This window comes from Crotalus tigris, unplaced genomic scaffold (assembly GCF_016545835.1).
Source record: "Crotalus tigris isolate CLP2741 ecotype Arizona unplaced genomic scaffold, ASM1654583v1 scf7180000017773.841730, whole genome shotgun sequence".
Lineage (NCBI taxonomy): Eukaryota > Metazoa > Chordata > Lepidosauria > Squamata > Viperidae > Crotalus > Crotalus tigris.
Window position 1 is genome coordinate 248,840 of NW_024096624.1, and position 119,631 is coordinate 368,470.

Genomic DNA, 119,631 nt, shown 5'->3' on the forward strand with positions numbered 1-119,631 from the left:
TTTCCATCCATTCTGCACAGTTCATTGAGATTCCCTTCACATGTTTGATTTTCAGTGCTTATTTAACTGAAGGCAGCTTAGCCAATAAGGAGGAACAATGACAGTTCTAAAACAGATCCAAAAGGAAGGGACTGCCTATCCTTTGGAACTTAAGACTACTGCCAGGTTAGGATAAGGGGAGAGCTGAAAAGATTGCTATGATCATTTTCTTTTCCACAGGTCTTGCTTCCATATAGTGGCCTCATAGAACAATAGAATCATGGAGCTGGAAGGGACCACAAGGATCATTTAATGCAGGGGTGTCAGACTTGATTGCGTCATGTGACGTATTGTGACATTTTTTGCCTTTGTGAAGCCAGGTGGGCATGGCCACCAGTTTGACAGCCCTGATTTAATCCAACCTTTGCCAATCCACAGGAAAGTGCATTAAACAATTCTTGAGAGGTGGCTGTTGTCCTATCTCAGTGATGGCGAACTTATGGCATGGGTGCCAGAAGCAGCACTCAGAGCCCTCTCTGTGGGCACCCGCACCGTCGCCCCAGTCCTAGGCCTTCAGCTGGGTTTTATAAAACCTTTTTGCTTTAGGCCTCCGCTGCCGTGTGCAAAAAAAAAAAAAAAAAAAGGTTCAGTCAAGTCAATTTCAACCTCGCGGAAAAAAAAAAGATATTGCAAAGTTGGAATTGATTGAACTTTTTAGTCCCACCCAGCCTGCCATTACCACCGCAGCCATGCCCACCCAATGGGCCACGCCCACCCAATGGGCCACACCCACCTGGCACTCGACGATGCATAAGTGGGTTTTGGGTTGCAGTTTGGGCACTGGGTCTCTAAAAGGTTCACTATCACTGCCCTATCTTCTTCAAAAGCTGCAGAAGTGACAATCGCAACCTCTATAGACCAGAGATCCCCAACCTTTTGGGCACCAGGGACCGGTTCTGTGGAGAGAGGTTTTTCCGTGGACCAGAGGGTGTGTGGTTTTGTGTGCTGCCTGCATCCCATGGATGGGGCTTTGTTTGTTTGTGCAGACCAGTTGCTGGCATGCCGCGGCCCAGTACCGCTCCACGGCCCGGGGGTTGGGGACCCCTGCTATAGACAATACATTTTCACTGTCCTCTCAGAATTTCTCCCAACTGAAGGAAAAAAACGTCCCTTGGAGTAGAGTACTGAATATTGTGGGCTTTGATTTCTTTCTCCACAATACACACCTAAAAGTGCAACTTGAAGAGTCACATTTATGGGCAAACAACCAGCTTTTCTAGGCAACGATAGGTAGTCCTTGACTTACAATTCATTTAGTGACCATTCAAAGTTGCAAGAGCACCGAAAAAAGGATTTTGGCCATTTTTTTACACTTATGACCGTTAGGACATCCCCGTGGTCATGTGACCAAAATTAAGACACTTGGCAACTGACTCATATTTATGACGGTTGCAGTGTCCCGGGGTCATGTGATCCCCTTTTGCAACCTTTTGACAAGCAAAGTCAATGTGAGGAAGCCAGATTCAACGCAGTAACACTTGTGTTACTAATTTACCAATTGCAGCGTTTCACTTAACAACTGTGGCGAGAAAGGTCATAAAACGGGGGAAAAACTCACTTGACAACTGTCTTGCTTAGCAACAAATATTTGGACTCAATTGTGGTTGTAAGTTGAGGACTGTATCTGTATTGTCCAAAACGTTAAGAAATCAGGAAACTCCCATCCACAAAAGTGACGGCCGCATTTTTTTAATTTAGTAAGTTTACATGTTGTGCTCCAACTATTCCCAAAAATAGTGGAAGGAAAGGAGAGAGATTTGTAAAGTGAAAGTAGTCTTCCAAAATGTCTGCTCGGGGGTGGGGGGAGGAGACAGGCATGGTGGGACACCCACCCATCACCTTTTGGTAAGTTTACTTCCATGCTGGTTGGGAGAGGAAGGGAAGAAGAGTTAAAACTATCCACAGTTTTTAATTTCTTGCACACGTTCAAATCTGTCCCTCCATGTCACATAAATAAAGCCCGGCTGCTTGACAGGGCGGAGTTTCCCCTGGAAAAATGGAAAGAGGCTGTGCATGTTCTGGTGACTCCACTTCTCATGGCCTTATTCTCTTGGTCGATTGACCAGGACTTCACCCAAGGCTTCCAGCACTTCACGCTTGTAGTCTTCAAAGTCACCGTCAATCTGATTGACTGTCTGGTCCTCCACCACCCACAGGTGGCAGTTGGTCTCTGTGATAAGCCGAGCGTCATGGCTGACAATGATCACCGCTGGAAAAGACAGGAAGGTTAGCAAGACCTTAAGCTACCATAAAAAGTTAAAAAAACCCACCACCTTCCTTGGATGCACTCGAGAGCTGGGCAGCGAAGCATCTCCCAAGCGCAATTCCAGTTACTAAAGCCGAGGCAGGCAAACTGATGATGTCTTTTTCTCCCAAATAAGTTCCCCCAAACTTTATCTAATCATTTAAATTATTTCTTAAGATAGCAAATAGGTACAGGGTGCAAAAAAAAAAAAAAAAAAAAAATGCAGCCCATCAATATTTCTTTGGTGACCACCAGAAGGAGCAAGCCTAAAAATCTGGCTTACCTTTACATTCCCCCCCCCCCCGGGGATTTGGGGGAAATGAAGGGATTAACGTAAGTATTTTAACCCTCAAGATAGCTTGAGGAATCATTAAGAATCCTCAAAATCCTTCGAAACGTGGAGTCTTAAGCCCTGTTCAGTTTGGGGATGATGCTTTCCAGATCTGCAGCAAAGTCCAGTGTGGCTGTGCCCTGCTGCTTCAATTGTGCTCTGTACAAATTATTCCGTTAATCAACCCTAGCTTACACATTTATTAGTTCTGGCATCCATAGTGACTTGACCAGAAACTGATCGTTCTTAGGTATTAAGACGGTGCCCTTGATTTTCAGTCTTTCCCTTCCTGCCAAGCGATAGGATAGAGCAGGGCTCTTCAAACTTGGCCCTTTTATGACTTGTGGACTTCCAACTCCCAGAATTCCTCAGCCAGCATTGCTGGCTGAGGAATTCTGGGAGTTGAAGTCCACAAGTCATAAAAGGGCCAAGTTTGAAGAGCCCTGGGATAGAGCCAAGTTGATTCACAATAACAAAAGGAAAATATGGGACAGGATAGAACAGTGGTTCTCAACCTGTGGGTTGGGACCCCATTTGGGGTCGAACGACCATTTCATGGGGGTCGCCAAACAACGCAGTCCGCCATTTCCCCCCCCTTTTCCTTAGCTGTGCTACTCCCTTTTATTCTATTGGTTTTTGAAGGCCAATAGAATAGACTCTCTTGAACAAAGTCTAATTCTATTGGCTTTCAAAAGCCAATAGGAATTGTCCAGGCTGTCTCTGCCCTGCTGAGCCCGCCAAAAGTCCCATTCTGCAAACGGTGCTGCACCAGTTGAGTAGTCCTCGACTTACGACCGGTTGAGTAGTCCTCGACTTATGACCGGTTGGGGGGTCGCGGCATTAAAAAGGTTGAGAACCACTGGGATAGAACAAACCCAATGTCACTTTAGGAATGCCTGGTTCCTTCTACTTCAAATTTGTAAGGACAGCATAGTGGCAAGAAGAGCAAGCAGAGGTGGGCGTGATGGGTCTTGTATTATCACCACAGGAATTTCAGGGCCAACAAGTTTTCACTCACCCCCTTTATAGTCATTGATAGCATCTCCCAAGGCATCGATCGATTCAATATCCAGATTGTTCGTAGGCTCATCCTGGGGGGGGGGGGAAGAAATGAAGAGACATTTAAGAACTCTTGTCTTCTCTTCAGCTTTCACAAGGGGATAATGGTGCTGGTACCCTATGAAACATACTAGTGCAGAAGGAGACAAGGGGATGATTTGGGTTTGCTGGGGGAGAATACTACAGGCTTCAATATAGATGATTGTAGATAAACTCACCAGAATAAGGACATCTGGCTCTCTACAAGATAGTTCAGCAAATACTACACGAGCTTTTTGTCCCCCTGGTAATGGGAAAAAAAACAAAAGAGAGAAAGGAGGAACTAGAAGATTAGCAAAAACATGCTTGCTTCCCCCAAACTGACACAGATAGAATCTCGCTATCAGAATTTGAAAGGACATCTTGAAGGATAAACAGGGCATTGGGATCAGAGCTTCTGAGCTTCACAAGAACCCGATTCCTCTTTGAAGGCTGTCAGTGTTGACCCCTTTTGAAGAGGGAGTCAAGCTATTTTCCAAAGCGCCTGAAGGCAGGACAAGAAGCAACGGGTGGAAACTAATCAAGGAGAGAAGCAACCTAGAACTAAGGAGAAACTTCCTGACAGTGAGAACAATTAACCAGTGGAACAACCTGCCTCCAGAAGCTGTGAATGCTCCAACACTGGAAGTTTGTAAGAAGAGAATGGACAGCCATTTGTCCGAAATGGTATAGGGTTTCCTGCCTGAGCAGGGGATTGGACTAGATGACCTCCAAGGTCCCTTCCAACTTTACTATTATTATTATTACTCAGGTGTGACTTAGCTACAACTTTTATTATCCAACACATTTGGAACATGCCAAGGTAGAGAAAGCTATGCTAGCAGCCCCCGCCTTTTCTTGCGAAGCTCTTGACCCACCATCATTCCCCCTTCCCGTCTCCCAAGAAAAGCTTCCCCTACCTACCAGACAGCTTGCAAATCTGGATGGTGTGGGCATGGCTCTCGAGACCAAACCGCCCCAAACATTTGCGGGCGTCTTGATAAGGCAGGTTGAAATTGCGCTGAAGATATTCAGTGGCCGTCTCCTGCATATTCAGCTGATCGGCATACTGTTGGTTGAAGAAGCCAACTTTCTACCAGGAGAAAAAGAGGAAAATTGGGTGAAACCTCACTCAAGCTTAACTCACACCGTTCACACCTCCCAAGGCCACAGCTGGCATTTCTTCTCCTGTTTCTGAAACCTTCCTAATTTCCTGGGCTAGAACGTCCGTAAGCCCTTCGCCACTGGCTCATGTTGGCTGGGATGTTGTTAAGATGCAATCCAAAACATCGGATAAGAAATAACCAGGTTGCCTAATTCTAATTTAGGACATGATGCTGTCCTGAAATCACAGTCTCCAAATTGTGGGAGGATGTTTTACTCTAAGCCTCAACTGCCAAGTTGAGGACATGAATAAGCAGGCTGCATGCAGACACACTAATATGTGAAAGGCCAAAAGGTTTATTGGATATCCTTCAATCAAACCACCCCCTCTCCAAGCAGAGCACACCAACACAAAGCAACAACTGCCCATGTGTGTACCACTTCCTATGACCAAAGACTTCCTACCCTGACTGTTAGCCCTGCTTTCCACTCCAATATGGCTCCCTTTCAAACGATACACTGCCCTCCCACCACATCCCAACTGAAATCACATCGATACTTACTAGCCTGTGGTTTTTTCTCATTTCTCCTCTGGTCTGGAAAGAGAAAAACAAGAAGTTAGCATTTCCTTGGTTCGCAATCCCATCAGATTAAAAGGGAAGTCATTTTTCACAGACTCACACTACCATCTTCCCCCAATAATCACTTGCACTCAAATTGGGGCTCGATCAAAAAGGGCCCAAAACACAGTCAAGGAAATCTCAGGCAAGGACAATCCACACCAAGAGAAGCCAAAGTTTGAACAGATGGTACTTACCGGCGTAAGCTTCCCAGTTAACAGCAATAGTAGTGTACTTTTCCCCACCCCATTGGGGCCCACGATACAGACTGAGAGGCAGGAAAAAGAGAGAAGGGATTGTCATTAGTAACAAGAGCCGAGGTGGCGCAGCAGTTAGAGTGCAGTACTGCAGGCCACTTTAGCTGACTGTGTTCAGCAGGTCAGCGGTTCAAATCTCACCGGCTCAAGGTTGACTCAGCCTTCCATCCTTCCGGGGTAGGTAAAATGAGGACCCAGATTGTTGGGGGCAATGTAAATATATATATATATATATATATAATATATATATATATATATATTATATATATAATATATATATATATATATATATACATTGCTTACTGGTGTACACCGCTTAGAGAGTGCTTGCACTTAAAGCGGTATATAAGTCTCATAAAATAAATAAATAAATAAGATGGCACCAGGCAGACAAAGTTTTTAGGGATCTGACATTTTTCCCCTGCCATCTTTCAATACAGGCAGTCCTCGACGTAACAACCATTTGTTTAGTGACTGTTTGAAGTTATAAGAGCACTGAAAAGAAGTGACTTATGGCCCTTTTCTCATGATTACAACCATCGAAACATCCCCATGTTCACGTGATCAAAATTCGGGTGCTTGGCATTGGCATGTATTTATGACAGTAACGATGTCCCAGCATCATGTGATCCCCTTTGGTGACCTTTTGACAAGCACAGTCAGTGGGGAAGCCAGATTCACTTAACCACCGTCCTACTAACTTAAAAACAAAGGCACGAAAGGTTGTAAAAATGGGGCAAAACAGCAAAACTCACTAAACAACTGCCTTGCTTAGCTACAGAAAGTTTGGGCTCAATTGTGGCAGTAAGTCGAGGAACACCTATAAAGGAAATTAAATGAAAAGCAGGAGCCAGAAGTGACTTTTCCCAGCTGCGGCACTTTTAAATTATTAAAGAGAGAAGGTCCTGATGAGGATTTTTGTTCTGAGTCCGTGCCAGCCACTGGACCCGGCAGCTGAGTCCGGGGGAATCAGAGGAGGAGGAGGAGGAGGAGCCTGGAGAGCCATCAGAGAGTCGGAGGAAGGCTCTGATGAGCTCCAAGACTTACAACCTGATGAAGAGCCTGGCCCATCCAATCGTGCTCAGGCTGAGACTCAGCTGTGTGGGAAAACTGAGTCAGACTCTGAGGACTCACAGCTGGAAGACATCATAGACGCTCGCAAACGCAGACAGGCAACAAGAGCAGGACAGAGGGAGGCAATGGGGCGACTCCAAGGGAGGAGAAGGCATTGAGAAGCCATGCCTGGGGGCTGCGTAATAAAAAGGGAAGGTGTGGGAGGTGCTGTTTGCTGTTTGCAAAGGACTCATGTTTCACGGAATCCTGTTTTGTTGCCTTGCTTGTGAACAACTCTCCGTTTGCATCGTGTTTTGTTTGCCTTTGCTTTTGGGACATTTTGCAGGTCTGTACCTAACTAATAAACGGGGTTTGTTTTCCCTGCATTTCCAGCCTACTTGTTAAAAGAGGGGCTTGTCTGTGTGAATTAACAAGGACTCACATAGGCTGGGACAGAACAATTTCCCCCCTCTTAGAAACAAAGAAACACAAATTATACCCATATGCACAAGTCTGACAGCACGAAAACCTTCCCTTTGCTCCTTCCACATCACTTACTTCGTGATTCCATGTCAATTCCAAAGTCCAAAGTTTTGAAAAGGGGCTTCTGCCCTTCATAACTGAAGTCCACAGCTAAAAGAGAAGCAGGATAAGGATAAGGATCAAAAGGAAAAAAAATGTTTTCTCAAGAACGTGAAAGTAAGATTTAGACAGAACAACAGCAAGTAACATCCAGACTGAAAAAATCAGTTCTTAGCCCAGCTGGTTAGAATTGCAGAGCTTGGACTGAACATTAAGAATTTGGAGCTGAGGTTGTTGGGATTTTTTTAGCTCATCCATCCCTGCCCCATCTTGATCTTGAGTGCTGGACTGACAGTCTCAATGAAAAGGATTATGCTTGGCTTTGAACTGACCCACTGATTGTATACCAGCTGCTCTGGGAAACCGATCCCTAGCAGATAATAAAAACTTACAAAAATCAGTAACCTATGTACTTAAAAGGACAGCAACGCTTGCCATTCTCTGTTGAAGATGCTGCCAGCTTTTTTTTCCTGAAAATCCCCCTGGCATGCAGTGTGCATGTGTTGCAGCCATTATGAAGGCAGATTCTCCCTCTGGGCAAGGGTTATTAGCTGCAAGCATGATAGGAAGGCAACATAAAAAGAAATCCTTAGGAATCCCAAACCAGGAGTTTACACGGACTGCTATCCTACAGTGTCCCTGACACCTGATCTCTCACTTCATTAATTCCTATAGATTGTCCTCGACTTATAACCAAAGCGATAACAGGAAACCCCCCCCCAAGTGTTGGAGCATATAACTATATGCTCATCCTATTGATAGAATCCTTGGCACATGCAGAACCTCCGTTATTGCGCCAGTTCTCTAGCATCAGGGAAGCTAAGTGACAGCATAAATCTTAATTATTTCTCCATCCATTAGCAATCCGTGAGCAAAATCCTGTCCTGGCCATCTGGGATCAGAAAAAACTAGGGCAGGAACTTAACCTACGTCAAATGGCTGCTGATATAAGGGTTCAACCCACAAGAAATCAAGCATTCCTCTCCTGCTGATGCCTCAGCCAGCCTAGTCAGAGCAAGGGACACTGGGAGTTGTAGTTTAGCAACAGCCAGACACTCAGCTTCCCTCCCTCTCCTCTAATGCTTGAAGGGGGAGGAAATAAAGTTCAGAAATGTTGATAAGAGAAGTTTTTTTTTGTTCCCCCCCCCCCGAAAATCACTCACTCCTCTGTAGGTTCCCAATCCCTCCCCTGCACCCCCTTCCTTACAATTTGCCCTTCAAAAAGAGAAGCCCTACCGTGGAGGCCCAGAATGGGCGGGGAAAGAGGTGGTGGGTTAGGAAAAGTGAATTTCACGGTGTATTCCTTGGGCCGTTTCAGGAGCTCGGGGGCCTCGTTGGATTCCTCGTCCGGGTTCTTCTTGCGACATTTCTGCTGCTTCCGCGTCAGGGCCTCCTTGGTCTGCTTTTCCTGGGTCAAAGCAAGACAGGTTACAAGAGGAACAGGCTGCCCTTCTTTTCTTTGGGCAGGGGTAGGCAACCTTGGCTCTTTTATGACTCGTGGACTTCAACTCCCAGAATTCCTGAGCCAGCCGCGCTGAGGGGAAAGGGAGAGGTTTCCAAGCTGAGCCACGCTGGCTCAGAAATTCTGGAAGTTGAAGTCCAATGAGTCATAAAAGAGCCAAGGTTGCCTACCCGTCTTTGGGGCATGGAAGGGAGACAGGTGGGCACAGGAACGTATTTTTCAAAAGGAAAGATATTTTTTCTTTCTTTAGTGCCGAGAACCATGGCAGGGATTCTGACGGCCCCCAAATGGGCAGGACTCCGGATTTCTGACAAGAGTTAGAATCGGCTCTTCTCATGGATGATCTCAGATTTGCCAATCTCCAACAGGAAGAAACACGGATGGCCTACAGGTAGTCCTTGACTTATGACCAGTTCCTTACCAACCTTTTGAAGTTAATGATACCCCCTCCCAAAGGTACTTATGACCCAAAACTTCTGATCAGGTCCCCTCCCCTCTGCAAACTTCAAACTTCGTTTGAAGTTTTCCAGCCACGTGACCCACAATTTATGACTTTTTAAAAATGGAAATCGGCATTTCTCGCAAAATGTCCAATGGGTTTGTGTAACGATTTGCTTAACGGTCGGAAACTGCAGGAGACAAGAAACTCTGAAGTTGTAACAATTAACGGAATAACGAGAGTTGGAAGGGACCTTTCCTAAAGCAGGAAAACCGTGGTGGTTCACTTAAGGACCACTGCGGGGAAAAAATCAGGTTGGTCATGTGACAACCTGCTTAACAACTGGCATGTTATTAATTCCGATCATGAAGACTACCTGTATTGTTAGTACAATCAGAAGGGACTGCAGGATATATATCCCAGATTAAACAAGGTATAGCTGCATTAGTTGGCCTTCTTAATTAAGCTAGGGCAGGGGTCTGCAACCTTGACAACTTTAAGACTTGTGGACTTCAGCTCCCAGAATTCCTCAGCCAGCAAAGCTAAAGTGACATTGGGTTTGTTCTATCCTGTCCCATATTTTATTTTTGTTACTGTGAATCAACTTTGCTCTATCCTAGGGGTCTTCAAACTTGGCCCTTTTATGACTTGTGGACTTCAACTCTCAGAATTCCTCAGCCAGCAAAGCAGGCTGAGGAATTCTGGGAGCTGAAGCCCACAAGTCTTAAAGTTGTCAAGGTTGCAGACCCCTGAGCTAGGCTGTCAGAACACTGATAAGTAGGGATGATGTTACCTAATTAGGTAACATCTGCAAGCAAACATCTGCAAGCTCAGAGTGCCCCAAGAACTCCTTTGCTTGTATATTCTGCTCCTGTGAGAGCAAGGATGCTTGTTTTCAAGTAAGCCCACCTAAAATGGCAGATTTACTTATGAGTCAATCTTCTCTCATCCGCCCTGCTGGAAGAAGAATCTGGACTTCCAGAAACTCAAGGTGAGCTTTTTATAACCATTACAGATAGTCCTCAGGTAGCAACTGCCTCGCGTGGTAACCATTCGCAGATATGAAGGTAATGGAAATATAAATAATTTTATAACCAATCCTACATTTACGACCTCTGCAGGTCTGTAAAGCCCAAGATGTTGAAATAAGGTCAAAAAGGACACAGCTTCATTTAGCAATGACCTCAATGGCAGAGTTGTCAGTCCGAATTGTTGTCACTAAATGAGGACTACTTTTATTATAATGTTGATATTCAGAGAATGCGAGGAAGAAAAATACTGCAGTTTCTAGAACTAAAGATTTAACTCAGCATAACTATCCTGCTTCAAGTCACATCAGCTAAGAGGAAGCCCAGAGAAAATGGTAATAGCACAACATTTTTCAGCCAGCAAGTCCTCTACCCTGGCCCAGCTAGACACTTACTGCCTGCTTCGTCGACTTCCCCCCGGCCTTCAGGTCTTTGAGCTTCTTCTCTTGCTTCTCGTATTGTTTGAGCAGCTCCTTCTGTTTCTGCTGATACATCTTTTTGAAAGTCACTGCCAGGGAAGATGACAAAATACCGATTTAAGCCTATTTCACCATCCCCACCCTGCTGGACAGCTTGGTAGCACTGAACAAGGGCAGAGGCTGGTTTCTCACAAATGAAGGTGAGAATATACATGCCCCAGGATAATGTTGCAGGATCCAATCTGGGTTGCTCACCGCGCCAAAAGTTTTGTCTTCCGAGCTTTCGGGCTCCCCTCCCCAGGGAACTCTATTAAGTAATGTTCCAGACAACCGGATTAATATCTGAGGAAGCAGAGCAGCTTGCAACACTGGGCACTTTCTCACTCATCAAAAACACCCAGCAATTCAAAACGTTTGACATTTAATTCAAAGTGGATGGGTCATTTTAAGATAACACCTTCAAAGGAGGATAACTTCTTGGGTTCATCGTGTAGAAATCTATATTTGAAATCATGAAGTCTGAACGTTGGTTTTCAAAATCGTTTCTTTAAAATGGATTTTAAAAGCAAACACTCAAACTTTGTGGCTTGAAATACAGATTTTCACGTTATGAATCCAAGAATTACACATTTTATATGGTTGTCAGCTGGGTTCCCTCGTTCTTGTATTTGACACTTTATCTATTTATTTTATTTAACTTTATACAGCTGCCCATCTCACAAAGCCACCTTCCCTTACCCTTATCTCTACTCACTATAGTTTCCCCGGTAGTAGAAAAGTTTCTGCATGTCCAAGTGGATGATATCTGTACACACATCATCCAAGAATCCCTGGTCATGGGAAACAATGAGAAGGGTTTTCTTCCATGTCTGGAGGTAGCTGAAAGAAGAACAAAAGGGAATGGCAGTTACAACAACTACTTCACCCTCCTCTCATTTAGCGACCACACTCTGGTACCACAACTTGGTTGTTAAGTGGAATGGTCACTGACCACTTGACTGAGAGACAGATGTAAAGATTGCTGATTGCTGTGTGAGAGCACAAGACATTTCAGTGTCTTGTGCTCTCACAGTGTCTTGTGCTTAAGCACTTTCCCCCCCTTTTTTGAGGGTGGAAAGATTGCCTATACAAGCTATATCTCTCTTCATGAGCTGCTTTGTTCCATGGTGCAGTATGGCCCTAAAAGGTGTTAAAGGTAAATTAACAACATCAGCTCTGTGACCTTAATTCATTCATTAGAACCCTCAGCTACTGCCTGAAACTGGCCAGACCTTAATCAGTTCCTCACTGAAGGCTTTTGTTGTCAGTCACATGGATTGAAAAACATTTTTTTTTTATTATGATTACTGTTGCATTTGTGAATGTTCACCGAGATAGTTGCTAAACAAACAGTGGGCTGTTCTACGTTAGGACTGACTTCAATAACTCAAACTCCTCTCACCCTGAGATATATCCATGTGACTGAGAATGTAAATATGAGAATGGTGCAACTCGTGTTACAGAAAAGAGCCCTGAATAATACATTTCATTATTTCTGTTTCATTCAGCTAAGGTATTAGCATCAGCTATATTTGGCACAATATTCAAATATATACATTTGTTTTTAAATACTACTAAATACTACTGATAGCTGCCCTGAGTCTGTTGACAGATGGAAAGGCAGGTTAGAAACTGATTTAATGAAACAAAAGATGGCATGTAATAATACATTATAGACAATAAATTTTGCAAATGTGTACGCAATCTCTTTATATTCTGCTAGAACCACTTCCAGTGTCATTAAGAGAAACAAAAGGTAAGAATAAAAGAAGTTTTGTTTACATGTGGCCCAGACATACATCCTTACTATGTTATTCTGGGATTTTGCCAAGGTATTTATCTGCTCTGTAACTATGTCCCATAAGTCGAAGGAGACTTAAACCCAGAACAACTGACTTTCTCTTCCCCAGAATGCTTAGCTGGTGACTTACTTATTAAGCCAGATGACCGCATTGAGATCCAAGTGATTGGTTGGTTCATCAAGCATCAGCAATGTGGGCTCCATGAACAAGGCTCTGAAAAAAAAAAAATTGATCGGGTCAGAAGTCCTATTTTCAGAGTCCATCATAACTCTGCACGCTTGGTAAGTGACCAACTGTAATTCGATGACTGCTTGTATCTGAGACTCAAGGAAGGAGACAGAAGAAGCAGTGAGGGAGCAGAGCAGAAAGGGCGTTGATGCGTCACTAAGCAGAAGCGACATAGAAGAAATGCTACAGAATATTAAGCCCAGCAACCAGAAGAAAAAAAAAAAAGAATTCCATTTAAGGAGAGGCAGGGATGAGGGAGAAGTATTAGAACAGGAAGGGAAGATTAGTTTATCAAATGCATGCTCAGGTGCAATCAGAGAGTGGCCTCTGATCCACTCAGGGCGATCTAGCTAAAGCAGTGGTTCTCAACCTGTGGGTCGGGACCCCATTTGGGGTCGAACGACCATTTCACAGGGGTCATCAAACAACGCAGTCCGCCATTTTTTTCCCCCTTTTCCTTAGCTGTGCTACTCCCTTTTATTCTATTGGCTTTTGAAAGCCAATAGAATAGACTCTCTTGAATAGAGTCTAATTCTATTGGCTTTCAAAAGCCAATAGGAATTGTCCAGGCTGTCTCTGCCCTGCTGAGCCCGCCAAAAGTCCCATTCTGCAAACGGTGCTGCACCAGTTGAGTAGTCCTCGACTTACGACCATTTGGGGGGTCGCAGCATTAAAAAGGTTGAGAACCACTGAGCTAAAGCAATTATTCCCAATTGGATACCCATAGGCCCTGGATAATGTTATCAACAACCAACACACACACTCTCTCTCTCTCCCTCCCTCTCCCACTCCCCCCCCCTCTAAAAAAGGATTGGATACAAAGCCATAAGAGAGTTTCTTCAGTTTTGGATTTCTTTACCATGTGAAACCAACTACTAAAACCCAAGACAATATCTCTCCCATTATTTTTAGGAAGATCAACAGGCATTTGGAAGATGCTTCTTATCAAGCCCAAACATTGGTCTATCCAGCAGAAGGCTTCTCAAACTGGTCTTCTCCAGATGTATTAAAATGCAGTGTTCATCATCTGAAGCCAGCATGACCATCCAGAGGAAGCCAGCTTAGGACGGGACTAATGTAAGGAAAATAGTGAACTGGGTGGATTGCTTTGGAGTAGTTACCATGTTATTTTCCATCCTTCTGGCTGATATTCAGCTTTCAACAATTACCTGGCCAAGGAGACCCTCATGCGCCAACCTCCTGAGAATTTCTTGGTTTGCCTATTCTGCATTTCAGGGTTGAAGCCCAACCCAGCCAGGATTCGCCGAGCTTTGGCCTCTGCTGCCGCTGCTCCTGTCGCCCGCAGTTCCTCATAGACCTGGAAGAATAGGAAGGGCATGTAAGAACAACAGGCCGTTCCAGGTGCTAGAGTTAAGGTCAGGGTTAGGATAGGATGGAGACAGGGCCTTCAATTCTATTAACATTTTCTATTCAATTCCCTAAAAACTTTAGAAAATTCTGAGAGTGGCCATCTCAACACATCCGGGGCCACCAGGCTGAGAAAGTCTGGACTACTTAGTCCGGGGGTAGGCAACCTTGGCTCTTTTATGACTGGTGGACTTCAACTCCCAAATTCCTGAGCCAGCCATGCTGAGGGGAAAGGGAGAGGTTTCCAAGCTGAGCCATGCTAGCTCAGGAATTCTGAGAGTTGAAGTCCACGAGTCATAAAAGAGCCAAGGTTGCCTACCCTTGACTTAGTCCAACATGCTTTCCTAGACCAGCTCAACTGACACCCACAGTATTACGAACAAAAGCTCTGTCCATTTCACATTCCCTGCCATTGATGTTGAGAGACATCCTGTCTCCTCATCACAGAGGTACCAAACTGGCCCAGCAGAGATTGTAGTTGCTATTTATTTATTCATTCATTCAATAACCTGCCTATTATTATTTTTATAAACAACTCAAGGTGGCGAACATATCCAACACACCTCCCTCCCTCCTATTTTTCCCACAACGGCAACTCTCTGAGGTAAGTTGGGCTGAGAGAGATTGAGTGGAGCCAAATCACCCGGCTGGCTTTCATGGCTAAGGTGGGATTAAGCGAATTGCCACAGTTGCTATGCGAATCCATTATCCACAAGGGGTGTTTTTTTGCTAGAAACCAGAAGTAAATGGTAGTTTCCAGCAAAAAAAAAAAAAAAAAAAGTCATAAATTGTGATCATGTGACTGCAGGACGCTGCAAATCATCAAAAATGTGGGCCAGATGCAGAGTTGGGGGGGGGGGGAGAATTGTTAGGTCTGATGTCACTTCGAACAATTGCTAAGTGACCAGTCGCACGTCGAGGACTACCTGTCAACGAATCGCGGGCAACCCATCCCCACACCCAGGATAAAAAGCCCATCATGGCTCCTGCATACCTTTTCCAGGCGTTCTGCTGCTGCATCATCCCCTTTCTCCAGCTGGGCCTGCAGACGCTTCTCCTCCTCCAACAGCTTCAGTCGCTTGGTGTCAGCCTTGAGCACCGCTTGGACTGCCGGAGTCTCATCCGCAATAACCTCTGTGAGGAACAAGAGGAGAAAATGGAAAGAAGATCATCTGGCTGAAGAGGGCATCAACAAGCCTAATAGCATGATTTTAGGGAATGCGAAAACCTTTCAAACACATTTCTCTGGATCCTGAAATAGCAATCAGGGTGGCAATAAAAGACAAGCAATAGGCTTGTCTTCCACATGCAGGAGGTTATCTGCTTATGGACTTTAATGTCATCAAACGATGGGAAACTGGGCAGCTAAGAGATCTGACAGCCAATCAGAAAAGTCTGAGCTTCCTGTCATGTTTAAACACAGATTATGGTGCTAGTTCACAAGTTCCAGAAAATCCTTGGTTTCATGAGTTACAGGGGTCTAAACCAGGGGTAGGCAACCTTGGCTCTTTTATGACTCATGGACTTCAACTCCCAGAACTCCTCAGCCAGCATGGCTCAGTTTGGAAACTTCTCCCTTTCCCCTCAGCATGGCTGGCTCAGGAATTCTGGGAGTTGAAGTCCACGAGTCATAAAAGAGCTAAGGTTGCCTACCCCTAGTCTAAACCAAGGGTCTCCAAACTTGGCAAACATTAAGACTTGTGGACTTCAACTCCCAGAATTCCTCATCCAGCCATGCTGGGAATTCTGGGAGTCGAAGTCCACAAGTCTTTAAGTTGTCAAGTTTGGAGACCCCTGGTCTAAAGTGAGAAACAACAGAAAGTGCTCTCTGCCTAAAGGAAAAGATACCAAACTGACCGGCCTGCTACAACTGGGCACTAGATTTCAAACCTCATCAGCCCAGCAACATAGGAGTTTTAATCCCTCTCCCCAAAAAGGGACCAATGAGCCCAAGAGCTGCTTGGCTGTTTTTTTCCCTTTTATTCCTTTACCTTGTTCACAAAGCAGTACATCAATGTTGGGAGGGATGCTCAAGGCCCGGTTAGCAATATGTTTCAGCAAAGTGGTTTTTCCCTTCCTGAAAAGAAGGGTAGAGATCAGACAAAAGAGGCACTGGAGTTGACCAGCAAAGTTTCTCCCAAGTATTTTAGAATATGGAAGATGCCTGAGGAGAAACACAATCTACCAACTTCCCATTTCAGAGTGGTTTTCCGAGCAAGATATTAGTATTGGACAAATGTGGTGTTTTTTTCCCAAATGTTGGGGTGATCAAATAAAGCAGTAGAAATTCCAGGGGTAACACATCATCATGTGTAATTTGTGAAGGATCTCCTATTAAATGTTTTAGATGCCTGTTAGAGACTTTTCTCTTCTTCCATGTCTTATCTGTAGAACAATGGGAGGAATAGTTCGGATTTTTGCTTGTCAAATGTAATAATAATAATAATGATAATAATAATAAAGTTGGGAGGGACCTTGGAGGGTATCGAGTCCAACCCCGTTCAAGCAGGAAACCCTATACCATTTCAGACAAATGGTTGTCCAATCTTTTCTTTAAAACTTCCAGTGTTGGAGCATTCACAACTTCTGGAGGCAAGTAGTTCCACTGGTTAATTGTTCTAACTGTCAGGGAATTTCTCCTTAGTTCTAGGTTGCTTCTCTTGATTAGTTTCCATCTGTTGCTTCTTGTCCTGCCTTCAGGCGCTTTGGAGAATAGCTTGACTCCCTCTTCTTTGTGGCAGCCCCTGAAATACTGGAACACTGCTATCATATCTCCCCTTGTCCTTCTCTTGTTATCTGTGTTATCTGAGGCACCGTCTCTTGCTGGTCACATCTAGCCAATTCACTAGAGAGGGGAGGCAAGGAATGTTGCGAGTCCCGTTCCCTAAGGAGCTGCATCTGGAGGGACCCAGAAGAAGGGCCTTCTCCGTAGTGGCTCCCTCCCACTCTTTCATAAGGGCCTGAAGATGTGATTTTGCCAGAGGGCCTGGAGAACCCAGAGTGGGATGGAGCCCGTTAAATGGCTGATATGAGTGTTTGTTGTCACTGTGTATGTGTGCATGATATTATTATTTTCTTTTTTAAAAAAATCTATACTGTGTTTTTATTGTATGTAAGCCACCTACAGTCACTGAGAGCGAGTAGGCGGCTACATAAACTTTCTAAATAAATAAACTGAAATATTATATAAATGACGAAATATTATATAAATGACGAAAATCACTGTGGGTTCTGCAACCTAACAGAATTTTATTATTGGACCCCTCCCAATTAGTCCACTACAACATGGTCTCACCATATTGTTAGGATATATTTTTTTAATTTGTAAAAGCATTTCACAATACTTTTTGTTCAGGAGGCATTATAACACTTGTATAATAATCACTGTAATAAAATACACCTACCCATTCGGGCCCACCAAGCCATATCGGCGCCCAGCTACAATATATAAGTCTGCATTGACAAACAATTCTTTTCCGTGAGCTGAGATGCTGAACTTTTCCAGCTGAAACAGAAAATGAAGGATATTAAAGGGGTTTTTTAAAACATATTTCACCCACGAGATCTGTTTTTTGTTTACTTTGATGGTTCCAAGGTTGCATTTTATTGCCTTCATTATTTTGGGGATTAGCTTGGAAGATATTTGTGACAAAGTGCAGAATGCCACCACCCTAAGCAAAGATGTCACAATTTATCTGCACTTACTCTTACAGAACCAGACTGAGCAAAATGAGAAATTAGTATCGTCGTCAATTTTTTAGGATTTTTTTTTAAAAGATTTTTTTTTTTTTTTAAAAAAAGGTCCTTTTAAAAAGGCAAAGCTTATTTATTCACAATCCTGAGCAGGCAAAATTCAACAATTCTCAAAAATATAACGATCGTTTGAGGTCACAATGCCAGCAAGAGATAGAAATAAAGGTGCAGCTGAGACAAAAGCAAAGGAGAACAGAGAAATGGAGAGTGCTGAAGAGCTAGAGAAGCAAAGCTGGGGAGCCGAGTGCGAAATAAGACCGGGGTACCTTGATGTCCGAGGCGTTTTCCAGCATGGCTTGTCTCGAGGTCATTTCTGCCTGGGACACTGAGAAGTCATTCTCAGCCGCGTTGGCTGCTTTCAAGGTTGCCACCTGCCGCTCAAACTCCAGCTGGTGGAGCAAAGAAAGGCTCAGATCAGATCATTTGACAGTTTCACACAATGAAACTGCAAAATGTGCCGTTTTATTCGAGTTGCATGGCATCGGCACGTACATGGTCAAAGCCGAAATCTGAATTCCCCTCCCCTGAGCACATAGTATCAAAGCACAATTCCCTCCTCTAATTAACAGTCATAAATCACATTCTCCAATTAGTTTGAATTGCAGGCTTTCCCTCCCGTTCTCTAACACCAATTTTTATCATCTCTTATTTCAAGCTCTGAATTCACACACTAATACAATATTGTTATGTATAACTAACTCCCACCATATTCCGCCTCCTCCCACAGCATCATCTAATTCTAAAAGTAAAGCACAAGAAAGAAAAAGGCTGCATCTTCATATGTTGTCAAAGCAAGAACATCCAATGTTAGCAGCTTTGACAAAGATATAAGCATCTGTAAAACAATGGTAGTAAAATACCACCTACCCACTCGGACCCAGTAAGCTGTATCAGCACCCAGCTATAATATATAGGTCTGTTTACATAACTGCCCAATGCACATAACTGGGCACATAATTTTTGGGCAATGTGCATCCAGTATAAACCAAACAGGGAACATTAATTATAAATAAAACACCAGACAAAATCTAAAAACATGAAACCTATAACCAGTGTATCAGACAAACAGTTAGATACACTTCATCTTCCAGAAGACAGGCTCGTCTATTTTCCTGACCCAACAACTGGGGAAATAACTCATTTTCAAAACTTTCCTGAAAGCTAAGAGGATCAGAAGCATTCAAATAATCTCTGGGGTAGGATATTCATTCCAAAAAGGAGGCATCACAACAGAAGACACCCACCTCCTAGGTCCCATTTCAAGCTTCCTCCTTCCGTTATATATTCAAGATGGACAGTATTTAATATTTATTTGTTATGTACATGTAGGGGTGTGGGTCTGTACATATGTTGTATATAGTATGTTTAGGTGTGTGTCATGTATGTGTTTCACTTTGAGAGCGGGCAACTAAATTTCATTTTTGATGTGTGCCGTTGTGCCCACAGTAAAAAAATGACAATAAAGGTTATCTTATCTTATTTTATCGTATCTGAAGAGGAAATGAATCTACATGTTTCTGCTACAATTTCAAATGTCCCGCAAGCTACTTTAGATAGATTTCACAGCAGAGTTTATTCCCAATCTCAACTGCAGTGAGATTTATTTCTACCTTCCCCTGTACAATCTGCTTTTATAAACCCCTTAAAACAGGGAGAAGAGAATAAAAATAACACAAAAAGAATGTGTGTTATGACTGCAAAGTCAAGCAAAGTCACAAAAAGTAGAAGTAACAGTTGGCTTCCACTGGAGGACCACATCTAACCTGTTTCTTGAGTTTCTTCTTCTCCTTCTTGCTGAGATGTGCATAGGGATCATCTTCCTTCTTCTCATCTTCCTCCTCCGATGCCTACAGAGATTAGAGGAAACCAGTTCACGGCAGCCGAACGTTATCATGTCAGGACCAAAAAGAGTTTACTGTGAAATCTTTGGAGGTTGGATGCAGAGTTAAGTCCCGTCATGTCATCTCCAGGCCTCAATCTTACTTCAATAGACTGCCTTGACTACTTGGCTGCTTCAACTTCAATTATCACAAGTGACTCGTCTTAGGAAAGGGAGGAAAATTTCTACATAGTCGTTCCAATCTTATTAGAAAGTACATTAGAGCCGTGGTGGTGCAGTGGTCAGAGTGCAGTACTGCAGGCTACTTCTGCGGACTGCCGGCTGCCGGCAGTTCGATCCTGGCTAGCTCAAGGTTGACGTAGCCTTCCTTCCTTCCAGGGTCGGTAAAATGAGGACCTAGATTTTGCTGACTCTGTAAAACCACTTAGAGCAGTGGTTCTCAACCTGTGGGTCGGGACCCTATTTGGGGTCGAACGACCATCTCACGGGGGTCGCCAAACAACGCAGTCCGCCATTTATTTCCCCTTTTCCTTAGCTGTGCTACTCCCTTTTATTCTATTGGCTTTTGAAAGCCAATAGAATAGACTCTCTTGAATAGAGTCTAATTCTATTGGCTTTCAAAAGCCAATAGGAATTGTCCAGGCTGTCTCTGCCCTGCTGAGTCCGCCAAAAGTCCCATTCTGCAAACGGTGCTGCACCAGTTGAGTAATCCTCGACTTATGACCGGTTGGGGGGGGGTCGTGGCATTAAAAAGGTTGAGAACCACTGACTTAGAGCTGTAAAGCACCGTGAAGCAGTATTTAAGTCTAAGTGTATTGCTATTGCTACACTAATTGCTAGGATTCCTGTGAGAATCCCAAGTTTGTAGATTGACCGTTAATTTCATAGTCAAGTGGGGGGGGGAGGGCAGGGGAGGGGCACCTTCAGGAATTTAGTGGAGTTCCCATAGTGCCTTCCTGAGATCCTAAGGACTGTTTTCCATTGAAATTTTATTATGGCCCAATTCAGTTAAGGCAAGCTCTGGCCCCTCCAAGTAGAGTCCTTCCCCAGACGAAAGCTCTACAGTGCAGAGAGCAAGAACCAGGAGAAAATAATAGAAAACTTTATGGAGCAGCGATAAACAGGCTGTGCTGCTATCCCCATCATATCTAGGTGCCCCAGAAACTATTTTTCTGTAACACGTTCTGAGTCCCTGTAAATGGAAAGGGCTAAAATAGTCCTTTCTTTTTCTTTTTACATTTTGGGGAAATGATGGACCTATATGAAGAGCAGAGGCTTAAATAAGATCTTTTCATTTCTCGATTGCCCTCCCCCACTCCTCACATGATCACGTACAAATATTTTAAGACGTTTTCCCCAATTCATGATTAACATGGGTGGAGAACAAAGGCAGCAGTGTCAGCTCTAGAGCAGAGATCCCCAACCTTTTGGGCACCAAGGACCAGTTACGTGGAGAGCGGGTTTTCCGCGGACTGGAGGGGGCGTGGTTTTGTGTGCTGTCTGTATCCCGCGGATGGGGTTTGCTTGTTTGTGCGGACCGGTTGCTGGCATGCCACGGCCTGGGGGTTGTATCCCACAGATCGGGGGTTGGGGACCCCTGCTTTAGAGTAGTAGTGGTGAACCTTTTAGTGATCGAGTGCCCAAACTGCAACCCAAAACCCATTTATTTATCGCTGCGTGCTGGGTGGGCGTGACCTCAGTGGTCACAGTCGACTGGGTGGGCGTGGCCACGGTGGGTGTGGCCACCTTGATGGTGTTTGTGGGGAGGGATGCTTGTGGGGGCTGGGAAGGGTTGGGGGAGATCCAGGGGGTCTCTGGCGGGTTCGCCACCACTGCTCTAGAGCATTCAAATGTCTGAAATACCTTGCAGGATGTCAGATTCCTGAGGTCTGCTCTTCTTCCCAAGTCACCCACACTACCCCATCATACTTAACAAGGGGCCGCACAGAGGAAGGTGCATTAAACCAATGGGTTCATACTTCACCCTAGAGAATTGGATCCTTACCGGCTGGCTGTCCTGTTTGGACTTTTCTTTCTCCTCCATGAAGTTTTCCTCTCCATCATCCTCTTCCTCATCTGTCTCCTCTGCCTCTAGAGCAGCAAACATATTCTGCAACAATGGAGAAGCCAAGATCAAGAAAAGAATACATCATACATTATATTGGAAAGAGTTTCTCATTTGCTCACTTCCAGCAACTCCACAGGTCCTTGTCACAAAAGTAGTACAGATTGCATACAGGTGATCCTCGACATACTACCACAATTAGACCCGTTGCAATTTGCTTACTGAGTAAATAGATTGGCCAGTGATGCTCTTAATATGACTCTGCAGTACATCCTACAACATCCTGAATCTCCAAGGACCTATGCCAGTGATGGCAAATCTATGGCATGTGTGCCAGAGGCGGCACTCGGAGCCCTTTCCTTGGGCACACGCACCGTTGCCACAGCCCCCTCCTCACCAGCAGCGCCCCTGGAGGAGAGTCGCCCCCGGGCATGGCCCACGCACAGCAGCGCAGCCAAGTACAGAGTAGCCGGGCAACGGGGATAAGACTCCGCCCTTGTGTCCCGTCGCATGCAGATGCTGCTGCAAGGCACAGTTGGAGGGCGTGGCCGCCATGGTGCTGCTGGGCTGCCTGGATGATCTGTGGCGGGCTGTGGGGGTGGTGGGTGGCCCAGCTGGCAGGGCAGAGCGGGGACAGGGTGGGGGGGGCGGTTTTGGAGCACTCGGTCTCTAAAAGGTTCGCCATCACTGACCTATGCAAAGGTACTTTTTGTAGACCTTAGCTCAGCATTCAATATCATCATTCCAGATATTCTTCTAACTAAACTGAATCAGCTAACTGTGCCTTGTAAGTGGATCATAAGTTTTCTAACAGACAGGAAGCAGCAGGTGAAGCTAGGCAAAATCACATCAGATACCTGTACAATTAGTGCACGCACGCACACACACACACACACACCTCCAGGGCTGTGTGCTCTCTCCACTTCTCTTTATATATACCAATGACTGCATCTCAAAAGATCCCTCTGTTAAAGTACTGAAGTTTGCAGATGATACAACAGTGATTGGTCTCATATGAGACAACAATGAATCTGCATAAAGACGGGAGGTTGAACAACTAGCCTTGTGGTGCGGCCAGAATAATTTTGAATTAAACACACTCAAAATTGTAGAAATGATTGTAGATTTTAGGAGAAACCCTCTTATTCTATTACCTCTTACAATACTAGACAACACAGTATCAATAGTAAAGACCTTCAAGTTTCTGGGTTCTATAATATCTCAAGATTTAAAATGGACACCTAACATCAAAAATGTCATCAAAAAAGCACAACAAATAATGTTCTTCCTGCGCCAACTCCGAAAGCTCAGACTGCCCAAGGAGCTGCTGATACAGTTCTACAAAGGAATTATTGAGTCTGTCATTTGCACCTCTATAACTGTCTGGTTTGGCATTGTAATCAAACAAGACAGACACAGACTTTAACAGATAAATTAGAACTGCAGAAAAAACAATTGCTACCAGACTGCCTTCCACTGAGGACCTGTATACTGCATGAGCCGAAAAGAGGGCTGTGAAAATATCTACAAATTCCTCGCATCTGGACATAAACTGTTTCAACTTCTACCCTCAAAAATACGCTATAGGGCAGGAGTGTCAAACTGCCGGCCCACAAACCGGATGTGTCATGCTAAAACTGCACCCACCCCATTGCCGGCAATGGGAAAAAAGTTGCAATACACATTGCGACACATGACATGACAAGTTTGACACCCATGCTATAGGACATTGCACACCAGAATAACCAGACCACAAGGGCAGCTTTTTCACCCCCATGCCATCAGTCTGCTAAACAAATAATTCCCACAACACTGTCAAACTACCTAATAAGGCTGAATTACTAATATTCTTCCCATCTTTCCTATTACCTAACTCCTTGTCTTATGACTATTTTGTTGCTTGTATCTTACAATTTATATTGTTTTAGTTTCCTAGCATGATTTATGTCGATTGCTTATTTGGTATCCTATGATTATGACTAAGTGTTGCATCTTATGATTTATGATGAATGTATTTGTATGATGACTATGATCATGATTTATCACTCATAGCTTTATGTACGCTGAGAGCTTATGGTCCAAAGACAAATTCCTTGAGTGTCCAATCACACTTGGTCAATAAAGAATTCTATCCTATCCTAATTTCTGTTGCTAAGTGAGACAGCAATATGAGGTTTGCCCCATGATAGCACCTTTCTTGTCACAGTTGTCTAATCAATTGCTGCAGTTGATAAGCTAATAACACAGTTAAGGAGAACCAAGGAGAAATTTTCCGACAGTTAGAACAATTACCAGTGGAACAACCTGCCTCCAGGAGTGGTGAATGCTCCAACACTGGAGGTTTTTAAGAAGAAACTCGACAGCCATTTGTCTGAAATGGCATAGGGTTTCCTGCCTGAGCAGGAGGTTGGACTAGATGACCTCCAAGGTCCCTTCCAACTTTATTATTATTATGGATCGTCGCACAGTCAGCCAGATGTTCAGACTGGATTTGGCATGTTGTCTACCTATCGAGTCCTTACCCAGGACCTGGGATAGGCAGATGTGGATGTTTGATGGTATTACAGATATCGTCGCAGGATGGAAGCAGTTCCTAGTAAGGCCGCCTTTTGCAATTGACTAATAGCGAATTTGTCAATGCCAATGGTGTTCAAGTGGTGCTCCAATTGTTTTGGGATTGCACCCAAGGAGCCTACCCTTGCTTGCTTTTGCCACAGTCTTTCTATTTCTATTGTAGGTCTTTGTATTTTGTTATCTTCTCCAGTTCTTTCTCTTCTATTCTGCTATCTCCAGGCACTGCCACGTCCACTATCCAGACTTTTTTGTCTTTCTTATCGACAATTGTTAAGTCTGGGGTGTTGTTGTTGTTGTTGTTATTATTATTATTATTATTATTATTATTATTATTATTATTATTATGTGAATCTGGCTTCCCCATTGACTTTGTTGTCAGAAGGTCGCAAAAGGTGATCACATGACCCCCCCCCCGGGGACACTGCAACCATCATAAATACATGCTCGTTGCTAAGCATCTGAATTTCAATAGTGTGACCATGGGGAATGATCATGTGAAAAAAAGGTCATGTCATATTTTTCAGTGCTGTTGTAACTTTGAATGGCCATTAAAAGAATGATTGTAATTCGAGGACTACCTGCAGAAGGGCATGATATAGAATACAGGTAATCTTCGACTTACAAAGTTCGTTTCGTGACTGTTTGAAATTACAACGGCACTGAAAATAGTGTGACCGTTTTTTCCCCTTTATGACCGTTGCAGCATCCCCAGGGTCACGTGATTTACATTCGGATGCTTGATAACTGACTCACATTTATGACGGTTGCAGTGTCCTGTGGTCACGCAATCCCCTTTTGAGGCCTTCTGACAAGCAAAGTCAATGGGGAAGCCAGGTTCACTTAAAACACAGCGCTACTAATTTAACAACTACAGTGATTCACTTAACGAATGTGGCAGGAAAAGTCGTAAAACGGGCCCAAACTCACTAAACACGTTTCACATTTAGCAACGTAAGTTTTGGCCTCCGTTGCAGTTGTACCTTGAGGAGTTCCTCTATATCAGGGGTAGGCAACCTTGCCTCTTTTATGCCTCATGGACTTCAATTCCCAGAATTCCTGAGCCAGCCATGCTGAGGGGAAAGGGAGAGGTTTCCAAGCTGAGCCATGCTGGCTCAGGAATTCTGGGAGTTGAAGTCCACGAGTCATAAAAGAGCCGAGGTTGCCTACCCCTGCTCTATATTGTTGTCTAGACTGAAAGCCAGCTTGCTATCTAGTGGGTTAAGTAACTGGACTAAAAGCAGATAAACCAGAGTTCCAGTCTTGCTTAAGACATGGAAGCCAGCTGGCTGACCTTGAGATAATCATTCTTTCTTAGGCCTAGAAGAAAATGTTGCCTAGAAGACTGCATGGACTTATCCATGTAGTACCAGGAGCTAAGTCAGACCAGAAGACAAAAGCAAAGGAACACAAAATTGTCTAAACTGCTCCTAAAATCCTAGGAACAAGGCCAAGAAATGTTCCATTGTTGGGAGGCTTCCGGGAAAGACTGGACAACAATTGTCTAGGGATTGGACCTAGAAGATCTGCAAGGTGGTTTCCAAACCTATGATTCCATGATCCTATGAAATTACACAGTTTTGTAGCTTCTTTTGTCCATATTCCTATTTAAACTTGCAAACCCTAATTAAGCTGGCATCATTAACAATCTCGCCCACCCTAACTGACAGTTGCATTCAAAGACCTTGAACTCTCTTTGAGGGACACCACCTTGGCTTGTTTAAGATGCGGATAACAGTCCAAAGGTTGAAACAGCTGCTCTGAGCTTGCTGAAAAGGGCAACACTCAGCACACAGAGCAGTAACGGAATCACATGCATCTTCCACACAACCATCAAAACTGGCCATTCTGGCTTCTTCATTAGATTGTGTACACTTACCTTGGCTGGCTGATTCTTTTTCCCTTTTGTTTTTTGAGTAGTTTCTTCAGACGGAGCAGCTTGTTTGGCTCCAGCCTAAAATGAAAACCAAGGAAATGGGCATAAACATTTTGTTAAGCAAGGAAACAAAACAAAAACACAATAGTAATTCCAACTCTCTTCCAGTTTTGCAAATAACCTAATTGTTGAAATATAACCATTAAAAATGATCAGCCTACTCAGAAACATCCTTAAGGGAAGAAACTATTTTAAATTCAAAACAGTCTGCTTCCTGCTTATCAGGGATGACAGCACCCTACCCTTGTCCCACTAGATCAGGGGTGGGGAAAGATGGCCCTTTTATCTCTCTCTCTCTCACACACACACACACGCACACACACACATGACAAAAGCAACAGCTGGAGTTTTGATATTTGTTTCAGTATCACTCATCCAGTGTCATCATAATTCAAACAGTCACTGAATGAGAGATCGATAAGCCAGGACTATTTGTATTGTAGTTAGTAGGGTAAGAGACAATAATGCCACAGAAATGGCATTTGGTCACCGCGATGTAAAAAAGATGTTGAGACTCTAGAACAGTGGTTCTCAACCTGTGGGTCGGGACCCCATTTGGGGTCGAATGACCATTTCACGGGGGTCGCCAAACAACGCAGTCTGCCATTTCCCCCCCCCCCTTTTCCTTAGCTGTGCTATTCCCTTTTATTTTGAAAGCCAATAGAATAGACTCTCTTGAATAGAGTCTAATTCTATTGGCTTTCAAAAGCCAATAGGAATTGTCCAGGCTGTCTCTGCCCTGCTGAGCCCGCCAAAAGTCCCATTCTGCAAACGGTGCTGCACCAGTTGAGTAGTCCCCGACTTACGACCGGTTGAGTAGTCCTTGACTTACGACCGGTTGGGGGTCGCGGCATTAAAAAGGTTGAGAACCACTGCTCTAGAAAGAGTGCAGAGAAGAGCAACAAAGATGATTAGGGGACTGAAGGCGAAAACATATAAGGAACGGTTGCTGGAATTGGGTATGTCTAGTTTAATGAAGAGAAGGACGAGGGGGGATACGATAACAGTGTTCTAATATCTCAGGGGCTGCCACAAAGAAGAGGGAATCAAGCTATTCTCCAAGGCACCTGAAGGCAGGACAAGAAGCAACAGATAGAAACTAATCAAGAAGAGAAGCAACCTAGAACTAAGGAGAAACTTCCTGACAGTTAGAACAATTAACCAGTGGAATAATCTGCCTCCAGAAGTGGTGAATGCTCCAACACTGGAAGTTTTTAAGAAGAGTCTGGACAGCCATTTGTCCGAAATGATATAGGGTTTCCTGCCTGAGCAGGGGGTTGGACTAGATGACCTCCAAGGTCCCTTCTAACTATTATTATTATTATTAGCCTTCACAGTTGTTACCCTTGGAAATTGAATAGGAGAAGACAGCAACTTAAGAGATCACTTCCAGTTCAGATCAGTGTTTCAATATTTAGGGTCTGGCATCCCCTGGAAAAGATGAGCTCAAACCCTGAATTCTACCCGACGGAGCTACTTTGACCAGCTAACAAACAATCCCAACCAGAACCTAATTAGTGATCTATCCATCAGCTGGTCTCTGTGGACTTTGGCTCTCATTCTTCTACATTCCTCTTCTCCTGCACCTTAGATTTTTCCTTGGGCTTGTTTTCTTCTGCTTCCTCCTCATCACTCTGAGCCAGGGTGGCAAACGCTGAGCCTCCTCTCTGAATGTCAAGAAGGGAGGGAGGGAGAGAGAGAAATGACACACAGAATGACTCAACCCAAGCACAAGTTCCACACAATAAGAAATATATATTTATATCTCGACATTTCTTTTTTCCTGCTCTCCTGGAAGCAAAAATGAGGGATGAATGTCAGGATCTGCATCTGTGTTTTCGTTTCTCCTTCCCGAAAGGTACTCAGTCCCCCTGGGGATTGTTCGCTCTTCCTGGGCCCTTGTCACACAAACTGTCTACCGTCCAGCCTGCATAATGGCCAACTTCTTTGTTTTCTCACTTTTTTTTTTTCTTTCAGAAATTTTATTAATTTTATCAAAATATAAAATACAAGGAAAAAAAATGTGGAAAACTAAGACAAAATGGAGGGGGAGAAAAGGGAGATAGTGTAAAGGAGGGAGGGGAAAAAAGAAAAAGGCACTGACTTCCGACTCTCCTTAGCATAGCAGAAGGTAACAAACTTATAACCCCAACTTTTTGCTTTTGCCCAACAGATATAGAAGCCATTTCTATAACAATTTCTCACTTCTCTTCTACAACAGTATCCATATCTATGCTAGTATTCTTATTTGAACCGCTTAAGAGCCAGTTTGGTACAGTGGTTAAGGCAGGGGTAGGCAACCTTGGCTCTTTTAGGACTCGTGGACTACAACTCCCAGAATTCCTGAGCCACCATGGCTCAGCTTGGAAACCTCTCCCTTTCCCCTCAGCATGGCTGGCTCAGGAATTCTGGGAGTTGAAGTCCACAAGTCATGAAAGAGCCAAGGTTGTCTACTCCTGGGTTAAGGCATCAGGCTAGAAACTGAGAGACCATGAGTTATGGCCCCATTTTAGCCACAAAGCCAGCTGGGAGACTTTGGGCCAGTCACTCTTTTTCAGCCAGAGGAGACAAGGACAAATCTTTCCAAAATTTGTCAAAAAAACCCTGCAGGGATTTCTCCAGACAGTCACCAGGAGTCAAATCTGACTCAAAATAATTTTTTTTTTGGGGGGGGGGGGAGAGAAAGATTTACCATTTAATAAAAAAGATACTGCAGTCCAAGGGTATTATTTCAGCTCTACATTCTATGTAAATAAATTCTATGTAAGTAAAGACAAGGATAGAGAAAGCTTGAACAGCATTCTTCAAGGATTCTTTTGCAGTCACGACATAAGCCTAAGACTGAAAATCAGGCTTGTCAGATGCTATATTTTTCCTATCCTGCTCTATGGAGTAGAGAGCTGGTCTCTGACAGAAGGCCACCTGAAGATACCAAAAGCATTTGAAATGTGGATTTATAGGCGGCTGTTACGTATAAGCTGGGTTGACAAGGTCAGAAATGAGGAGGTGATCAGCCGCCTGGGAAAGCCAAGGGAAATCATCAAAACAATTAAAAAACGAAAATTAGAGTATTTCAGACATGTGATGTGACACCCAGAAAAATACGGCATACTCCACTTAATCCTCCAGGGAAAGATTGAAGGCAAACGAGGTCCAGGCAGAAGAAGAACATCATGGCTTCAAAATCTAAGGGACTGGTTTGGACAAAACTCAGCAGCACTTTTTCGTGCGGCTGCTGATAAAAACAGGATCGCCAACATCCGATAACGGATATGGCACAAGAAGAAGATTCTATGTTTAAACCGGCAAACGTGATCCGCCTCCTTGATAATATGATGGTGGTTGAAAATTAATTAGAAAAGGCTTATCAGGTGATGTGCCCAGCTTACCAAGCTACAAAACTGGCCATTAACATTCCATGTCAAGTATGAAGGATACAACTGAAGTCACAAACCTGTTGTTTTCCTTTGTTCTTCTCATTCTTCTTGCTTTTCCCCTTTGTGTCTTCCTTATCCTCTTCCTCTTCCTGAGTTAGAGAGGCAGACATTCCATTGTTATTCATTTTGCCAGTGAAACGAGGAATATTCACATGTCAGAAAAAGTTAAAATGGTGATTACGGTTCTGTGATTGAAGCTCCACCTGGTTTCTGCATGTATGGTGCACATACAAAAAACAACAACAACAAACAAGTAGAGTTTTGATCACAGCATCGCAGCTACCACTGCAACTTTTTTTGATCACACTTTGCAGGCACCTCTTGAGTTAAGACTTCCCCGCCAGGCCCCTTTTCAGAATGATGGGCTTCCAAGACAAGAACAAAGAAAGAGAAATCTTTTCTATACATGACTTGATTTCTATACATATATATGATTTGTGTGACGGACAAGGTTTCAATGTCCAGATAAATTCCCTGGGAAAAAAAGGGAAGCACCAACAGAAGTGCTTTGGAACTAATCCATATGTATTTCCTTCACTGTCATATAGCTACAAAATGCTCCCACAGATCTAGCTTTAAAGTACTACTGCGTGCTTACTTCATTTATATGTTTCACTTTAATGGCTAAATACAGTAGTGGCCAAAATTGTGTGAAACCTTTTGGGAAAAGTGTACAGTAGAAATGCCACCTTAGGTTACGTTTCCACCAATTTTTCTTCTAATTTCTTTATAAGTGTAGCCTTGTTCACTTAATAATACTATTTTACATCGCTTTCTGGGCAACCAGCCAACTCTTTGCACCATTACTTTAATTTTATTATGTTTTACAAGCTCACTAAATGAAAGAACACAAAAAAACCCCAACCAACTTGATAGCGATCACATAACACACTAACAAATGTCCTCCTCTCAGCTTCAATACATGACATCAATAACTGTGATTGCCAAAACAAGATGACTCCTGATTGGCTCTCTAAACACTCATGCTCATTGGCTACAGTCAGATGAAGGAAAGCTACCTGATATCAACCAAAGCAAGTTGTGCTTTCTTTTTCTGGTTATTTGGCTATAACTTTTCATAGAATACAGTACAGATAATTGAACAAATTTTGTTGCATTACATTCTTGATTAAATCATCTTTCCATTGATATATAATTTTATGGTATTATTCCCCCCAAAAGTGGCGTTATTAGCCATCAAACCTCAATACATTTTTCCCAAAAGGTTTCCACAATTTTGGCCACTACTGTACATTTAAAGATCTCTTTGAGCAATGTCTACTACAGCTTGAGCCTTTTTGATTACAGCGATCATAGCAAGGTCCTCTGTCAGGTGGAAGTAAGCAGAAGCACTTGTGAAAAGCCTCAGGCTGAAAACTTTATTGTTTGTCACCTATATTACAAGAATCTCGCCAGACTGCTTGCCTTCCCCTGGGACTGGCCAGATAAGGCTTCCTAGATTCTGGGCGAGGTCATGCTTATGCCATTTATGGCAGCGTAAGGACTCCAACTCAATCCTCACTTGACCCCTTCCTCAAGATTGAATGATCCACCAGGATGCTTGCAAGCTCTCATTCTTTGCACCAAGTATTGCCTGGCCTCAGTTTATTGGCAGTCCTCGACATATGACCTGGATTGGGACCTGAATTTCTGTTGCTAAGGCAGGCAGTTGTTAAGCAAGCCAGGCCTGATTTTATGACTACGGCTTTTAAGCAACTCATGTAGTCACTAAGCAAATCCATCTTTCCCCACTGACTTTGCTTGTCAGAAGCCCCCTGGAAAGGTCACAAATGACAATCACATGACCTCAGGACAGTGCAAAAATCGTAAATACTTGCCGATTGCCAAATGTCCTGTTTTTGATCACATGACGCTGGGGATGCTGCAACGGTCATAACTGTGAGTACCAGCCATAGGTTATTTTTTTTCAGTGTCATCATAACTTTGGTCATTAAACAATTGTGACGAGTCACGTTCTACCTGTATTAGCATTTGGACTTTGGAATAGCATTTTTGAATGCTGTTTGTCTTCTGTGATCCAGCTAAGCTTTCACCTCAGAAGCGAGTTTGTAAGTTGAGACTATCTGTACTTCAGACAGTCCAGACTGACCTTTTGTTTGGTTTTAGAGCCTTTTTTTCCTGGTTTCTTTGTTTTTTCATCATCAGAGGCTGCCTAGAGAAATGAAGTTGGATTTCGATTATTTCTGTACTCGTTTTACTTAGGAAAATGCCGAAAAGTCATCTCTGACATTCATGCTATGCTCAGCAAAAATATCTGGAAGGTAAAACTTCCAAGATTGGGGGGGGGGAACCTATGAGGAATCTGACCATCAGGATACCTAGATATCTGCAATGCCTTCTATTAGGAAACAGAATTTATTTTGATTGTTGGGAAAGAGCCAGGGCCAATCAAACTTTTATTATCACTGCCTAGGAATTTGGAAAAGCACACCTCAGCTCCACTGACAACCCTTCTGTCCTTTTCATAAAATGAGACTTTAAAGTAAATGCTTTCAAGAAACAGACGAGACCAAAGAAAACCCAGACTGATGACAAAATTAAACAGCATTCTCGACTTAATGACAATTTCTGTGGTTAATTGTTAAGTGGGTTTTGTCCCATTTTATGATTTTTTTTTTTGCCACAATTGTTAAGTGAATCACTACAGCTGTTAAGTTACTAACCCTGTTGTTAAGTGAATCTGGCTTCCTCAGAGATTTTTTTTGTCAGAAGGTCACAAAAGGAGATCACGTGATCCTGAGACATTGCAACCATCATAAATATGAGCCACTAAGTCAGGGGTCTTCAAACTTGGCCCTTTTATGACTTGTGGACTTCAACTCCCAGAATTCCTCAGCCAGCAACGTTGCTGGCTGAGGAATTCTGGGAGTTGAAGTCCACAAGTCATAAAAGGGCTAAGTTTGAAGACCCCTGCACTAAGTGTCTGAATTTCCATGACGTGACCGTGGGTTTGCTGCAACAGTCATTTGAAAAATGGTCATATCACTTTTTTCAGTGCTGTTGTAACTTAGAATAGTTACTAAACGAATGGTTGTAAGCTGAGGACTTCTTGTTTATTCCTGCTGTGCTCAAAGGAGCCCTCATCAGCAGGAGGAAACTCTGATCATTCACTGTAGCCCTCAGTCTTCACACTTCCCCCAAGCATTAAAAAGGGCTACATGCAGGCATTACAGCTAGCTTTAAAACAAGAAAAACAATGGAAACATGGGTTGCGTTATCAACTGGGCTCACAGACCACTCCCATTTACTTTTAGATCTGGCAACATACAATCCTACTAATTAGGGGCAAAGACTACCATTTGAGGGAATAAAGCCCCCCCCCCACCTTCTGCCAATCTAGCATGGGATCCATTACATCAGTGGTTCTCAACCTTTTTAATGCCGCGACCCCCAACCGGTCGTAAGTTGAGGACTACTCAACTGGTGCAGCACCGTTTGCAGAATGAAACTTTTGGCGGGCTCAGCAGGGTAGAGACAACCTGGACCATTTCTACTGGCTTTTGAAAGCCAATAGAATTAGATTCTATTCAAGAGAGTCTATTCTACTGGCTTTCAAAAGCCAATAGAATAAAAGGGAGTAGCACAGCTAAGGAAAAGGGGGGGAAAAATGGCGGACTGCATTGTTTGGCGACCCCCGTGAAATGGTTGTTCGACCCTAAATGGGGTCCCGATCCACAGGTTGAGAACCACTGCATTACATCAATGGCCTCTTTGCTAATTGGCCAGGTAGAGCGCAGTGCTGGGGCTTGCATAATGCAGCCAATCAATGTTGTATCTTCTGCATTGCTGGCTGGAATAGAACAACATGCAGTTCCTGCTAATCTGCATCTCCACCTCATTGCTACAGTTGATGATGGATTTGGGATTTTAACAAGGCTGGTTAACCAGGGAAGGTAGCCTGATTTATAATTGCTCTGGCAAAATTTTGAGTTAAAATTATTCCTTCCTTCCACTCTATTGGACTAAAGGCAGAAAGTCAGAACTCTTAATGACCCTGTTAAGCTTTGTGAACTATGCTATGTGCCTTCAAACTGAGTCCAGGGTACATCCAGAATTCTTTAAAATCAGCAAGCATACAAATATTTTTTCTGTGGCCACGTGGCATGACCCACCCCAACAGTTATATCTTGTTCTTATTCCTTTCAAGTGTACCCATTTGGGGGATGGGGGAGGACAACATGTACTACTGAAGCCTGCATCACCTTAAGAGTAACTCCTAGGCCAGGGGTAGGCAACCTTGGCTCTTTTATGACTCGTGGACTTCAACTCCCAGAATTCCTGAGCCAGCATGGCTCAGCTTGGAGACCTCTCCCTTTCCCCTCAGCAAGGCTGGCTCAGGAATTCTGGGAGTTGAAGTCCACGAGTCATAAAAGAGCCAAGGTTGCCTACCCCTGTCCTAAGACAACGGCATAGCAATCGCAGATGGAGCTGCCTCTCCTCTCCATGGCCTTTTCCGCCAGGTAATTGTTATTTTTTGATCCACTCTTTTCTTTTTCTGACCCTTTCCTCACATAGCAGGGTGAGGCAGACAGGACTGCTTTCAATATTTTTACAATTCAGCTAAAGGCCACATGAAATAAGGCTGCCCACCCCGAATCTGGAAACTTAACCGTCAGATCACTCCTGATAGATTATTCCTGAATGCAGCTCACCTTGTTGCTCTTATTCCTGTCAAGTTTGATGGGCTTTAAGATTTTTTCTTCTTCTTCTTCCTCTTCTTCCCCCTCCTCCTCCTCCTCTTCACTCTGCTCTTGGTTCAAGGCAGCAAACACATTTCCTCCCTGAAGGAGACAAGGAGAGAAAAAACTTGAGAGAAGAATGTCTAGAAAAGAACCAGGGAACGGAATCTAGGCACCAGAATGAACTGGCCCCATTTTTTTTTTCCAGGTCACAGAATCTGATCAAGACACAATAGTCTACCAACAAAAAATTGGTTGAACTCCCCCCCCCCCTTTTTTTTTTTCTTCCTTAGTCTCTCATGGAATACTATCAAGGAACATAATTTGAACAGACTCCATTAGTGGCTGTCTAGTATTGGGTTAGGAATATGATCAGAAGCACTTTTCTTTGCCTAAAGACATAACAAAATCCTGATCATTAAATGGCTCACAACTGCCAATGACATCATGATCTTAATGAACATGACAATAATTTTCAAACTGTATTAATTTCCTCCCAAATTATTACCATTACATAGGAAGAAAGGCCACTAATCTGATTACTTTTTCTTTAAATGTGGAATTGAATGTCAGCCAGCTGGGATGGAAGTTCAGCAACATCTAGAAGTCATGTTTAATTATTATGCGCATCTCCTTAATTAATTATACCCATCCCAATTTAAGTTATGTTTATTCTGACCACACATTCTGAATTCCTTCTAACTCCTTTCCCCAGCAACAGCTTCAGGGGCCACATAGACTGATGTGTCCTAGGAGTAAAATATCTGCCAGTAGACGGGGTTCACCCGGGCACCACCTTGTTCACTGGAGGGCATAAGCTGTGCAGAACAACATTTTGTACTTTCCATTACTTGATCTTTTTTTAGACAGTTACAGGTTGCAAAAGTTAGTTTCCTGCATCCAAACTCTGTTCTTCATAAAGTAACTCATTCCATTTTCACTTCTCATTCTTGTCCATCAAAGAAGTACTTTGCAAGCATCCGGGAACTTACTTTCTTTTTGTTGCCTCCTTTGGTGACAGGAATGGGCACTGGAAGAGAAGCAAAAAAAAAAAAGTCACACTGGGTTGTAACCTAGAGAGAGACTGTAAACAGGATCAAGCTCACAATCTGAAAGACACACTCGAGCATTCTCCCCAATCAAAGTGCTTTGGACTACAACTCCAGTTCATACCCCAACTGGCAGAGGATGGTGGTCTTGAAGAAGGCATCCATTTCTCGGCAAACTTGCCTGAAATCGTGCAAGAACTTGCCACTCATCCATGAAACCTTGTGAGGTCTCAGGCAGGAGCCTTGAAATCTTCCATGGCCTCAGCCACTTATAAGCTTAAATGGTAGGAGGTCCTCACCCCGCCAAGGCTGACCCCCTATAACCGGAGTCTGAAAAGCAGAATGAAAACCGCAGCCTCCCACCTTCTTCATCCTCATCACTGGCTTGGGCAGACAGCTTCTTCAACCTCTCAATCAGCTGGCTCTCCTCCTCATCCTCTTCTTCTGCTGCCAGTTTTTTCTTCTGCTCTTTTTTCTTGTCTCGTCGCTTCTTTTGCTGCTGCTGCTGCTGCTGTAGGCAAAAGACCCACCCCCAGAAAAAGAGACGGTCAAGGGATGGGCAACCTGCTTACCCTCAACAGAGTAACGACTTGACTACAAGGTCCACGAGGACCTACCCCATGAGATGCTTTGGAAATGACCTGCCTGTTGCTGTTGCTGCTCCTTCTTTTCTTTCTCTGCGGTCTGATTCTCGCTGGAGTGTTTCTCCTCCACAGCCAGTTCCTCGAAGAACTTGGGGCACAGGAAAGAAATTTGGGGGAAATCAAGTGGCAGAAAGATGACCACAGAGCAATAAGATATTTCTAACCCTGCCACTCCTACTGCAAGGGTGTGTTACTTTCTGGCACTTGGGAACTGTAAGGAGATGGGTGCAGGAACTTTCAGGATTTCCGGGAGGATGACATTTGGCTGATGCCATGATAGGATGGATGGAACAATGTTTAGGTGCCTTGGGGATAAGTTAAAGCAGAGGTCACCAACCTTTTCATGCCAGCGGCCCAGAGGGAAAGGGAGCAGATGGGAAATTTTCAGACCCACATACACATGGGGCCACGCACACCTGCACAGCATTAGCAGCCCCATTTGTGCATGTGCAGAGGGGCCAGCTGCTGCCTCTGCTAGCCCTGCATGCAAGCAAATGGGCCGCGCAACCCACACAGAGCTAGCAGCCCGTCTGCATATGCGCACGTGCGCTAGCCATTTCCTCTGCTACTGCCATGTGCATGCGCAAATGGGCTGTGCAAGCCATGTGCACTAGCAGCCCCATTTGCACAGGCACTAGCCATCACTGCTTCTAGCCCCGTGCGCATGCGCAAACAGGTCTGTGGGCTCTAGTGCGAGTGGGGGTGAGTGCGCACACTGGCCAGCCTGTCAGGGGACCCCTGAGTTAAAGTACAGTAATAGGGACATTATGTTCCTTATAAAAGTCTCCAAATAGAGAATACAGAATTTGGGAAGGAATGGAATTAGGCTTTTCACTAACGAAAAGGAGTACATTAAACTTCTGCAAGATTTAAGGCACTGATTTTATTTTTTTAGCTCCTCCATCACCTACAAAACCAAGTGCCACGTTCAGGTAATCCTCGACTCATGACCAGAATTGAACCCAACATTTCTGTTGCTAATTGAGACAGTTGTTAAGTGAATCACTGCAGTTGTTAAAATTAGTCACACGGTTGTTACGTGAATCTGGCTGCACCGCTGACTTTTGCTTGTCGGAAGGTTGCAAAAGGGGATCACGTAACCCCGGGGAACAGCAACCGTCATAAATACGAATCATTTGCCAAGCATCTGAATTTTGATCACGTGACCATGGGGATGCTGCAACAGTTGTGTGAAAAATGGCCATAAGTCACTTTTTTCAGCGTGGTTGTAACTTCGAACAGCCACTAAACGTAGTGTTGTAAGTTGAGGAGTCCCTGTATTTTGACTGTGCTCATTCTGGGCTTAGAAAAGAAATGTAAAAAGGAATACTGCATTGAGTAATGTGGATAGCGCTCCTTAACCTACCAAAAGGATGATGGAATTTATTTAAAGCAGGAAGATGGCCTTCTGTCTCACACACTGATGCCTAGCTGATCCTAGGCAGCTCTTAACAATTGCAAAATAATTTCTTTTGGGCCCCGTCCCTGTGTCTTTTTTGTGTCTTACTGAAATTACAGGAATCAAAGTTCAGGGTTCAATCTGGGTAAAACCATGCACAAAGAGCTTTTACCCCAACTTATATCGGACACTCAGATCTGTATTTAAAGAACTGTGATAAGGGTACTTCTTAAGGGATACAGAGAAACATTTTTAAGACGGGGGCTTGATTTTTGCTCCACAATTTTGACTTCCAGAAACCCTAAAGACTACAAAACACCCTTCCATCTTTCCAAGATTGATAAAATAAGGACCTGGGTTGTTGGGGGCAATATGCTGACTCTGTAAACCATTTAGAGAAGACTGTAAAGCATTACGAAGCGGCATATATGTCTAAGTGCTATTGCTAATGAGAAAAGCTAGTTTCTCTTGATTAAAAATACCTGTGGTAAAACTTTTAAGCAATGACCAAAACTTACTGATTTTTTCGTCTTTTTATCCTTCTTTCCCTTCTTTACCAATTTGTCTGAAAGAAAAACAAAAACAAACAAACAAAAAAATCAAAACAAAAACAAACAAACAAAAAAGTCAAAATGAGAGTTGCAAAGTACCATTGTTCTGAAGAAGCTCCAAGACTTGCACCATTTGGTTCGGTGTCCAACCAAAACAGAATGAGAATAGGAAGATGGGAATACTGGCAAACTGAAAAACATTTCTTGTGCTTGGCAAAGTATGAGCCAGTGTGATATAAAGATTAAAGTATTGGATGGAATCTGCAGGTTGAAGTCTTTATTTCAGGGGTCTTCAAACTTGGCCCTTTTATGACTTGTGAACTTCAACTCCCAGAATTCCTCAGCCAGAGTTGCTGGCTGAGGAATTCTGGAAGTTGAAGTCCACAAGTCATAAAAGGGCCAAGTTTGAAGACCCCTGCTTTATTTGAATCAGAGTTGAAAGGAACCATGGAACCTAAGAGATGTTGAATCAATCACAATTACTGTGCCTCCCAGAATTGTCGTCATGTGTATAAAATTAGGGGATTTTCACAAATACCGCTCTAAGCATCTAAACCAAATATAGTACTTTAAAAAACAAAAAGCCAAACCAACATACAGGTAGCCTTTGATTTAGGACTAAAATTGAGTCTGATGTTTCAGTGGCTAAGCAAGACAGTTAAGTGAATTTTGCTCCATTTTATGACCTTTCTTGCCACAGTTGTTAAGCGAATCACTGCAGTGGTTAAGTTAGTAACACGGTTGTTAAGTGACGTTGCTGGTCAGGTCACAAAACGTGATCACATAGCCTCGGGACACTGCAACTGTCACAAATAAAAGCTGACTGACCAGCATCTGAATTTTGGTCACATGATCATGGGGATGTTGCAATGGCCGTAAGAGAAAACCAGCCATAACTCGCTTTTTTCAATGATGTTGCAACTTCAAATGGTCACTAAATGAATGGTTGCAAATTGAAGACTACCTGTAGTTTATGACTCATTTCAAAGTCATCTAAGCGCCTAAAGCAGTGATGGCAAACCTTTTAGAAACCGAGTGCCCAAACTGCAACCTAAAACCCACTTATGTATTGTTGGGTGCCAGGTGGGCATAGCCCATTGGGTGGGTGTGGCCAATTAGGTGGGCATGGCCCATTGGGTGGGCATGGCTGCAGTGGTAACGGCAGACTGGGTAGGACTAAAAATGTTCAACCAATCAATTCCAACTTTGCGAGATCTTTTTTTTCCTGCAAGAAGTTGAAATTGATTGATTGAACCTTTTTTTTTGTGCACATGGCAGTGGAGGCCTAAAGCGAAAAGATTTTATAAAACCCAACTGAAGGCGTAGGACTGGGGCGATAGCATGCGTGCCCACAGAGAGGGCTCTGCATGCCACCTCTGGCACGCGTGCCATAGGTTCGCCACCACAGGCCTAAAGTATTACTACAGTATTAGATTCTTATCCCATCTCTTGTCCCATTACTCAAGGTGGCCAACTTATCTTAATACTCTTGCCTCTTATTTTCCCCCACAACAATATTGTGAGATGAGTTCAACTGACAGAAAGTGACTGTCCAAAGTCACTCAGCTGGCTTTCAAGCCTAAGGGAGATCTAGTGTCCTAGTTTCTGGCACATTCAACACAACAACAAATTGGCTCGCCAAGCCTTTGTGAATGCGCTCTTCCTTTGGTGCCCTAAGCACCTGCTTGTTTTGTTTAATTGTTAATCTAGGGCAGGGTTCTCAATTTACATAACTGGAGTGTGTGTCAGAATACCTGATGGTGATGGCTTAGGTCCATTTTCTGGAATTGATATGGCAAGTTTCTCACATTTTTGTTTCCATTGTGATGGACTGATGCCTCTTAGTACTACCCCCCCCCCCAATTATCATTCTTACGTGTAATTCTAGACATACTATAAATCATAGTCACCAAAGAACAGTGCAAACTGAACACTGAAAACTAAACACAAGATTGGCGAACAGACAGGATAGTGTCCAAAATGGCATATGCTCAGTCACCCGGGACTGCAATGGGGCTGCCAAGCGTATGTATGAGGCTCACTGTAAACTATATCCCATCTTCCAGGACTTTTAAAGTTGGAGCTACAGACAGGTTTGTTTATATCGGCAAAAGTTTGTAACTCTGTATGTATTTGCTTCCAGGATCTATATGTATTTGCTATCAGGATCTTTTAAAAGCAGCATGCAGAAGGGTTGAAACTTTTTTTCCCCATCCCAGACTTAGGAAAAAGATTACGGCAGTGACAGCTGTTAAATGTTCAGGAGTCCAGCTGGAAAATAAATATAATTGCCAGCTCTGTTCCAAGCCAAATGCCTATGTATTTGTAATTTGGAGCTGACAAATTTCCAGGACAATATTAGACCATTACAACAGGAGCTCAGGATGAAATTAACAAACATTTCATTGGGCCACACAAAACTGGCATAGCTCTCCAGGGAATCTGCTGAATCTCCAGAAGTTGCTGAAGTCCAATGACAGCTATAATGTCCGGTGATAAGAAATTTTTGGGAGTTGTTCAGTAAGCACGTTTCTGTTTTGTATTAAAAATGCTGAATCAATGGAGTTGACACTTCAGATCTTGCCAAGGACTCTTTCCCTTTTTTTAGAACAGGAAACAATCATAGCAACCTTCTTCATTTAGTACGGTGGTTCTCAACCTTTTTAATGCCACGACCTCCAACCGGTTGTAAGTCGAGGACTACTCAACTGGTCGTAAGTCGAGGACTACTCAACTGGTGCAGCACCGTTTGCAGAATGGGACTTTTGATGGGCTCAGCAGGGCAGAGTCAGCCTGGACAATTCCTATTGGCTTTTGAAAGCCAATAGAATTAGACTCTATTCAAGAGAGTCTATTCTATTGGCTTTCAAAAGCCAATAGAATAAAAGGGAGTAGCACAGCTAAGGAAAAGGGGGGAAAAATGGCGGACTGCATTGTTTGGCGACCCCTGTGAAATGGTCGTCCGACCCCAAATGGGGTCCCGACCCACAGGTTGAGAACCACTGATTTAGTACCTCCCAAATGCATTGAACTACAACTCCTATCAACCATGCTAAGGATGATGAAATTTGTATATTGCGCTAGGTATGAAGAAATAATTTTGTATACTATGCTCGAAAAAAGGAGCCAGGATTACAGAGATGACTAAATGAAGGAAAGACAGAGAAAGGTAACAACGGAGATTCTAGGAAAGTTGTGGGTACATATGGAAGAAATTTAATGGCAACATGACATGGGAGACAACCCAGTACAGCTACAGAGGGCAGAAAGAAGATTGAGAAAGATGTCTTACATAAGAATTAGGATCAGGAGGAACTATGTGGTTTTGGCAAGAAGAGAATAGGAGAGGAAAGAGGGAAATTTAGGCTCTGTGGAACCAAACTCAAGGAGATTTATGGGACTCTAGGATGGCCATAGCCTAAATTTCAAGTATTTGGGGCTTCAGCAGAAAACCTGCAATTCTCAAGTAAGAAATAATCCAGTTTGGTTCACCTTCTCTGCCCTCAGGAAGTTCTCATCCTCTCATTATAAATATATATCACTTGGGATAGACTCATGCAGTCCTCCCAAGTGGGAATGAGAATGATAGTAGTTAAAACAACATATGGAAGATCTTAGCATAACTGATGAAAGATGCTACAAGTCAGCAAGTGTCTCTCCAACTACTACGAACAAAGAGTGCTACAAGCTGCTTTCTCAGTCCATCTAACTGGAATTAATTCCAACCAGAATTAATCGTACCAACCCAAAATGAGCATGTGAAGCACTCTGTCTACAGCGTAACACAAAATCTCAATATGTTATTATATAGCCACACTGATGAACAAATATATCTTTTGGGTTAGGTGGACTGCAATATTTATCCAGAATATTTATCAGCCTGGCCAAAATAATGTTTGCCTCCTTACTTTTCCCTAGGAAATGAGAAGTTGAATTAAATATCAGTTAAATAACAAATTGTTCAATTGGTTAAAGATCATGCAGTGTGTATTGGCCTTTTCTGAAGCAGTTATCCTAGTTTGTTATTGGCCACAGTCACTGCAGGTACGTTTCCAATATAACAACACATACTACTCAGTTTTAGCCCCTTCAGTATCTTTTTTTGGATAAAGTGTAAATGTGCATCTCACAGGTCAGGAGCACTCTAAAAATAGTCATGGGACCTTATCTACCTACATTCATGTCACCCCTTCCCAGCCTTGACTAAAACTCACCATATCAACCAATGTGGCTTGGACATTTACGACCATTGCAGAGTCCCTGAGATCATGTAATCAAAATTCGGACACTTGGCAACTGGTTCATATTTATAACTGCTGCTATGTCCCAAGGTCCTGTTATCACTTTTTGCAACCTTCTGACAAGCAAAGTCAATCAGGAAGTTAGATTCACTTAAAAACTGTGTCACTAACTTAGCTGCAGAGATTCACTTAACTGGGGCAAGAAAGGTTGTAAAATGAGGCAAAATTCACTTAACACAACAGAAATTTCAGGCTCAATTGCTAGAGAAAACTGAATTAGATAAGTGAAAAGGAGGAGAGGGGAAGGAGGGGGCTGGTTTAGACATATGGAGAGAAGAAAAATGTCATGAGACTAAACACAAATACATTCATACTTAGGTTTACTTAAGTTTTTCCTTTGTTATAACCCTCCGTCTATATTAGGAATGCTACTTGAGAAAGGAATGTGATATGTTATTTTGAATACATACTAATAAGGTTATGAATTGATTAATTAATATTGTTTATGACAACCAATTACACTTACTATTGTTATCTATTACTATATTATTTATTGTTAACTATACATATGTACCCAGGCAATATTCTGTTTGCAAAATATTGAAAATTTTATTGGGGGATAGCCCCAATGTTGACCCTAACCCTGTCCAAATCCCAAACCCTACCCCAACCCCAGCTTAAACCCTAACCCCATTCCCGACACCATCTTATTCCTAACCCTACAAAATCCAATAAAATTCTTTTTTAAAAAAATGCTACTTACAGTAGAACTTATTGCCCAGCCTCTAGAAAGGACTACGTATGAACCTACTTCTGAATAAATGTACAATTATTCGAAAAGCGGTTATTTATTTCAGATTGTTTTGGTATTATGGCTATAAACTTATTTATGAAGCAGGGAGGGGGATTATTCTCCCCACTTTTTATTTTCCCAAATTTTCAAACTCTTCCACCCCAACTTCCGAGAGAGGCCTCTGAAGAGTCTCCCAGCATTGAGCTTTTCTTCCAGGTTATCCCTGTTGAAGCCTCCCTCCAACCCGGCCACCTTAATCGCACCTCCAGCTCCTTGCACGGGGCATGTCTTCTCCTCCCCGTCCCCGATCCATTCCTCCTGGGCGTGGTGTTGCTTTCCCCCTTTAGGCATGGCTCAGCCCTCCGGTTTTCTCCCACCGCCGCCACGGAGCTCCTGCGCCTCCGAAGCCCGGAAAAAGAGGCTTCCCACATGCACGCCTTCTTTCTACTGCGCCTGCGCGAGAGCGACCACGCTAGGAGGAGCGACTAGTATCGCCCTATAAGTGCGGAGCGGGTTGTATGATAGAGATCGAGACACTTCCTAGAAAGGCCAATCATAGAGAGCAACCAAGTCATTTTAGAGATAGTCGAAGAACAGCCAATAGGTCTTCTAGTTGGTAAACAGATGTAGGTTTTCTTTGGACTTCAGGATGGAAGGCTTCTTACATTTCAATAAACTAAGGCCATTTCCTCAGTAGTGTATTGTAGTCTCTTACTGACTATTTCATCTTCTTTTAATGAAAAGAAGGACTAGAGTTTAATGAAAAGAAGGACTAGTGTTTAACAAAGAGAAGGATGAGGGGGGATATGATAGCAGTGTTCCAATATCTCAGGGGCTGCCACAAAGAAGAGGGAGTCAAGCTATTCTCCAAAGCACCTGAAGGCAGGACAAGAAGCAATGGATGGAAATTAATCAAGAAGAGAAACAACCTAGAACTAAGGAGAAATTTCCTGACAGTTAGAACAATTAATCAGTGGAACAACCTGCCTCCAGAAGTTGTGAATGCTCCAACACTGGAAGTTTGTAAGAAGAAATTGGACAGCCATTTGTCTGAAATGGTATAGGGCAGACATGTGAAACTCGCGAAGTCACGTGACATATTGCGACTGTTTTGCCATTGCTGGCAATAGGATGGGCGCGGCTTCCGTGTGACGCATCCAGCCCACGGCTGGCAGTTTGACACCCCTGGTATAGAGTTTTCCTCCTTGAGCAGTGGGTTGGACTAGAAGACCTCTAAGGTCCCTTCCAATTCTGTTATTCTATTCTATCATTGTTATTGCATATAGTGTAGTCTTCGTGACTATATGGGGTGATTTTGGACCAATTACTCTCACCATGCAGTTTTTGTTTTTTCTATATAGGTAGTCCTCGACTTACAACCACAATTGAGATCAGAATTTCCATTGCTAAGCAAGGCAATTGTTAATTGATTTGCGCCTCATTTTGCAACCTTTTTGCCACAGCTAAGTGGATTGCTGTAGTTGTTAAATGAATCATGTGGTCGTTAAGCAAATCCTACATCTCCCTTTGACTTTGTTGTCAGAAGCTGGCTGCAAAGGTGATTCACATGACCCTGCGGTGCTGTAACTATCATAAATACATGCAGGTTGCCAAGTGCCCAAATTTTGTTCATATGACCATGAGGATGCTGTGATGGTCATAAGTGTGAGGACTGTTGTAAGCAGTGCTTTTTTTCTAAAAAAAAAAAAAGGTGCCGGAACTCACACACGTCATACAACCTGCCTTGCGTACCCTACAAGGTTCCATCCAAAAAAGGTGCCGGAACTCTGTTCTGGGCGTTCTATGAGAGAAAGGTTGTAAGTTACTTTTTTCCACTACCTGTCTCTAGAATTGTTTGTACATTAAATGGAGGTAAAGATATTAAGCAAACAAATTGGAATCTGGTAATTGTTTATACTAAAGAAAATTGCAATTGTTTACTTTTCTTTGAAGCTCAAAAGATGGCTAATATGGCTTTGGATGAACTCCTGTATGTTAAAGATACTGCCCTTGACTGGCATTTGGAATCAACTGATCAAGATATTAATAAGTATATTTTTCTGGTCCTAATCCTGTCTTAAAAATTACTATTTAATATTGGAAAGAAAAATGTTTATATGAATTGCAGTAGTGGATTATTCATATGGTTTGTGGGTCATTACTGATTTCCTTTTTTTAAAATAAAGGAGCCGTACGTTAAAATTTTTCAGAGTTCTGTTTATAATTTTATTATAATTAATCTGATATATTTATAATGTTGAATGTATTTATAATGTTGACGTATTTTTAAAATACCAATATATGTTTTTTAAAATATTAATAATTAAATTCCATCAAACGATTGGCCTCAGGCTGAATTAATCCTGAGTCCATTCCTATATTGTAGTAATATCATTCCGAAGTTTTCAGCTTGTTAGAAAAAGCAAATGAGATTCAGAATATTCCAGGATTACATCAATATTTGTCGACTTTTTAGCCTAACTTGGGAATTCTGGAGATTGAAGTCCAAGCTTCTTTAAGTTTTCATGGTGAGAAAAAAAACACTGGTCTAGGTGAAACATGGGCAAGTCACACAAACTTTTAGGTCTTTCACAATAAATGATAAATATAATAACCGCCTGCCTGTAAAAATGTAGGTATTCTCAAGGAAAAAACGAGCTTTCTGTTATAACTTGACTTGTAGAAATGGATATATCAAAGCTAGATGAATGTGCAATAAAGATGGAGAGCCTATTCTTTTATTTCCTATTGATCAAGGACAGCACTATTCTGTCTGATAAGGATTTCTGAAATAATCTAGACTTTACACACATTTTCCAAATTTTCTTGCTCCTTATTAAAAAAAAGAAAAAAAGCATTGCCAACTAGGACGATCTCCCTCTCCCGCCCCTTTCAGTCATTAACGTGGCCGTAATGAGTTTTTTTATGCCTTTCTACGTCATGCTCGAAGGTATTCCCACCCATCCAACAACCCACGAATAGAATAAATTGAAACGTACAATTTGGTTTAACCCTTCCTCCCCGACTAGAATGGTACATTCCACGGAGGGGGGGAGGAATGATGAACTCCAGGCTTTGCTGCCTTCGATGGTACAATCCATAATCGTTGCTGTCAATTCTTTTCCAAACACGTCACATTCCAACCTCTTTCCCCCCCCTTTTCGCTTGCTCTTAATGGTTTGCCCCAATCACCCCCTGTCCTCCAGCGAGCTGTTTTCCTCCTTTCACGTCACGATCTCTCATTCTTTAGTTCGAGCCGGCTCCGCCCCTTCCACTGTGCTTCCACTCCCTTCCTCCGAGCTTATTGGATCCTTTTCTCCCCGCCGAAGGAGTAATTTTCTCTTAGCTCCTCCCCTCTCCCCTACTCCGGGACTGCGAGTTCGGTGCTGTTGGAGGAGCGGAAAGAGGAGGGGACGGCAGCCGGGACAGGACATGCCCCGCAAGAGGCCGTTCAGCGCTAAGCAGAAGAAGAAGCAGCTGCAGGACAAACGCGAGCGGAAGCGGCAGGGTGAGAGGGGGATCGGGAGGGGGGCGGGGCACCTCTCTCTCTCTAAGAAACGTCTGGATCGTCTTCCTAGCTCCCCTTCCTCCTTAGGAGAATATGCAGGACTGTCCTTGGCACCTGGATTATCCCCATCCCTTCCTCCCCCTCGGATATCCCATAACGTTTTGGAAAGGAGTTGCCCCTTTATCTCGTGGTCTTCCATAGGCACCCACGGGGCGCTCTTCTTGAAGCATTGGTTAGTGGGGGGCGGGGGCGGGGAAAGAAGTGTGACCTTTCCATTTCCTCCTTTTGGGGTGATATGGAGAGAAATTCTTTGTAGGCAACAAAGCTTTCCAGAAAATACTTAGAAAAGCGCTTGATGTTCTCTCTTCTGTTTTGTCTTCCGGAAAATCTGAAGCTAAGGCTAATTTTCTAAGTGGCCCCAAACAAGAAAGGTGGCCCAAATTTAACTAAGGGAAGCAGCATTGTGTTCAGTGCAATTGCACATAAACGTCAACTTTTTCTTGAAGCAGCTAACCCTTCTTAGTGACAAAATTAAGAGAATCCACCTCCTGAGCATTTTAGAAAAAGCAGCAATCCCCTGGCTTCTACTTTCCTCTTTTAGTCTCAGTCAAAAGAAATCCAGGCCATCTTCCTAAATTTTTGCAGAATGATTTTTTCTTTGCTTTCTAAGCCATGCTTGAAAGATAACAGTTTCTTTGTAAAGCTGGATTTCTTTGCCCTAATATCTGCAATGCAGTGGGTATTATATCACTCTCTTTTTTCTCCACTTAAAACTGCTTGTTAGAACTACTATTTATCTCATTGTTAGGTTCAACCTCTTTCCCAAAACTGAGGAGAAGAAATATGTTTCAGACATGGGAAACAGCACTTACCTCTAAAAATATATATGGGGGACCATACACATTCATTATATTCTACTTTTCCTGTTTAATTTTATTTTCTTCCTAGTTATATTTTTTATTAAATATCTCCCAACTTCTCTCTATAAAGCTTTTAATTTTAGAAGAGAGGAGGATTAATATCAAAGAAAACAGGTATGGTGCAGTAATTAAAATGTACTAGGAATGTCCCTTTTGTGTCCAAATGTCAGTGGAATCATAAACCCCCCTAAGTAACCTTGGGCCAAGCATTTGAAGTAGACATATTTCATAGAGTTTTTGTGAGTCTGACAGCACAGGTGATAAGAGAAGTACTCAAAGTACCTTGAGATAAAAATGTAATGAACAATATAGCAATCATAAGAATGGCATTTGTACTGGATGGGTTGTCATAAATCCAGGATTTTTATGTGGGCAGCAAGTCTGAATCCCGCTGCACAATGTGTCTGTTGCATGGAATTTTGTTTAGGATTGCAGTTTCTAGATTTCATGTGACGCGCGTGTAAGCTGCAATTCCCTGCCAAGCTAAGTGGGATCTATCTCCCAAGTGGCAGGAAGGAAAGCAGATGGGGTTACAGAATTTAAGAGGTGTGTTGAGTCCTTCATGGCCTGTCATGCATGACAAGTGGTCTGTGTTTAGTGTGGTGGGTGGCCAATTGCACAAGCATGTTCCATATTGTTCCTCATGATGCTTGATGGTGATGCATATGTGGGTCTAAGTTTTCATTCCTGAGTCAGATATTGCGGTACTATTTTTTTTTTTTCAGAGATAGGACTTTCTAACGAAAGACAGATATGTGTGGGGCATCAATAAAAAAAATCACTTAACCATTCATAACAATATAATACAATCATTTCTGATCTGAGTATATTTAATAATAGCAGGAGTGATCCAGGCTGCCTGATAGATTTTGTTGACTTTAGCATCTTTGGAAGAGGGAGCAAAAGAGAAACCCTGGAGCCTCTTATGTAGTTGGATAAAGTAACCAAGGACATTTTACAAAGGAGACCAATGCCTTTGCAATTAGGAGAAAGAGTGGGGAAATGTAAATGGTTACTGGGCAGAACACTTGGAAAAAAGCTAAGCCTTCACCATCAGGAGTAGGATGACAAAAGCTTTTGGAGGGTTATGAATTGTGTGCTAAAAGTACTGAAATAATCCTGCAGGACATTAAATGGGCAGCTGGCTGGGAGCAAAACTTTTGTCTGGCAGCTTCCAAACACACAACAGAAACAGGGAAAGTAGGCATGTGTCCTTTAACTGATGATCATAATAATCTCTTTTCTGTGGTACACTAGAGTCTAGCAAGTGCATCACATTCAATTCAAACAGTGCCAAGAACATGTTTTTGGGCAGTTTTTCACAGCAGTGTCATTCCAGGGCAATTCAAAATAGATAAAACTCTTTAAGTGACAATTCTGGTGATATAAAACCACAGATATTTTTCAAAGGAAAAACAGTCTATGCCAGGGGTGTCAAACTGGCCGTCCACGGGCCGGATGCGTCATGCCGGAACCACGCTCACCCCATTGCCGGCAATGGAAAAAAAAGTTGCGATACGGCGCGACACGTCACGTGACGTTGCAGGATTGACACACCCTGGTCTATGCAACATTTGCTTAGTTTCCAGCAAGGTTCAAGTGAAGGCTAGACAGTAGCGATCGAGAAGCCAGACATTGCCAAAATAACATGATATCTTGACTAAAAGGCATTTGAATACACGTAGATCTTCAGCCCTTTGAGAGAGCTGGAACTGTAGGCTGCTTGCAATTCATCCTAGTTTGAGAGCCACCCAGAGATGGCTACATCCCCCGTGCCTAACAGCTTTTTAGGTCACAGTAGCTAACAAGGGCATTGAAACCAATCAGAGGAATTTAGAAGGGGTGTAAAGATGCAGGGGTATTTCCACAATTCAGAGCCCACAACTAGTCAACAGATATATTTAGAAGGATTCAGAAGGACACATTGCTCAGCATGGCCTGATATAATGCCATTGTGATTAGGAGCTTTTGATAGTCCTGTATTACAGGGAATAGCGCCAGACTAGCTTTAGTTAAGCCCACAAAGTTAAGCAAGGTCAGGTGTAGCTTGCAGAAGGAGGGGAGGCCACTAGGAAATCTCATAACTGAAAGCTAGACTGGAAAGTCACCCAAAAAACAAAACAAAAGAAAACAAGGGAACCATTTCTAAATTATTACCCCCCTTCCCCAAATGATGGGTTAGTCCTTGAAATGTCTTAAGATGAGGATTTTCAAAAATTTTCAGGCTGCAGAAGCAGTTAGATTACAAAAAAAAGGAGGCAAAAAACTCTAATAATGATGAACTTTTCTTTTTAAGACTCTTAGAAGATCCGGGTTTTAAAAATCCTGCTCTAGGAGTTGAACGCAATTTATAGGAGACTTTATTATCACGTTTTCCCTGTCATACACCTGAATTCATTATTTTACATGTCTTTGCTGAAAAGGAGTTTACATTTCTTTGATAAGTCGATCAGCATACATCAAGATCGTCAGAGTTTGCTCGATTTCTCAAAATGGGCATCCTGATTAAAGGAGAACATGGCAGTGCTTGAATAATAATAATAAAAAAACTCCAGTGGTCTGAAAGAGCTGAGTTATTATTTAGAAGCAATCTTGGCTGACTGCTTTCTCTATAATTGTAGTTCCTGCAGCCAAGTTTTGTATTTGCAATCTAGGTGTTGAGAGTATTTCCATTCTCTATTAGTTTACTTCTTTTTCATGGTATCACAACTTACTTGCTCATCTGTAGGAAAATTTATTGCCATAAAAGATATATGTTTTTATGAACTGCAACTTTTCATCAGATGCATCTGTGCATCTGACAAAGTAAGTTCCAGCTCACAAGAGCTTATGGCTTTTAATAAAAAAAAATGTTATATGTTAGTTGGAAAAGGTGCTACTAGCTCCTGCTGATTTTTTTTTTGCTGTCGGAGACTTTCTCTTACTTTGCTCATCTGCACAGAAGGCATCAGATCAGTGCTGTAAAACTGCAGACAATCACTAGGGGCAGAAGAGATACAGAAAAATTTCAGCTCTTTGTTGCCATCTCCTTGCTATATGAAATTTTGCAAGCTAGATACTATAGTCTTTATCAATATGGAGCTTCTTGCTATCTATAGCTATCCGATTAATGCTTGAAGGCTCTTTTAATTAAACTTTTACCATCCTTTTTTTGTTGGTGCCTTCAAATTAGTCGTGACTCTTGGCAACTGCCTAGACTAGTCCCTGCAGGTTTTTTTGGGTGAGATTTTGGCAGTAGTTTGCCCTTGCGTTCTTTCTAAGTCTAAGACACAGTGATTGGCTCAAGGTCACCCAGATGACTTCGTCCCTAAGGTGGGATTAGGTCTCACACTCTCAGTTTCTAGCCTGGTGCCTTAACTACTACACCAAACTGGCTCTAGCCTTGCCTTGCAAATTAGCCAACAGGTAGCCCAGAAGAGAGTTGAATGTGATGGCTTACTATAGGTCTTCTCACCTATAAGTAAGACAAGTCTACATAATGTTGTTTGCGATATGTGGATGTCATCTTCTATTATTCTCCTTCGAAAGGGCATATGCTTTGCATAAGGGTAAAAACTGACCTGTTTGGACCATTTAGTTTCTCCCCCCCCCACGTAGCAAAGTATCCATCAGTACTTTTTAAAGAATTTATAATTCTTTAAAAGAACCAAGAACCCCAAGAACCAAGAAAAACACGTAGAGTTGCTTTTGAGCTACTTCTTTTTATTGTTTTATTTATTTAATTAAATTATTATGCCGTCCCTCTTCCTATAAGGCAGTGTTTCTAAACCTTGACCATTTTAAGGCATGTGGACTTCAGCTCCCAGAATTCCACAGCCAGCATTGCTGGCTGTGGAATTCTGGGAGTTGAAGTCCACATGCCTTAAAATGGTCAAGATTGAGAAACACTGCTATAAGGTGACTCATTACTTACCTACCAACAGTAATCTTGCTGAACTACAAGTATTCCTGGACTTACAACCATTTGTTTAGTGACCATTCCAAGTTTCAATGGCACTGAAAAAAGTGACTTATGACCGTTTCTCACACTTTTACAACCATTGCAGCATCCTCATGGACACAGGATCAAAATTCAGGTGCTTGGCAACTAATTCATATTTATGATGGTTGCAGTGTTCCTGACAAGCAAAGTTAATGGGGAAGCCAGATTCATTTAACAATCATGTTACTAACTTAAAAACTGAACAGTTGTGGCAAGAAAGGTCGTAAAATGGGGCAAAACTCACTTAACAACTGTCTCGGTTGTGGCTGCAAGCTGAGCACTACCTGAACTTGGAACACGAAAGATGTACTCTGGGAGTTGCTGGGGAAGAGCTTTCTTACAACCAAACTATCTAAACCTTGCTGTCCCTTTGCCCTCTGGAATGCAATCGCTTCCTCCTGGGAATCCAGACTACATTCCACTACATTAATGGCCATAATGGCTTTTCATGATTAGCTTCTTTCTAAGGAACTTGTCTTGTTCTAACTGGCTTCAACTTTGTTGGAAATCTTTTTCACATACTTTCTTTTTCCTCTTGATTTTGTTTTAGCTTTGTTATTTATAGCTTTATTTTACTTTTATTCCACTATAGTAATTAGCATTTTTAAATGTGAACTGACTCTTTTTTTTTTGAGGAAAATCAAGTTAAAGCGCTTTTAAAATAAACACAGGAATCTTGTGGAACGAATGGCCTAACTTTAATTCGGCATATTTGTTTAAAGTTTCTCTAGATTCTTTATTGGTTTTGCGGAAGCAGAAGAACTTAGTAACTGGACATGTTACATTTAATTTAAATATTTTATATATATATATATATATATATATATATATATATATATATATATATATATATATATATCTTTGGTTGTTCGGGTTTTCTCCCACGTAAAATTGGAAGTGTCTTGGCAACCTTTCGACGAAGTCTCATTCGTCATCCTCAGGCCGGCGTTTTCAGCTTCGTGCTTTGAGCAGCAATGTGTGGTCTTAGCTGTTTCTTCCTTTTAACTGCCAGTGGGGGTATGAACTGATTGGGTGGGAGCTTGGCTGTGTTCTGATTGGGTGGAGGTGTGTTCTGAATGGTTAGGGGCTTGGCTGTGCTCTGATTGGCTGGGGGAGTGTTCTGTTTGGTTGTGCTCAGGTTAGTCTGAGTTGCAGAGGGGTTTAAGATTTTGGGCTGCCTTGCTATTTTTTGGCTTCTCGTTCGTGGTTGTGTCTCCTCTTCATGGAGGGTGTCAGTTTGCTTCATGTATGGATTGGAGGGGTTTAAAGTGGCTAATGATGCAGCTGTGGTCTGGCTTCTGGTTTGTGGTCGTGCCTCGTCATCGGTGTGGCTTTGGGTTTGTTTTTTGCGTGGATGTGTGGTGGTGACCTGTGTGGTTTTTGTGAGTGTGGGTCTGGTATCATTTTTTGTGTTAGGGAGTCGTTTGTCAATAAGGGCGGGTTTCCAAATGGCTGGTAGGCGGGAGGTATCATCTCGCTTGTTCATGCTGTGTGGGCGTTTTTCTATCTCGATGGCTTCTCTGATTATTCTGTTATTAAAATGTTCACTTTTGGCAATGGTTCTGGTATTTTTAAAGTCAATTTCATGTCCTGTGGCTTTAAGGTGTTGGACCAGGGAAGATGTTGGTTCCTCTTTTTTGACTGAGTTCTTATGTTCTTCAATGCGTGCACTTATTCTTCTGTTGGTTTGTCCGATGTATGTGGTGGGACAAGTGGTGCATGGGATTTCGTATACTCCTTGATTTTCTAATTCAATTTTATCTTTGGGGTTTCTAAGGATGGTGGATATTTTTCTGTTTGTGCAGAATGCTGTTTTGATGTTGTGTTTATGGAGGATCTTACTGATTCTGTCTGTGATGCCTTTTATGTATGGGAGGAGGGCTTTGCCGTTTTCTTGTTCTTTGTCTTGGATTTTAGTGGGGGTTTCTTTTTGGATTAGGTTTGTAATCTTATTTCTATGGACAAACCAACAGAAGAATAAGTGCACGCATTGAAGAACGTAAGAACTCAGTCAAAAAAGAGGAACCAACATCTTCCCTGGTCCAACACCTTAAAGCCACAGGACATGAAATTGACTTTAAAAATACCAGAACCATTGCCAAAAGTGAACATTTGAATGAACAAGCGAGATGATACCTCCCGCCTACCAGCCATTTGGAAACCCGCCCTTATTGACAAACGACTCCCTAACACAAAAAATGATACCAGACCCACACTCACAAAAACCACACAGGAGGTCACCACCACACATCCACGCAAAAAACAAACCCAAAGTCACACCGATGACGAGGCACGACCACAAACCAGAAGCCAGACCACAGCTGCATCATTAGCCACTTTAAACCCCTCCAATCCATACATGAAGCAAACTGACACCCTCCATGAAGAGGAGACACAACCACGAACGAGAAGCCAAAAAATAGCAAGGCAGCCCAAAATCTTAAACCCCTCTGCAACTCAGACTAACCTAAGCACAACCAAACGAACACTCCCCCAGCCAATCAGAGCACAGCCAAGCCCCTAACCATTCAGAACACACCTCCACCCAATCAGAACACAGCCAAGCTCCCACCCAATCAGTTCATACCCCCACTGGCAGTTAAAAGGAAGAAACAGCTAAGACCACACATTGCTGCTCAAAGCACGAAGCTGAAAACGCTGGCCTGAGGATGACGAATGAGACTTCGTCGAAAGGTTGCCAAGACACTTCCAATTTTACACGGGAGAAAACCCGAACAACCAAAGACCTACATACATACATACATACATACATACATACATACATACATATATATATAAAACAGTGTGTTGCACAGTACTGCTTTCAACTTTCTGGAAATCAAAACAAAGTTACAATGTCAGAAAAAAAATAATTCTTTTGCTTGAAAGGTGCTGTAGAACAATTGATATCTGGATATACTAACAATAGCCGAGACATGTAAAGAACTGTAAAATAATTGATTTTTCTCCCATTTTTTTGCCTAAGAAGTATTATGTATTGTAAGAAAATGACAAGTTTGAAGTTACTATGGACTCTCCTGGGGATACTGATGACCCGGATTTGAAGTTTTGACGGTCACCCACCCATCCCCATAGTCACACATGATGGCACTTTGGGCACTTTGAAAGTGTGCCACATTCAGTGACTGTGTTTTGTGATAGTTTTTGCCAAATACCATTATTTACTTCTGGGGTTGTTTTTTTGGCAAAATCAGTCCAAGCTACACCTCTTGGCCATGTAGACAGGAGGCACCAAAAATGGGCACAAATAGCAGATTAGACTAGGCCAGTAGTGGCGAACCTATGGCACAGGTGCCAGAGGCGGCATTCAGAGCCCTCTTTGTGGGCACACACGCCATCGCCCCAGCCCTGCCACCCCTATAGTCCCCTCACCAGCAGCCCCCCCCCCGGAGGAGAGTTGCCCAGGGTGCAGCCTGCGCAGAGCAGTGCAGCCAAGGACATGGCAGCCGGGTAGCAGAGACAAGACTCTGCCCTTGTGCCCCATTGCATACAGATGATGCTGTGGGGCGCGGACAGAGGGCATGACCACCATGATGTTGCTGGGCCGCCTGGGCGATCTGCTGTTGCGGGCTGTGGAGGTGGTGGGTGGCCCTACGGGCAGGAGAGGCGGAGGCGGGGCAGGGGTGTGGCGGTTTTGGGGCACTCAGTCTTTAAAAGGTTCGCCATCCCTGGACTAGGCTATGCAGCTTGCACAAAACCAGAGCTGACTAAGACTGGTTGACTTTGAAAATCTGAAGAGTACAAAATAGTCTGCCCTTGTTCTGTAGTTGACCATAATGTCAAATGCAGTCACTATTGAAAAAACCATGTGAGATAGGCTAACTTCCTTTGTTTTGGTTTCCCTTTGTTGTCTTTCCAGGCTTTCAGGATGGTGTGAGGTCAAGTTCAAACAGTCGTAGTGGCAGCCATGATCGACATGAGGAGCACACGGACACATCAGATAGCGAGTCTTTCTCTCTGCAGGTCCGCAGGCTCAACCAGCAGCCTCAGATCCGCAAGCCGGGTGAACGGGGCTATGATCCCAACAGGTATTACCCAGGATTAATGAATGAATAACAATTTAAGGCCACCTTCCCCAGCCTGACACTCTCCATCATGAGGGTTAGTTATAAGACAATTGGAGAGGAGCAGAATATGCCCAATCATGTTCTCTGTTGAGGACTACCTCCTTGAAAATCTTCACAAGCTTAGTTCTGCTGGTTGGAATTCCTGGAATCATCATTCCAACATATGGAGGACACCTAGTTATGGAAAGATGAAACCCTTGGGGCTTGTTTGCTTGATTTCTGAGGTTGTGACCATAGAAACTGGTCTGGCATCCATTGTTCAGTGTCAGAAAAGACCAGTTTGATTTCCAACTTCTAAATATTGGCTGAGACTTATCTCTGAAGTGATGATCAGACTTCATGATGCTGTTACCTTTTTATGGAATATTTTGCTTAGCTTCATTGTATTTTTATGATTGTGCCACTTAAGGTTCTCACAAAGTACCCAGCTTATTTTTGTGTTTGTGGTCTGAAAGCAATATTGAAAAGTATTTTGTAATCTATATGCTACTAAAATGGTATGTGTTTGTTCTATTTAGAAACAAGCGTCTCCGGTTTGTGTCTAACCTTTAACTGGTGAAATGATAAGTTTCAAGAGGATAAATTCATAATTAATAAGGCCAAACCTCTTATTGTTATTGGTGTGTTATAGTCCAGTTCAAATGTGGTTCTTCCATCAAGCATCAGCATGCCCAATATTAGGTCCAAGGGATTGAGCAACTCCTTGTAATTATGAACTAAGCAGTGTTATCTAGTTCTGAGTTATAATGGAAGTTCCCTCTAGGGCGCCCCCAGAATAACCCCTCCACTAGTCCCTTATTACTATTTTCTTTACTGGTTAGATACCGGCTGCACTTCGAGCGGGAAAGCAGAGAGGAAGTGGAGCGGAGGAAAAAGATTGCCCGGGAGAAAATTTTGGAACCGGTGCCAGAAATCGAGAGAGAAGTGGACATAGAAGATGTTTACAAGACCGGATCAGGTAGGTGAAGATGGTCAAGAAAAAAGCTTCTCGGTGGGTGAGTGAATCTGAAGGGCTTCTCTCGCCTTCCCCCCGCCATTTTCTCGCTCTTAACAGACTTCCTTCCTGGGCCTCTGAAGGTCTTGCTTCAGGCAGGAGATCTATTTACGCTGAGGAGCTTTTAATTATCTGAAATGCACGAACGAGTCTGAAGATTCAGCACGAACATTCTGCTCCTCCGTCTGTTTCTAAACACAGCATAAATCTCCTCCTGGGTTTTTCCGACAAATGGCCTGCTGGTGGGAAAAAAAAAATTGGAGTTCCAGTCCTAAGATAGCTGAAGGACATCAAGTTGGGGAGGGCTGGTTTGGATACAAGACACTGTTTTTGCCCAATTGTGCTGATTCAGCTGAATCTCAGAATCAGAATAGAGCTGGAAGGAACCTTAGAGGTCTTCTAGTCCAGCCCCCTCTCAAGCAGGAGACCCTATATGATTTCAGACAAGTGGCTGTCCAGTCTCTTCTTAAAAACCTACAGTGATGGAGCGCCCACAACTTCTGAAGACAGGCTGTTCTACTGATTAATTGTTCTCACTGACAGGGAATTTCGCTTTAATTCCAGGTTGTCTCTCTCCTTGATTAGTTTCCATCCGTTGCTCCTTGTCCTGCCTTCAGGCGCTTTGGAAAATAAGTTGACCCCCCCTCCTCTTTGTGGCAACCTCTCAAATACTGGAATACTGCTATCATGTTCCCTCTAATCCTTCTTTCCTCTAGACTGGCCAAACCCAAATCCTGCAACCATTGTTTATATGTTTTAGTCTCCAGGTCTTTAATCACCTTAATTGCTCTTCTCTGCACTTTTTCCAGAGTCTCAACATCTTTTTTGTAATGTGTTGACCAAAAGTGGATGCCGTATTCCTTTACTAAGGAATGGCTTTACTAAGTCTTTATAAATCGGTACTAATACTTCACGTGATTTTGATTCTATGCCTCTGTTTATACAACAAAAGATTGTATTAGCTTTTTTGGCTGCTGCTGCACACTGCTGGCTAGTTAAAGTCTTTATAATTTCACATTCTTCGTACAGGTAGTCCTTGACTTACAGCCGGCACTCGACGATACATAAGTGGGTTTTGAGTTGCAGTTTGGGCATTCGGTCTCTAAAAGGCTCGCCATCACTGTCTTAGAACTTGATTCTCACTTCCTTCACGATGCTGGCAAGTGTTCCTGATGCTTCTTGTGTTTTTCCTTTTTTTCCAATAGTACTTGATTTTCCCAAACGTCCCCCTTGGAATTACCAAATGAACAAGGATCAGTTGTTGGCCCAAGAGGAGAAATGTTTCCGGGAATATCTAGAGAATATCTATAGTACATTCCAGCCCAACCAGTTGAGTTACTTTGAGCACAATCTGGAGGTAAGCTTTGAAAGACCTAAACTGCATCACCCCCAGGCATCCCCTGTGAAGCCCCCAGAATGAGTCACACCCACTGAGACCAGCTTTCTCATTTAGGGAAGAAAGATTTAAGGCCTCTCTATATCATTTAAAGCCCAGAATGCAAGGCACGACTGACTGAAGGTGCTTGTTGTTATTAGTTGCAAAGTCACGTCCAACCCATGGACAATGTTCCTCCAGGCCTTCCTGTCCTCTACCATCTTCTGGAGTCCATTTAAGCTCACGCCTACTGCTTCAGTGACTCCATCCAGCCACCTCATTCTCTGTCGTCCCCTTCTTCTGTTGCCCTCAATCTTTCCCAGCATTGGGCTCTTCTCCAGTGAGTCCTTCCTTCTCATTAGGTGGCCAAAGTACTTGAGTTTCAACTTCAGGATCTGGCCTTCTAAAGAGCAGTCAGGGTTGATCTCCTCTAGGACTGACCGGTTTGATCACCTTGTAGTCCAGAGTGCTTAATGTAGTCTTAATGAGTATAATGGACCCTGGAATTTCTGTCGTACATCATAACAGTTGTATGTTGAGGCACCCACCTGACCCGCCCAATTTTCTGACATTTTTTTTTTGCAAAACTTTTGAGAGCGAACATGGCGGTCGTTAAGGGAAAGTTTTCAGTTATTACGTGAATGCCGCAATTAAGGGAAAGCCGTGGTCATGAAGTGAACCCATTGGCCACAATGGGCTTTTCTTTTGGGGGGGGGCTAGAAACTGGAAATATATGCTGGGTTCGGGCAAAAAAGTCATGGTAAATTATGATTACATGACTGTGGGATGCTTCAAACAGTCCTAAAGGCAGCCTGTTACTAAGTGCCTAAAATGTCATCATGTAATTAGGTGGGGGGTGGGGGTGGGGGGAATATGAGGCAGCCATAGGACTTTCAAGTCTGAGTTGTAAATATCTTTTTGGTGGTGGAGGAGGTCGATTGTAATTTTGAATGGTTGTTAAGTGAGCGGTCGTAAGTCAAGGACTACCTGTATTTCAGCTGTCCACCTGCCAGTGATGACATGGTACCATGGCTCCTTGGCAGGACACAGAGGCCTCTCTGGGTTGAAAAGTATTGTCCACTTTTCTCTTTGGGGAGAGCTTTGAATCTGGGCTGCGAGAAAGCTGCATAATGTTTTCTTATGTGTAGGATACATAATTAACTGTTTTATTTAGCTAACTGCATGCATGTTTTTTGGGAAAGCAGCGATACCCAAAGCACAGAAACAGAATGAAGTGGTAACCAGGAATTAAAGACAGGACAGAATGGAATAGGAGAGAAAATGTAACTACGTTTAATTTATACCAACACTATTTGCTGCACCTCTCACTATGGTGGGGGGGAAGTATTGGGATGGCAATGTAGAAATAAAGTATTTGCTTCTGCTAGGAAAATTAATTCACTTTTTTTCCTATACCCAGAGTATATTTTTCAGTTTCTGTACCAGAAGCTATCGTATATTGTGCACCAGATAATGGGAAAATCTCATGGTCTTTGCATGATTATTGCCCTTGGATATTCGGATTTAGGCTTTTTTTTTCATAGATGAACACAGTGTTATGACACGTTAACAAAATGCTAGTAAAATGCATACATTACAGGCCACACATACCAAATATCTGGTATGCCTGTGCTGATTCTGCCCCTTAAAAAGATAACCTTGTACATCTTCACAAACTGAGTGCCCTAGATTCAGTTCCCTTAATTTACAGTTGTCAAAGGCTGTCCATCAATCTTGATAGTCCATGCCTTTGGAGGAGGGGCATCGGTTTGGGGACGTCTGTTCTTGTATTTTGTAGATGCTTCAAAAAACCCAGTATATTTTGAGGACTAGGATTGATTGGGCAATATTAATTATATGGCCCCCAAGAAGAAAAATTGAAAGGGGCACAAAATCTGTGGGATCCTTGGTACTCTTTGAACTTAGTTGCTGTTTTGCAGATGTTTCATTACACAACTAGGTAATATCATCAGTGCTATAAGTGGGGACAGATGGGAGGTTTGCTTCCTGTTTATATACTAGTGCAATGATGGCAAATCTTTTAGAGACCCAGTGCCCAAACTGCAACCCCAAACCCACTTATTTATTACCGGGTGCCGGATGGGCGTGGTCATGGCAGACTGGGTGGGTGGGGCCAGGATGGCGGGGGCCAGTCCCTCACCATCTCCGGGGCATGGCACGTGTGCCCAAGAGAGGGGTCTCCCTGAGTGCCGCCTCTGGCACGTGTGCCATAGGTTCACCACCACTGTACTAGAGGCTGTCAGTGTTGGTGGGGATGTTGTTGTTGGTCCCTTGATTAGGCTGTTGTTTACAGTTGGATTGTTTGCCTGAGTTGATAGTTCTTTAATTGGGAACTTCTAGAACTGATGACGTTACCTAGTTGGGTAATGAAACGTCTTCCAAGAAAACAACCAAGCTCAGGGAGCACCAAGGACCCCACAGTTCAAACCTGAGTTACAAATATTCTCTTCTGTTAGTAACACAAAGTCTGATCAGGGGTGTTGTGACTGGCTCATTAGGGAAAGATGAATTCTACAGAAGTCTTTTTTTTAATGTTCTGATTTCTTTTCTAGACATGGAGGCAGCTATGGCGTGTATTGGAGATGTCAGACATTGTGTTGCTTATTACAGACATTCGGCATCCGGTGAGAATCCTATTGATGACCGTTGCAGTTTTTTGCTCAGCAGGAGTTATAAGAGTGGCATGGAAGAATCAGATGTTGGCATTCTATTTACTTCTGTAGTTGTTGATTCACATGCTATTTATTCATCCAGGCTTTAAAGATCTGGAGATGTTTGATCATTCATCCTGCCCCAGAGTTCTTTCTCTTTTAAATGATGGAATGAAGAAGCCTTTATTGACAAAGAGACAGTAAACAGTATTAGGGACTCCTAGTAGCAGAAAACAGCCCTCTGACCTAACATTTATCTATATACTGCTAAAGCTCTCGTGTCTGTAACCTTTAACTGGGCAAAATGGTGCATCATAAAGCAAAACCTTTTCAACCAAGATATCTCAAATGGGCTGACTTACAGAACGCACCCAAAATCTGGGACCATAACTTGAAATGTAGCACATTTTATAAAACATTTTATGACATTAAAAGTGATCATAAAGCATTTCATGACATCACACAAAATGTCGTAAAATAGTTCCCGCAGTCAGCTCCTGATGTTTGGCTCTGCTATACAGTTCAACAAGAGCTACTTTCAAGGCAAGGTACATCTCTGCCTTGAATACAAATCTCCCTGAATTTTTAAGAACTTTCCTAATACTTTAGAAGCTCTGCCACTGTTGAAGGCATTGAAGAATCTGGTAAGAAAATATCTCTAAAAGGATGACCTGATAACCCAATGAGTTGTGGGTTGTCTAATTGAAATTAAAACCAGAGAAGTTGACCTTTTCCCTTAGAAATGTTGCTGGATTGAAACATCAGTCAGACTCAAGAAGACAAATGGTTAATGATGAGAGCCGGTTTGGTCTATTGGTTAAGGCACCAGGCTAGAAGGTGGGAGCCGTGTGTTCAAGTCCCATCTTTGCCACAAAAGCCAGCTGGTGATCTTGAGCCGATGACTTTCTTTCAGCCCAGCCCACCTCACAAGGTTGTTGTGGGGAAAATAGAAGAAGGAAGGTATGTGTCAATGCTGCTAACATTGGATGTTTTGCGTTGACAACAGATGGAAATGTAGCCATCTTTTTCCCTTTCGCTTTTAGAGTTAGATGATGCTGGGGGGGGGGATGTGAATGAGACAGACATAACAACACTAAACTTAGTGTGAGAATCAAGGTTATTGAGCCCCAGAGCTGATAAAGAATTGGGCTGGGGAACTGGAGAGGAAGCCCAAGCTTCAAGCTAATTGGGGAATGTGATTTATGACTGTTAATTGGAGGAGGAAATTATGCTTTGATACTATGTGCCCAGGGGAGGGGAATTCAGGTTTTGGCTTCGTTTATGTAGTGCTGATATTATGCTATTTGAATAAAAGATTCTTTAAGGTAAACAATGCCTTGAAGTTCTTTTGAAGAGTTTTCTCTGTCGGAACCATGACAGTATGTTGGATATTTCACTGCCTTGAGTTATTTGTAAAAATAAAAAAAGGAAAAAGGAAATCACTGTTTCCAGGCACTGTTTTAGAGAAGCGTAGATTTAAATGACTAACTACAGCTAACGAGCCACATTTGTGTTCATGTTAACATATGGGGTTCTAATTTTCCACAATGCATAAAGCAGGCATGTCAAACTGCTGGCCCACGGGCTGGATGCGTCACGCTGAAACCACGCCCACCCCATTTCCGGCAATGGGGAAAAAGTTGTCGCGCAACGTCATGTGACGTCGCAGGTTTGACATGCCGGACCTAGAAAATTGAAATCAGGATGATGTTTTATTTTTCTAAATTTCCCCATTCTATTTTTTTTTTCTCTTTCTCAAAACTTTCTTGTTCAGGTCATTAACTTCTCTCCAGCTCTCTATGAGTTTGTCACCAAGCAGATGAAGAAAAACCTCATCTTAGTGCTGAACAAGATTGATTTAGCCCCACCAGCCCTGGTGGTGGCCTGGAAGCATTATTTCAAGAGCCGGTTCCCTGAGATCCACGTGATCTGTTTCACTTCTTATCCACAGCAAGACCAAGATCCCAGTGCAGGTATTTTGTGAAATATATTCATAAACTTTCATGTCTGTCAAGGGATGTTCATGTTTCAATGTAGTTCTGTGTTGGTTGAACTGTCACAGGCTTAGCACAGCACCGTAGGCTATGAGAGAAATAGCAGAATTATCAGTTGGTTTGTTTTCTTTTTTATTTTCCTTATAAGAAAAAGATTGTAGGCCAAGGTATGTAGAAAAAGTCCTCATTTAAGGTGTTTGTTGCTTTGGTCTTTAAAAACAATGAACGTTCAGGATGCCTTCTTGGCAAAAATACATGTAGTCCTCAACTTATGACTGATTGCTTAGAGACTGCTGTAAGTTACAACAAACTTCCCTAGAGCTACTTATGACCCAATTTCAAAGTTCCAGCCGCTATTCCCCTCCTTCCCCGCAGTCACATGATTGCATTTTGGTCACTTGGCAGTTGGCTTGCATTTATGGCCGTTTGCAGCATTCTATGCTCGTGTTACTGCAATTTGGGACTTTTTTTTGGTCAGAAATTAGTATTTACTTCCTGTTTCTGGCAAAAGCACCCATTAAACACAGCGTGTTTGCTCAACTACCGTATTTGCTTAACTGCCTCAAAAAAGGTCATAAAATTAAGACACAGTCACATGGTGACTCCCTTTACAATTGCTGCGACTTATGACCATAATTCCAGGTTCAGTTATATTCATATGGAAGTGGTTTGCCTTCAACTTCCTCTGGAATATTTCTTTAACTACATTTTGAGACTTCTTAGGAGCCGTGGTGGTGCAGTGGTTAGAATACAGCATTGCAGGCTGACTCCCTGCTAACTGCCAGGAGTTTGATCCTGACCGGCTCAATTTGACTCAGTCTCCCATCTTTCCGAGGTCGATAAAATGAAGACCCAGATTGTTGGGGGCAATATGCTGACTCTGTAAACCACTCAGAAAGGGCTGTAAAGCACTGTGAAACAGTACATAAGTCTAAGTCTACCGGTATTTCTCTTCTTGACCAACCAATGTCAGGGAAATGCTACTGTGTTTCCCCCAAAATAAGACCGGGTCTTTTTTTTTTCTTTTCCTCCAAAAGAGACACCAGGTCTTATTTTCAGGGTAGGTCTTACCTCACCTCCGGCACCGACAGCCCCACCCAGCCGGTCTACTTCTTCTGGAACTGAAGTTCTGCTGCTACATTCGGGCCTGCATTTTGCAGTCAGGCCTTTCTAGAAGGCCTAAGCAGCCGAATACCAAGCTATGGTGTTCAGCTGCTGAAGCATTGCAGAACCGAGCTACGGATTGAATCTGTAGCTCAGTTCTTGGCTTCCAGAAAGCCCTGTGACTGAGAAATGGAGGCCTGGCTGCAGAAGAAGCTTCAGAAAAAGTGGGCTGGCAAGGAGAGGCCTCGCTGCAAGGTAAGTGGGTGCAGAGCACATGGGGCAGCTCCATCCCCCCACTCTAGTTTGGTTTTTAGGTGTGTGCCTCTCCCCAAAACTAGGGCTTATTTTTGGGATAGGGCTTATATTAGCTCACCCCTAAAAATCAAGCTAGCGCTTATTGTTGGTGTAGGCCTTACTTTCGGGGAAACACGGTACTTCTTGCCAATGTCAATGTTAACATTGATGTGGGGACAAGTAACAGGATTTATTGAGATATTTTGGACCTCTCTATGTTCTGGCTAGCATTGAAAATAACCGGGCAGTCAACAATGTAAACAATATCAAGATCATTCTTATCAGTAATAATTTATTACATTTATATGCTACTCAACTCCCAGGAACTCTTGAGTGGTTTGTGGCCTTGATTCCTCCCCTATTCACTACCTCACGTGTCATGGATATTATCCAACTTTTGGCTTCAAATCTTGACCCGGAATCTTCTGCCTTTTTTTCTTCCTTGCAGTGTTTAAAAAACGTCGGAAGCGTCGAAAGGGGTGGAGCACAGCTATGGGGCCCAATCAGCTACTGAGCTCCTGTGAGGCAATCACAGCTGGCAAAGGTGTGACTGCTCTTACATTTTGGCTGGATCTGTTTTGACATAGGATGTAATTGCTCTAAAACTCAGAGCCATTGTGGTTCACTTTGGGGTTAGCAAGGAAAAGTACCAGAAGTTGAAGGTGCAAATAAGCTATTTTCTTTTCTTTAAAACCCAGCCACTTTGGTTCAGTTGACTAAAGAATAAGCTCTGGCTTAGCTTATATATTCAGAAGTGTTCTCCAGTCTGTCAGTAAATTTGGAGTAAAATGGTTTCAACAAGGTCACATAACAAACAAACAAACAAATACAAGCATGCATTCCAATTTCCTTCATTTAATTTGATACATACATTGGGCAACAAATTGCACATTTTAATTTTGTTTATTTTTTTACCCCTTTATAATTTTTATAAACAACCTGAGGCAGTGAACATACCTAATACTCCTTCCTCCTCCTATTTTCCCCACAACAACAGCTTTGTGAGGTGAGTTGGGCTGAGAGGGAGTGACTGGCCCAGCTGGCTTTCATGTCTAAGGTAGCACTAGAACTCACAGTCTCCTGGTTTCTAGGCCAGCACCTTAACTACTAGACCAAACTGGCTCTCATTTATTTATTTCTAGATTTCTATCTCACCTTTTCACAATATTTGCATAATTCAAGGCACTGCACGTAGCAGGTCCCCTATGAGGTGGTTTGGGGTGACAGACAAGGACAGTGGCCAACCAGCTGGCTTCATGCCTAAGGCAGGCCTAGAACTCACTGTCTTCTGGCTTTTGATTCAGGACTTTCACCTCCACTACACTTAAGTGGCTGGTTATTTCTGCTATTATTGTAATTTCCCCTCTCTTTTTGACAGTGGACTTGAGTAGTTGGAAGGAGAAGATTGAGCGGGATGCTGCTGGCGCTGGCATGCCGCTGGATGACTCTGAGGAAGAGGAAGAAGATGACCGAAGTATGATCGTGCTGGTGGAGCATCATACAGATGTAGCTATGGAGGGTGGTGGAATCTCCCAGGAACTCTACAAAGATGGAATTTTGACAGTCGGCTGCGTAGGTGAGTTAGCCTTCAAAGCTACCCAGCAGGACACTGTCCGGGAGAGAGCAGAGTATTTCCAGGACTACCTTCAAGGCTTGGTGAAATTACTACCCAGGTGCTGAAGAAGGACGTGGACTAAGTCAGGTCCAGGCCTGCATACAAAACACAAAGCTAGCTGTGTATTACTGACAGGGCAATCCTGTACATATGTATTTGGAAGCAGAGGTAGTCCTCTGCTTAGGGCCAAAATGGAGCCCCAGAATTTCAGTTGTATGTTGTTGTGGCTGTACGTCGAAGCACCATGTGACCGGGCTTGAATGTATGATTATTTTTATGATAGTCAGAAAGCAAGTTAGCATGGTTGTTAAGTGAATCGCATGGTTGTTAAATGAACCATCTGGTCATCAAACAAACCCAGCATATCCAATGGGTGTTTTGGGGGTTTCTTGCCAGAAAACATTGCAAGTCATGGTCATGTGGGTGCAGAACATGGCAACCGGTTGTAAGTGCAAGTTGGTTGCCAAGTACCCAGAACATGATCACATGATGCGGGTGGTGGTGGTGGTGGTAGTGGTGGTGGTCATTACAACTTGAGGATGGGTCATAACTAGTTTTTTATAAAGTCCGCTGTAACTTCAAATGGCCATTGAACGACCAGTTGTAAGTTGAGAACTACAATCCCTCTAATGCAGGAGTCTTCAAACTTGGCCCTTTTATGATTTGTGGACTTCAACTCTCAGAATTCCTCAGCTGAGGAGTTCTGGGAGTTGAAGTCCACAAGTCATAAAAGGGCCAAGTTTGAAGACCCCTGCTCTAATGCCTACTGAATTCACAGGACTTATTTTAAAGTAAACAAATTTTGGATGGCAGCTAAAGTGCTAAAGTGGCTAAAGTGTTGGGTTCCTCTTGGTGGGATTTGGGTTCAGGTTCTCCCTTGTTCATGGATCTCTTGGCTGAAAGTTGCAGCCAGCTTTTTCTCTTTGACCAAATTAATTTCATAGAATGATTATGGGAATATCCACCCTAAGCCCCTCACAAGGAAAGGTGAGATCAAACAGGAGGCTAGCAAAACCTCAATTTAATGGACTCCTATTTAGTTATGACGGGCATAATTTCTGTCTAGACATTCCCCCACCTCTAGAATGCTGTAATAGTCATGTTCATTGCACTTAAAGTAGTCCAGACAAGATGCTCAGGAAATACACAAAAGAAAAAGGTTAAATTTCTTATTTGCCCCATTGTGCATAATTTTGCAATATGATATCATGATGCAAATGACATTGGTTTACGTCACGGCTTCCAGACGCAAATCAAGCAGAGTGACCCACATTACTATTTTGCATGATTTGTGTCATGACACCATTATGCGGATTGATTTGAATTTCATAGTCTCGTATTTAATGGACATTTGGGATGAAGGGGCACTTCTTCCCCAGAACAGCCCATTAAATCCAAGTTTTCTTTAATAACAGCTAAAAATCTGGAATGCAGTACATCATTATAACTTGCTGATTAGAGGTGCTAAATATAGCCGCTGTAGTTTCGCCTTGGTTCTTGGCTAAGGTTTTGAATGGATGAAAAGATAACTTGGCGATGGTTTAGTTTCAGGAGTCTCCGAACTTGGCAACTTTAAGGCAAGGCTAGCTGAGGAATTCTGGGAGTTGAAGTCCACAAGTCTTAACATCGCCAAATTTGGAGACCCCTGGCTTAATTGGTATAGATGGAACTTGCCCTATGCAGACTGAAAAAAAGAGGGAAGCTGATTCCTGCTATATCAATTTGTTATAATAAATAAGCAAGGAAGTTGAGGTGGACTACCTGCCCCAATGTTTGGTTTCATGGAAAAACTGGAGGGTCCCTCAAGCAAACCTTTCATGGCAACAGCTTTGATTAATGGTGGAGATTGATGAGAAGAGCCATTTTGATGTTGCCCTTCCCTTTCCACTTCCCTACAGGCTTTCCCAACGTGGGCAAGTCCTCCCTTATCAATGGACTGGTGGGCCGCAAAGTGGTGAGCGTCTCCCGCACTCCTGGTCACACCAAGTATTTCCAGACCTACTTCCTTACACCCACGGTCAAGTTGTGTGATTGTCCAGGGCTCATCTTCCCGTCTGTTGTTGACAGGAAACAGCAGGTAAGAGTTGGAAAAGGGAAAAAATCGGTAAAGGTTTCCTGTCTAGCATGAATAGCCCTTGGGATGTAATTGAATATAAATGTGAACTGTGTTGTCAAACTCCAGTGCTGTGCGAATACATGCTCAAAAGATTGTGACTAGCTGCATAAAGGACTGAACATAGAAAGTTTTCTTATACTGTAAATAGTTGGACTATTATTCTGTGTCTCTGCAGTAGGACTTCTCTAGTCTCCAGAAAAGAGTTTCTCCAAGTTAACCTTGAACTGAATTTTCTTCCAACTCATGGTGCAAAATGCAAGATAGTGAGAATTTTAAATGATTTCTCTAGGGCTTATTCACATGCAGGTATTACGATCACTCAGCCTATTCTGGTGGGGAGTATTGTTAACACAGTATATCTCCAATCTGGCTGTGGTAAGGTTAGATTTAATTCCAAAAAGATGCTTTGACATTTGCAGAGGTACAATCCTATCTGCAACTATGTAAAATCACCATGTCTTTTCTTGGGCTTCCCTCTATCTTCAATACTTCAAAGGCACATTTGAGATAAAAGAATTGCAGACGGTTGCTTTGCTGATGTTTTTATGAGCTTTGAAGCATCTTTCTTTGAAGCATCTTTCCAGTTAGCCTTACTCTGCTAACTGGAAAATCCATTTATTTCCTATATTAGTGTAGTGCTGTGATGAAAATTGCAGTTGAAGGCAATTATTATTATTATTTATTTGTATCCTGCCTTTATTATTTTTACAAATAGCTTAAGGTGGTGAACATATCCGATGCATCTTCTCCTATTTTCCCCACAACAATCCTGTGAGATGAATATTAGGCTAAGAAAGAGAGTGACTCTGTGCTTTTCTAACTCCTTGACTGAGGGCCAAGGAAAAAATAAATGAGTGGACATTAAATCTGAAAAAGCCCACTTATATTGCTGAGGCCTCTGGATCTGACTGATGAACATGTGTGAATCAACTGGAAAAAGCTTAAAAGACAGATGGAAGGTCTCAAGTACCAAGGCTTGAGCAACCATCAGCGTCCCTTTCAGCTTATGAAGGCTTATGTAAGGCTACTTCAGTATATTTCTATTGAGACAAGACTAGGGGGTGTGCAGGGAAATTATAATAGAAAAATGTCGTGTTCTGTGATGATTGCAGAAAAACGTCTCTTCGCTTGTTAAAAATCAGTTCTCTGCCCACCAGGCTGCACTGCCGGGGCATGGAATGTTTCATGGCTGCAGAAGATGAGACAACCAGATGCCCTTTGATGAGAGTACCGCAAACTCGAATCTCCTATATTGGAGCATCTGCTAAATTAAAACAATGAAAAATCAGACTGAGGGAGAGACTTTGTTTCTGAGCTTCTATTATGCAATTCAGGGGTGGTAATTGGAAATAATACAAGATGACTCAATGTTGCTGAGAGATGAGTCTTCTGCTGCAGGAGATGATGTTTTGAGCTAGATTTGTGTCTTTTGTCAAAAAACAACAACACCCCATCTCCCTCCTTCTCTTCAGTTTTTTTAGCCTGCCAACACCTGCAGAGTAAATCCAATAGCAACTCCTGGCAAGCAACAAATCCTTTTTTTTTGTTTAATTTTCAGATATTGGCTGGTATCTACCCTATTTCCCAGATCCAGGAGCCCTATACTTCTGTGGGGCACTTGGCTAGCTGGATTCCGGTGCAGGCCTTGCTCAAGCTGCGGCATCCGGATGCCGAACACGGCAAGGCTGAACCCCCTTGGTGTGCCTGGGATGTATGTGAAGGTAACGGTGCTGAAGAAACTTCTCCAGCTGAGTCAGATGTTCAATGTGGCTCTAACTCCCTACTACGTCCTCTTCTCTGTTTTTTTCAGCCTGGGCTGAGAAACGAGGTTACAAGACAGCCAAAGGAGCCCGGAATGATGTTTACCGAGCAGCCAACAGTCTTCTACGCCTCGCAGTGGACGGGCGGCTCTGTGTCTGTATGCGGCCTCCAGGCTACACGTCACAGAAAGGTCTCTGACAAGAAGCCCCTGTAGCAGTTTCTCCACCACCTCCAAAGGGAAGTGGGGAATCTTGGACAGTGGAACAGCTCGCCTTCAGAAATCGTGGGCGCTCCATCACTGGAGGTTTTTCAGAAGAGAGTGGACAGTCACTTGTTTGAGATGGTATAGTCCAGGGGTAGGCAACCTTGGCTCTTTTATGACTCGTGGACTTCAACTCCCAGAATTCCTGAGCCAGCATGGCTCAGCTTGGAAACCTCTCCCTTTCCCCTCAGCATGGCTGGCTCAGGAATTCTGGGAGTTGAAGTCCACCAGTCATAAAAGAGTCAAGGTTGCCTACCCCTGGTATAGGTTCTCCTGCTTGAGCAGGAGGCTGGACTAGAAGACCTCCAAGATCCCTTCCAGCTCTATTCTATTCAATCTCTAGCCTGGTGCTCTTTAGATAGGTGGGACTTCTGTGATTCTCATTGAATCCAGCATGTTTGGCAGGTTTCCAGGCTGGAGAAAAGTGGTCAAGGAAAAGAGGCAGGCGTAATGAAGGACTCACACCTAGCTGGCCTGGAAAGGATTACCATATCCTGATAAATTCCCGCTTGCTTTTCTCAATACCAATAGTTCTTGACTTACGGCCACAGTTGAGCCCAGAATAACCATTGCTAAGCAAGGCAATTGTTGAGTGAATTTTGCTCCTTTTTTTTGTTTTTTTTGCCACAGTTATTAAGTGAATCCTGAGGCTCTTAAACAAATCTGGCTTCCTGCATTGACTTTGCTTGTTGAAAGCCGGCGGGGAAGGTTGCAAAAGGTGATCACGTGACCCTGGGAAAATGCAATCGTCATAAATACATGCCAGTTGCCAAGCGCCTGAATTTGGATCATGTGACCATGGATTGCTGCAATAGTCGTAGCTCTGAAAAATGGTCATAAGCCATATTTTTTTCAGTGCCGTGGTCACATTTCAATAGTCATGAAACGAAAATGGTTGTAAAGGTGAAGGTCCGTTCTCCGAGTTTGTGGGTTGGTTTCCGAACGTCTCGTTACCAGGCCAGGTAACATCTTCAGCGGAGTTTAAGGGATGTCAGCTTCAAGTGTTCTTCTGTTTGTAAGGGCTTCATGGGTGGGTGTGTCAAGTGAGGGTCTTGTGATGGGTCCGGTGTGAGTCATCAGTAAGAGGCTTGTGATGGGTCTTGTGATGGGTCGGTTACATCAGGTCAGGGTCATTGGGAGGTGAACTGCTGGTGGGGGGCAGGGGGGCTTGCGTGAGTTGGTGGAGGGTCGGTGCCATCTCTGGTTGGCTGTGAGGTTGATTTGGATTCTGAGGGGTTCGTAGGCTGCTTGTCAGTCGATGCATCTGTTGATGGCATTGCTTGTGGAGCGCCAGGCTTCGATGAACTCACGAGCGTGGTGGGTGGTAGCTTGGCCAATGAGTTTATTGTTGCCCCAATCAAACTGGTGTTGTTTGGTGTCGGTCCTACACCCCAGCTACACATATTCACCATGAATGGTTGTAAGTTGAGGACTACCTGTACAGGTACCGAGTCCTATTTCATGTCCATTAAAGATATGAGCAGCATGATGCTTAGTTGCCAAGCGTGAAGGAGATCCATGTGCAAGCAGTGGGGATATCTTCATGGAATTCCTCCATCTATGTTTTCTGAATGTTGATCCTTATGTGCCGGTGGCCACGATTTGAGCCATGCTAGCGAACTCTCAGAAATGAATATTGAGAGCGAACATAAAGTGGAATTTATGTTCAGAGAGTCCAGCATCCTGTCCTGTTTTATTTGTATTATGCTATTATATTTGCATTGACAAAGCAAACGCAAGGTAATCCTCGACTTACAACCCAAACTGAGCCCAAAACGTATGTTGCTTAGTGAGACAGTTGTTAAAGTGAATTTTACCCCATTTTACAACCTTTCTTGCCACAGGTGTTAAGGGAATCCTTACAGCTATTACGTTACTAACACAGTTCTGAAGTGAATCTAACTTCCCCATTGATGTTGCTTGTCAAAAGGTCGCAAAAGGTGATCACATCACCCTGGTACACTGCAACCCGTCATAAATATGAGTCAGTTGCCAAGCATTTGAATTTTGATCACGTGACCGCGGGGATGCGGCAACAGTTGTAAGTGTGAAAAACGGTCACAAGTCCCTTTTTTCAGTAATGTTGCAACTTTGAACGGTCACTAAATGAACTCTTGCATGTTGAGGACTGCCTGTATTATTTTATGTGCACTCCAACATCTGGACTACGCCAGCGTTGAAGTTGGCACAGAGCAATGGAAAGGGAATGAAGAGTATAACTAAGTGCAATGAAAGCCAAAATTAGAATCAGCTTTCGAAATAATGAACAATTAAATGCTTGGCAAAAGGTGTTGTTTTGACATCTTCCTACCTACTGGGGAATATTAGAAGCATATTATGCACAATGGTTTGTGCAGAGTATTAGCATAAATATTGTAACTACGGCTCGGCGTTTTTCTGCAGCAGAAAGAGTCTCTTTTGCAGACTCTTTTCTGCAAAGAGTCCAGAACAGTGTTTCTCAACCTTGACAATTTTAAGGCATGTGGACTTCAACTCCCAGAATTCCACAGCCAGCGTTGCTGGCTGTGGAATTCTGGGAGTTGAAGTCCACATGCCTTAAAATTGTCAAGGTTGAGAAACACTGGTCCAGAAGATGGCAGAGTCTTCTGGACTCTTCACAAAAGTGATCAGGCTTTGCTAGAAATAGTGGCTGAGGCCAGAAGACGGCCTAAGACTGTCCCCGGCGATGGGCGCTTTGTTTCTCACGCCTCCATTTTGTTCTCTCTGCAGCCATGTGGGAGCATCACCCCGAGACGGTTGAGATGGCAGCTTTGCAGGAGGCTCACCGCCGAGACGGGAAAGGCAGCTCTGCCGAGGAAAACGAAGGGGAGGAAGAAGAGGAGGATGAAATCTCCAGCTCGGGAGAGGAAGAGGACGAAGAGAAAGACCGGGATGCCGACGAAGAAGGCGAGGAGGAAGAGGAGCCCCTCTCGGCCCCCAAGAGTGGGCCCAGCCAGCCGGCCCCTCCCAGAAAGGGAAAGTTACTGACCCAGAACTTGTTTGCTTTGCTTGGGGAGGATGAATGTCAGTAGCTTCCCCTTTTGGACTAAGGGATGGGCGATAGATTTGCCCAGCCCAACCCAGCCGCCCTCCCCGTTGTGCATTCCCCAGCTCCGGAGCTGCCGCGGTGTACCAATAAAGGTGATGTTTATTTCCTGGCCCACCTTTGTGGCTGTGGAGAGGTGAAAGGTCAGTGATTAGGAACACGGGAGTATTCGTGGTCTGCTTGCTCTGAACTCTTGTAGTAGTTGCTGGCTGGGAGATGCTGGGAGGTCTGCATGCAGAACTGTGAGCTGTTGCCCATTACTTGGGTAGGCTAGCCACTAGAATAGAACAGAATAACAAGATGGAAGGGGCCTTGGAGGTCTTCTAGTCCAGGGCTGTGGTACATTGGCACCTGGCAGGTGGTACATGACCATCCTAGAAAAGTGGAATGAGCTGAACTAGTGGCAGCACCGCACAAGCCTGACCGAGAGATGGCTGGAGCTGCAGGGCTATCAGGCTTAGCGGAAGCGCCAGGATCAGTGCTTCTTTGGGGCTATCGGCTCAGCGGAAGCGCCAGGATCAGCATCAGGATCCAGCTGGAGCTTGGCGCTGATTCTGGAGCTTGTGCTGAGCCCAGAAGAAGCGCCGATCAGCTGGAATGTTGCAGCATCTCCAGGGTCTTGTGATTTACATTCAGATGCTTGGCAACTGATTCATATTTATGACGGTCACAGTGTCCCAGGGTCATGTGAAGTGACCAAAACCTGCTGCAACCACCCAGTAGACGGGGGGGGGGGGAATAAAAACCAAACACCCCACCCCATCCCCACTGCCAATCCTCGACGAAATGCTCACAACAATGATAACCTCGGACAGGAGGAAGAGCGCTGCCGGGTGGGCAGGCAGGTGTCTTGCTCAGCTGTGGCTTGGGGGGGGGCACTTTTTTCAGTGCCATTGTAACTTCAAACAGTCACTAAGCAAACTGTTGTAAGTCGAGGACTACCTGTACTTCATCACTTTTTTCCTTTTTTTTTTTGGTCATCAAGTTTTTGACACCTTGCTAGGCGACTGGTGGTACTCGGATATTGCCATGTCCTAAAAGTGGTACAATGGGTGAAAAGGTTGAAAAGCCCTGTTCTAGTCCAACCCCCTGCTTAGGCAGGAAACCCTGTACCATTTCAGACAAATGGTTGTCCAATCTCTGTTGGAGATGGCAGAGTCATTCTCAGAAATGTACCTCCTTTTGTAATCTAGCCAGGATCACCTGCACGTTCAACAAAATTAACTCCATGCCCAAGGAAACAGCAGGCTTTGCAAAAGCAGAGCCGTCTTTAGGCAAAAAAAAAAGTTTGTTGGAGAGGAGGATTTTTTATAATTCATACCGCCCAACACAGCCCAGTGAAAAGGGAGCCTGCTCTGGGTAGGGAATACAGGTAGTCCTTGATTTACGACCACAGTTGGGGCCAAAGTTTCTGTGGTTAACCAAGACAGTTGTTAGTGAGCTTTGTCCCATTTTATGACCTTTCTTGCTTGAGTTGTTAAGTGAATCACTGCAGTTGTTACGCTAGTAACATGGCAGTTAGGTGACTCTGGCTTCCCCACTGACTTTGCTCGTCAGAAGATCGCAAAAGGTGATCACATGACCCCGGGACATGGCAACCGTCATAAATATGAGTCGGTTGTCAAGTGACTGAATTTTGATCATGTGACCATGGGGATGCTGCAATGGTCATGTGAAAAACAAGTCACTTAAGTGCCAGTGTAAGTTCAACTGGTCACTAAAGGAACTGTTGTAAGTTGAGGACTACCTGTACTAGCTATTCCAGGTGGGGCAGGATAGAGGAGTGGGATGGGGTGGAATGGAATGGAATAGGGCAGTGTTTCCCAAACTTGACAATTTTAAGGCATGTGGACTTCAACTCCCAGAGTTCCACAGCCAGCGTTGCTGGCTGTGGAATTCTGGGAGTTGAAGTCCTCATGCCTTAAAATTGTCAAGTTTGGGAAACACTGGAATAGGGCATGACAATTTGGCATTCAGACTGAAATGTTCATCCTTCCTTGTAAGAGTCCTGCTGCGGATTTCACCTACATTGGTTTCCATGGTAGTTACTGTATTTAATACGATGTGAACATGGTTCAATTCATGGAAAAGAGATTTTTCTATGGTGGCTTCTGCCATATAATCTGACTTTATCTCTCAAGTTTAGTGCAAGATATACGCATAAAAGCTTCCGTCTCAAATGATGAGAGGTATCATTTGATTGCCACATGAGGCTAAATGAATGAATGTATACTTTAGTGCAGCGGCTCCCAACCTTTTGGGCACCAGGGACGGGCTCTATGGACAGGGGTTTTTCCGTGGACCGGTGGGTGTGTGGTTTCGAATGCTGCCTGCATCCCACGGATGGGGCTTCGCTTGTTTGCATGCCCTGGTTTCTGGCGTACCAGTCCATGGAGCAGAGGTTGAGGACCCCTGCTTTAGTGTGATTTTAGACTAAAAGTCAAACTAAAAATCAAGATAAAACCAGATTAACGGGGCAAATGACAATATGTTCACTTTGTGCTCTTAGAAAAATTCCATTCGTGTGAATCAATTGTTAACAGTTCTGAGGGAGTTACAGGAATGTTAAATGGATGCAAGTTCTCTTCTCACCCCAAGATAAAACAAAACAAAAGTGACAACAGATCACTATCTTTCTTATAACGGCTGCTAACCATTCTCAGATGAAATGCTCGTGTAACCAAGTGAATTTCCCAAGGTTGCATTTTCTCATTTGAATTCTCTTGACAACGACTGTCAGGTAAATAATGCATTAGTCATTATGTTTTGTCTTCTGGCTTGCCTGGATATAGGACAAGGTTCTTCTAAAGACAGCACTGGCTTAATTTCTGTCAAAACTTCAGGGTTATCCCTTTTCAAAATCAATACATTGTTATCTATAATCTGCGCCAATTGTTAAGTGCAGTAATGGCGGACCTATGGCACCCGTGCCATGACATTTTGGGTGACACAACTGTTCAGCAACACCCAACGACATCTATTCTCAAAAGCATGCTCTATTCTCACGTGATTTTGGGAGGCTGCAGAGGCCATGTGAGAATGGGGTGTGCTCTTATGTGGCCACTAGACACTCTGGAATTCACTCAAGAGAGGGTTATGCTCTCGTGAAGCCTCCGGAGCCTCAAAAAAATCCCACAAGAACGTGGTGCGTTTTCATGCAGTTTTCAGAGGCTGCAGAAGAGCATACTCTAAAGCTGCTTCAAGAATGAAGGTCTTGTGCAACCTGGAGTAGCCTCAGGTAGGTCAAAAGGGGCTTGTCAACAGAAAGGGAACAATGCCTGGAGGTAAGGCATGCGGCAGTTCCTGCAGAGTGCTGGACCATGTGCTGTTCCCCAAGGCCAGGGGTAGGCAACCTTGGCTCTTTTATGACTGGTGGACTTCAACTCCCAGAATTCCTGAGCCAGCCATGCTGAGGGGAAAGGGAGAGGTTTCCAAGCTGAGCCATGCTGGCTCAGGAATTCTGGGAGTTGAAGTCCACCAGTCATAAAAGAGCTACGGTTGCCTACCCCTGCCCAAGACCCTTGGGGAATGGTGCAAGAACGGTCTTTTTGAGTTTTAGAGATGACGCTAGAGTGGAAGTTGAGGCCCAGGTCTCTATCTCTGGTCCAACCTCAATACAGCCACTGATTGTCGCTCTTCATAGAGGCCTAAATGGGGGGGGGGGAGAGAGGGAATAGGATTTTTGGTTTTGTGTGTGTGTGTGATGACATGGCAGCAGAGTCAGACATTTTCTGAATTTTAGGCATGTGGAGCCCAAAGGTTTTGGCATTATTGGTCTAATATAGCAAGAATTCTCCAACTTTTCCAGGTTGGCAGCCCGAAGCAGGGGGGAGGGGGGAAAGAGGAGATGGTTTTGTGAGGGGGGCAGGGGCTTGTGTGTGCATGTGAACACCCGCAATAGTCGCAGCGATGCTTGTGACTGGGGGCTCAAACACCTGCAGCAAGGTTCATGCGAGTGGGGCCGCAAACGCTCAATGCTTGCAGCGCTGCTTAGGCAAGTGGTGCCGTGTGCGTGCCCATAGGCCCGTGTACTGGCCGGCCACTCACATTCCCTGGCAATTCCCTGGCAATTAGGCCACGGCCCAGTAGTGGGCCTTGGCCCACAGGTTGGGGACCCTTATAATATGGAACAGACTCTTGTTCTGTTCATATTTGAGCAGTTTTCCCCTAGGCTATTCCAATGCGTTGGGCTTCTCTCGTTGTCCCCACAGGCAATCTCGGTGTAGTCCAACTCACCTGGAGTGCCGCAGATTAGGAAAGGCTCCCTTAGTGGCTGTGAGAGTTGGCACTTGTCCATCGCCAACACAAATGGGGCCAACTCTTTTGACCTATCTAAAGACTGAAATGAAAGTTAACAGCAGGTGGGACTCTGGGATTGGGGCTCTGTACATATATACTCTCTCATACTGTTGCAAGAGCAAGGAAGGAAAAGGAGAGGCGCCCTTGGCTTGGAGTATTTTGAATGAAGAAGCCCTCATTTCTACACATGGGTGTTTCCAATGAAAGCGTTTTACAGCTGAGGATTAACCGATCCTTTACTTGCTGTTGGTTGTCTGTAACCTTTCGGTACATAACGCAGAATGTGGTTTGTGATGGGAGTGTTTTTAGCAGGATGTTCACATGCAATAGAGCAGGGGTGTCAAACTGCCGGCCCGTGGGAAAACCGCGCCCATGTTAAAACCGCGCCCACCCCATTGCCGGCAATGGGAAAAAAGTCGCAACACATTACGTGACATTGCGAGTTTGACACCCATGCTGTAGGGCATTGCACACCAGAACAACCAGACATAAGGACAGGTTTTTTTCCCCCATGCCATCAGTCTGCTAAACAAATAATTCCCACAACACTGTCAAGTTTGACACCCCTGCATTAAAGGTAGTCCTTGACTTAACAGTCCATTTAGTGACTGTTCGAAGTTACAGTGACACACTGAAAAAAATGACTTATGACCGTTTTTCACATTTATGACCATTGCAGTATCCCCATAGTCACATGGTCAAAATTCAGAAACTTGGCAACTGACTCACATTTATGACAATTGCAATGTCCTGGGGTCACGTGACCCTTTCTGTGACCGTCTGACAAAGTGGGGAAGACAGATTCACTTAACAACTGTATTGCTAACAACTGCAGCGATTCACTTAACAACTGTGGCAAGAATCATAAAATGGGGCAAAAACTCACTTAACAAAAGTTTCACTTAGCAACAACTTTTGGGCTCCATCGTAGTCATAAGTCGAGGACTATATATGTACTACAAGTAGTCCTCAACTTACAGCCGTTCATTTAGCGACCGTTCAAGGTTACACTTGGAAACTGGCATGTATTTATGACAGTGGAATGTCCCAGGGGTGATGTGTTCACCATTTGCAACCACCTCAGCTAGCTTCCGAGAAGCAAAGTCTGTGGGGGAAGCCAGGTTTGTTTAACAACCACATGTTTCACTTAACAACTGCAGTGATTTGCTTAACAGCTGTGGCAGAAAGTTTGTAAAATGGGGCAAAACTCACTTAGCAAAACGGGTCTTGCTTAGCAATGGAAATTTTGGGCTCAGTTGTGGTCATAAATTGAAGACTACCTGTAATGCAAGGACAACATTTAACAATACAAAATTAGCCTCAAAATATTTCTGTGATATAACAGGAATGTAGAAAAGGTGTTTTCTTTGGTAATAGAAAGGACAGGATTTAAGTTACCTGCTTCCAGTGTCACTGACTCTGTCTCCCCTCTGATGGGACGATGATGCATTGTGCAAGAAAACCAAGATTTTTCTCTTCCTCCAAATAGGAGTTGTGGACTCATCTTTCACAAAGGGGTCCTGACTTCTAAGGATTTTATGAGCTGGAAGGGCTTTTACGCAGGTGGAAGTGTGTGCCTATTATTAAACGCTCTGCTGAGCATCCAACCCCTAGGGCACCACTGAAGTTGGAGGAGGAAAGAAGGATTTTTTTTACCAAACATATTAAGACACATTAGAACACAGGCAAACAAGCAAGTTTTCTCTTTTTAAAAAAATAGATTACATTTATTTTGCACTGAAATCCAAGTTTTTTTTAAAAAAAAAGCTTCGTTAGTATTAAGATACAGAATTAAAATATACATTTACAAAGGCAGAGCAATGTTTTGAAAGCAATACTGGTGGTATTCCAGGTCACTAAAATAAGGCAGCAGAAACACCTTAGGCAGCAACTGCCTAGACCAGGGGGGTCTTCAAACTTGGCTCTTTTGTGACTTGTGGACTTTAACTCCCAGAATTCCTCAGTCAGGCACACTGGCTGAGGAATTCTGGGAGTTGAAGTCCACAAGTCATAAAAGGGCCAAGTTTGAAGACCCCTGGCCTACACATTTTAACTTTCTTCCTTCTGCTATAGGTAAAAGGTTCCTGTACCTTTAACAAAAGTAAGCATTTCAACAAAATAAACATTTTGACACAGGGAGGAATCAGACATTTTACTCCTAGAGTGATGGAACATGTTTATTTTATTTCTTTATTCATCACATCTGTGCAGTTCCCAATAAAAAAATATATGTTCCATTGTAATGTTCCCTACAGGAAGTTGAAGGATTTTTCTGCTAAGCAGTTAAAGTGCAGGACTTCCATTGCCCACAACTTTCCCAAATTGGTGCCCACAGTAGCCTCCTATGGGGTAGAGTTCAAAATTTACATAGAGGCATCGAGATAAAAGTCCTTTCCTTTTATACATCTACAATAGGGGTGGGCCACTTACTTAGCTTTTTTTGACCCTCCCTATTGATGCTGCTGGATGGCCCCCAGATGTGACTCTATGACACGATGATGAGGGAGGAGGGGAGCCATAAGCCAATGGCCTATAACTGTATTTCTCAACTGTGGCAACTTGATGTCTGGACTTCAACTCCCAGAATTCCCAAGCCAGCATGCTAGGGAATAACAAGGATAGCTGTATCTGAAATCTCCAACATGGGCAATATTTCCATTAATCAAAAGAATCTTTTAAAAGAAGCACACTGGTGAAAATTTTTGGAAATCCCTTAGGGAAATCTAATACTAAGATTAGCATTTGGACTGAAAGCTTTTTGATTTCTGCTTTTTCTTGTATGATCCAAGGAAGTTTTCACCTCAAAAGCAAGGCACCTTTGCAACAGTAATTAGGCGGTTTAAACCACCACACACATAGACTCATAAATGTGCTTTCTTACTATCATATTGAAGAAATGCATCTATAATCCCCTTATATCGTATTCCTCAAAATAAGTGCACTTGGCTGCTAATATTTTTAAAAAATAAGTATTTACATGTTGACAGAGGTTAGAATACTATAATTAAAAATTGTGGCAGTAAAAGCTCATTTGAAATAAATAAAATATGCTATTAATTTTAAAAGGAGGAACATTTTGCACATTCTCTTGGTCAGACCAGACCATTAAAGAGCTAAAAGGCAGTCACTTCCCCCATTTTTTTTTTACTTAGAAGGGGTTGCTATGCTATACAGCTGTATTCTAGAGAAGCTTCTTTTCTAGAACTAGACACATTTGTTTAATCAACTGCTTGCCTTCCACGCAACCATCAAATCCAGAGGCTGCCATGAAAATGGCCAATTATAGCTAGACTTCAATCATTATTAAGGATTCTCATTAGAGTAAGTGAGAAAAGTTCATGATCGAAAAGTACCTCCTTAATATTCTAGGGTGAGATCAACCCAGGCATCAGTCATTCCAACTTCCTCCAATAAGATCCTAAACAGCACCTCCATGCTAGTAGAACTTAGTGTGTTTCAGTCCAGACTATCCCAATTTAACGTTCTCCAAATGTGTTGGGACTAAAATTCCCAACATCTTCATCTACCACTGCTGTTGAAGACAATGAACTTCCAGTCCATAACAATGGAGAACACGAGCTTAGGAAAAGATTCTTTTAGGGGGTTAGAAGAGACTGGGCCCAGTAGATACCAAATTTTTGGAGGTAGCCCTTCAAGTCCTTTATGTGTAAAAGCACAATCAAGATAAGATACGGTGTATTATTCAGTGCTTTGCAGGCAGGGATCTGGCCGTCAGACCTCCCCCCCACAAAAGTCAGACGCCCCCTCTGCATCCAAAATCGATAACCTCTCTCACTCCTACTCAGTTGCCCTTGTAGTCTGAGGGGCCGTTTTGAGCCAATAAGTCCCCATAAGCTGCCTCTTCCCGGGAGAAGATTTGGAACTTCTTCTCCAGCTGGGCACGGAGGTAGAGATAATCCTGTTCATCAAGGCTGTGAGCACAGGTAAGATAGACAGTGAAGAAGAAGGCCAGAAGCAGACGGTCAAGAGAGAGGCAGGGAACAGCCCAGAGGATAAGGAGAAATTCCACGTACAATGGGTGGCGAAGGTGGGAGTAGAGACGGAGGGCCCGTGAAGACTTCAGAGCCAAAGGGTCTCCTATGCCCACGCAGTAGTAATAAACCTGGGGATGAAATGAAAGCAACATCTGTTCACGGTGTAGAGGCACCCCCAGGTTTTATATACAGCCAAGGCATCCTTGGGCTCTCTGCAGATTCTACAGAGGAGCACATGGCTTCCCATTTGTAACGCAATGCTGAATACAGGTAGTCCTCAACTTATGACCCCAATCGAGCCCAAAATTCATGTTGCTTAGCGAGACAGTTGTTAACATGAGTTTTCTCCCATTTAATGCCTCAGTTGTTAAGTGAATCGCTGCAATTGTTCAGCAACATGGTTGTTAAGTGAATCTGGCTTCCTCATGGACTTTGCTTGTCAGAAGGACGCAAAAGGGGATGATCACATGACCTCCCCGGGACACTCCGACTGTCATAAATATGAATGAGTTGCCAAGCGTCTGAATTTTGATCACAGGACCAGGGGGATGCTGCAAGGGAGTCAAGCTATTTTCCAAAGCGCCCGAAGGCAGGACAAGAAGCAACGGATGGAAACTAATCCGGGAGAGAAGCAACCTAGAACTAAGAAGAAACTTCCTGACAGAACAATTAACTAGTGGAACAACCTGCCTCCAGAAGCGGTGAATGTTCCAACACTGGAACTTTTTAAGAAGAGACTGGACAGCCATTTGTCCGAAATGGTATAGGGCAGGGGTAAGCAACCTTGGCTCTTTTATGACTCGTGGACTTCAACTCCCAGAATTCCTGAGCCAGCCATGCTGAGGAGAAATGGAGAGGTTTCCAAGCTGAGTCATGCTGGCTCAGGAATTCTGGGAGTTGAAGTCCATGAGTCATAAAAGAGCCAAGGTTGCTTACCCCTGGTATAGGATTTCCTGCCTGAGCAGGGGGTTGGACTAGATGACCTCCAAGGTCCCTTCCAACTTTATATTACTTGTTCCAATGCTGTCCTAACTTCAATCAGTCACTAAATGAACTGTCGTAAGTTGAGGACTACTTGTACTATTCCCCTGCCCCCCGCAGTTTTAGGGCAGGTTCATAGTTGAGCCCCTTCCCTTCCCTGTCCTGTGGAATGTATTGTTTGCAGGGAAGGTCCTTGGTGCTCTCTGAGCCTTTTTTTTTTTTTTTTGCACGTGTTTCATTAGCTAGTTAGGTAACATCTTCAGTGCTAGAAGGGAGCAGGCTCTGCTCTGTTTATATAGGGTGGCTTGCCCTAGCAGTGTTGGTGGGAGTCAGTGGTGGCGAACCTATGGCACGCGTGCCAGAGGCGGCACTCAGAGCCCTCTCTGTGGGCACACGTGCCATGCCCCTGAGATGGCAACTGTTCCTCTTCAACCAGCTGCCCACTAACTCACCGAGGTCCCACGTGGCCGGATGCATCCCAGCACGGCTGGTTTCCCTCCCCCCCATCCCATCCCTCCTGGCCTCACATGCTCTCCTTTTCCTGGGCATGACCCATTGCATTGCCTCCTCAGCTGTTGGCTAGCCGTCCAGCTCAGAGGCGGCTTCTCTGAACTGCTGGTGGCGGGCTGTGGAGCCCCAGAGTGTGCTAGTCGAGGGGCCAGCAGGCTGTGGCTGCTGATGGATACTGTCGGCCCCCATGTGCTGGCTAGCCTCTGTGTATGGGGGTCGATGGTGTCAGGCAGCAGCTGCCCTGGCCTCTGCCTTGCCTTGCCCTGTGACAATGGCACCCCCACCCTGCCTCCCCCTGTAGGACGAGCCTCCTGCCCACCGCCTCACCTGCCAGATCCACCTGGATCTCCCCCAACCCTGCCCAGCCCCCACAGGTGTCCCTCCTCACGAGCAACATCAAGGTGATCACGCCTACCTTGGTCACACCCACCCAGTCTGCTATGACCATCACAGCCATGCCCACCCAGTGGGCCACGTCCACCTGGCGATACATAAGTGGGTTTTGGGCTGCAGTTTGGGCACTCGGACTCTAAAAGGTTTGCCACCACTGGTGGGAGTGTTTCCTTCTTGGTAATTCCTTGCTTAGTTGTATACTGTTTGATTGTCTGCCAGAAAACAACCAAGCTCAGAGAGCACCCCAGTTCAACCCTTAGTTACAAATATTCTCTTCTATCGGGGTGCATTGTCTGTTGCAGAGAGCCTGTCTTCTGGATGAGCACAATCCATTTATTTTTTTAATCGTTCCCATTTTTTTTAAGAGTGAGCCACTCAGAGGCATCTGGAACAGGCTGCTTCTAAATTTCATTAAATAAATAAAGTGATGCTTGAAAGAACAATTGACTCCCCCCCCCCCGGAGGATAAAAGGGGGCTCATCAGAGGCTGGGCTCACCATAGTTTTATTTCTCAAATTGCATTATTCCTCTCTACAGCCTTGCTCACCAAAGGGAGACACATGAAGGGGAAAAATAAAGCACAAGTACCTGTTTGACTCCCATCAGTTCTGCATAGTCAAAGATGAGGATGATGCTAAAGATGATTAGCCAGGAGATGAAATGGAGGATAAAGCAGGTGAGTGGAACCCAAGTGGTCCATGGCTCAGTACTCGTATTCCAGAGCATGGGGCCCTCCAGCACTGGCTGCCAATACCTCATCAGCAACTACGTTAAAAGGAAAAAAAATTACATTACTAGCAGACACTGCAACGATATTTAACGTGGCTACATGTGAGGTCATGCAGGGTATGAATCAGAATAACAGAGTTGGAAGGGACCTTGGAGGTCTTCTAGTCCAACCCCCTGCTCAGACAGCAGACAAAGCCCATCTCTCCTTAAAAACCTCCAGTGTTGGAGCACCCACAACTTCTTAAAGCAAGTTGTGTTTTACAAAAGAATGCAAATATAAATGCAAGTTAAAATTCTAGTCTTCATTATTATCTTTTTTTTTTTTTAATGCCCCCTTCTCCTAGCTGAGAAAGAAACTCAACTGCATTTTGCAACGTCACGAACAATGAAGGAGCTCAAGCTCTTACAGGTAGTCCTTGAGTTGTGACCACAATTGAGACTGGAATTTTGGTGTCAAGTCATTGCAGTTGTTAAGTTGATTCACCATGTGACTGGACTCGATTTTGCGACTGTGGTCAAGCGAGTCACTGTTAAGCAAATTACATCATCGTGAGTCTGAATCTACTTTATCCAATGGGTGTTTTTGTCAGAAAATGACCAGAAAACAAAAAACCACAAAAAACAATCAAGTGATCATGGGATGCTGCAACCAGTTATAAATGTAAGCTGGTTTCCAAGCACCTAAAATGTGATCACATGGCTGTGAGGGTGGTGCAGCAACTGTAACTTCAAGGAAAGGGCACAACCTTTTTTGAATCCACTGTAACTTCAATTTGTCATTAAACAACCGTTCGTAAGTCGACCAGTACCTGTACAACCTTCCCACTTTATACTCTAAATCGGTATTCCTACCTGAAGAGTTAAGTCTGTGCAAAAAACATAGACTGTTCTCTGCAAGACCCCAAAACAGTTGGAAGTCCAGTGTTTGACCCGGTCAGAAGCCATAAGGCTGTGCTGCAGGATAAAAAGGATGATCAGGCCCGCATCCGCTGTTAGCGAGTGCAGAATCTTGGGATCCCTTAGGGCAGTTTTCCATTGAGAATTCGAGGTGCCATCTGCAAGAGAAAAATTGAGTAATCTTGCGCCCTGTTTACAGCAGAATATTATTACCATGATGGTTTACATCAGGGGTGTCAAACTGCCGGCCTGCGAGCTGGATGCATCATGGCGAAACCGTGCCCACCCCATTGCTGGCAATGGAAAATAAAATCACGATAGGTTGCAACACGTCACGTGACGTGGCGAGTTTTAAACCCCTGGTTTACATCAACCTTTCTCAACCTTTTCACCCGAGAGCAGTGTTTGTAAATCTCAGCATCTTTAAGATGAGTGGACTTCAACTCCCAGAATTCCCCAGCCAGCTGGGAAGTTGAAGCTCACCCTACTTAAAGTTGCTGAGATTGATGAGCAATGCCCTAGAGCAGGGGTCTCCAAGCCCTGGTGTGCAGGTGAGTGCAGGGTGGCAGCCCGTTCAGACCAGGGCTGTGGAAGTGATGGATGAGTGCACACGTATGAAGTTGCATTTGTAAAAATGGTGCACGTGCAAAATCATCCCCCTCCATCCCACCATTGCCGCTGCCTTTGCTGGTCCACTGAGCCAAAAAGATTGGAGACTACTGCCCTATGGCACGACTGCCAGAGGTGGCACTTGGAGCCCTCTCTGTGGGCACACGTGCCATTGCCCCAGCCTTGCCTCCCCCGTGACCCTCTCCTCACCAGCAGCCCCCCTGGAGTTGCTCCCAAGTGTGGCCCATGCGGAGCAGTGCAGCCAAGGACATGGTAGCCAGACAGAGTAGACAAGACTCTGCCCTCATGCCCCATCATGCACAGTTGATGCCGCTAGGCACGGGCAGAGGGCGTGGCCGCCATGGCGCTGCTGGGCAATCTGCAGCGGGCCCTGGAGGTGATGAGTGGCCCTGCGGGCAGGCGGAGTGGGGGCGGGGCAGGGGGTGGAGCCAGTTTTTGGGCACTCGGTCTCTAAAAGGTTCGCAACCACTGTCCTAGAGGAACCCTTGAAATAATTTTCAGGTCTCGGGGAACCCCTGCATTAAAAATATTACATCTACAGCTAGCAAAGAGGGTTGCTTTGGGACTACAAAATGAAATCCTGAAGTCTCAGGCAGTCCATAGTCTGTCCAACCCAGTCTGAAGAAGTGCTGGGAATGCAAGAAGAATGACACTGGCATTTAGAAATTTGGTTCCCCCCCCCTTATATTTTCCAAGTTGCACTTCAAAATCTGATGGGCACAGCTCACTCAGCATTCTGAATATTGATTCCTTGCATAAAAGGACTGTAATGTTTGCAATCCAAAGGCAGTAAAAGAAGGGAAATTTTTCACTTTGATGAACATATAAATTATGTACAAGCCTTAGGGATAGGAATGGCTTTCTGGGATTGAGTGCGGACTGAAACTATCTCCTCAAAATCAGCCTTAATCCTTGATCAAATGCCCAGATCTTTAAGAGATATACAGAAGCGGAATTCTGCCAAAGATGGCCTCTATATTACTGCAAAATTTTGACCTAGCAGCTATTCAGGGGGAAGCAAGAACCAAACGTTCCTAGCAAAGGACAGCTGAATGACACTCCGACTGCTTCCAATAATTTATAGGGCTATGATTTGGCAGTGATTTTCTTCAATACACTCCTCTGATTGGATTCACACAACAGTCTAAGTCATGATGTGGATTTTTTTGTTTGGGTTTATTATACCGTCAGAATTCAGCCATTGATAAGTGCGCTCAAGCAATCCATTACTGTAAATCAAATCAAAGTCACGCAGGGTGTGCGTGCCCAGCCATAAATGTTTGGCAGCACGGAGGAGCATTCACTCATTTCTATTTACAGTCTTGCCATGTTTTCAAAGGGCCTCTGGGCAAAAAGCAAGCTGCAGCTCGAAACGCTGCAACAGAGCACGCAGGGTAGTTGCAGTATGGAGATCTCCTTGGCGCTAACCGAGGCGCTCTTGTATTCATTCCCCATTTTAAGTACATCTAAAAGGTATCGATTACTCGTTCTCCCACGGGAAGCCTTTCGATCGGGGAGGATCAAGTCATCAACTCAAAAATCCCTCCACATTTCCCGACGCCGCACTCCAAATCGGAGGTCCTGCTACAGGATCTGCCCTTCTTACCTGGAGTCACGTGGGGAGGAGACGCAGCCCCCGCGGGCAGCTGCAAAAAGATGGCACGGTAGGAAATAAAACGGATCAGCTCCACGCCGGTCCCGAAGGTGAAAAGGAAATTGCCCAGGGCCGGGATCATCAGCAGGAACTGCAAAGCAGCCATGGCGGGGGGGAAAAAGAGCTTCTCCCGCCGCCTGGAAGGAACGCCCAGCTGCGGGTGGGGCTTTCCCCGGAATCCGCACGCCCTCCCGTGACGTCACAACCGCGGCGTTCCTCCTCGGCCCCTCCCAGGAGCGAGAGGGCTTCCCTAGAATTCCCAGGCCCGCCTTGGTTCTAGTGACGTCACCTACTTCGGAGGGAGAGCCCTCCTTGAGGGACCCCGTGACGTGAAGCCTATGCGCTGCTGAATTGTGGAATCCGTTCGCTAAAAAAAATAGCCTCCCCATCCCAGGATCGCGCCAGATCAAAACCACTTTACAATGCCTTGGTAAGGCCACACTTGGAATACTGCATCCAGTTTTGGTCACCACGATGTAAAAATGATGCTGAGACTCTAGAAAGAGTACAGAGAAGAGCAGCTAAGATGATTAGGGGACTGGAGGCTAAAACAGATAAGGAACGGCTGCTGGAATTGTGTATGTCTAGTTTAACGAAGAGGACAAGAAGCAACGGTAACTTGGTAGGTTGCTTCTCTCCTTGGTAACTAATCAAGGAGAGAAGCAACCTAGAACTAAGGAGAAACTTCCTGACAGTTAGAACAATTAGCCTGTGGAACAACCTGCCTCCAGAAGCTGTGAATGCTCCAACACTGGAAGTTTTTAAGAAGAGACTGGACAGCCATTTGTCCGAAATGGTATAGGGTTACCTGCCTGAGCAAGCGGTTGGACTAGATGACCTTCAGGGTCCCTTCCAATTTTACTATTATTATTATTATTAATAATAATATGGAGTAGCAAAATAAATGTATAAATACAAGGATCTAAAAGAACCCATAGACTTTCCATACTTGATTTTATCTCTGTTGTTCTCTCCAGAAGCACCATACTTTGCTCCAACACTGGAAGTGTTTAAGAAGAGACTGGAGAGCCATTTGTCTGAAATGGTATAGGGTTTCCTGCCTGAGCAGGGGGTTGGACTAGATGACCTCCAAGGTCCCTTCCAACTTTATTATTATTATTATGGATCATTGCACAGTCAGCCAGATGTTCAGACTGGATTTGGCATTTTGTCTACTTATCAAGTCCTTACCCAGGACCTGGGATAGGCAGATGTGAATGTTTGATGGTATTACAGATATCGTCGCAGGATGGAAGCAGTTCCTAGTAAGGCCGCCTTTTGCAATTGACTAATAGCGAATTTGTCAATGCCAATGGTGTTCAAGTGGTGCTCCAGTTGTTTTGGAATTGCACCCAAGGAGCCTATTTTTTTTATTATTATTATTATTAAAAACTGACCCTGCATTTTTCCTTACATGAGGAAAAAAAAGGAAACATAGAGCCAGTCGCTTTGTGTTCCTGCTGCCCAAAAAGATTTTTGTGACTTAGGACTTTGCTGGGTGTCCCCCCCCCCCCGCTTGCTTTTTAACCACAGAATTCACAGAGAATTTCCAGGTCATTAAATGTCAACTATATCTTTATACTGTATACAGGTCCGACAACACCAAGGAAGGCGTTGAGATCCTCAGCAGGGGGCAGTAACGTCTAGCAGGACTTATCCCAGAATGTATCCAGCAGTCCCTTTGGTTGGGGAAACCTGAGATTTCTTGGAAGTGGGAAAAACCATCTGGGCAAGCCATGCCTTTCCTGTGGCAGGAAAACTGCATGGATGTACCATTCAAACATCACAGTCCTTCTGTTGATTTAAAGAAAGAAACAAACAAACAAAAAAAATTGACATCCCCAAGTGGAGCTGCATTCCATATTGTGTGGGGACTAATGCTTTGTGTCAGGAAAAAAAAAGCCTTCCAGAGGTGCTGAGCCAATAGCTTCCAGATTTTCCAACCAGTATGGCCTGCTACCCTGAGCTACTCTCATCCCAGATAATAACATTGTCACCATAACTGAAAGGTATGATTCCTGTCAAGCCTGAACAAATTAAATAGCCTGCCAGCGAAGAAGATTTTGACCATCAGAAGAACTCATGCCCTAAAACAGGGGTAGGCAACCTTGGCTCTTTTATGACCCGTGGACTTCAACTCCCAGAATTCCTGAGCCAGCATGGCTGACTCAGAAATTCTGGGAGTTGAAGTCCACAAGTCATAAAAGAGCCAAGGTTACCTACCCCTGGTATAGTCTCTGGGGCTTCCCTGATATGCGCTCAGAGGGCACTGTTCTACAATATGTTGTATTGTCTGCTTTGGAGCTTCACAGCTCCATTTTGAATAGCAGAGCTTTCCTCATTTATGGAGGAGATTAGCGCACCTGCCATGTTCGGTTCTAATCCTATTGAGGATTAACTAAGTCTTACAGGTAGATTGAATCCTTTTGATTCAGCTGAAAAGCAGGGAATATTGTGACATTCTGGAGGCTGGCTCAGGAATTCTGGGAGTTGAAGTCCACGAGTCATAAAAGAGCCAAGGTTGCCTACCCCTGCCCTAAAATAACTGTTAATAGGGGGAAAAAAGGGTCCATGTTGGCCCTGTTATGTTTCACAGCTCAGTTTTACAGCTCATACTATCTGCCTGGCTGATTTGATCTGGCAATGCTGGCACAGTCTGGGTTCCTTCAGTTAAACCATGCCGTTTTTCAGGACCCTGGAAGTATGCCGCCTCTGTAGCAGCACCTACAGAATAAGGTTCCCCATGGCCCCACCCTGCTGGTGTTTTGAGGAACTCTTCCCTCAGGTCTTTAGTGAAGGAGTGTGGTGGAATGTAGGCTGGATTCCCAAGAGGGAGGGACTGTATCTCAAAGACAGCAAAGTTTAGATATTTTGGTGGGGAGGAAGAGGGTCAAGACACCTCCTCCCTAGAAATTCTCAGAATATTTCTCTCATGATGGTTGTCCCCGATTTACAACAGTTCATTTAGTGACCGTTCAAAGTTACCACAGCACTGAAAAAAATGACATGACAATTTTTCACATGACCGTTGCAGTATCCCCATGGTCATTTGATCAAAATTCAGATGCTTGGGAACTGGTTCATATTTATGACGGTTGCAATGTCCCGGGGTCAAGTGATTCCCTTTTGCAACCTTCTGACAAGCAAAGTCGACGGGGAAGCCAGATTCAGCTATCAACCAGGCGACTAACTTAATAACTGCAATGATTCACTTAACAAGTGTGGCGAGAAAAGTCACAAAATGGGGCAAAACTCACTTAACAACATAAATTTTGGGCTCAGTTGTGGTCGTAAGTCAAGGACTATCTGTAATTGCTTTAGTTTGGCAAGATGTCTTTCCGTAGGTGAGGAATAATGAAGGAAACTGCTTAGAAGTATCTTTTTTGGTTTGGGGGGGCTTCCCCCAAACCAAATCCAGTCTGTTGATTTTCCTCTCTTTCATTGTTCTTTCTTTCTTTTCTTGGTTGTATTGTCTTTGTTTTCATAGTTGAGAGCAGCGCAGTCATTGGCAATCAGGCAATCTAGGGTTAATATTAATATTATTAATATTATTGAAATCAACCAAGAAGGAGGACCTAATCCACGAAAGAGATGCCAGCTCACACACCTGCACTTTTCCTGGTTTCTGAAGGACTGGCACAGTCCTTCTTCAAAAGCAGATACAACTCTGAAAAAAACAGATAATATTGCTAATAATTAAATCACCTATCATTGCATCTGGTTGTATAAAATGTATCTGATGCAATTTATATTATAAATAAGACATTAGTGATCAAATAAACAGGCTGTCTCTATATGATATGCATTAAGACATACTTTACCTTTGAATGCAAGACACCAGATCTTGATTATCTAGGATCAATTTGAGTTGTTACATAATGTTTTCTTCCTCTTTCTTTCCGGGGCTTTACCCCCGACCCCTCTTCTGCTCTGTATTAACCCCATAATTACCAGACAATTCTGCATATTGTCAAAAGCAAAAATATACAATATTTGCAGCATTGACAATGGGTTCATGTTCCAAATATTTAAAAATTTCAGATTTAAATACACATCAGCAAAAGGATGTGACTCATCTCTTTAAGATAACAGTGAGTTATTTTGGCAGTCTAGGTGCTCTAGTTCTTAAAACAAGTTAATGTATACAACATGATGGCATTTTTTGCTTCCAAACTGTTTTTAGGAATAAGTTCCTTAGTCCTGCATAAAATTTTGATCCCACATCCCCCTTCCTCAAACTTTTTCAGATTCATCAGGTGTGATAATAATAATAATAATAATAATAATAGTAGTAGTAGTAGTAGTAGTAGTAGTAGTAGTAGTGGTAGTAGTAAAGTTGGAAGGGACCTTGGAGGTCATCTAGTCCACCCCCCTGCTCAGGCAGGAAACCCTATACCATTTTGGACAAATGGCTGTCATAATAAAACCTGGCAATGGCTAAGAGGAGGAAAATTGAAGAAAGAGACCGAGGGACTAATTCTGGCTGCACAAGACCAAGCCTTAAGGACAAATGCATACAAAGTCAAAATTGAGAAGACAGCAACAGACAGTAAGTGCCGCCTATGCAAAGAAGCTGAAGAAACAGTGGACCACTTGGTAAGCTGTTGCAAGAAGATTGCACAAACTGATTACAAGCAGCGGCATGACAAAGTAGCAACAATGGTGCATTGGAAGATCTGCAAAAAATATCATTTGCCTGTAAGCAAAAACTGGTGGGATCATAAAATAGAGAAAGTCATAGAAAATGATAAAATTAAACTGCTCTGGGACTTCAGAATTCAAACAGACAAGCACCTGCAACATAACACCCCAGACTTAACAATTGTCGATAAGAAAGACAAAAAAGTCTGGATAGTGGACGTGGCAGTGCCTGGAGACAGCAGAATAGAAGAGAAAGAACTGGAGAAGATAACAAAATACAAAGACCTACAAATAGAAATAGAAAGACTGTGGCAAAAGCAAGCAAGGGTAGTACCAATAGTCATAGCTCCTTGGGTGCAATCCCAAAACAACTGGAGCACCACTTGAACACCATTGGCATTGACAAATTCGCTATTAGTCAATTGCAAAAGGCGGCCTTATTAGGAACTGCTTCCATCCTGCGACGATATCTGTAATACCATCAAACATCCACATCTGCCTATCCCAGGTCCTGGGTAAGGACTCGATAGGTAGACAAAATGCCAAATCCAGTCTGAACATCTGGCTGACTGTGCGATGATCGATAATAATAATAGTAGTAGTAGTAGTAGTAGTAGTAGTAGTAGTAGTAGTAGTAGTAGTAAAGTTGGAAGGGACCTTGGAGGTCATCTAGTCCAACCCCCTGCTCAGGCAGGAAACCCTATACCATTTTGGACAAATGGCTGTCCAGTCTCTTCTTAAAAACTTCCAGTGTTGGAGCATTTACCGCTTCTAGAGGCAGGTTGTTCCACTGATTAATTGTTCTCACTGTCAGGAAGTTTCTCCTTAGTTCTAGGTTGCTTCTCTCCTTGATTAGTTTCCACCCATTGCTTCTTGTCCTGCCTTCAGGCGCTTTGGAAAATAGCTTGATTCCCTCTTCTTTGTGGCAGCCCCTGAGATATTGGAATACTGCTATCAAGTCCCCCCTCGTTCTTCTCTTAGTTAAACTAGACATACCCAATTCCAGCAACCGTTCCTTATATGTTTTAGCCTCCAGTCCCCTAATCATCTTGGTTGCTCTTCTCTGTACTCTTTCTCAACATCTTATTTATATCATAGTGACCAAAACTGGATGCAGTATTCCAAGTGTGATGAAAGGGATAGGGGCCAGGAGGCCACCAGAGACAACAACCACACTTCCACCCCTGCTCTGGAGTCACAACTAAAGTCACACTCAAAGTTCAGGAGGCACATTTCAGAGAAGAGAACCCCCCCCCCCTTCACATTGCCATTAGATGCCAATTCCATCAGCCTGAGGTCTGGCATTGCCTGAAGTCAGGGATGATGGAAGTTGCAATGGAAAAACAGAGATCTCCATGTCTAATATGTAGGCATTTATCTCTCTGTTTACAGGATATTTGCATTTGTTTATGTATGTATTCCTTTTTTATAGCCGCCCATCTCAACCAGTCACTCTGGGCGGCTTACTGTCCCTAAACTATTAAACACAATTTTAAAAGCATTTAAGACAATAAAAACATCCAAAATAAATACATACAGCTGCCAGGATAATTAACCAATCAACAGTAAAGTCAAAAAATGAGACCCTTAGCACATTCAGAGCTCCAAGCTCAGGTATAGAGCCAAATGTTTAAAGCCTAACAAAAGGCTGCATGGTTGGGTCCATTTTAATCCCCAAAGTGGGAATATTTCACAGAGCCGAAGCTACAGCTACCTGTTTTCTAGTCTCTGTCAGGCAACACTCTTTGGCTGATGGGATCTGCAATATGCCCATTGTGGTTGGCCTGTCCCCTATCCCAGATATAACCAGATGTGAGACCCTCTTTGTGAAGCTTCTCCATAGGGATCAGTGGGGATTGCTGCTTACTTATTTTGCTCCTTGTATTGTAGCTACAATCCTGCTTGGTCTTGCCATTTGGTATTTATTTTTTGTTATTGATATATTAAGAAAATTTAGATAGCCACCAAACTCACCTACACTTAGAGAAAAGTAAAACCCCAAATATAAAACCAAATAAACCAAATAGTCCTCAACTTTAATGACTTACAACCTTAATGGTATGTTTTCTGACTCTAAACAATATTTTAAAAAGTTACCAAGTTTGGGAAACTCTACTGTAAAGCAATAGAATAGAATAGAGCTGGAAGGGACCTTAGAGGTCTTCTAGTCCAGCCCCCTGCTCAAGTAGAAGTCTCTATATCATTTCAGACAAGTGGCTGTCCAGTCTCTTCTTAAAAACCTCAAGTGATGAAACACCTACAACATCTGAAGGCAAGCTGTTCCACTGATGAATTGTCCTGTTAGGAAGTTTCTCCTTAATTCCAGGTTGCTTCTCTCCTTGATTAGTTTCCATCTGTTGTTTCTTGTCTTGCCTTTTGGTGGTTTGGAAAATAAATTGAACCCCTCCTCTTTGTGGCAGCCTCTCAAATACTGGAATACTGCTATCATATCCCCACTAGTCCTTCTTTTCTCTAGACTGGCCATTCCCAAATCCTGCAACTGTTCTTTATATGTTTTAGTCTTCAGGCCTTTAATTATCATAGTTGCTCTTCTTTGCACTTTTTCCAAAGCCTTAAACATCTTTTTTTGTAATGTGGTGACCAAAACTGGATGCAGTATTCCAGATGTGGCCTTACTAAAGCTTTATAAAGTGGTACTAATATTTCATGTGATTTTGATCCTATGCCTCTGTTTATACAACCCAGGATTGTACTAGCTTTTTTGACTGCTGTCGCACACTGCTGGCTCATGTTTAAGTGATCGTCCACTAGGACTCCAAAATCCCACTCACAGTTACTGTTTTTGAGCCAGATTTTGCCTAATCTGTACTTGTACCTTTGGTTTTTCCTGCCCAGGTGTAAAACCTTGCTTTTCTCCACATTAAATATCATTTTGTTGGATAGGGCCCATTGTTCAAGTCTGTCAACATCTTTTGGGATTCTGAGCTTGTCTTCTGGGGTGTTGGCTTGTGGGAAGAATCCAGAGAAAGAAATATTTTGGGGGAATATTAAAAAGGCAAAATATATTTCTCCAAAGGAATAATGGAGAAGATCTTTAAAAAAGGCAGAAACCTCTCCCTCCCCCCAGCCAGAAAACTCAGCAGAAACCAGTTTTTTAGAAATGCAGATGTAATAATCCATTCAGGAAGGTTGAAGTCCGGAAGCTAGAAGCTGATGAGATTAGAAAGACAAAGACCCCTAAAATCTACATACCCCACCAAATTCTAAAAGACATGATATTTGGGGACATAATAGGGTTAACCCACCAATACCAAAAGGACACACTCAGACTCAAGTCAAAGTACATGACACAGGAAATATAAAGCCTCAAACAGGAACAGGAAACAACCTCAAAAGCCCCAGAAGGTATAAAAACCCACCACTCCCAGCAACATGTGGTCAGCTTTCCCAGAGCCATCTTTTGTCTGGCTCTGCCCTTCAATAAAACTACAACCTTCTTTCTAAAGCAGTCTCCATTTTGTTTATTCCCTGCTTGGACTGGATCCTGATGAAGGTTTTTCTTTCAACAGGGTATTCCTGCCAGCTTAGTGTCATCTGCAAATTTGATGAGTTCCCCTTCAGTTTCCTCATCTAAGTCATTTATGAAGATACTGAAGAGTAATGGGCCTAAGACAGAACCTTGTGGTACCCCACTGCTTACTTCCCTCCGTGTGGATGAAGTACTAATAAGGACTGCTTGTTGAGTACGGTTTGTCAGACAGTTACAAATCCATCTGGTGGTGATGTTGTCTATCTCACATTTTTCTAGCTTACCAAGAAGTAGATTGTGGTCTACTTTGTCAAATGCCTTGCTGAAGTCTAAATATATTGTGTCCACAGCATTTCGCTGATCTACTAATTTAGTCACTTTATCAAAGATGAAATAAGATTGGTTTGATATGATCTGTTTTTAATAAATCCGTGCTGGCTATTATAACTTTCTAGATGTTCACAGATCTGTTTTTTGATTATTTATTCCAGTATCTTCCCAGGTATTGATGTCAGGTGATTGGTCTGGAGTTTCCTGGGTCTGTTTCCCCCCCCCCTTTTTTAAATGGGAACCACATCAGCCCTTTTCCAATTCTCTGATAATTCCCCAGTGCTCCAAGTTTGGCAACAATATAGAGATAAATCTTCTTCTGAATTATAGCCACAAAATATTTTCTTCCTCGTTGCTTCAGTTCTTTCAGGCGTTGGCCTGCCAAGCCACATTGTTTATCTGGAAATGAGGTCTCAGTTTCATGTCAGAATTTAATGGTGATTTCTGCCCTAAAAATTAAAAGTAAGGCTTCATTGTTGTTAGCAACTGTGCCAATCTATTCAGTAACTCTTTTTGTCTGAGGAACACAAAACACATTGCTCAGCCAATTAAAATATACTTTAATTAGGGTTCATGAGCTAAGAGGAAATAGCTTGAGTTGATAGAGCAGGAAGCCTGAACCCCAATCACATGTTCTGAAGCCTTAGCAATATTTATTTGTTTGCAAGAAGTGTGTTTGCATGACTCTGGAATGTTTCTTTGGCCCAATTTGGAGATACAGCTGCAGATACAAGATTTGGTGAGGAATTCCGGGGCCACCAGCTCAATACTTCTAGAGACATCAGCTGAAGAAGTAGCAACAGTAAAGGAGTTCCTAAAGCATCCTTAGTGATACCAATAAAGGAGAATATTTGTAGCTCAGAGTTGAAACGAGAGGTCCTTGGTACTCTTTGAGCTTGGTTGTTTTCTTGCAGATATTTCATTACCCAAACTAGATAACATAATCAGTGCTACTCTGATTGACTAACTTGATTAGCACTGATGATGTTCCCTAGTTTGGGTAATGAAACATCTGCAAAAAAAGAACCAAGCTCAGAGAGCATCAAGGACCTCTCATCCTTAATGAACATTGCTACCTGGGATGTTGTACTACTGTAGCGTTTTCCTTTCAACAAGACAACAAACTGATTGGATTCCCACTAAGGCGAAATGAAAGAGGCTAGGATTAGGATCTCATCAAATTTGCAGATGACACCAAGCTGGCAGGAATAGTCAATACCCCAGAAGATAAGCTCAGAATCCGAAAAGATTTTGACAGACTTGAACAAAATGATATTTAATGTAGAGAAAAGCAAGGTTTTACACCTGGGCAGGAAAAATCAAAGGTACAAGTACAGATTAGGCGAAACCTGGCTCAAAAACAGTGAGAGGAACCTTGGAGTCCCAGTGAACAATCACTTAAACATGAGCCAGCAGTGTGCAGCAGCAGCCCCAAAAGTTAATACAATCCTTTGTTAAAGAAACAGAGGTATAGAATCAAAATCAAGTGACGTGTTAGTACCACCTTATAAAGCCTTAGTAAGGCTACACCTGGAATACTGCATCCAGTTTTGGTCACCACATTAGAAAAAAGATGTTGAGACTTTGGGAAAAAAATGCAAAGAAGAGCAACTATGATGATTAAAGGCCTGGAGACAAAAACAGATGAAGAACGGTTGCAGGATTTGGGAATGGCCAGTGTAGAGAAAAGGACTAGTGGGGACATGATAGCAGTATTCCAGTATTTGAAAAGCTGCCACAAGCAGGAACGGGTCAAATTATTTTCCAAAGCACCAGAAGGCAAGACAAGAAACAATGGATGGAAACTAATCAAGGAGAGAAGCAACCTGAAACTAAGGAGAAATTTCCTAACAGTGAGGATAATTCCCCAGTGGAACAGTTCGCCTTCACACGTTGTGGGTGCTTCATCACTTGAGGTTTTTAAGAAGAGACTGGACAGCCACTTGTCTGAAATGATATAGGGACTCCTGCTTGAGCAGGGGGCTGGATTAGAAGACATTCAAGGTCCCTTCCAGATCTATTCTGACAAGCAAAGTCAATGGAAGAAATTGGATTTGCTTAATGACTGCATGATTCACTTAATAATGATGCCATGATCCAATTAACAACTGTGGCAAAAAAAAAAAAGGTTATATAATCAGGTGTGACTCTAAGGACAAATTTCCTGACAGTGAGAACAATCAACCAGTGGAACGGCTTGCCTCCAGAAGTTGTGGGTGCTCCATCACTGGAGGCTTTTAAGAAAAGATTGGGCATCCATTTTGTCTAGGTATAGGATTTCTTCCTTGATGAGGGGTTGGACTAGAAAACCTCCAAGGTCCTTTCCAATTCTGTTATTTTGTTAGCATCCTATGGAGTCCATCCAGATAATTTTCTCTTGTAAGAGGGAGCAATACGATAATTCGATTGTTGAAGACAAGTCAAAACATCTTGCTTTTTGTGTTCTTGATAAACTGCTGAAACAATCTGTTATCCCAATTACCTGTCCAGTGCTCAGCCTTCATTTCATCTTGATTTTTCCATTTTAATCTTGTCTACGAACCTTTATTTAAACATTATTTTTTGAGTCATAGTTTTCCTTCAGGCACATACCTTAAGATGAATACATTGTCAGGGTAAATCATATTCCTTCTTCTGTTTTTATCCAGTGTTTATCTGGAATGATGTGCGCGGGTGTGGCAAACAGGTTTTTTTGGCTCAGATATGTAGATGAAAACTACACAGTGTTTAACAATTGAGTAGCCTGAAAGCGTGATCTTCTGTATGAGGCCATCAGGTCTTTTGTTTTTGTTTTTCCAGTTGAGAATTTGTGTCTCACACGTGTGAACATTCACCAGTCCTCCTTCTAGCACTGATAATGTTACCTAGTTTGGGTAATGAAACGTCTGCAAGAAAAGAACCAAGAGAACAACTTCTCTTTTTGAAAAGGGATGGGACCTAATAGTCCAGTACACACCTCTCTTCATGAATTTGTTCAAATGGAAATATGGAAAAGGACAAAGCAAGGAAACAAGACTGACAAGTAACTTTGCTTTGTCCTTTTCCAGATTTCCACATTGCACCTAAATACTTTCCCTTTCCCATTAGATGTATGAAATAGATATCAAGCCCTTGACACGTGCATGAGATTCCTGCTGGTAACGACTTCTTCCTTAACTAGGGAAAATGTAGCAATGGAAAATTCTTCCCCAAATTTCTATAGCGCAACTTATAGTGCTTCAGTCTTTCATTAGTATTCAGTGATGAAGTCACCACATTATTTAGATCGTTGCACAGTTGGATGAGAGCAATGATCTAATTAATTAGGAGCTGAGGAAGGTATGAAAGTAATGATTATAACATCCATTGTTGTCCATCATAAATGTGTAACTTCCTCTGGTATGGAAGTCTTATTAGGTTTTGTGCAGCATGCCAAGGACCAAATTCCAGAAGTAGGGCGGGCTGAGCATTCCCCAAAATGAAAAAAAAAAAAAATGAAAAAAAAAAATGAAAAAACAAGCTTACAGTTTGGTTCCCATCCATTCTGAGAAAACTTTGGTGACTAAAAAAGGATGCTGGCAAATGACATTGGCCCCCAAGATACACTTTTTTCCAGCCCTGGTGCACATGACATCTTGCAATAAAATAGTATTTATCAGTCCCGGCTTTGAAGACTCACTTACAATCCAAATTACTACTGTGGGTGAGAAAATATAGGTAGTCTTCAACTTATGGCCACATTTTATGTCTTTTCTTGCTACAATTGTTAAGTGAGTCACTGCAGGTATTCAGTTAGTAAGAAGGTTGTTAAGCGAATTTGGCTTCCTCATTGACTTTGCTTGTCAGAAGTTTGCAAAAGGGGATCACATGACCCCGGGACACTGCAACCATCCTGTATACATACATGCCAGTTGCCACGTGTCCAAATTTTGATTACATGACCGTGGTCATAAGTGTGGAAAAACAGTCATAAGTCACTTTTTTCATTGCCATTGTAATTTCAAATGCTCAATAAATGAATGGTTATAAGTTGATGACTACCTGTGCTATGTTTTCCCTTTTAAGCAAGGAACAAGCCAAAGCAATTTTGCTTTAGACACAATCAGATTTAGTGCTATCTCAGAAGAGTGCCATTCCAAAATCAGCTGATAGTCTCCTTTGTGAACATCAGTGTCAAACGCGGCTGGTCAATCCATATGTCAAAAGCCACTTCCTCTGCACCTAGAGCCAACATTAAAAAGTGATTGATGGATTAGTTTTTTCCAAACAGCTGGTGGGAAAGATCAAAATCCACCCAATCTGCCTCTTAAAGGGTCTGCATGCAATAAATAAAAACACCACCATTTGGCAGCCTGTGGCACTTGGAATACTGCATCCAGTTTTGGTCACCACGATGTAAAAAAGATGTTGAGACTCTAGAAAGAGTACAGAGAAGAGCAACAAAGATGATTAGGGACTGGAGGCTAAAACATATAAGGAACGGTTGCTAGAATTGGGTATGTCTAGTTTAACGAAGAGAAGGACAAGGGGGGACATGATAGCAGTATTCCAATATCTCAGGGGCTGCCATAAAGAAGAGGGAATTAAGCTATTTTCCAAAGCACCTGAAGGCAGGACAAGAAGCAACGGGTGGAAACTAATCACGGAGAGAAGCAACCTAGAACTAAGGAGAAACTTCCTGACAGTGAAAACAATTAATCAGTGGAACAGCCTGCCTCCAGAAGCAGTAAATGCTCCAACACTGGAAGTTTTTAAGAAGAGACTGGACAGCCATTTGTCCGAAATGGTGTAGGTTTTCCTGCCCGAGCAGGGGGTTGGACTAGATGACCTCCAAGGTCCCTTCCAACTTTACTACTATTACTATTACTATAGGACAGTAGCAAATTTAGCGCCAGTTTATTTTTTGCCAGCTCATAGAGGGCTGCTTGGCACTTTAATCTAGATTTTTTTAAAAAAAGAATTGGGATCTAACTGAATAATTTTGAGCAATTATTGCTTTCGTGTCTTTGGAATTGGGAGAATTAAATTTTAAGATTTGTTTTCAAGTCTTGGACCGTGAAAATCAGAAAGCATCACAGAAAACTAATATAACAGAATTGTTTCATAAAATAGAAAAAAAAAATAACCTGATGAAGTGAAAATGGCAAAGGATTTTGGAAGTAATGGATTACCTGGACTCATGGCAGTCAGGTTTGAAATTTGGGAAAGAGAACTATAGTAAAAGGGATGGATAATTTGGAATAGGAATTGTTGGAAGTATAACTCTTCTTGTTCTACTAGATTTCAAACAGCTTTCAATGCCATCAACCTCAATATCCCTTCCAGTCCAACATGGAGGTTGAGGGCCCTGTATGGTGGTGATTTTGCTCCTTTCTGGGTGGGTTTTACAATTTCTTGCAGGAAAACTCTAGATCATTGGTTCTCAAACTTTTTAATGCCGCGATCCCCCAACTGGTCATAAGTCGAGGACTACTCAACTGGTGCAGCACTGTTTGCAGAATGGGACTTTTGGCGGGCTCAGCAGGGCCGAGACAGTCTGGACAATTCCTATTGGCTTTTGAAAGCCAATAGAATTAGACTCTATTCAAGAGAGTCTATTCTATTGGCTTTCAAAAGCCAATAGAATAAAAGGGAGTAGCACAGCTAAGGAAAAGGGGGGAAAAAATGGCAGACTGCATTGTTTGGCAACCCTCGTGAAATGGTCGTTCGACCCCAAATGGGATCCCAACCCACAGGTTGAGAACCACTGCTCTAGATTGACAAATCTGTGTAACTGTCATTAAAAGCACAGCATCTATATAGTAAGAACACAAGTAGTCCTCAAATTACAATTGGTCATTTAGTGACCGTTCAAAGTTACAGCAGACCTGCTTTGGGGGCTACCACTTAGGACTCAGATTCGAAGTTGAGGCAATCATCTCCTTTTCTCTTCCCGCTGCAGTCACTTCAGGCACAAAGCAACACGGCAGCATTTATGGCTGTTTGCAACTTCCCATAGGCACGTCTGTTTTTTGGCAAACTTTGCTAGTAGTAATCCATTGTTTGCTTAATGGCCATGGCAATTTACTTAACAATCACCATTAAAAAAAAAATCACAAAATTGGGGTTGGTCTTTTTTTTTTTACAACTCTTTATGATTGTGATGGGCAGGCTTCATTACCGTCCGAAGTGGAAGAGTACCTGTACTGTAATAATTGTCCTATAGAGGACAATTAATTAATTGCCCTTCCTTTCAGGCTATCAGGTCACATTCTTTCTCTTTCCAAGTACAGGTCCAACCTAATGACCCCCTGCTGCTTTTTGACCCCCCCCTTCCCCAGTCCCATCATGCACAGCCCATATAGCCTGTAATCAGGAAGAGAACAAAGAGCAACAAGAGCAGCAACAAAGATGATTAGGGGACTTCATATGAAGAACGGTTGCAGCACTGGATATATCTGGTTTAATGAAGAGAAGGACAAGGGGGTGACATGATAGCAGTGTTCCAATATCTCAGGGGTTGCCACAAAGAAGAGGGAGTCAAGCTATTCTCCAAAGCACCTGAAGGCAGGACAAGAAGCAACAGATGGAAACTGGTCAAAGAGAGAAGCAACCTAGAACCAAGGAGAAACTTCCTGACAGTGAGAACAATTAACCAGTGGAACAACCTGCCTTCAGAAGCGGTGAATGCTCCAACACTGGAAGTTTGTAAGAAGAGACTGGACAGCCATTTGTCTGAAATGGTATAGGGTTTCCTGCCTGAGCAGGGGGGACCTCCAATGTCTCTTCCAATTCTCTTATTCTGTTATTCAGGGTTGATGACTATTTTAGTTCCACAAACTGTACTCTGGTTGCCCAGTCCCATTTCTAGCATCTGAACACATTGTTTCCTTCTCTTCTTCATCTCACACTGGCTGGACCAAAACATGGCTTTCCCTATTTCTTTGCCCAAACACCAAGTCTACCCAGTTTGCACTGGTGCACTGATAGCTGGGCTGTTATTTGAGATTCAAGTTGCTGTGATACAGTATGTGGAAAGCAGACTCTCAATCCAGCTGGAATTTGGGCTGTTCCTGCCTTATCCTTGGGGCAGGGCAGGGCAGGGCAGGGTAGGACAAAGTTCCAGAGATATAAATCCTCAAGTGCAGAGGAGGTGACACAGCCTTCTTTTGTCCTAAAGTAGGGAGCCGCACGGGAAGCAGATGTGTTGATCTTTGGGGCCCTCCAGGATGAATCGCAAGTCCCATCCTGGCATGCTGCTGCTGCTGCTGCCCTTTGCTTTAATCCTGAGTTTCCATTTGCAAGGTATGTTGGGGATGATGGGACAGAAGGATTCACTCTTCAGGAATGGATATTTAACAAATCATTTGTTAAATCTGCACCACTCATGTTACTATTAATGACTCTTTTGACTCCCCTCCCCCATCTCTTTTAGTTAGGCCTTTGCCAAATGATGAAATGGACTCCCAATATTTAAGTGAGTTTGTCTCTAAGGTGCCAAAATTCATTTGCCATTTCTGCTAGCATAATATTACCAGATATACAGGAGGCAGACATTTAGATCAGTGGTTCTTAACCTGGGCGATATTGCCCCCCCAGAGGGCGATTTCATTTTTCAGGGGGGCAATGGAACAAAAAGGGGCAATGCGGGGGGCAAAGGAATGAAAAGGGGGTGATATGGGGGCGATGGAGCAAGAAGTTTGGGGGACACTTTTGAGACTTTTTCGTACAGTGAATGGCTGTATATCTGTCGTACAAAAACATCAGATCGAATTAAATTGTGTTTTCAAATGTTCCTCCAGCTAGCTTCAGTACAGAACGCCGTACGTATGTGAAGACGCATTGCTTATCTTCATACGCGTTGCGCAGCAGCCTCTACCTGTACAGTGGCGCACCATTGGCCAGAATATGGGAGATATGGGAAAAAGACTGGAAATAAATTATTTGCATCGATATGTCCTGATGGCAATTTTAAAGAAAACAAAAAAAGTGTTTGCATAAATTGGAGAATTATTTCCTATGTTGTGATTGAGAGGTTATGTTGGGGGAGAGGGGGTGATGACAACTTCCTCATTGGCTCAAGGGGACGATTCGTTCAAAAAGGTTAAGAACCACTGATTTAGATGACTACTAATGGACAGATGTGGCAACACTTTGTAAAAACTGTGCGGTCACCTCATAATTCTGAATTTGCTCTTTAGGACTGAAAGTTTAAGTGACATCTAAGCTACCTATTACAACTCTTTGCAAATAATGCATAAGCTCTGTTTTGTGCCTCCTTTTTGGCCTAAGAAAGGAGGCAGGAAGTAGTAGATCCTGAGAAATTCGGCTGGTTCCATCAACATCAGGCAAAGGATGCCCAGACTAAAAAGGATTCAAAACGTGAATCTGCATTGCATCAATGGTGCTTTCTTCAAATTGTATTTTTCCCATCTGTAAAATAGAATTAACAGAAACCAAAGGTATGTTGTGTTACATTCAACGATGGCCAAGCTATTAGATAGTAGAAGTATATGCTACTGAAAAAAAATAGAGAATTAGATATGATTGGGAAAAAAAATATAAAAAATTGCTTCCTAACTATCGTTAACCAGAAGTTAGTACTGCATTATTAAATCACTCTGAAAGCTCATTGTAGCAATGTTTTGGCCTTAGAGGGTACTAGGTTGAAATCCCAGTACGACCAGGTACAAACCAGCTGGAAAAAATCTGGCTGAAATTCTAGAGAATTGCATGAAAATATTGTGTAGGACTAGAGCAGTGGTGGTGAACCTATGGCACGTGTGCCAGAGGCGGCACTCAGAGCCCTCTCTGTGGACATGCGTGCTGTCACCCCAGCCCCGCCTCCTCTTGTAGCCCCCTCCTCACCTTCACCTCCCTGGAGGAGAGTCACCCCCAGGCTCAGCCCACACAGAACAGCGCAGCCAAGGACATAGCCGGGCAGCAGGGACAAGACTCCAGCCTCGTGCCCCCTATCGTGCAGATAATGCTGTGGGGTGAGGGTGGAGGGCGTGGCTGCCATGGCACTGCAGGGCTGCCTGAGCGATCTGCGGTGGGCCAAGGAGGTGGTGCGTGGCTGGGTGGGGGTGGAACAGGCAGGACGGGAGGCAGAGTGGGGACAGGGCAGTTTTTGGGCACTCGGTCTCTAAAAGGTTCTCCATCACTGGACTAGAGCAATGGGTTAATTTTGTACATAGCAACTTCTTAAGTTCTAACACTAATAACTTATATGGCATATATTGCACTAAACCATGGTTTACTTAATCATGGTTTACAGACCAGAGAACCATTGCAGAGAAGTGGTTAAAGATTTAGGATGATGATGATGATAATGTTAGAGTAGTAGGAGGAAGAAGATTTGACTAGGTTCACTTAAGTTATGACTGAAGAATTTCTAAAGATTTCTCATTCAGAAAAGAAGGGTCGGAATATGAACATGATTAATTCAGCAGAAGACAATTGATTGAAAATTCATTCAAACATTTGGATGGGACAGATTTATTGCAAAGAATAGCCTTTAAGAATGAAGTAGGTTGATTGAGCAGTAAGCTGTGAAATGGCCTAGGAGGGAGAGGAGAAGCCAAAGGATCAAAACTTATTATTTATACCAAGGTTCATACCATTTTACCAGTTGTTTACTGATTAGTTCAGAATATGTCATAGCCTCATAACAAATAATAATTGGTTTATGTCCTAGAACAGAGAATGGGAATGGGTGGAGAGACCTAGAAACCTGAGAGCTGTTATCAAGTCGTAAATTGCAAGAGAAGCCATCTATTGTCAGGCACAGCCCAAGAACAACATAGTACACAATCCAGCCAATGTTCTTTATTGTTCACACCATACAGTTAAGGCAGTAGGCTAGAAAGTGGGAGATCCTGAGTTTGTTCCATCTTAACCATGAAAGTTAGCTGGGTGGCTTTGGGCCACTCACTCTCTTTCAGTTCAATTCACTTCACAGGGTTATTGTTGTGTGAAAAATAGAAGGAAGGTGTGTTGGATAGGTTCACCACCTTGAGTTATCTGTAAAAACAATGAAGATGGGATATGAATGAATTAATGAATGAGGGAAGTATGCAGTAGGGTGCCCCAAGGATTTGTTTTAAGCCCAGTTCTCTTCAACATCTTCATCAATGATTTGGATGAGGGGATAGATGGGGAGCTCATCAAATTTGCAGATGACACCAAGCTGGCAGGAATAGCCAACACTCCCAAAGATAGGCTTAAGATACAGAAGGATCTGGACAGACTTGAACACTGGATGTTATCTAACAAAATGAAATTCAATGATGAAAAAAGTAAGGTTCTAGAGATTTAGGCAAGAAAAACCAAATGCACAGGTATAGTATAGGCTCAACAATAGTATCTGTGAGAGGGATCTTGGAGTCCTAGTGGACAATCACTTAAATATGAGTGAAGTGTTAATACCACTCTATAATGCCTTGGTAAGAACTTTACACTTGTAATACTGCATCCAGTTTTGGTTGTCACAATGTAAAAAAGATGTTGAGACTCTAGAGGGAGTGCAGAGAAGAGCAACAAAGATGATTAGGGGACTGGAGGCTAAAACATATAAGGTTGCTGGAATTGGGTATGTCTAGTTTAATGAAGAACAAAGAGTGTCATAATAGCATTCTTCCAATATCTATGAGGTTGCCACAAAGAAGAGGTAGTCAAGCTATTCTCCAAAGCACCAGAAGGCAGGACAAGAAGCAATGGATGGAAACTAATCAAGGAGAGAAGCAACCTAGAACTAAGGAGAAATTTCCTGACTGCTAGAAAAATTAACTAGCGGAACAACTTGCCTCCAGAAGCTGTGAATGCTCCAAACTGGGAGTTTTTAAGAGGAGATTAGACAACTATTTGTCTGAAATGGTATAGGGTTTTCTGCCTGAGCAGGGGGTTGGACTAGAAGACCTCCAGGGTCCCTTCCAACTCTGTTATTCTGTTAATATAGACAGAATCTTGCCAGAAGCTATATTATAGCTACACTATTCTATACTAAAAGCTATATTAGTCTAAACCTAAGATTATATCTTGCAAGTTTCTAGGAAATGGTTGTCCTAAATTTCTCCATCTGTCTCCAATCCAGCTCTGCTTCTTGTCTCACCCTCCCTTTTGGAATGTGCTCCAACTCCTTAGGAAATTACTGCTCCATTTTAGTCTATCACACCACCTCTCCCTCCATAGACACAATCCACCACAGCTGCCTCTTGTTTGCACTGTTGCTTCAGGTTGCAGATTCTAGGTGGAACCCTACTTTTGCTTCGACTTTTGCAGATGACGTAGGGAATTGGCATTTCTGGGTCCTGTTCCAAACATTTTCAGGAGCTTGATAAGGAGAAATGTAATCAATGGAACTTTGGGGACATGCCTGAGACAGGAGGGCAGATTGAGCTATTTCGCTTGTTAGCAGTTGTGACACTGGAAGATGGGAGCCCTTGCTGCAGCTGTTCCACACCTTTCTTTTGGCAAAAGGGCAGGTGGACTTTTGCCAATCTCTAGGTTTCAATCAGCAGCAAACAAACAAAAATATGGGGGTGTCTTGATGGCACTGTTTATGAGAGATGCATTATATCTAGTGTCAATGAGACCCCATATGGTGCTGTGGTGAAAGGATTGGATTCCAGACTACAGCCTGAGAGCTAAATCCAGCCTTCTGGAAGATTCCATCTTAGCCCAGCAGCTCCTCTCATGTGCTGTGCTCCCTACATTGTTTTCCCTTGGATTGTTTTTTCCTTAGCCCTCAAATGTTTGCAAAATGTCCAATATGACCCTCAGAAGTTTGGAGACCTCTGAACTAGGACTAGAAGATCTAAGTTCTAGAAACACCCTGTGGGACTTGGATCAGTCATGTTCTCTCAGCTCATCCTGCCTCCCAATTCTTGTGAGTAAACATGGAGAAAATGTAGAGAATAAGGAAGATGACCTTGGCAGAGATAGGCCGGATTCATTATCAAAGCAACAAGGGGAAAAATTTAAGTCCGAAACCCGAAGAAAGTACTCAAGCAAGCAACTCAGGCAAACATCTTCCTAATTCATATACTAAGGCTGAGTAGGTGGGTGGGAGATAGCACAGTTAGGCTTGAAAGGTTCTTACTGTAGCCAATATTAATATTAATAATATTAATAAAGGTCTTCTGAGCCTTTTTGTGGCACCTGCTGGAGTTGGGAATACCATGGTGAACCTCAACTAAGAACTCAGTGGCAACTTTGTCTTTTTTGTGTCTCTTTCTAGGCATAGCCTCCAGATGTATTGACACATTCCTTGGGGAAGACCTTCAGCCACTGCCCCCAGGGGTAGAGAGATGCTCTTTCCCAAGTGGGATCCTCAAACCAGAGGTCTCACCACCTGGACTAGGAGGCAACAGCATTGAAGGGGGAAACTCCCGGATAGTGGGTGGCAGGCCTTCCGCACCTGGAAATTATGAAGGAGGTTCTTTTGCACCCCATTCCCAAGAAGACAACCCCTTTCAGTTTGGCAGGCCAAATAGACCTTGGCAGTCTGGCCGGCCAATGGAACCTGCCTTTGGAGGAGATCCTGCTCAGGATGGCAAACCAAGACCATATGATCCTTGGGGTGCTGGACAACATGAAGGTGGCACTCCTGAAAGGCCACCTTCTGGCTTTACCATCAAAGAGAACACTCCTGATGGCCGTCCACGGCCAGTATGGAAGGAACCTGGTATCCCCTACATCCCATCCCCTAAGGAATGGGGAGGAAACTATGTCCCAGCATCAAAGGCACCCCCTAAATCTAGGCCCAATGTACCATATGGAGTTTCATATGGTGGTGCTGCAGGTTCTCATGCTTCAGGACCACTCTACGATGGGGAATCTATTGCATCTGGCCCAAGGGGAACATATGACGGCAGTTATGGCCCCATACCTGAGGCTTTGCAGCCAGTGGGACAGCAGGAGAAAGACAATCAGCCTCCGATAAACCCTTGTGTTCCAAAATGTTAAGGAAGGCAGGTTGGACTTGACCCTGTGTCCCAGAGACAGGTTGAATCGGCCTTGGTTTCCTTTCCATGTTTGGGCAAGAACTTTATATTAGGGAGATAAATACCTGTCACAATTAAATGCAAGCAGAGCAGAGGGGACCTGAACCTACAAATTAAAGGCTTTTCCAAATTTATTACTATGATTAATGGACTATTATACACTAGAAAGTTTTCTCTGGCACTAAAAGTGTCAATTAAAATGTGTAGGACTCTTACAACATGAGAACTCTCTAGAAGACAGCCATGGCAATGCAATGTTAGCTGTGTGGAGTAACTCCTAGGCAGCATACTTTTTTCCCAGCAGTACTAGCTCTACAATTATGAGGATGCAGATTTAACAATCTACTTTGAGAAAGCCTCAGCCATCTTGGCTGGTGATGATCAAGTGGCACTGCCAACATTTTTCACAGTTGCCCCATCATGTTGCTCAGGTGGGATAATTGCACATCCGTCACTTCATAAACATGCTCTACAGCAGGATTTCCCCTTCAAATGTATTAGCCTACAGCTCCCACCCAGGATGTCCCACAGCCAACCTGCCTAAGGACTGATAGGAATCACAGGCCAACAGACACAGTTAGCAAAAAGTCCTAAGCAAAAGGGTGTGGGTGGCTGACAGTCAAATTTCAGAAATACTTTATGAGATCCCCTTGAGGTACTCTGGATGTAGGGAAGATATCCAGAACTGATACGAGGATGCCTCTTGCATCTTTTGGAGCCAGTTGAAACAAAGCTTGCCAACCGTGTGAAAACCAGCCTTTCTGGCTCTGTCAATCGGGAGGCAGAGGAGGAGGAAGGAAGAGAAGGCACATGGGTCAGTAGTGTCTAGGCTTCACCAAACAGGCCAGGAAATTTGTGAAACCAGCTGTAGAACATCCATGTGACATACATTTTCAAGCAGTGATTCTTCCCTGCTTTCTCTCACATCTTTTAGCGTTAGGAATAGTTTTGAGATATTACATGCAGCTCTATCTCTGTCTCCTCTTGGTCAGCTCCTATACTAATTCCAAATGTAGAATCTATTTTTTTTTAATTTTTTTTAATTTTTATTTTAGACCAACAAAACAAAACAAAAACACAACAAAACATTACACACATACACACGTAATATATCCTCTTTTGTTAACAGCAATTTGTAACAGTACCCTTCTATTATTTACATTTGCCCCCTCATTCTTCTTTGAAATATTTGTCCTTATTGCCCCATTGTTTCTTATTTACGTTTTCCTTCTTTCATATTCTACTACTTACTAGGAATAATTCATATTATTATTATTATACATTATTATACACATATCGCCCCTACCAACACCTCATTTTAAATTTCCAACATTATTCATTGTAGTAACTCTCGTATTTTTTATAAGACTCGACCGGGATTCCATCTAGGCCTGGTGATCATACAAACATTCTCATAGTTCAAATCCACTAGCTTCTTATATACCTTATTTTTTTAAAAAGATTCACGTTAATTATTATTTAGTGCATATACTGTTTTTACTCTAATACTATTTCCAACATTAAAATTCACCCCTTTTCATCCAAGTATATTGATTTGATTTTTCTTTGACATATATAATAATTCCTCCTTTCTTGTTTTATGCTAATATTGTGTATAATGTTTCTAAATTTTACTTTATCTAGTAATTTTCTATAATCCTATTTTATATAAACTTCCTAAAGATACATGACATCTACCAAATGTAGAATCTACTGCCAATAAAGGAGAATGTTTGTAATTCAAGGTTGAAATTAGGGATCCTTGGATGGTCTCTGAGCTTGGTTGTTTTCTTGCAGATGTTTCATTACCCAAATTAGGTAACATCATCAGTACTGTGCTGATGAAGTTACCTAGCTTGTGTAATGAAAGATCTGCAAGAAAACACCCAAGCTCAGAGAGCACCAAGAACCTAACGCTCTACAGATGTATCGAGACCAATGTTGCCACTGGATTCCACATGTGAAGAGCAATAGATTGGAGAAGTCTAAGTTAGGAGAAACTTGCATGGCTATCCTAGCTAGCATGTCAGAAACAGAGCTGTGTGCAATGGCTATTAAAAAAAATGCCTTCCTCCCCTCTGCTTTGTGATTACAGCATGCTTATTGTCACTTATGATGCATCAACCAGATCATTCTCCATCTCATTTAGTAGTGGGATGCAATGGAAAATAATCTCTGCCACCTCCTACCACCGTCAATATTCCTGCCCTTTCCTGTTTTATGATATTGTTATGCCACTGGAAGCCAAGACTTTTGTATTCTTGATGGTCCAATATTTGTATTAAAATAATCCATGCTGTAACACCATTTTATTTCTTCATTTATAAATAAAAAGGGGATATCAATTAACCTCAGCTAGATCAGGTATGTTCAAAAGAAAGAAGGCAACTTTCTAGTGCAAAATGACTGGGCTTAGGATAATTGGCACTGGAACCAATCAGAGGGGAAGAAACCTGTTACACAATTCTGCAGGTCAGTCCTAGAGGAGATCAACCCTGACTGCTCTTTAGAAGGACAGATTTTGAAGTTGAAACTCAAGTACTTTGGCCACCTAATGAGAAGGAAGGACTCACTGGAGAAGAGCCTAATGCTGGGAAAGATTGAGGGCAATAGAAGAAGGGGACGACAGGGAATGAGGTGGCTGGATGGAGTCACTGTGAAGCAGTAGGCATGAGCTTAAATGGACTCCAGAATATGGTAGAGGACAGGAAGGCCTGGAGGAACATTGTCCATGGGGTCGCGATGAGTCGGACATGACTTTGCAACTAACAACAATATGGTTTTATAAGCCCCCTTTATAGCTAAGCACCTTCCCTTCTCTCCCTTCTTCCATCACCCACTCAGATTTCTCAAACTGGCTTTTATCAACTATTCACAAGTGACAGTGATCTGGTGTCTAGAAGGATCTAATTTTTGCACCACTCAGCTGGAGAAGATGGTGATTTTATGAAGGGATAACATGTGCACACCACTCAGTGGATGTAATGGTCTGTGAGAATGTCCCTGGGGCATGGGAGGAGGAGCAATGTTGGCCAAACCTTAAGTTGATTTAACCATATGCCGGATTTCTTTTTCCTTAGTACAAAATAGCCAATTTATCACACAAGATGGGAAATTGCAACCTGTTTATTTAGTCCTGAGAGCACACAAAGAGGTGTGCTCTCGGGACTAAATTGCAAACTGAGAACCCCCAATACACAAATTAGCACAGCTGTCATATACTTTTTGGAAAACAAAGACACATGATTAGTAAACAATAGTCAACAAGAAATATTCGCTTGTCTCAGAGAGGATAGCTCTCCCAGAAGGTAGGTTCATTATTAAAATATTACAGCCCTCATCCTTCTTTCCCTAACTGATAAGACTGGAAATTAAGTATGCAAAACAGCTGCTGGTGTGACATGAGTTCCTTGATAATGAAAATCACATGATTCTTCCAGGACAGCCATATCAGTCCTACAGGAGGAGATGCAGACTAAGCAACCGTCAGATAAGAGACAAATTAGCCCACAGAAGGAATGGAGGTGTGAAAAATCATGTCAGAAGGAACCCTCCCTATTTTATTGGACTATAAAGTGAAGAAGGAGAGGTGTACTTTCCGATTTGCAAGATGGATGTCAGCCCTTTGAGGCAGTCCGGATAAGAAGCCCCAACCATGAGTATTAACGGTACATGTATTGTAAAGTTACAGTAACAGAATCTTACAATTCAGAAAGTACATCTCTTTCCCCTTACCTTTACAGACCAAGAAACTAGATAGGGTCCCTTCTGATATATTTGGCTCTTTCCTTCTATGGGCTAAGCTGCCATGTCTCTGCAGCTTCTCTTCCTGTCTCTCAAGGACTTTCTCACAGAGAATCCTTTTCTGAGTTAGAAGAGCAGTTACGAACTTTCAGTTATGAATACAGAACATTCTACAGCTTCCAAAGGTTTAATGAAATAGAATGTTCTTTGCCTTCACTTTCAGTCAAATATTCATTCCCTCATTGACTCGCCTGGCTTTGCAACTCAGTGTTAGCCAAATGTTTAGCTCAAGAGCATGGAGTCCGCAATCCAGAGAGAGAAGGTCTACTGGAGCCTTTTCTGTTTCATCTTTTATAGTCTTGTTCAGTATTTTTCAACCTTGGCAACATGAAGATGTGTGGACAACTTTTAGATTCCTTGTTGTTGTTAGTTGCAAAGTCGTGTCTGACCCATCGCGACCCCATGGACAATGTTCCTCCAGGCCTTCCTGTCCTCTACCATCTTCTGGAGTCCATTTAAGCTCATGCCTACTGCTTCAGCGGCTCCATCCAGCCACCTCATTTTCTGTCATCCCATTCTTCTATTGCCCTCAATCTTTCCCAGCATTAGGCTCTTCTCTAGTGAGTCCTTCCTTCCCATTAGGTGACCAAAGTATTTGAGTTTCAACTTCAGGATCTGGCCTTCTAAAGAGCAGTCAGGGTTGATCTCCTCTAGGACTGACTGGTTTGATTGCCTTGCAGTCCAGGGGACTCGCAGGAGTCTTCTCCAGCACCATAGTTCAAAGGCTTCAATTCTTTGGTGCTCAGCCTTTCTTATGGTCCAACTTTCACAGCCATACATTGCAACTGGGAAAACCATGGCCTGGACTATACGCACTTTTGTTGGCAGGGTGATGTTTCTGCTTTTTAGTCCTAGGTGATTTTAAATGGCAGCATCATTAAACTGATAATAAAAGGTATCCACTGCAACCTGTTTGAAATTGCTTAACTGGAAAAACACATTTTATCATGCTGCTGACCAAATGCCTGGAAAAAGACTGGCTTTTCTAGGAACTGGCAAAATCAAAATTGAACATCAAGTTCCTCAAAATGATAACCAATAGCATCATTTGCACCAAGAATTCAATTCTCTATAAAACATTTTTTCTTCTTCTATAGAAATGTTCTACCTTCCCCATAATTTGGAATCCAACAATTATTTGTAGAGTACATGCTGAACTTTCTGTCTCACTGTTGTGTTCCATTTTTCCTCCATGACAAAAAGGAATTCGCTGCATCTTGGGAATCCTATGTCTCTGAGGGGATTCTTTGGTGTAAATGTATGAGTTTGAGATATCAAGATGAGAAAGCACATTGGGAAGAAAGGTAGGAAGTAAATCAAAGAGAATGAAGAATATTGTTTATATTTTTCATTTTGTGTAAATTACACTAAATTGACAAATTTCCCATCATTTGAGTTTCTTCTCTAGACCATTTTGTGTCTCAATTTTCATTATTCTTAATATTCAAAATTCTCCATGTCTTCCTGGGAGCTTTCCTTCCCATCAATATTTACATAGTTTGCAGATCATTGTCATATTTGTAGATTTTTCCCTGCAGTCATGCTAGAAGCTATTTGTTTTCTGAAAATAAATGCTATCTTATTTTATTTATCTAATTTGGTATAATGCCCAACTCCAACAGGCATTGAAATGGGGGGGGGGGTTAAACCCCTCAAACATAGAAACAATTAAAACATAAAAGTATTCAGGATATTGATGGTGCAATGGTAGCAGAAGATTCTGTTCAGGATACCACATTACATCTCTGCATTCCACTAAGTGCTTGTTGGTCTACCAGAAATTGTGGGAGAGCTGATCATCCTTTGAATATGGTCATCTTCTTTGGAGGAAATGTTCCATAAGTGAATGAAGTTCTACAAATAAGAGAAGAAGACAACAGAACCTGGGCTACCTAAACATATATTTTGACTATCACAGTCTTCCTCAGACTGATGTCATCCAACAGCCATTTTAAGAATTGCAATTCATTAAATGCTGGGTTATGTAGATCTCCATCAAACAAGTAGTTTCCCCCAAGGATTGAGCCATAAAGATCTGGGATGACTACCTATCCAAACTATTTCCAGGTAGCAACTAAGGAATATATAATTGCTCAATCAAATTGGAATTCTTCAAGCTTGGGAACGATATTATGTAATTTCTGTCCCATCCCTTATTGTAAAATCAGCTGTTAAAAAGTGTTTTACTGCATTAATTAAGAGATTAAGAGATCAGTGCTGCCAACAGATTTAACTCTGATAGTTAAGGAATGTCACTTAGAGTACTTCTAATCTTAGTGCTTAATACAAAATGCATAGCATAATATCAGTACTGTCAGTTTGCAGAGGGTGGAAGTAATAACAGCTAATAATTCAGCTCATAATTGGTAGTTTCTGATGCAGGCAAGACACTCATTACTCCTGGATGAATTCTTTGAATGAGTCAACGTTGTGTATGTGTCCATGATTCAGTCCCTATAAAAGGGGAACACATTATCGTTCCTATAAGTATTGATGTGCCCATAGATATCTTCCTTGGCATCAACTAGACTTGGATATAGATTTTCACAAAATGATTTCTTTAATTAAAACATTACACAGGAAGTCAACATGCTGCAAAGCAAAATGCTGATCACCAGATTCCCTTCTTCTGTTAATGGTTTTGCATACTGCCAAGTTCCCATTTCACAAGCTGGGTTTAATTATTTGGATCCCAAAGCCATTCTTAGAAAACAAAAATGCAAGTGGATTTATCCCATAATTTCATTCTGAAACATGCTCAGAAAAAATAATTTAAACAGAGAAAGGTAAAGAATGTTGAGGAGAGTAAACACTTGGCATGTGTTGTCCATTTTCGTGAAATGATGTTAAATCCTTTGTGTTTTCTTCACACACGATTTAGCCAGCCATTATGATGGTGAAATAAACTTTATGTCAACGCTGCTGACATTGGATGTTCTTGCTTTGACAACTTATGAAGATGCAGCCTTTTTCTTTCTTACGCTTTACTTTTAGAATTAGATAATGATGTGGGAGGAGGCGGAATGTGGTGGGAATTAGTTAGACATAACAATATGTCTGACTAATGTGAATTAGTGTGAATTCAGAGTGTGTGAATTCAGAGCTTCAAATAAGAAATGTTAAGAATTGGCTTTAGAGAACAGGAGGGAAAGCCTGCAATTCAAACTAATTGGAGAATGTGATTTATGACAGTTAATTGGAAGAGGGAATTGTGCTTTGATACTATGTGCTCAGGGGAGGGGAATTCAGATTTCGGCTTCGACCATGTATGTGCCGATGCCATGCAACTTGGATAAAGATTATTTAAAGTAAACAATGCCTTGAAGTTCTTTGAAGAGTTTCATCTGTCGGAACCATGACATTTTATTACTATCTGTCATTGCAATCAGGACTTTTGAATAATGCTACAAATCACCAATAAGGAAATGGCTCTTTTGGTATCCTTCCTTCCTTGCTTCCTTCCTGATCTCACATTTCATTCATTCCTGCAACCACAAACTTGTAAGGAAGGATATTCCTTCAGGGAGTTTTGTGGCTGAGGCTGAATTAGAAGCTGCTCTCTTCACTCCTGTGCCATTTTTTGAATTGATTATTTGGCATCAACTTGGCACTGGCTCTTTGTGACTTAGGTAGATCTTCTGCAGGATGATCTGTGCCCAAACTGGTCTTTTGGGTCTTCCAATGATGCACACATTGAGAATAATAGAAGGGTTGGAAGGGAGCTTGGGAGCCTTCTAGTCAGTGAGTCCAACCCCCTGCTCAAACAAGGGATCCTATAATATTTCAGACAAATGGTTGTCCAATCTCTTTTTAAAAATCTCCAGTGATGGAGCACCCTACCTGACCACTAGCATAGAGAGTAAAGAAGAAAGCCTTGACAGAAATAAGCCAGATCAGTTCACAGAATCTAGGAAAAACAAGGCAAAAAGCATGACTCAATCCCCAAACAATCTGATGGCAGGGGGAAATGACTCAGATATCTCCTGAATTTCACAGGAGTATTATGTGTGTGTGTGGGGGGGGGGAGAGGCAGTAAAGCACAATCAGACTTGCAAGATTATAGTCAATATAATAAAGTAGTTTGCAGTTAGTTTCTTGGTCTGGTGTTCATAGCGACTCCAACATCAGTCTTGAAAATCTGATTGTCAAGTTGGTGTTGTCTTCTAGCAAACACATACAGTATCTAGACCAGTGGTTCTCAACCTGTGGGTCAGGACCCCATTTGGGGTCGAACAACCATTTCACGGGGGTTGCCAAACAACGCAGTCTGCCATTCCCCCCCCCCTTTTCCTTAGCTGTGCTACTCCCTTTTATTCTATTGCCTTTTGAAAGCCAATAGAATAGAATCTCTTGAATAGAGTCTAATTCTATTGGCTTTCAAAAGCCAATAGGAATTGTCCAGGCTGTCTCTGCCCTGCTGAGCCTGCCAAAAGTCCCATTCTGCAAAGGGTGCTGCACCAGTTGAGTAGTCCTCAACGTACAACCGGTTGAGTAGTCCTCGACTTACGACCGGTTGGGGGTCGCGGCATTAAAAAGGTTGAGAACCAGTGATCTAGACCTTCTCTAGGACGATCTCTTTCCATCCAGACATTCTAGAATAGAATAGAATAGAATAGAATAATAACTTTATTGTCCCTTTGAATATACACTAATTGGCAAGCATTAAAATGAAATTTCATTGCATGCAGCTCTCAAAGGGTCACCACCTCCAATATACATAAATATGACAAAAATAAATAAATAAATAAATAAATAAATATGCATATACCCACATATATTATATGACACAGAGAGACAACACTGTCTAGTTTGGATTATGTATACATGTGCATGGCAAGATTCACGAATCTTGTGAGTTTACTAGATGGATGACATAGGGAACAAAGCTGTTACAGAATCAGGTAGTCTTGCTAGAAATATTTCAAAACCTCCTCTCAGAGGGGAGCAACAGAAACAGACCGTAAAGTGGGTGTGTGGGGTCTGTAACAATGCTTTGAGCGCTAAGCACATAGCGCTTATAAGCAGTGTCCTGGATACCAGGGAGTGAGCTTCCTATGATCTTCTTGGCTGTCCTTATCAATCTCTGTATGGACTTTCTATTTGAGGCACTGCAGCCACCAAACCAGCGATGCAGTTTGTTAAAATGCTCTCAGTTGTGCCTCTGTAAAAAAAAATGGCTAGGACAGAAGGAAAGAGATGTTCTTCTGGTGCTCCAACACTGCACTCTGTTATTGTCCATTCACTCTGCTGGTATTCATCTTCTTCTCTTCCCTTCTGGTGACCTCGTGTTTCAGGTCACAACATTTTCATTTTGTCATCTGATCCATGTCACAACCACGAAGGAAGAAAATTGATTCACCTGCCCCAGGACTATACAATGATTTCACTGGTGTGTGGCCCTCATGTAGGGACAGCACCAGACTTGTGGGGAAGTACTCTGAATTTTTAATCTCTAAGTATCTTCAGTGCTGTGGATCCTATTCCAGAACACTTGAATCTTTAAAGTGCAATACCCAGAGGTGAACATCTGCCTAACACGAGATAGAGCAAATACTTTCCGTGAATTGAAAATGATACTTCTGTTGATGCAGTCTGCTGACTCATACTTAGTTTACAATCAACAAACCAATTATCTTTATTCACAAGTTATCTTGCCAAACCAATAATTCTCTTTCAAGCAGGAGGAATCTGAAGTCACACTATGCCCACAGAGATCGTAACAGAATAGAAAGGGATCTTGGAGGTCTTCTAGTCCAACCCCCTGCTCAAGCAGGAGACCCTGTGCCATTTCAGACAAATAGCTGTCCAATCTTTTCGTAAAAACCTCCAGTGATGGAGCACCTACAACTTCTGAAGGCAAGCTGTTCCACTGATTGTTCTCACTGAAAGATGGGTTCTCCTCATTAGTTTCATTCCATTACTTCTTGTTCTAATATGGATTCATTATGTAACAAAATGATAAATGGTGCCTGAGATTTTGGATCCCAAAGTTAATGCTTAAGATAAATAGTAGTATCTAAGTAAGTTCCTCACACAAACAAAATAAGGATTGTGAGATCAATCCATGTTGTGCCTTCTTTGGGGGTGGCTTTTTTTTCTTACCAAGTTTCACTTTCTGAAATGTATAGTAGTATAACATGTAAGGATGGTTTAACGGTTTATTTATGTGGGGTCAGAGAGATATCACCCTACTGTCAGGTAATACATTAATTAATATACTGTAGTTTATACGGTCTATTGACGGTACCCTGAGAAACTATATACAGAAGTTTCCCCACTGATGCTACATAGTTGAGCCATTTGCTTTCTACGCACCAATATCTTTAGTGATGAGTAAATCAGAAGCAGCTAAGTTGGATCATATTGGAGTCACTGACCAGTGAATAATCAGTGCTAAGTCTTTCCCAGATTGATTTCCTTCCTTTTCCTCTAGGTAGGAAAAGTCTGCTCTAAATTGTAATGTTTCTCCTTTTTATTGCTCACTTCCTCATCCAAATCTTCAACGCATATTGGCTATTTTGTTGGCACATCTACTGGCACAAAGATAGTACTACTATTTCCATGCATTTAAATGTGCTTTTGTACCTCTATATTTCCATGTTGTCCTGTGTAGCTTAGCTGCCTTCATAAACCTCATATATTGAAGTAAAGGGTACAATATAGTGAAGTAAAAGATACAATTTAAACCTCTGTGATGCTACTGAAATATTGAGGTTGTAGTAATTGAAAATCAAATTAGAATATGGTAATATAAATAGAATAGCAGAGTTGGAAAGGACTGTGGAGGTCTTTTAGTTCAACTTCTGCTCACACAGGAGACCCTATACCAGGGGTAGGCAACCTTGGCTCTTTTATGACTCGTGGACTTCAATTCCCAGAATTCCTGAGCCAGCCATGCTGAGGGGAAAGAGAGGGGTTTCTAAGCTGAGCCATGCTGGCTCAGGAATTCTGGGAGTTGAAGTCCACAAGTCATAAAAGAGCCAAGGTTGCCTACCCCTGCCCTATACCATTCCGGGCAAATGGCTGTCCAGTCTCTTCAACTTCTGGAGGCAAGCTGTTCCATTAGTTTATTGTTCTCACTGTCAGAAATTTCTCCTTAGTTCTGGATTTCTCCTTGATAAGTTTCCACCCATTACTTCTTGTCCTGCCTTCAAGTGCTTTGGAGAATAGGTTGTTTCCCTCTTCTTTGTGGCAGCCTCTCAAATATTGGAAGACTACTATCATGTCACCCCTAGTTCTTCTCTTCATTAGACTAGACATACCCAGTTCCTGATCATTATGTTTTAGTCTCCAGACCCCCTAATCATCTTTGTTGCTCTTCTCTGCCTTCTTTCTAGAGTCTCAGCATCTTTGGTTTTTTTTTTATTCTTTGTTTACTTATAGTGCCATCATGTGGTCTCTGTGAAGTCTCATGCTGCATTATTTCAGTTTATTCACTAATTGGAACAAGTTATACCTGATCAAAACGCCATATGTAAAAAAGCAGCAAACTCCATTCCTTTATATCAAAACG

The 119,631-nt window shown here is 43.0% G+C and overlaps 4 protein-coding genes across 5 annotated transcripts; 2 read left to right on the plus strand and 2 right to left on the minus strand.

The window, feature by feature from the left end:
- Positions 1-1,702: 1,702 nt before the first annotated feature.
- Positions 1,703-43,503, minus strand: ABCF1 (ATP binding cassette subfamily F member 1). Of its 2 annotated transcripts, none has more exons than XM_039341873.1 (28): positions 43,336-43,503; positions 38,006-38,052; positions 36,090-36,176; positions 35,808-35,952; positions 35,388-35,425; positions 34,369-34,497; positions 31,806-31,868; positions 29,713-29,784; positions 27,845-27,925; positions 26,202-26,276; positions 21,692-21,796; positions 19,610-19,693; positions 18,113-18,235; positions 17,498-17,598; positions 16,085-16,170; positions 15,088-15,227; positions 13,895-14,043; positions 12,627-12,710; positions 11,411-11,535; positions 10,633-10,745; positions 8,545-8,716; positions 7,285-7,359; positions 5,614-5,684; positions 5,360-5,392; positions 4,617-4,785; positions 3,893-3,957; positions 3,634-3,706; positions 1,703-2,248 (listed from the first exon to the last, which is right to left on the minus strand). In XM_039341873.1, exons 1-28 carry the CDS (start codon positions 43,421-43,423, stop codon positions 2,082-2,084), a joined length of 2,760 nt encoding a protein of 919 aa, XP_039197807.1. In that variant the 5' UTR covers positions 43,424-43,503; the 3' UTR covers positions 1,703-2,081. The 2 variants fall into 2 exon arrangements, with proteins under 2 accessions (XP_039197807.1, XP_039197806.1); XM_039341872.1 differs by having other exon boundaries at positions 35,808-35,955.
- Positions 43,504-46,376: 2,873 nt separating this feature from the next.
- On the plus strand, positions 46,377-72,917 carry GNL1 (G protein nucleolar 1 (putative)). The gene is made up of 12 exons (XM_039341881.1): positions 46,377-46,580; positions 55,363-55,531; positions 56,392-56,528; positions 57,770-57,921; positions 60,513-60,584; positions 62,386-62,584; positions 64,452-64,547; positions 65,382-65,579; positions 67,517-67,695; positions 69,293-69,455; positions 69,545-69,685; positions 72,488-72,917. Exons 1-12 carry the CDS (start codon positions 46,505-46,507, stop codon positions 72,787-72,789), a joined length of 1,884 nt encoding a protein of 627 aa, XP_039197815.1. The 5' UTR covers positions 46,377-46,504; the 3' UTR covers positions 72,790-72,917.
- Positions 72,918-78,859: 5,942 nt separating this feature from the next.
- On the minus strand, positions 78,860-87,206 carry NRM (nurim). Its single transcript, XM_039341882.1, has 4 exons — positions 86,844-87,206; positions 84,563-84,765; positions 83,570-83,746; positions 78,860-81,225 (listed from the first exon to the last, which is right to left on the minus strand). The coding sequence occupies exons 1-4, from the start codon at positions 86,995-86,997 to the stop codon at positions 80,905-80,907; spliced, it is 855 nt and encodes a 284-aa protein (XP_039197816.1). The 5' UTR covers positions 86,998-87,206; the 3' UTR covers positions 78,860-80,904.
- A 15,251-nt stretch (positions 87,207-102,457) lies between these two features.
- Positions 102,458-108,446, plus strand: LOC120307292 (cuticle collagen 2C-like). The gene is made up of 2 exons (XM_039341883.1): positions 102,458-102,615; positions 107,549-108,446. Exons 1-2 carry the CDS (start codon positions 102,540-102,542, stop codon positions 108,274-108,276), a joined length of 804 nt encoding a protein of 267 aa, XP_039197817.1. The 5' UTR covers positions 102,458-102,539; the 3' UTR covers positions 108,277-108,446.
- Positions 108,447-119,631: the final 11,185 nt, after the last annotated feature.

What these genes read in the sequence shown, in the direction of transcription:
- NRM (XM_039341882.1), bottom strand. Translation starts at nt 86,997, where the DNA reads ATGGCTGCTTTGCAGTTCCTGCTGATGATCCCGGCCCTGGGCAATTTC. An exon ending in TCCTCCCCACGTGACTCCAG is followed by an intron (nt 84,766 to 86,843) that starts GTAAGAAGGGCA and finishes TTTCTCTTGCAG; the next exon opens with ATGGCACCTCGAATTCTCAA. An exon ending in AACTGATGGGAGTCAAACAG is followed by an intron (nt 81,226 to 83,569) that starts GTACTTGTGCTT and finishes TTTCATCCCCAG; the next exon opens with GTTTATTACTACTGCGTGGG.
- ABCF1 (XM_039341872.1), bottom strand. Translation starts at nt 43,423, where the DNA reads ATGCCTAAAGGGGGAAAGCAACACCACGCCCAGGAGGAATGGATCGGG. An exon ending in TGTACTGCTTTGTGAACAAG is followed by an intron (nt 15,228 to 16,084) that starts GTAAAGGAATAA and finishes TGTTCCTCACAG; the next exon opens with AGGTTATTGCGGATGAGACT. An exon ending in TGAGAAAAAACCACAGGCTA is followed by an intron (nt 4,786 to 5,359) that starts GTAAGTATCGAT and finishes TTCTCCTGGTAG; the next exon opens with AAAGTTGGCTTCTTCAACCA.
- GNL1 (XM_039341881.1), top strand. Translation starts at nt 46,505, where the DNA reads ATGCCCCGCAAGAGGCCGTTCAGCGCTAAGCAGAAGAAGAAGCAGCTG. An exon ending in AGACCAAGATCCCAGTGCAG is followed by an intron (nt 62,585 to 64,451) that starts GTATTTTGTGAA and finishes TCTTCCTTGCAG; the next exon opens with TGTTTAAAAAACGTCGGAAG. An exon ending in TTTGACAGTCGGCTGCGTAG is followed by an intron (nt 65,580 to 67,516) that starts GTGAGTTAGCCT and finishes ACTTCCCTACAG; the next exon opens with GCTTTCCCAACGTGGGCAAG.
- LOC120307292 (XM_039341883.1), top strand. Translation starts at nt 102,540, where the DNA reads ATGAATCGCAAGTCCCATCCTGGCATGCTGCTGCTGCTGCTGCCCTTT. An exon ending in CCTGAGTTTCCATTTGCAAG is followed by an intron (nt 102,616 to 107,548) that starts GTATGTTGGGGA and finishes GTCTCTTTCTAG; the next exon opens with GCATAGCCTCCAGATGTATT.